We start from the raw sequence: 144,179 nt of genomic DNA, 5'->3' as shown, positions 1-144,179 counted from the left end.
AAGTCTTGACTGATGGACTACTTTCAGGAAACTGTGTAAATTTGTATTTAGTGAACAGTTCATGTAAAACTAGCTTTACTGCAGCCAGCTCTTGACTGCAGATTGGGTCTAATTAAAGCAGGATTTTCGCTCGCAGCAGGACACTGGTAATGGAGTTCCAAACAAGACATAATAATGAGTGTTTGCAAGCTGTCTTAGTCCTTCTCAATTCAGCAGTATGATTAAAGGGATTGGATGTATTATGGCAGAAGAAACACACAGACAGAGAATATGTCTCCACTGGGGTCCCTATGCCTCGGTGTGTATGTCTGTGTCCTACAAATGCAGTGTCTGCATACCTATGTATGAAGGTTTTAAGAGAAAACGTTTTTGCCATTCATATTATGTGCGATGTTTTGCGTTTTGTGCACATGCACTTTCTTCACTATTTTTATGATGTTCTCTTCTTGTCCCTTGTCATTACATTGTGATAACTTTCTAACACTTTCTCTCCCACATTGTGTCTCTTTTTTCTCTATCTCTGTCCTTTTTTATGCATTTATTCTGTTCTCTCTTTTACACTTCTTATCTCACTTGCTTGTATGTTTGCATCTCTGTAACGTTTGAGGCATGGAGGCGGGATGCAAATGCGAGTTTTTATTGAAATGAGAGTCCATAACAAAAACCAAACCAAACCAAACCAAACCAAACTACAAGCACGACAAGCAAACAAGAGACAAGATTACATTCACAATGCAAGACGAAGACTGAACAAACACAGGGGTATAAATACACTGAGGGAAAATAAGAAACACCTGGGACTAATGAGGGGCGGAGCACAGACAGGTGGAACAGATAACAAGGGGGCAGGACCAGGGAGGAGACACAGAACAACAACAAAAGCACATGGTAAAAGAAAACAAAAGGCACATGGCTACAACAGAAGTGAAGAAACAGACACTCAGAGGGACAAAGGGAGAATCCGTGACAGAACCCCCCTCCTAACGCGCAGCTCCCGAGGCGCGAAAAACAAAGGCCATCCAAAGTGGGAGCCGGTTAGGAGGAGGGACCGGGTAGGAGACAGGATAGTAGACCGGACAGGAGACGATACTGAAGACAAAAGTGGAGAGAGAACAGGAGATGGACTTAACATAGACATGGGGACAGGAACAGACATGGTAACTGGGACAGGGACAGAAAGATGGACAGGAACAGGTACAATAAGACCAAACACAGAAACAGGAACACTGATTGAGACGGGTACAGATATATACATGGTTACAGGGACAAAACAAAACTATGGACTAGAGACTTGGGGGAAAACACAGAATTAAGTTCATGCAGGCGAAGGAACTGGGTGGCAGACTGAGCAGGGAACTGGAAAGTCGGCACTGAAGCAGGACACTGGAAGGCCGTCACTGGACGCTGAAAGATTGGCATAGGAGGGGGTCTCTGGGCGGTTGGCGGCGGAGCATAATGCTGAGAGGCCGGCACCGAACCAGGACAGGAAATGAGAAAAGGAGTGGCCCAGGGTGCAGGAGCAGAAACTGTGGCATCCCGGGGTGCAGGAGCAGGAGTGGCCCAGGGAGCAGGAACTGGGACTGGTGACGCTGAGGCCATGGGCAGGTCTGGGGATGTAGAGGCTACCAGCAGGTCAGGGAACTCGGAAGCAACGTCCTCGGCAGCAGGCTGGGCCGCAGCGACGTCCTCGGAGGCAGGCGGGCCTGCTGCGACGTCCTCGGCGGCAGGCTGGGCCGCAGCGACGTCCTCGGAGGCAGGCGGGCCTGCTGCGACGTCCTCGGCGGCAGGCTGGGCCGCAGCGACGTCCTCGGAGGCAGGCGGCTCGGAGGCTGGCGGGCCTGCTGTGACGTCCTCGGCGGCAGGCTGGGCCGCAGCGACGTCCTCGGAGGCAGGCGGCTCGGAGGCTGGCGGGCCTGCTGTGACGTCCATGGCTGAGGCTGGCGGGCCTGCTGTGACGTCCATGGCTGAGGCTGGCGGGCCTGCTGTGACGTCCATGGCTGAGGCTGGCGGGCCTGCTGTGACGTCCATGGCTGAGGCTGGCGGGCCTGCTGTGACGTCCATGGCTGAGGCTGGCGGGCCTGCTGTGACGTCCATGGCTGAGGCTGGCGGGCCTGCTGTGACGTCCATGGCTGAGGCTGGCGGGCCTGCTGTGACGTCCATGGCTGAGGCTGGCGGGCCTGCTGTGACGTCCATGGCTGAGGCTGGCGGGCCTGCTGTGACGTCCATGGCTGAGGCTGGCGGGCCTGCTGTGACGTCCATGGCTGAGGCTGGCGGGCCTGCTGTGACGTCCATGGCTGAGGCTGGCGGGCCTGCTGTGACGTCCATGGCTGAGGCTGGCGGGCCTGCTGTGACGTCCATGGCTGAGGCTGGCGGGCCTGCTGTGACGTCCATGGCTGAGGCTGGCGGGCCTGCTGTGACGTCCATGGCTGAGGCTGGCGGGCCTGCTGTGACGTCCATGGCTGAGGCTGGCGGGCCTGCTGTGACGTCCATGGCTGAGGCTGGCGGGCCTGCTGTGACGTCCATGGCTGAGGCTGGCGGGCCTGCTGTGACGTCCATGGCTGAGGCTGGCGGGCCTGCTGTGACGTCCATGGCTGAGGCTGGCGGGCCTGCTGTGACGTCCATGGCTGAGGCTGGCGGGCCTGCTGTGACGTCCATGGCTGAGGCTGGCGGGCCTGCTGTGACGTCCATGGCTGAGGCTGGCGGGCCTGCTGTGACGTCCATGGCTGAGGCTGGCGGGCCTGCTGTGACGTCCATGGCTGAGGCTGGCGGGCCTGCTGTGACGTCCATGGCTGAGGCTGGCGGGCCTGCTGTGACGTCCATGGCTGAGGCTGGCGGGCCTGCTGTGACGTCCATGGCTGAGGCTGGCGGGCCTGCTGTGACGTCCATGGCTGAGGCTGGCGGGCCTGCTGTGACGTCCATGGCTGAGGCTTTCTCCTTACTAGGGAGTAACAGCTGAAGCCGACAGAGCAGATGGTAGCTCTCCTGAAGTCTGACCTCATTTTCCTTGATAAGGTCCTGCAAACTCGCTGCTTCCCTGTGTGGTCTTGCATTCTGTAACGTTTGAGGCATGGAGGCGGGATGCAAATGCGAGTTTTTATTGAAATGAGAGTCCATAACAAAAACCAAACCAAACCAAACTACAAGCACGACAAGCAAACAAGAGACAAGATTACATTCACAATGCAAGACGAAGACTGAACAAACACAGGGGTATAAATACACTGAGGGAAAATAAGAAACACCTGGGACTAATGAGGGGCGGAGCACAGACAGGTGGAACAGATAACAAGGGGGCAGGACCAGGGAGGAGACACAGAACAACAACAAAAGCACATGGTAAAAGAAAACAAAAGGCACATGGCTACAACAGAAGTGAAGAAACAGACACTCAGAGGGACAAAGGGAGAATCCGTGACAGAACCCCCCTCCTAACGCGCAGCTCCCGAGGCGCGAAAAACAAAGGCCATCCAAAGTGGGAGCCGGTTAGGAGGAGGGACCGGGTAGGAGACAGGATAGTAGACCGGACAGGAGACGATACTGAAGACAAAAGTGGAGAGAGAACAGGAGATGGACTTAACATAGACATGGGGACAGGAACAGACATGGTAACTGGGACAGGGACAGAAGATGGACAGGAACAGGTACAATAAGACCAAACACAGAAACAGGAACACTGATTGAGACGGGTACAGATATATACATGGTTACAGGGACAAAAACAAAACTATGGACTAGAGACTTGGGGGAAAACACAGAATTAAGTTCATGCAGGCGAAGGAACTGGGTGGCAGACTGAGCAGGGAACTGGAAAGTCGGCACTGAAGCAGGACACTGGAAGGCCGTCACTGGACGCTGAAAGATTGGCATAGGAGGGGGTCTCTGGGCGGTTGGCGGCGGAGCATAATGCTGAGAGGCCGGCACCGAACCAGGACAGGAAATGAGAAAAGGAGTGGCCCAGGGTGCAGGAGCAGAAACTGTGGCATCCCGGGGTGCAGGAGCAGGAGTGGCCCAGGGAGCAGGAACTGGGACTGGTGACGCTGAGGCCATGGGCAGGTCTGGGGATGTAGAGGCTACCAGCAGGTCAGGGAACTCGGAAGCAACGTCCTCGGCAGCAGGCTGGGCCGCAGCGACGTCCTCGGAGGCAGGCGGGCCTGCTGCGACGTCCTCGGCGGCAGGCTGGGCCGCAGCGACGTCCTCGGAGGCAGGCGGGCCTGCTGCGACGTCCTCGGCGGCAGGCTGGGCCGCAGCGACGTCCTCGGAGGCAGGCGGCTCGGAGGCTGGCGGGCCTGCTGTGACGTCCTCGGCGGCAGGCTGGGCCGCAGCGACGTCCTCGGAGGCAGGCGGCTCGGAGGCTGGCGGGCCTGCTGTGACGTCCATGGCTGAGGCTGGCGGGCCTGCTGTGACGTCCATGGCTGAGGCTGGCGGGCCTGCTGTGACGTCCATGGCTGAGGCTGGCGGGCCTGCTGTGACGTCCATGGCTGAGGCTGGCGGGCCTGCTGTGACGTCCATGGCTGAGGCTGGCGGGCCTGCTGTGACGTCCATGGCTGAGGCTGGCGGGCCTGCTGTGACGTCCATGGCTGAGGCTGGCGGGCCTGCTGTGACGTCCATGGCTGAGGCTGGCGGGCCTGCTGTGACGTCCATGGCTGAGGCTGGCGGGCCTGCTGTGACGTCCATGGCTGAGGCTGGCGGGCCTGCTGTGACGTCCATGGCTGAGGCTGGCGGGCCTGCTGTGACGTCCATGGCTGAGGCTGGCGGGCCTGCTGTGACGTCCATGGCTGAGGCTGGCGGGCCTGCTGTGACGTCCATGGCTGAGGCTGGCGGGCCTGCTGTGACGTCCATGGCTGAGGCTGGCGGGCCTGCTGTGACGTCCATGGCTGAGGCTGGCGGGCCTGCTGTGACGTCCATGGCTGAGGCTGGCGGGCCTGCTGTGACGTCCATGGCTGAGGCTGGCGGGCCTGCTGTGACGTCCATGGCTGAGGCTGGCGGGGCCTGCTGTGACGTCCATGGCTGAGGCTGGCGGGCCTGCTGTGACGTCCATGGCTGAGGCTGGCGGGCCTGCTGTGACGTCCATGGCTGAGGCTGGCGGGCCTGCTGTGACGTCCATGGCTGAGGCTGGCGGGCCTGCTGTGACGTCCATGGCTGAGGCTGGCGGGCCTGCTGTGACGTCCATGGCTGAGGCTGGCGGGCCTGCTGTGACGTCCATGGCTGAGGCTGGCGGGCCTGCTGTGACGTCCATGGCTGAGGCTGGCGGGCCTGCTGTGACGTCCATGGCTGAGGCTGGCGGGCCTGCTGTGACGTCCATGGCTGAGGCTGGCGGGCCTGCTGTGACGTCCATGGCTGAGGCTGGCGGGCCTGCTGTGACGTCCATGGCTGAGGCTGGCGGGCCTGCTGTGACGTCCATGGCTGAGGCTGGCGGGCCTGCTGTGACGTCCATGGCTGAGGCTGGCGGGCCTGCTGTGACGTCCATGGCTGAGGCTGGCGGGCCTGCTGTGACGTCCATGGCTGAGGCTGCGGGCCTGCTGTGACGTCCATGGTGAGGCTTTCTCCTTACTAGGGAGTAACAGCTGAAGCCGACAGAGCAGATGGTAGCTCTCCTGAAGTCTGACCTCATTTTCCTTGATAAGGTCCTGCAAACTCGCTGCTTCCCTGTGTGGTCTTGCATTCTGTAACGTTTGAGGCATGGAGGCGGGATGCAAATGCGAGTTTTTATTGAAATGAGAGTCCATAACAAAAACCAAACCAAACCAAACTACAAGCACGACAAGCAAACAAGAGACAAGATTACATTCACAATGCAAGACGAAGACTGAACAAACACAGGGGTATAAATACACTGAGGGAAAATAAGAAACACCTGGGACTAATGAGGGGCGGAGCACAGACAGGTGGAACAGATAACAAGGGGGCAGGACCAGGGAGGAGACACAGAACAACAACAAAAGCACATGGTAAAAGAAAACAAAAGGCACATGGCTACAACAGAAGTGAAGAAACAGACACTCAGAGGGACAAAGGGAGAATCCGTGACAGAACCCCCCTCCTAACGCGCAGCTCCCGAGGCGCGAAAAACAAAGGCCATCCAAAGTGGGAGCCGGTTAGGAGGAGGGACCGGGTAGGAGACAGGATAGTAGACCGGACAGGAGACGATACTGAAGACAAAAGTGGAGAGAGAACAGGAGATGGACTAACATAGACATGGGGACAGGAACAGACATGGTAACTGGGACAGGGACAGAAAGATGGACAGGAACAGTACAATAAGACCAAACACAGAAACAGGAACACTGATTGAGACGGGTACAGATATATACATGGTTACAGGGACAAAAACAAAACTATGGACTAGAGACTTGGGGGAAAACACAGAATTAAGTTCATGCAGGCGAAGGAACTGGGTGGCAGACTGAGCAGGGAACTGGAAAGTCGGCACTGAAGCAGGACACTGGAAGGCCGTCACTGGACGCTGAAAGATTGGCATAGGAGGGGGTCTCTGGGCGGTTGGCGGCGGAGCATAATGCTGAGAGGCCGGCACCGAACCAGGACAGGAAATGAGAAAAGGAGTGGCCCAGGGTGCAGGAGCAGAAACTGTGGCATCCCGGGGTGCAGGAGCAGGAGTGGCCCAGGGAGCAGGAACTGGGACTGGTGACGCTGAGGCCATGGGCAGGTCTGGGGATGTAGAGGCTACCAGCAGGTCAGGGAACTCGGAAGCAACGTCCTCGGCAGCAGGCTGGGCCGCAGCGACGTCCTCGGAGGCAGGCGGGCCTGCTGCGACGTCCTCGGCGGCAGGCTGGGCCGCAGCGACGTCCTCGGAGGCAGGCGGGCCTGCTGCGACGTCCTCGGCGGCAGGCTGGGCCGCAGCGACGTCCTCGGAGGCAGGCGGCTCGGAGGCTGGCGGGCCTGCTGTGACGTCCTCGGCGGCAGGCTGGGCCGCAGCGACGTCCTCGGAGGCAGGCGGCTCGGAGGCTGGCGGGCCTGCTGTGACGTCCATGGCTGAGGCTGGCGGGCCTGCTGTGACGTCCATGGCTGAGGCTGGCGGGCCTGCTGTGACGTCCATGGCTGAGGCTGGCGGCCTGCTGTGACGTCCATGGCTGAGGCTGGCGGGCCTGCTGTGACGTCCATGGCTGAGGCTGGCGGGCCTGCTGTGACGTCCATGGCTGAGGCTGGCGGGCCTGCTGTGACGTCCATGCTGAGGCTGGCGGGCCTGCTGTGACGTCCATGGCTGAGGCTGGCGGGCCTGCTGTGACGTCCATGGCTGAGGCTGGCGGGCCTGCTGTGACGTCCATGGCTGAGGCTGGCGGGCCTGCTGTGACGTCCATGGCTGAGGCTGGCGGGCCTGCTGTGACGTCCATGGCTGAGGCTGGCGGGCCTGCTGTGACGTCCATGGCTGAGGCTGGCGGGCCTGCTGTGACGTCCATGGCTGAGGCTGGCGGGCCTGCTGTGACGTCCATGGCTGAGGCTGGCGGGCCTGCTGTGACGTCCATGGCTGAGGCTGGCGGGCCTGCTGTGACGTCCATGGCTGAGGCTGGCGGGCCTGCTGTGACGTCCATGGCTGAGGCTGGCGGGCCTGCTGTGACGTCCATGGCTGAGGCTGGCGGGCCTGCTGTGACGTCCATGGCTGAGGCTGGCGGGCCTGCTGTGACGTCCATGGCTGAGGCTGGCGGGCCTGCTGTGACGTCCATGGCTGAGGCTGGCGGGCCTGCTGTGACGTCCATGGCTGAGGCTGGCGGGCCTGCTGTGACGTCCATGGCTGAGGCTTCTCCTTACTAGGGAGTAACAGCTGAAGCCGACAGAGCAGATGGTAGCTCTCCTGAAGTCTGACCTCATTTTCCTTGATAAGGTCCTGCAAACTCGCTGCTTCCCTGTGTGGTCTTGCATTCTGTAACGTTTGAGGCATGGAGGCGGGATGCAAATGCGAGTTTTTATTGAAATGAGAGTCCATAACAAAAACCAAACCAAACCAAACTACAAGCACGACAAGCAAACAAGAGACAAGATTACATTCACAATGCAAGACGAAGACTGAACAAACACAGGGGTATAAATACACTGAGGGAAAATAAACACCTGGGACTAATGAGGGGCGGAGCACAGACAGGTGGAACAGATAACAAGGGGGCAGGACCAGGGAGGAGACACAGAACAACAACAAAAGCACATGGTAAAAGAAAACAAAAGGCACATGGCTACAACAGAAGTGAAGAAACAGACACTCAGAGGGACAAAGGGAGAATCCGTGACAGAACCCCCCTCCTAACGCGCAGCTCCCGAGGCGCGAAAAACAAAGGCCATCCAAAGTGGGAGCCGGTTAGGAGGAGGGACGGGTAGGAGACAGGATAGTAGACCGGACAGGAGACGATACTGAAGACAAAAGTGGAGAGAGAACAGGAGATGGACTTAACATAGACATGGGGACAGGAACAGACATGGTAACTGGGACAGGGACAGAAAGATGGACAGGAACAGGTACAATAAGACCAAACACAGAAACAGGAACACTGATTGAGACGGGTACAGATATATACATGGTTACAGGGACAAAAACAAAACTATGGACTAGAGACTTGGGGGAAAACACAGAATTAAGTTCATGCAGGCGAAGGAACTGGGTGGCAGACTGAGCAGGGAACTGGAAAGTCGGCACTGAAGCAGGACACTGGAAGGCCGTCACTGGACGCTGAAAGATTGGCATAGGAGGGGGTCTCTGGGCGGTTGGCGGCGGAGCATAATGCTGAGAGGCCGGCACCGAACCAGGACAGGAAATGAGAAAAGGAGTGGCCCAGGGTGCAGGAGCAGAAACTGTGGCATCCCGGGGTGCAGGAGCAGGAGTGGCCCAGGGAGCAGGAACTGGGACTGGTGACGCTGAGGCCATGGGCAGGTCTGGGGATGTAGAGGCTACCAGCAGGTCAGGGAACTCGGAAGCAACGTCCTCGGCAGCAGGCTGGGCCGCAGCGACGTCCTCGGAGGCAGGCGGGCCTGCTGCGACGTCCTCGGCGGCAGGCTGGGCCGCAGCGACGTCCTCGGAGGGCAGGCGGGCCTGCAGCGACGTCCTCGGCGGCAGGCTGGGCCGCAGCGACGTCCACGGAGGCAGGCGGGCCTGCTGCGACGTCCACGGAGGCAGGCTGGGACGCTGCGACGTCCACGGAGGCAGGCTGGGACGCTGCGACGTCCACGGAGGCAGGCTGGGACGCTGCGACGTCCACGGAGGCAGGCGCCCTGCAGCGACGTCCTCGGAGGCAGGCGGCCCTGCAGCGACGTCCTCGGAGGCAGGCGGCCCTGCAGCGACGTCCTCGGAGGCAGGCGGCCCTGCAGCGACGTCCTCGGAGGCAGGCGGCTCGGAGGCAGGCGGCCCTGCAGCGACGTCCTCGGAGGCAGGCGGCCCTGCAGCGACGTCCTCGGAAGCAGGCGGCCCTGCTGTGACGTCCATGGCTGAGGCTGGCGGGCCTGCTGTGACGTCCATGGCTGAGGCTGGCGGGCCTGCTGTGACGTCCATGGCTGAGGCTGGCGGGCCTGCTGTGACGTCCATGGCTGAGGCTTTCTCCTTACTAGGGAGTAACAGCTGAAGCCGACAGAGCAGATGGTAGCTCTCCTGAAGTCTGACCTCATTTTCCTTGATAAGGTCCTGCAAACTCGCTGCTTCCCTGTGTGGTCTTGCATTCTGTAACGTTTGAGGCATGGAGGCGGGATGCAAATGCGAGTTTTTATTGAAATGAGAGTCCATAACAAAAACCAAACCAAACCAAACCAAACTACAAGCACGACAAGCAAACAAGAGACAAGATTACATTCACAATGCAAGACGAAGACTGAACAAACACAGGGGTATAAATACACTGAGGGAAAATAAGAAACACCTGGGACTAATGAGGGGCGGAGCACAGACAGGTGGAACAGATAACAAGGGGGCAGGACCAGGGAGGAGACACAGAACAACAACAAAAGCACATGGTAAAAGAAAACAAAAGGCACATGGCTACAACAGAAGTGAAGAAACAGACACTCAGAGGGACAAAGGGAGAATCCGTGACAATCTCCATCTTTCTTTGAGATAATGCTATTTTATGCTTTATGCCTTTTCTCCCATGCACTTTTTCTCCGTTTCTCTCTCTGCATTTTATTCCCGCTTGCACTTTCCCTGTGCGTCTTTTCTTTTCTCTTTCAAGTTTTCTCTTTCTTCTTCCTCTATTCTTTTCTCTTCTTTCTAACTTTTTCTCATTTGCATGTCACTCTCTCTCGGCACCTCCCCCTTTATTCCACATTCTCTTTGCATGTTCCTTTCTGCTCTCTCTCCTTTTTATGCATTTATTCTGTTTGTTTTCTTTCGTGCACATTCTTGTTGCATCTTTCTTTCATCTTTCTTTTTCTCTCACTTATCTCTTTCTTTATCTTTCTCTGTATTTTTCTGTTCTTTCTAATTTTGTCTTTCTCTCTTTGTCTTTCTCTTTTTTCTTCTTCTCCTCTCTCCCTGAGGATGTTCTAGGAGTGGTGCAGAGGGAGCAGGAGGAGCTGAGGGAGAAGCTGGACAAGGTTTAGTCTGTGCTTCAGGCCCAGCAGCTCAAAATGACCACCGAGACTGATGACTCAGCCACACCAAGAGCACACTGGAGGAGAAGCTCACCAAGCTCATCAAGTGAGTTCACACACCTTCTGCTAATGCACTGACAGCCCCACTGGTCATCCCAGACAGCTTCTCAGTGTCAAGGACTGTGTTGTCTGTTTATCTTGCTTCTGTAATATTTTCTTATCAGTATTCCTTTCACTCATTCTTCCACTTTGGGAGTATCAAACTCCAGTCCTGCACATAATTTATTCACACAGCTTTAACACATCCAGTTCAACTCAAAAGTAAAAACAGTAGGCAGTGCAGTGTAGTGGCTTTCCAGGATTGGAGTCTGAAAACTATGTTATAGACGAAGAAGAATAAAAAGCTGTTATAAAACAACACACCGCCATCTACAGTTCCTGCAGGGTTGCACATAAATTTTAAAAGGGCATTGATTGAGATGTCTTGATTTCTGCAAAAAACGTCTGGATTTGCTGTAGTTGCACTGTGGAACTACTGAAACCTCAGCTTATGTTTACCACCACCATATATTCACCTCTTAAATATAGCCCTCTTTTGCCTGTGGTCATCTCTAGAACCATAACAGAAGTATCATTACTCTGATCGAATGGACTTTTGCAGTGTTTGGTGAACAGTTGGTGTCTTACTGTAACAGCATCTGTATCAGTATCAGATGTCCCCTACTCTCATACTTACAGGCTTGTTTAGTGTAATATATGCACTTCATATGCATTATTTGCAAATGTGCATTAATAAAAAGGCCAGCACCAGAGTTTTTTTAATATGGTGATGCTATGGGGCTGCTGTAGCCATTGCTGTCACAGTTGCAATTTTTCGTCACACCCATAAATATGCTGCACGCTGAAATCGGTTTTGAGCCGATTTAATATGAAGTCTCAGTATTCAAAAGCATGTTGAGCAGGAGATAATTACAGTGGGTGAGATTTTTTTTTTTTCAGAAAGCATGCCTACATTCAGCAGGAGATAATTACATTGGCTAAATTGGCCAACAACTATTAGGCTTGCTGTCACTTGCATTACTAGATTACTAGAACTCTTGTGACCTTGTCTCCCAACTTTAGCTCTAGACAGCTCAACATGCTTGCATTTTAGCAACACGCCCCTACAGCAGCCACATAGTTGCTTCACTTAATGCAAATGAAGTATTAATCCACATTTACTCAGCTGTGAATCTCAGGCACCTGTGCTTTGGCTTTAACGGGCTGGAGTTAGCTTTATATAAGGACACATTCAGGTAGCGTTTGAATTTGTAAACTACAAACCCCAAGTCCGTGTTTAAACAGCTAGCCAGAAATAATTAACTGCTACATGCTGGCTGAGCATAGTGGACACCCCTGGGCACCCCCATTGTGGTACGCCTTATTAATGATTCTTCTGGTGATTCTTCATATCAGCTTTCTCCCTTTTCTCCCTCCCACACAGAAGTTACTTGAGTGCTAATAGCCCCCTTTGTGGACAATTCTCAGCCTCATTTGAGTATGAGTTAGTGAGCCAGTGTCTGTTAGTTAGTTAGTTAGCTAACTAGCAAGCTAGTTCCTTAGTTTGCTAGTTAGTTAGCTATTTAGATCTCTGGATCTCTATTTAGGAATCTCTGCAGTGCCCACAATCCAATGTTGTCTTGATACTTGAGCCACAATAATGTTCTTTTGCTATAACTAAAGATCTATGATATGTTAAGTGTTGCGAAATGTCATATTGTGATCTATTGCAATTTATTACTTTTGACTGCAAATTAATCTTCAACAAGAAAACTTTGTTTTATCTAATGACGTTTACTCTTGTTCATCTCACTTAAGTCTTTTTATTGAAGAAATACAGAAAAAAACAGTCTTTACATTTACATATTTAGCAAGAGCTTTGTTTTGGAAGTAAACAAACAACACCTAAAAACAGGCTTTATCCCTTCAACAGAAACCTTGGTCTCGCTTGAAATAACTGTTACCATCTTGTGTATTAGGGCAGACATGCATTTTGGTAATCTATTAGTTTAACAATGGGTGAAATAAAATATTGATGCTTGGGCCTCTATGTATATCAAAATATCGCAATATTATACTGTATTGATTTTTTACCTTCTTTCCATAATTAGATGGGTAGTGAGTAGGATTTCAGAATATAAAGAGGCCATATTTGGTAAAAATTAATATCAGAGAACACCTATATAATCTGCCATGTGTTTAATGAGTGCTTATGTTTGAACAATGCTCAGTGATAACTGCACAGTGGTGTAGCTTCCAGGCGATACCATTAGCGCACTATTGTTATTAGCATGTAAGCCTCATTTGTAGACTATGCTGGAATAGGTGGGATCTGTGTTGGCTGGAGGTGTAGGGAGAAGATTTTTCCAGTTCTGCGGGACAGCTCCGATAAGAGGCTTCATGAGAGACTTCACACTGTGCTTATTATTCAGCTCAGCGCTTGTGTGCGTTGCTAGCATGTAGTTTGTTAGTAAGTGCTGTGAAAGGTGTTTAGTTTGAGACAAAGCTCTGAATAATCAGAGTCGCACTAGGGAAAGGGGGAATGAGGGAGGTTTCACAGATCAAGCCCCTTGGCTTCGTTCACAGGGAAATGGCAGCGGAAAACAGTGCAGTCAGAGAAAGTCATGTCCTGTGGTGCTCTGCAATCAGCATGCGCTGTGTGTGTGGCTGTGTGTATGTGTGTTTTTAGCCTCAAGGGATTTTTATGCTCTCAGGAAACCACCCTGCAGTGGACCCAGCATGGGCTTTTGTTGCTTTATTCCATCACTCACTCTCACAGAAATAGAGAGAAAAAGAGAGGGGAGATAAGAAGGACAGTAAGACATAATCAGAGAAAGAAAATGCTACTGGGACAAATTAGACACTAAAACATAGGCAGAATGGGACTGAAAATATGAAGGAAAATGTACTATAATTCATATGCTTTTCAAATTCTCCCCCTCATGTTCTTTATCTTTTTCTCTTTTCTATCTACCTTATATCTTTTGGGAGTAAACTCTCAAACACATTCCTTTCCTGAAAAGTTTCTGTTTAGTAGTCTGTGCTGTTCAGTATGTCCAGGTTTTGGAGTTTTATAAATGCCTTGGAGAGCATAAAGTGGGACGGTTGCTGTTGACATGTCAAACCAAAACTTTCAGAAAGAGATGTGGATCTGTTCCTTTTGACAACAGCAGACTGAAATAATAAACACACTTTTCAGTACGTGTAAGCCACAGCTGAAACACAAAACCAAAATGGTCAAACAAATAGAGGATAAAAAAGGAAACCATGTGATTATGTACAGTGGAAGCAATGCAAGACCTTTGGCAATAAGAGACGGTAAGTGTGAGATGCATTATATGTCTCATAAAACTCAGCATTAGTGCCAGTGTTAAAGTTTTGGAGTGTTAAAGTGAGCTCTCCCCGCACACAGTGTTTGTATCTTAGCATGCTGCAGTAGGAACAGTATAACAAAAATAGTAGTACCTTTTAGAATGCTTAGTAATGTGGGTAGTAAACTCAGAGCTCTTATTAACTTCTACTGAAGTCCAAATGCCAGCTATAAACTGTATCTAAGCACTTGTTTGAGAACAGTATGTCCACACTCGCACAAGTGTCTCTACTGACCAGATAATTTACATGCATCATATTCATTATGTAATGTATTTTAGTGAGTATTCCAGGAAAATTTGTCATTTTCCTGCTATACCTAACTCTGCCCAGTCTGGGAGCAGCACAGCATCACCAGCAGAGCAGCTGGAGGTTAAGTGCCTTGCCTAAAGCGCTGCTGCCTAGGCTGCTTTGAGCACTTTGAGATCAACTGATGTGCACATATAAACTAAAGTTAATTTTCAAGCGAATTAACTGAAAAACGGTCTTGCTGCAAGTGGGTGGCTTCTTTTTGTCTCTTTGATGGCTGACAGCAGACTAAACTGAGGTCAGCAGAGGCAATGCAGCAGCACACGAGCTGGCACTTTGTTCAGTGACATGTACAGGGTGGAACTGGAGTGCTTACACTTATTTGTACTGGAAGGTCTGTCTATCTCTATTGTGATATTTGCTTTGTTTTTTTTTCCTTGGAAGTTATGTGGCAGCAAAAAGGACCTGCTCATTTCACTTTTGAAAGTCTTAATCTGTATTTTGAAGTGCCCACCTTAAGTTTCTTTCTTGTAGGCTTTATGTGGTTTGTGACATTTTATGTACAGTTGTAATTCATTTTTTTGCATGACCATTTTGCAGCTTCTATTTATTCCTTACAATTAAACCTTTAAGACTGATCTGTGTAAATGAGCTCTGTTCTAATTGGCTGACAGTTTTCATATATGGAATGGATGGACTGGGGAGTGAACAGTACATTTTCAAATTTCAACAATGTTTATATACAAACTCTTATATCAAAAGAGTGAGGAAAAATCTGAGATGTGTTTTCTGTGATATGGACCCTTTAAAGGAAATATGTTACATTCTTCCTCAAAGCTGATGTCGTACACTGACCAAAGCCATCGCTGTTCTCGTTTCTTGACCTCACTCCCTTCTTCCCTCCTTCTCCTTTATCCAAGGATAACGACACTCTGTAGCAGGAGTTGGACAGTCTGGAGTTTGAGCGGAGGCTGAGGTCGGTAGAGCCATGGTGGCTGTTTGACAGAGAGGCCACACACTGTCTTGGTTGCCAGAGTCATTTCACATGGTGACTCTGCAGTTATGCACGGCAGGTGGTCACACAGGATAAACAAACTACATTTCGGTACCAAACTGCTGTCTGGCTCAGTTACTTTTATTGGAACAGTTGGGATTAGCATTTTGACTATATGTATGTCTTCATCTGTACCATGTGGTGCCTACTTGCTTTTACAGGCTACTTTTTAATCGGTTGCATATTCGGTTAATAGATTTGCCTCACTTTAAGTTGCACCCTTTTCTGCCTTTTATGCACCTGCTCACAAAACTTTTTGAAGTGTGAAAACATTTACCACGTTGATATCACCTGTCTGATATGTGTGTGTGTGTATTTGTGTCAGGTTGTATAGATGGATGTTGTGCTAAGACTGCAGTAATCATTTTGTGATGGCAAAGTGTGGAGAGGTGTAGGAGCACTGCTGCATGGACTGTTACGCACAGCACAGTGCCATGGTGGAGAAATTCACCCGTCGCTGAACTCACCAGCCCACAAGAACCTTCAACACCATCAGGACACATACACATCCCTCTGCCCTCTGCCAGCCACCACGTCTGAAGTTACAGGTATACATGACACACCTCTCACAACCAGCTACCATCAAAACAAAACCATAACCGGGGTTACAGCTATACAGATGTACACGTCTCACAATCAGCCACCACCATATAACCTGCACCCAGAATTACAGGTACAGAAGTGATTCTCAGTGTAAGTCCTTGGAAGTTAATGCTCTATCAAATCTTATTTAACACAGAAGTTAATATTAACCCTTGTGCGGTGTTCATGTTTTTATTACTCAGTGGGTCTAGTGGACCGACCGCATTATTGTTTTTTAAATCAGTACAGCCATAACAATTTATGTAAAAACACCAGATGTTTCAGATATCACAAGTGGCCAGCGTAGGGTTCTCCTTTAGCAGCTGTAGCCAGTCAGCAGCCTGTCCATGTTGTCCACCCTCACACACAAACACACATATACAAACACACACACACACACAGACACACTCACTAACAGCAGGCCATGTAGGAGGAGAACAGAGTGAAGGGACACAGCACTTCCACACTTTTATTCCCTGCTGGTTCACCCCAACACCTCGTGTAATATAAATGTGTAGGGGGTGAACAGTGTAGAGTCACTCAAAATGTGTTATTTTATATGTTCTTCACAGAAAATGAGCAAAGGCCAAGAAATCGGAGGTTGGAATAATAATAAATTGCATCATTTATTCTTTTAGTAAACATTGAAAATGGGACCCTGGGAAAGAAAATACAAAAAAGTGCAGAGTATGTAGACAGGGTAGAGTTTACCCAGAAGAAAATTATGTTGTTAAATAATGCTCTTTGATGGCTCAAGAGAGTTAATGCTGTTAAAAAATCCTTAGGAGAAATAGCATTAGACAAAATGGAGACATGAAATACTTTAAGATCAATTCATTTTACAGCCTGTACTAGGCTGCACACCAATAAAATGAACTGTGGTCCTCCAAAAATCGTGGGTCTTGGTCTACTTCCAAGTGAACCTTGGTTCAGTCGCAGTTTTACAGTGGTCTGCACCAAACAAGGGAATTCAACACATCAGAACATGCTTTTTTTCTACTCTGGCAGGACATCAGCCCTGTACGGTTCACAGAATTTGCCTACATTTTATGACATGCTCATGTTATGTCACAACAGCAGCATAAGCTGTTGTTAGCTGATTGTGGCAAATAAGCAATAAACTAATGGCGCATGGCAAAACCAATGTTTTTGATTTTGCCACAGAAAGTTTTTTGGACCAAGCACCAGCAACCTGATAGAGGTAGACTAATACATTGACATCAAGAATATACGTCAGGGATAGATATGGATTTTAAATAATAATAGAGTGCTTGTACCCCCACCCCCCACCCCCCACAGAAATCTGACTCAGTAAACACAGACGTGTATAATTTTGACTTTGGTTTGCACTTTTAGCCTCTGCAGTGTGAAACTAGCCAAATGAGAAAGATACACAAAAATGTCACAAAAAGTTCTTGTGCAGACTTTAGCAAACAAAACAGCTTTAGTGTTGGATGAGAAATGATTGACTTTAGTCAAAGATAAACATGAGTTTTATTGTCTTGGCAGATCTGAGCAGAATGTGTGACTTTATTGAGATCTCAATTCAAAGAGGAGACATGTTACAGAAGGAGACTTAAGCAGAAGGCATCTTTGTTTTTACATCTGATCACATTGTTGTCTAGGAGAGGCTATAGAGAAATTAAAGAGATCTCTTTTTTAATTTTTCTTCCTGACATAGTATGACCAGACTGATATGTTGTTTGACTGATAATATTGGCTGATGTTATTGTTACATTAATGTATCTGTATTGGAGAAAGTGCTTCATATCAAACAATACATTTTTTACCTATCACTGTTTCTTAAGGATTTAATAGTTGCATGCCATTGTGCTAGTCAAACACCATCCTGGTTAAAATATCTTGCTACAATTATTGGAGTCTGATTATGTTTTGTGGCTGATGTTATAAGTAATCAGAATTTTTAGCTCCTTAAAATTGGTATCTGTCAAAATTTTCATATCCATCAGGCTCTATTATTTACATATGGACAGTGACTGCAGATCCATTGCCACAGTCATATGGACACACATTTCAAACAGCCACTGTCTACAAACTCAAATAAAGAGTTACACAAAGGAAAATACACTGATAACTACCAAGAATATCTCTTTAGCTCTTTAAGTACTTTAGTACTTTTATACATGTCCAACTCATGCCATTCAGTAGAACAAAAGCTCCATCATGCAGCAGGAGCGCTGTTTTCATTTGATAACCCCTCTGGGTAAGGGGCGAGATTGGAAAACAAGTGGTGCATTCACGTTCACAATAACAGTTTTCCTTTGGAAATGTCACCACAGCTTCATTTAAAATTCAGTTCTCCCTTCAGTTTCAGAAGATCTGGAGAGCAACTCAAGTTCAGTGTCATTCTGCTCAATGCCTGTCTTTGCCTGTCAAGATTCCCTGTCAGAAAACCCAAGTAAACAGGCTCAGATAGTTTGGCATGGCTTCACAGCCATGAATTAAGCCTTATTCCAGACCAAATACTGTTTTAGAGATGAGTCCCCGTAGAGACATCAGAACATCATAAGATAATGCTGTAGCTTAAATTGCTATAATAAGAAACACAATACTGTTTTTCCCATCACCTGCTATGGCATAATGGTATGGTTTTAGTGTGTGAGAAATTACTCAGAGCTCTTCATTCAGCTACAAACAGCTTTGTTCACAAATAAATAAATATATCTTGAAGTTTATGAAAATTGACTTGGTGACTTTAACGAATTTGTCATGCTAAGAATTATGCATTTATGCAAAAAGGTAGACTACTCTAGGCAATAACAGAGAACAGATATGATCCTTGTCTCGGTGTGTCTTCCTTTTCCTTTCTCCCTTTTCACTTTCCCTCCATCTCACTCCTTCATTGTGTGTATGTGATGCAGTGACTGAAGAGAATGCAAAGCAGGACGATGGAGTACTCACAGCTAGGAGGAGATGAATAGATTGTATGACAGTGGCTCTCATACCACTGCAGGATCACAGGAAGGAGAGGCCTGCCATACACTCATGAGTTTATACACACAAAATACTAGGCCTAATTCTAGAGAGGAAATAAGGGAACAAAATGTTGAAAAGATGCAATTTTATCTTTACCAGTAAAAGTCTAAAGCATAAGTAATGAAAGTAGAAGGTAGTGCATTTATGGGTCTTACAAAAACAAAAAAATTATAACTTCTAATGCAGTAACATTTTTAGAGGGCATCAGCATAATGTTTGCTTATTTGAGCCGTGTCTTGTCTTCAGTGATAAATTCTCCTGTATCTTGGTAACACTAAGACAGAAACCCAGTTTAGTTAATTCTTTAAAGTCACCAAGCATTATCATATGACCACTAAATCAACCAAATCAAATCAAACTCAACCAGTAAAAGGGCCATAGTAAAAAATCTTATGAAATCTGCAGACCAGAGAAAAAAATGCTTTTATTTCATTTTTAATGAATGTTGTGCTATGACACGTACTGGCCATTGTTTATTTAAAATATGCAAACCTTCAACAGTAAAATACAGACACTTGTGGTAGACCTTAAAATATTACATGGACACTTTAAATATTCAAAATTTAAATGTCCCCTGGAGCTCAGTCTTTTAAACCTACCTATTTGCTTAAACTAGACACCTGGCATCCTTTCTTTGCTGCAAGTTCATTAAGACTCAATTTTTAAGCTTCTGAGCTGATGTTAAGTGTTTATATTGGTTGAACTGCAGCTGAAATGCATTTTGGTGATACAGCTGGTGTGGAATTGTGTAGAACTGAGGTGTAACCACTGTCCCATAGACTGTTGTTGGGATAGGAGAGTCAGAGCACACATTACGTTGCAGTGCATGCTGGGGACTGTAGTGCAGTGCATTGTGAAACGGGCTAATATTAATAGAAAATTAAAACACTTTTGCCGGCTGGATAGGATTGTGTGGTGGGCCTGATCTGGCCCGTGGGCCTCGTGTTGGGCACATGGGTTTTAGAATGATCACTTTGTAAACTTTACTTACATTGCTGTTCAAAAGTTTGGAATCACTGTTTTCCAGAATATAAAATTTGTAGGTACATATATAAAATGGTATTAGTATGTTATTAGCAAATGAATTATTAAAAAATAAATGTAAAAGTTACTGATTACTTCTCAAACTGTAATGGATGTACTTTAGTTACTACATCTTGTAATTTCTTTACTCTCTGCTTCTTTTACACCATAAAATCCATACAAATCTGTACCAACTGGAACAGAGAGGACACCAGATAGTTCCTCGAAAAACCCTGTGCATCTCCCAAAATACACACACACCCAAACATGACAAATATCCTAAATACATGTACAAACACTACAGAATACACAAAATACACGCCATATGTGCACAAATGTTCCAGTCTGATTTAGCAACATTTTTCCTACACCATGCCTCAGAACTGTGTCTTTCCACTGGGAAATTGCATATAATTTTAGAAGCAGGAAAGAAGCGCTGTTAGGGCTGATGGTGGGGGAGATGCTGAGTCTGAATTCAGTCTCTTCTTGTACTGAGTGGTAATAGCTTAACAGCCGGTTTCTACCCTTTGTTTCTCCATGAAAAATTGTGTCCTAGATGTCATTTACCCACACAAACAAACCCTGCTAAGTGTGTTTCCCCTGATTAGGTGCTTCACAGGAATAGGCAGCAATATTTGCATCTGAATCTTTGCTGGAACATGACACGTGTTAATTAATAGTGGTGAAAAGACACAAATTCAATTGTAATATATTGTTGGACAAAATGTAATGGAGTTTGTAGAAACAGTACTTCACATTAGGATTAAATGGATCAGTTGATGTTGATTTGGCACATTTAGTCCTGCAGGAGGACAGCTCCTGCTTTCTTTTGGTGAGTGTGTGTTTGTGTGTGTGTGTGTGTGTGCAAGGTTAAATGGCTGCTGAGGAACAAGAGGAGCTGCCCCTGATGGTTCAGGGTGCTGAAATGAACTTCCTCAAATCAGGAGAAATAATATGAGAATATGCACAATACATGCGCAGTTTTCTGGCAGACTTAAATTTCAGACAAATTTCTTGGTTCACAAGCCTGTGCTTGAGTTCCATTTGCAGTTATCAGTCTGCAGTTTGTTAAATCCTTTGCACTTGCAGGCTTCATGGCAGATCATGTCTGAGAAGAGAATCGGATGCTAACTTTTGAGTGAAAATGAATAAAAATGCTGTGTTCCAAAAACGTAAAGGGCTTCTGTGCCACATTTGAGCTAAACTGTAAATTACACTCAGGAAGTGAGGTTAGTTTGTTTCATTTGGAGTATGTGTATCCTTAATGGTTGAAAATTTGATAATTTTCTGATATTGAATTGTAACTCTGTTCATCCCTTGATTACCATTGCAGTTAGAAATATGCTAAGTAAGGTTGGGGATTTTTGCTATCCTATTTGTCATGAATTAACCTTAAAAATTAAAGGTTCAGCATTCGTCTGTTGCATGCAGCCAGCATAAGAGATTATTGAGTTGATTAATTGATTTTTCTTTGTGTTTTGGACAGAGTTGGGTGGTATAACAATAAGGTATACCGTGGTAGTTAAAAATGTTGAGTAGGCCTGGGCCGTATCAGTTTTTTTTCTTCATACTTTCCTGACATTTTTCCAGGGTACATGTTATGTATTGGTATTTGTGTTAAAGAAAAAAAAACTTGAATTCCTGGTGATAGAAGACACTTACGGCACTTTTTCAAAATAAAAAAAAAAGTAGTTGACTTTCTGTCATTGATATCTGTCATGGTTATCAAATAAGTGAACAAAGTGCATGATTTTCAAGGCATCATTCAATAAATGTCAAACCACTGAACAATTGATATATGTTAAGTGTTGCTAACTGGGGAAGAGGAGCTGGGCTGGTTAGTGTTAGCTTCACTAGCATGCTAACAGGTCTGCTTGTTCGATTCTGGATAACTAAAGCACAAGTTTAGATGATAAACTAATGATTAAAATTTGAGGAAGTGAAGTCAAGCAACAGTACAGGTTTGATTCTGAAAATTGGTGCCCAGTTGACACAAATTACATGATAAAAATGTTTGAAAGAGCAAAAGTAGAGTGACAGTAAGCCTGTCTGTTCTGTGGTGTTTGGAAGAGAGCTTAGTTAACATGCCAAACGTGCTGCACAACAGAACAGGCTCAGTTGTAGTTAACTGATGATAAAAGACAAGCTTTTAAAGGATAGCACCAAGCCAAGTTATTGGTGTTGGGGTAAAGGCTGAAGACGAATGTGTTCTGTGGTGTGCAGAGAATGTACGGTTCTGAAATGTGCAGATCTTTGCTGGGGCTGAGCTGCTGTCATGCTTAGTTTTTCTGAGGATTTTCCATCGCTCTGATTTTTCCTTTTTCTGTTAGCGGCACCTATCAGTTAGCTCCCACACCACCAGTGAGTGAGCCCTCTAAATATAAATGGGTAGAATGTGTTTTTTTTTTTTTTAATGTTCAGTCATGGAATAGAAATTTGACATTAATAATTTTGAAATATCTTCATCATTTTTAAATATTGCAGTATTACCATCATACTACCCAACCCTAATGATGACGGTTTTTCAAAATCATCTCTCAAAATTTCTGTTCCATATTTATCTATTGAAAGACCAAATAATCACATTCTTGCCATTCACATTTTGGAGGGATTCACATTTTCAGGCAAATTTTTGCAAGGTTTTTCCTTCATTTTTTTTTGTGTACACTTGTGTCAATTATTTAGAATTGAACCTGTAATTTGTCAGCTGTCAGATACTGCTGGAATTTGGTTAATATTAAGCCATTCACAATGTCAGTATTAGCTGAGAAGCTGCGAAGCCTCTCAGTTTGTAGCCTGAGAACACAGCGTCACTTGTAGCAGCTGGGCTGAGCAAGGGGCGACATAAGCGGTAGCTGGATAGTCTGCATGCCATGCTAATAGCTAACGGCTAAACCCAAAAGACTGTCATTTTCTTCCCTTAAACTCATCAGTTCATTATATTCTGATGTCTTTATACAACAAACTGGACTAACTTAACTCAGGTTGCAACTCACCATATTGGAGATGAGGGAATTAGCTTGTTTTGCAGTTTGTTTGTTGCATTATCTGCGTTTATTTTTAACACTGGTATGACAGTATTCACAAATCTAATCCCTTAAAATTAATTTATGTGTATATAAATATCGCTGCTGTCTGTTTTTTCTTCTCCTGTAAAGTTATCGTTTTGGAGATATGAGGTTTTCTTCCAACAACAGCGATATATATAAATATATACATGAGACGCAATATCACCTGTCCCAACATTCTCTGTTGTTCTTTCAAAATTATTGTTCCAAATCATACATGCCTGAGTTTAGATACACATATAATCAAATAACTGCTTTTGTCTCTAGTGGTACTGTGGTGAAGGTTCTAACTATGGTAACTAACATGGTAACTTACTGTAGTAAGTGATGTTACCATGATCTCCCAATTTTCAAGTCAAGCTAAAGCATCATCTCCATCACCATTGGTGACCTCGGCCCCACTGTCAGCTGGGTCTTCTACTCTAAGCCAAAGATTGTCTCCTTTAGTTTGATCTATAGAGAATCAATTTACACGCCTGTGGAGCAGGACAAGGTGACTCACGCTCACACACTCAACTGACTCACACTCTGACTTCTGTTCATCATCTTCCAAAAAGACTGATTCAATAATAAGCATTAACAATTTGATATATAGTCTATATATTGTTGCTGTCCAAAAAAAATAATTATCTCCATATTTCTCTGTGCACAGCTGCCTTTTACATTGTGTAGAAAATCATGAATGGACAAATAGAAATACTACAAAATTGCTTGAATGTGAAGAACAGTTTTTGCCATCTCCTGTAAAGTTGCCATTGTAGATGCCAATTGGTTCCCTTCATTGATAGCCAAGTTAATCAAAGAGAAAATAAAATCTGATTCAGCATTCCTACACAGCATTCCTGCAGAATTCGTCTCATGGGACAATATATATGATAGAGCATATCATAAAAACAAATCATGTTACTATTCATAGCTATAATATTGCAACCTGATGCCACAGTGCTCTGGAAGTCCCAAGCCAGCTAATTAACATATATCTGATTGGAGCTGAAAGAACCCTCCCTGGAGCTTTTTCATTACAGATGGCAGTGAATGCTAGGTGTTCATTTTGTGCTTTAGGTTCTGACTTGCTGTAACATACATAAAGAGTCCATTCAACCATTCAGGGTCAGGTGAAAGCCAGGAACCCTGGTGTCCACTCACTCATTTTCAACTCCTTTTGCAGGTATGCTTCCCAAGGACACATTTTTTAAGAAAGATTTTATGCTAAGAACACAAAGGTCATGACTACTGAGAAAACAAAAATGCATAAAATGGCAGTCAAAATCAGAAGAGTTATGGCTATATCATGGATTCATTTTAACCACTGTTTTTCCAGTACACATTGAGACAAAATTAAGATAAGATTATTAATATTAAAACTTGGTCCTCCTCCATGACAGCTCCACAGCTGTAAAGACATATGCTGCTTCTTTTTATGATTGTAATCAAAATTATTAGAAATTTTCAGCCGTTTCCTTTTTTGTCTATATACAGTCATTGTAGTTGTATCTCTAGGTTTCACTCCAAGGAAGTCAACTACCACTTGACCATGAAGAACCTGTCATCTATGCGGAAGTGACTGCCCATAGAAACAGCAGCTTTTATTTGAAGAAAGATGTTTTAAGAAAGCTTTTATGCTAAGAGTACAAAGGCCGTGACTACCTGAGAGCAAACAAAAATGCATAAAATGGCAGTCAAAATCTGCATTAAAAACAGCCATATATATTCTCAGTAATGGCTCTCTGGCCATTATTGGACTACATGAATGACATTATGCAAGAACATTTTTCTTTCATTTTCTTCCTGTTTTTATATGATATCTCAGAAGTGGTTTTATATTCAAAGGAGCACTACAGAATTGCATTGTGCGAACGCAAACTTCAACAGAACCTCTATAAAATACACTACAACCAACCATTTGTATACAGTTTGTCAATCTTGTTAATCTGCATGTAACTAAGTATTTTGTACGTGAGACATAAGCGCTTTTTTCTTCTGACGAAACTCAAAGGCCAGAGTTGAACTGTGATGGCTCTTTTTAGGTACGAACACTATCACAGTCAAGGATACAGCACAAAGGATAATAGATGAAATCAAGTATGAGAGTTCAGCACTGCAGGGACTTACCAAGTACCTCATTCATAGCTGTCCTGCTGTGAATGTAATTAGGCATAACTGACAAAAACACATCAGCGTCAAGTGGCCTTCCAGAATGATTTGATTTAACTAAAAATGAGCATAATGTACCAAGCCTACATTTTACAGTGCTAATTAACTGAAAACAAGCAAAATGTCTTTCCTCCTACTAATTGTCCTTTAGATAGATGAGGAAGAAAAGTAAGCACATATTGCACTCAAATTTTATGTTTTGTTGACTATAAAACACTGAGGTAGTAAATCATTTCTCTGTCTCTGGGAAATTGTTGACTAATACTGGAGTTTTAGCATGGTCCTGTTTATAGTTTCATTATTCTATATTGGATTTCAGTTAACACTTTTGTCCTAGTTCTTTTGTGTTTGTTGTACTGAATTGCAACAAGTTTGAGGTACTTAGCTCTGTAGCTTTTAGTTTTAACTATAAATATTTTTTCCTCTGGTTGTCCATTATATTAAAAAAAACAACAGGACACAGAATAACTCATGCCATTTACTCTTTGCCTATTCAGGCCTGAATGATTGCTCTTTACGCAGTGATAACACAAAATGGCTAAATCGAATGCTGCTGCTTTTAGACAAGTATGTTCATGCAATCAGCAGAACATGCCTCTGTTTTGTTTTTGAATCATGGACGGACATGATTATGTACAATTCGTCATTTCGTTTGATCAAGCATTGCACTTTGTTCAGTTAAAAACAGTAATGAGAAATCTTTTAAGACAGAATGCAATAAGACTTTTCTGACTTGTTGAATAAGTCAGAGGTTACTAATATAGGAATCTATGCAGTTCCCGTCACGTTCTTTTATAAACATACATTTTGAAAAATGTAACGAAATGTCTTATTCTGTCTCTGTTATCTGTCTTTGTGCACCTACAGTCATAAAGTGTGATGTTTGATTGGGAGCATGCTTGTGTACCTATGTTTGGTAAGACATTGAGTATGTTTAAAAGCACTCATCTTTCATTAAAGCATCCTACATCAAATCATGTCTGCGTTAACCACCATAGTTCTGTTTTTCAGAATAAAATGAGCCTGTGTTAGATTGGATCGCTTGTGATGAGGGTTCAAGTGGATCCTTTTCTAACAATCTAATCCTGATATCTACATTAAGTTTCCCTAAAATTAGACCTACCTATGTCCATCAACCAGAATGTGGCTGGAAACATGTACATAGGCCTACTTACTCTCCTCTCCCATCTCCCCTCCTCCTGTACTGATCACTTCACCCACTGCTGTTTGCTGATTGCTCTGATTTCATTCTTCCTTCAGCACCTTTTTATGCGATGCACACAGCTTGGGACTGGCTTCAGCTCTGCCGTTTAGCATCACTCTCTGTGATGGCAGCGCTGCCACTGCAAACGAATCAGGGATTTGACTCAGGCTCTTTCTGCCACAGTACTGCCAGTGGTGCAGTTGCTTGTAATGATCTCTTTCAGTGGGTGGGGGGCAATCAGACCTTGGCAGACCTGAGAATTCCCCCACATGCCTGATTTGATATGCTTTGACTCCCAATCTGGGTCCTGGACAATTTGGTAAATTCTCTGGTTATACACACCTAATAAACCTGCTTATTAACTGATGTGCTGTGTTTCTGAGCAGGGAAACGATCAAACTGCTGCATTAAGGCCTAGTTTGGACACCCCTGCTACTATTAGTAAAAGTATTAGTGAATACTGTTTTGTGGCTACTGTAGACAAATAAACAGCTTGAACAAATAATTAATCAATCAGTCAAGAGCTAGCTTAAAGCTCTTATGGAAAATGAATAAGTCAGTAGAAATTAAATAGATATCTCAAACAGTTTGGAAAATAAATGAATAAATAGAAAAATAAAAGTTGTATAAATTGCTTCAAGCACTATAATTTATTATTTAAAAAATTTATTTAATGGTATTTTTTAAACTTTACCCACAAGAACTTGGGTTTTCTAATGAGCCTCATAATTATAATAAGTATTTTTTTCAATACATTCATTAACAGAAAATAACCTTTTTTCCCCCATGCACAGTTTATTGCTGTTATTTGACATGGCGGGTGATATGTATAGTTTAAAAAAGAAAAAGAAAAACAAAGAACATCATGTTGAATATACAACCCTATGCTTTGTGCAGGGGGGGGTGGAGACACTACTGGCCAATAGTAGCACACGGGGCAGGGCTTGTTCCTCTCTGAGTGCGTGGCGGACTGCATCAGCAGAGCAGTGGTTGAGACAGGCAGCAGCATGAGATCCATCAGCGTGTGGATACTAACATCTTTCACCACAGTGAGTACTGACACTGAAACAGGTCTATCTCTGTAATCCTTCCTCTGCCTTTTTTCCTTGTCTTACTTGCTTTTCTTCCTTTTTTGCAAGTTATAAACATAAACACAGTTAGAGAGTAACTAGTTTAATTTACTCAGTTACAGAGACTTAAATATAATCTTGATGTTTTTGTACTTTCTGAGCATCTTTATCATTTTATCATTGTCTTTTACTAATAAGTATGCTAGTGGGGAAATAAATCTACTTCCATTCCACATATCCTTCCTCATGTGTTCAGTATAAATACTGCTTTGCTTTGCTCAGACCTCTCTTACTTTTATCATTTTATTTTAGACCAAAAAAAAAAAGCATTCCAAAAAGAGCCTAACAAACTTCAGTTTTTATGCAGATAATTCACGTTGTACTGTTTTTTTTCTTCTACTGGAGTCATTATTAGTTTTAAAATTATTATTCCACTGAAGTACAATAACATTACTTACTGGAGTGTGGTACACACCTCTGTGTATATGCACCAACTTCATTTAGTGCGCCTCCTTGTATATACGCTCTTTGTCCATTTTATCAGCTCCACTAATCATATAGGTGCACTTTGTAGTTGTTCAGTTATGGACTGTAGTCCGTCTGTTTCTCTGCATATTTTGATAGCCCCTTTTTAACCTGGGCGGATTTTATTTGTGTGGTGGATCATTCTCAGCTCTGCAGTGACACTGACGTGGTGGTGACATGTTATTGTGTTTTGTGCTGGTACGAGTGGATCAGACACAGCAGTGCTGCTGGAGTCTTAACACTGTGTCCACTCACTGTCCACTCTATTAGACTCTCCTACCTTGTTGGTCCACCTTGTCGATGTAAAGTCAGAGACAGCAGCTCCTCTGTTGTTGATTGTGTTGGTCATCCTCTAGTCCTTCATCAGTGGTCACAGGACGCTGTTGGATGGATATTTTTGGTTGGTGGTCTATTCTCAGTCCATCAGTGACACTGAGGTGTTTAAAAACTCCAGCAGCACTGCTGTGTCTGATCCACTCATACCAGCACAACACACACCACCACTACATCAGAGTCACTGTATAGCTCAGAATGATCCACCACCCAAATAATACCTGCTCTGTGGTGGTCCTGTGGGGGTCCTGAACGTTGAAGAAAAAAGGGGTAATGAAGTGGCCAATCAGTGTATAGTACTGTGCAAAAGTCTTAGACAGCTAAGAAAATTGTTTATAACTTCACCAGTAAGTGCATTTTTGGCAGTACAACCTCTATACAACATTAGAATAGATGCAAATAAATGATAAATTAAATATGTTTAATTTATAAAAAATTTCCCACACATACAATTACAACAAATTGTTTGTTTATTATTTGAATTCATTCAGATATTAGTGTTTTTGAACAAATAAATGCTCACAACCTAGATAAATAGCTTTCTGTATCATTCTCTCTAAAGACTTTTGCACAGTACTGTACATAGAATTTTGATGACATTGTGTTTATCAGCTAATCTGTGCACATTAGAAAAGCAAAATAAGTCAATTTAAGACTAATTAAAATGTCTAATTACCACACACTAAAGATAGTTATTATTGCAGTGATTTTTAATATAGTGTGTTATCACAACTGTCTGGGAAATCCAAGCCTACCCAACTGGGACAAGCCAATTTGTGGTCTAGCCTGCTAATTAAAATCCACTGCATGCATTCATTTGAAGTGGGCAAAGGGTTGCTAAACTAATTGTTTTAACTCAAGCATGCCAGCATCTTTTTTTTGCCTGACTGAGCTGCCACACGGTTACTGTATTTTCACCTCCATCTTCTCTGTGTTGATTTCACTTTCCATTAAGATAATGATAAATAACAGCATGAAAGCTTTATTTTGAATTAATGCCGTCATTGGAATGCATTAGTTGGTCTGGTCAATAAGGTGTGATGAACAATGACCATGGAGCGTGTGGTGGCCCTGGCTCATAAGGCCGTCATTTTAGGGAGGATTCTTACACATATGTGCTCAAGGCCATGCTTTGCTACTCAAACCACTGCCTTTTGTGCTTCAGAGCTCATTTATCAGTCTTAAAGGCAAAGTAACAAGAACAGCCTGTTTAATTCTAAAGTATACAGAGGTTGGGAAATGGTCATGTTTTGGGTTCATAAAACCACACAAACATCATAAGTGGATTTCAGCCAGGAAAAAAATACTAAATCCAAGAGATATGTAAGATATTGGCCTTTCAAGTTATCATAAATATGTACAATTATGTGTGTAAAATAGCATAAATAACAACAGAAAGATGTCCAGGGGCCCAGTATCCACAGGTCCCTCTGTTCTACAGGCCCCAGTGTGAGTTCCCCAGCTGCAATGCTGGTAGTCACTGTATGCCACTGACTCTGTCTGACTATCTGTCTGTCTGTCTAATGTAGTCTGTACGTAATTGACACAGTTTTTGTTCTTTTTTCTCTGAAATTGACACAATGACTATGAAGTTAAAGTGCGGAATGACAGCTTTAATTTACTTTCATATTGGATGAACCATGTAAAAATGACAGCCCATCTACACAGTTTCAGGGGACAAAAAGGAATGGGGCAAATTAACATTATCAGATAAAAATGTCATGTTTTGTGCTTGACAGATCTTTTGTGATTGTTGACTGCCTGAACTTTCTGATCTCAGAGCTCAGATGATGAGTATCTTCCCTGGTGATACTCTGCCAGGCCTGTAATGAAGCTATTTTCAGTTCCTGTCTTTTTCAGGAGCCTTATTACCTTCAGTCCTCTCTTCAGTAAGTGAAATGTTGGGGTTCAGTCTGGGTGATTGACTTGGCTAGTCAAGCACATTTCACATTTTGGCCCTCAAAACCTCTTCCTTTAGCTGTGTCTTTGGGATGGTTCTTATACTGAAAGTTGTCCGCTGAGTTTTGAGGCATTTGATTGGATCTGGACGATTCCTACTGTTCCCTTCACAATTCATCCTGCTGCTCCTGCTGGCTGTCACGTTATCAATAAAGACAAGTGATTTAGTTCCACTGGCAGAAACAGATGCATGTGCCACAGTTTTTCACAGATGAGGTGGTGATAGTTGCTCTATTTCTCCACATTTTCATCATTCCATCGTTCTGGTGCAGATTCATCTCACTTCATCTCTCCATAAGGCTTTTTTCAGAACTCTACAGACTTTTACAGGTACTTTTTAGCAGCCTGGCATTTCTGTTCTTGAAAAGCGCATGTGGTTTGCATCTGCTTATAAGGTCATGTTGGTCATTTCCACTCTGTTTTTGACACCTTTTTTCTTCCATCCTGCACTACTTTCTGGGTCTGTTCATTTACTACTGGAGTGTTTGAGGGTTTTGAGGGTTTAAGGTTGTGTGTCCAGTGCATTTAGTTTTTTTTCCTTTCTTTTTTTCAGGGTCAAGATGGCCTGCTTTACTCACATTGATACTCATTTGGCCCTTGTTTTGAGAGTAGTGGCATAGCCAGAATTTCATTTCAGAGGGGGCTGGTTACAGGTTGAGGGGGCAGGTAGCAGACATTAAGGCCCAGAATCGTTGCTATAGTGAGAATAATGAATGCCAAGTAGTCAACTTCATTATAGCCAAGTCATTAAAAAAATTACCACCCATTACATTAATCAGAGGGGAAAAAACATTTTTTTGAAGATTAAACATAACACATGGTTGCATACCTCACATTTAACTAGCTAATGTTAGTTACTGTAACAACTGACAGGATACCACAGCGGGTAAAAGCCAATTAACCAAAGTCCTACCTTTTACAGCAATAAGCCTAGATGTCTAGGTGTGGGTGATGATGGCACTGTTCGCATTGCTTTTTTACAGTATTGAACATTGTTTTTTTTAACCTGGTCAACTACGACTGCTCATCTGAAATTCTACAGCTGATAGCTGTTTTGTTAACTTTGGTAGCATGAACTAATGATAAAGTGACTCACAGCTAGCTAAGATCCAGCTGGCCAGTTATTTTTAGCGGCTTTAAATGTTCAGGCTACAACATTGTACATGATTTTATTTCAAATCCAGTGATTTGTGTAAATCACAAATTATTAATTATGTTTAGCTTTCTGAGTGTTTAATCGATACTAATGAGCATATAAGCACAGAAGTGCAGATTTGTATCTGTGTATCTGAACAAAGTAACAGTAAAGCCTGTATCGATTAGAGAAGAATTTTCCAGCCTATGCGTGTAATCAAATGCAAAGAAATGTATTGCATTCTAAGTATGCTTGAGAGAGGGTAATGTTCTGGCCTGGTTTCAGAATATATAACCATCCCTGGGGTAGTGATCATGCCTTTCCTTGGCTCATCTGTTACTTTCTGTCTTCTTAACAGCAAAATGATTTAGCCTGACAATGTAATCTACCTCATGATGACACTGTGGAACTTAGAATGATTGCCTCCGTCTACAGCTCACACACATAAACCAGATACATCTGTCCTCAATTACATCGTATGTCATATTATCCAGTTTAAACTAGTGACCTATACAAAGAACTGTTTGGAATTTTAATGTGCCGAGCTGTCAGCATAATAAAATGCAGGTGGTACATCACAAAAGCTTTTAGGGCCTAATCATCCATGCCTGTTACCTTATGAAGTGCAGTTAGTCCAAATAACAAGATGTAACAAAAGGTTTAAAAAGAACGTAGCCTGTAGGAAGCTGTAAATTATTAAGAATTTTCCTGTCAAAACAGCCTATAAGAACAAGTTAATAATTTTTCAGGAGATATTTCCAAGGAAATTAGATATGAGATAATCCACTTGCATAAGGAAGGGTAAAGTCAAAGGAAAATAAGTGAAAGTCCAATGAAGTTCTGTCTGAAATTGACTGGCTCATCATCACCCAAGGTGCAGAATAAAAGCTGATAGGATAACACTGGTTAAATTACAGTGTAGTGACAATAATAGTGTTATTAGATCACTGACAAATAAAACTAAATAATTTCTAGTACAAAGTTAAGTGTAAATTCTTACTTTTTTGACACTTAATTGTTTATGCAGACATTTTCGAAATATACATATAAGAGAATGTCACAACATCAAAAAAAAAAAAAAGATTATCAGAATTTTTTTCTGTATAAATTTGACTTACAATTTCTGCCCACTGTTCTATAGAAGGAGGTTCAATCTCATACCAGTTTCATGCCGTTGCTTTTTTTGCTGGCTATCAGAAATAGCATTGTTAAATATTTGTCATAATTCGTAACATAGTTATTTATATTTCCAGTGTACACACCTTTGCATTCTTTGGGAACTGAATAGCCCAGAATGTCTTTAATCACATCATATAGATTTTCTCAGAAAGAGAAATGTTCAAAGGATGTGTGTATGATTGGCCTCCTTACTCCTACACATCCTCCATTGTTGACATTTGTTTACTCCTTATTTCAGGTGTTATAAAATAGTCAATTTTTTCCAACCGGTTTCTTTCCATATCCTTGAATTAGTGGTCATGTGTTGTGTTGTGCATGTTTAATCCTAAAGCTGTATTTCTCTACATAGAACAAATTACAGAATCACGAACAGAGCTGTAGATGATTCTATAATGATTTAGTTATATAGCACTAAGAATTGTCTTATTATAACCTCTTATAATGCCTCATGTTTGAAGAGCGGTGATCAAATCTTGAGACAGATAACTAGAAAATGACTATAGATAAGCAAGAAATATATAGATATATAGACTATAAATAGATAATTACAGTACATTAGTTGTCATTTAAAAGCTTTTTATTGTTAGCAAAATGATTACCATTAAAAGGTGAATAAGGCATCTAAAAAGGTCTTTTGATGTCCAGATTATAATATTTTAATCTACATTGTAGTTGTTGTCAAATAAATTAACAAAATGTTTGACGTGTAAATGTTCTTTTACTTGTGTTAAGGGTAACCAGCATTGAACTAGCACATCATCATTATGATTTTTTCCTGTAAATTGTTCCCCATTTTGTCATGTCTAATGCTCACTGAATGTACAGGCCTTAGAAACTGTCTGGAAATTTTCAGTCCCTGAACATCCATTTGTGATTGTCTTATTAGGGTTAGCCATACAAGCTTATTACTTTGGCAACCATGCAGAAACTGTACGATGATATAAAGAATGAGAAATAAGGACTTTACGCACCATCTGTGAAATGAACCCACAGTGACCCTCTTTCAGGATAGGGGTCAGTTAATGGAGCTCTATCCCATCATGTAAAATGAAGTTGGATATCTCCTAAGCTGCAGGTGTGAGTGGACCAGGTGGCTGCATATTGCGCAGATGCGTTTCTAGGTACGCCGAAAAACGTGAACGTGACTTACTTTGTCCAATTTCTCTGCTCTCTTTTTTTCTCTCTGTATCACTGGTTTGCTCGTTCTCCCTCTCTTTCTCTCGCTCTCATTTTGCCCCCCTCTATCCCGTCTTTCAATTCTCCCCCCATTAGAGCTGAGTGCTGTGATTAGAGAGGTGAGAGGGGGGGAATAATATCTTTTGTGGGGCTGCTTCACATTTTCAGACAGCTCCGTCTTTTCATCTTCCGTGTTTGAGCATTTTGATGCATTTCGGCAGCCTGTTCTCACTGGACAGGAGCCTTTCAATCTCCGGCTGATGAGAAAGAGATGCAAAAAACACCCTGGTGCATGCTCAAAAACGTTTTACAGAATAATGAAAAATGGTCTCAGACAGTGGCACGTTTCGTAGAAATGGGTCAAAGAACCAACCGTTAAGCCAAAGCATTATGCTTTGAGGATACAATTATGAGGCAATGTTCGATGCATGAAATAGCAAAGAACTGTGATGAAATAGTTTCAGACAAAAAAGTTTCAGACATTTTAGGTTCCCAAGTTTTCTCATAACTCGGTCTTTCTGCACCATTAAGTTCATTATGGAGGTTAGAATCAAGCCTATAATGTAAGACCTGGGTCCTCTACTGAAATGCTGGTATGTTTGCCAAGTAGTACTCAATTTAGTCATTTCATTTAATCATTTAATAGACATTTTTATCATGTTTATCAATGATATCTTGTTTCTGAAATCTTTTTTAAAAAGTTCCCATTCCAGACAGTACATTTCATAGCAATTCTAATATATGTAAAATTAGAGTGTGTTTTTAATATAGTAAAAAGAGGAGAAAATAGGCTATTAAAGGGGAATTTCTGCATAATTAAATGTTTAAGATGTAAACAAAGTCATTTAGATGGGTCTGATGTGAAATGCTCAGTTCTAGAGAAACCTATGAAGTCAGAATTGTTCACAGTGGTGTTGATAGTGACCGCACACCTAAAGAGGTTAATGCCTGCAAAATCTATATCACAGAAAGCTATTACATAAAATTGTTATGAATACATTTCCCAGTGATAGAGACACTGTTTTCCAATAGTTTTGAGATAAAGTTACAGCCTAAAAAGCAATTTTTAAAATCTATTCATTACATGCAAAATAGTATCCAAAGACAACTTTTTTTCAGATTTACCGTTGTTTTCCCACTGTCAGTATCACATATAAAACTCAGGAAACATGTGTAGGCTCATTGGTGGTTTTGGATAGTAAATAAAATGTCTGTATTTGTGTTATAGAAATCAGTAGAGTTGATAAGTTTCTGGAGATCTACCACCCTGGAGAGGGTGTTAGGTTAGAATTGGAGCTAAATTCTGCAGGGTAGTAGATCACCAGGACACCCCTGACAGTAAGTGTCAAAAAAACACATATTTGCATGTAAAACAGTAAGACCTACATCGGCAAAACATCCTTTTACACTGAAGCAAGTTAGAGTATTTTTAAGTCACAACTTAAGGTCTGTAGCTACTGATGTAAAGCTCCTTTGGCGAGTGAAATGGCAGCTTTAACAGTGGCTACGGTGCATTTTCATGTTCATTACTGTATGAGGTGTAGTTTTGTTATTAAATCTTACTAAAGATTTTGATCTTGCTATTTATTTTGACTTAAAAACAGAGCATTAATCATTCCTGCACATGAACAACATTGCAATAATTAAGTACCCAGCTTTACTGGGTTTAGCACGCTGTCTCCATTTTATGGGCCTCCTAGCCAGTGAAAAGGGTTTGTAAAGTCCTGTTTTGATTACTATATGATTTTATAAAAACTGCACCAAGATGTTAATGCAGTCCTGCATTGTTTGTTTGAGAGGTTGAAGTGCATTAGTGCCAAAGGCCGTCACTCGTTTGCCATTTTCCCCTCGAACACTTCTAAACCCAATTTGCAGAAATCGCCAGCTAAGTGGGTCGACTGCTCTAATCAACGAGTCAAATGAAAATGATGGAAGAATTCAGTTGCGATGAGTGCATGTGTGCCCTGTGAGACTGTTGTGTAGTTCAGTGTTTGAAAAGGTTTTTTTAGGCAGATGATGCCATTTTTGAGAAAACCAATTATGAGTCACCCAAAAACTCAGCTCAAAATATATCACTTTCATTTTGCTTAAAATGGCTTTTACCTTTACAGAAATCTTGGTACTAAATTATATTATTAACTTAGTGGTACATTAACAAGCAGCTGACTAATAATTGAGTTACAGATAGAACCCCCAAACACATATTGTAAGTGCTATATGTGGAAAATATGATCGTTCAGTCAGACAGTGAGACTTTGTTTCGCATTGCATCACACCAATGTGCTACATAAAACTACACAAACATTTTAAATTGACTTCATGGAAAACAAATAGACAAAAAAATGCAGGACATGGGCCCTTTAATCATAACCGCCTCAAGAGGTAATAGATTGGCATTAAAATGCTGTCAGAAAGATGTGGTTTAGACCCCACTTGATTAGATCCATGCAAAAAAATTGCATTACATCCTGCCACCATTGTGGAACCACAAGCAAGGGCAAGCAAGCGTCGTATTTGTTTCATAAGGTTTTATCACTTTGTTGATGGAACAGATGCGTGCACTCCAGCAGACTAAATGAGTTTTACTGAAATAAGAAAATAAGAGTGGCTGCTACGATAATGCAAAAGTTCTCTCTGCCAACAGCAGAAGGCCTAGCTAAATGCTGCTTATTTTCAGTATGACTCCTAGATGAACCAGTATGACTTTCTTTTTTCTGTCTGTGCTCTTGTTACTTTTCTCTTCTGTTTCAGTTTAATTACATTAGCATCTAACGTCATCTAATTCACTGTTTATCGTCTGCCATCCAACCGATGTTCCAACTCCAAGTCTAGTGTTAAGGACGTTCATGACAAATAACAAAAGAACTGTGCATTTAAAACCAAGACAGTAATCCGCTCAGAATTAAAACTAGTTATGTGGCCCTTTGTCCTTTGTCCTACAATTAAATGTTTCTGTCTGCCTATTGAAATGCCTGAAGGCTGTGTGAAGGAAATTCAGACGTTGGTTTCTAAACAGGTTATACGTGTTAGAAAATAATTGCTGAAAACGTGTAAAGACTGTGAACTGTGTAATACTGAATTGTGGAGACAGTGAAGATTTTTTGGGCGGTCCTAAAATCATGGCTCAATGGCTCACCGGAACCATACTTAACATGACCCCCCTCCTAACACTATAACATTATGCAGTGGTTCTCTCGCTCAATCGCAAAACATGTTTTGTTCTGTGTTACTTAGTAATAGCCTAACCTTATTTGGCTAGATTATGCTAGTCAGTAACACCTATTCCATTCTGTTGCAGAGTTCTTGGGTAGGTCAGTGTCCTCTGGCTCTGAACTGGATTCTGGCTCTGGTGGTTCAAACATGTATGGCTGTACAGTCCAATAAAGCTGCTATATGGAGCATCCTTTTTGGTATTTGACACTTGAGAGACACTGAAAAGAAAGTAAATTCTGAGTATTTGTCAGATGAAGCGCTGCTAGAGGCTCCATTTCAATCCAAGAGAGGCTTTGCTGCCAAACTTAACGAGCTAACAGATATGCTAACGTTAGTATGAAGCTGCAGTTGGCTTCTTATTCACCAGCTTCTTGATCAAATTTTCCAGTTCACCTTAAATAGTGCAGCAAATACATTCTGGCGAATATGAAGCTGAAGTCCTGAGAGAGGTTGCATCTTTCTTGTGACTGGGTGTGTGGAACCAAATGTTAGAGGAATCTGATTGGATCAAACCTGCACAGTGTATTTGACGTGTTAATTAGTACTGGTGAAGATGCGTATCCAAGGTGTTTCATTTTCATTCTGGTGAATGTGGGTTGACTTGAAGTGATCTGACTCATATTTGAACTAGGGTTCCCTCTCTAGAAGGAGGCATCTGATATCAGCTGGACCATGCAGTGGGCTATCATGTCACAAACCTGCACTTAAGAGTGACCAGTTGCTCCTCTGAGAGGTATAACAGACAGAAGTTGGGACACACCTGACTAAATGGATGTTTTATATTTTCTTAAGAAATTATGTAAAGACCTGACCTAAATGCTTGAAATTTGTTTCTAAAACACTGTTGGAGCAGGATTCATTTTACCTGTGAAGATCCTATGATTTCACTTGTGGGATTTGACTGGCATATTTATATTGGATCCCCAAATTTCCACAGTTAGAATAGACATGAGTCAATGTTACGAGATGGACACCACACTCAGTAACAGTAACAACACCATGCACAGCTGTGTGTATTAGCAGGTTTTGTTTTGTATATAAATCATTCCACAATTATTACTATCAGACTGTGAATACTACAGACACTGCAGATTCATACTGTATTCAAATCACTCCACAATTATTACTGTCAGACTGTATAAAATACACACACTGCAGATTCATACTGTATTCAAATCACTCCACAATTATTACTGTCAGACTGTAAAAACTGCACATAAACATTCATTCACAACTACACACATTCATACTGGATTACAATCACTTTATAAGTATTAATGCCAGACTGTAAAAACTTCACTCACTACAGACTCATACCTGATTAAAAACACTTGTACATACAAATGTTTGTAGAAGGCCAGTATTTCTTACTCTAGTAATTCCATATTAAGAAGTAAAGTAAAAATCTATGTGTAGGTGTGTCCAAACTTTTGATGTGTATGCTACCTTAGCTCTTGGCAGCAGACGTGTTTCAGATTTCCAGCTCTGGCATTAAAACACACTAACGCACACACACCACACCAACAAATCTGTCCATCTAAACTGAAATCCATCTCCATTTCATGCTTCCCATAATCTGGGTTTATAAAAAGTACAGTAAAAACCCTTGGGTAATTACACCAGCTCTCTGCCAGTGTGTTATCACAGAGGGTTTCTCATCCCTGCAGCTTAGAAAGAAAGTGCAGCAGGTTTGTAACAGGAGATGAAGTTGACCTCGTTTTTCAGCAGCGCAAAACACCTTTTACTTGTTCTTCCTTTTCCTTTCATACCTGCTGCGTAGGAAGGATAGTGCATCTGCTGCGCTATTCACATACAAAAAAATGAATCACGCGCACATTGATCAGGATGTTCTGTAAGAGTCGCTAATCTTTTTCACTTTTTAGCGAGCAAAATCAATTATGAGCAATAACTCAATTTAACAGAATCTGGGTAATTTAAGTGGAGAGTGGATCTCCATTGACTGTGTGGATAACAATTACTTGTCATTTTACATTCTTTTAAGATGGACTTTTGTCTCTTATAACGTCACTGAGTGCATGCGCATGCACTTAATAATCCAATAACTGCAGAAAATCAGATTTTGTCAGTAAGCTGATCAACGCGTTTACATGCACTTGAATAATCAGATAATGGGGAAACTGCAGGTCTACGTGAGCCAGACAGTAATCGGATTTCTGCTTTGCAACCAGCCAATCAACTCACAGAAGAACACGTGACGTAAACATAATGTAAAACTCAAACTTTATGTTGCGGCTTTTTTTTAAAAAAACATTGTTTCACTTTCCCTGAAAATATGAACATATATCATCTACAAGATAAAGAATATTTTATTTGAATTCTTCATTAAGCATCCAGCTGGTTTCAGTTTGTAAAAAAAAAACAAGCAGAGGTTTTGATATGACAGTGATGATAAGAAAGATGAGAATCAGTTGTCACTTGTTCAAAGCAGTTTTTCAGAATGAATCGTGAGTGTGTGTACTCCTGCTATTCACACTCATCCAGATAACCTGTTGTCAGAATGCTGTGGTTTTATCCAAAGCACCGAGGCTGAGTTCCATCTGCTTGACCTGGCCTCCGTTGGCAACTTCTACTACCAAAATCTTCTGTTCCAAAATCTGGCAGGCTCCAAGCCTCAGTGAGAGAAAAATCTCTCTCTATTAAGCAGGCAATTATTTTTGACTGACAGACTAAATGCAGAATACACAAGAAAAGGCTCAGCATTCTTCTAAATGATTATGAATCATGATGTGTTCTGGTTTGGAACTGGGAGAATCTGTTTTATTTACATAAAACTTCAACATGATTCAAAGCTCAGAGGTCCAAATTCCAATGACTTGACGTACAGCATTCATGAGCTGCCTGTGCAATTTCAGTTACATGATAAAGCATCCATAGACTGCTGAACTTTCACTAGCTCTTCATTGTATAAATCAAGTTTTGTATCCTTGATATTAATTTATTTTCACAATCAATGCAATAGAATTAAAAATAGGTCCAGACAAATGTAACAATTACCGGCTACTATCGGCTAACGTTAGTGACCAGTGGTGTTATTGGTATCGGCGAAAACATAGCTGACAATTCTCTGACAAATAGCGTCTTGTTTTTTTCTCGCAGCAAATCACATTTTCAAGATTAAAATTAAAATCTAAGATATAAATTTATTAGGTATATCAAATGATTAAAAAATGAATTATGATTAATCACATTTTATGTAATTAATCACAATTAGTTGCCTTTGTGTTATTTGCCCAAATTTGTCCCCAATCTTTTTACATTTGATTTTTTTTTTTTTACATTTCAAAAGCAGTGCATTTTGTTATAGCAATGTAAGTGGACAAAATAACTGTCAGAAATAACTTTGATTATATCAAAGAGGGCAATCAAAGGAACTTGCTGATTAAAAGCTGTATTTGAATAATACAAATACAGAGGTACAATCATGGAGTCAACAGGAAGCTGCTGGGCTTCAAGCTGGAACTACGGTCAGTTCAAAGGGTCAAACTAGGAAAGTGCATTAGTGACTTTAAAAACTTATCTTGTTAATGCATTATTAACATGTAACCTTGCCACCACTAAAAGTGTATTGGCCGATATTCTCCGTTGTAAGAACTTTTCGCCCCGTAAGTTCGGTAATGTATTTACAAAATTAGCAAAAGTGCATCAGTGCTTGTTAAGACCGTAGATATACAGTACTGTGAAAAATCTTAGGCATATAAGCAATAACTTAAAAACACTTCTCTGGAAGTAAGTAAGTGTGCTTTTTCTGAGAAAAACACCACGTGCAAACAAAAAATCAATACAGTAAAAAAGAACAAGAATTTATTGCTTTCAAAAAACTAGTTTGTATCTCTTGAGGTGACTAGAAGAGCACAGGTTTGGTTCCAGATTTCTCTGTAACTTGCCCCACACCCAGAACCATTGCATAGATTTGTTCAATTCCATCAAAAGCACACCTGATTTATTTTAATGAAGGGTTCACTGAGCAAAACTAGGAACTGGATGATTACTAGATATAAAACTGGTCTTTCTCAAGGAAAGGTTTGGAAATGGTTAAACAAAAATATTGCCACACATAAAATCAGTACTTTTTGCAATAGTCTTTATTCTAGCCTTAATGTTTTCTGAGCAGATAGATACTTGCTGTCCAGTTACATGGCTTTTTAAATTGAATTTGCCTGCTGAAAGTGCCTAAGACATTTGCACAGCAGTGTATAATGTTTCTTTGTTGGACAGGACGTTTTCACAGTGTTCTTCCCTGACATTTTCATCTCTGTCGTCACCAACACTTTTAACTGATATATACTTAGCTCCTTTGGTGTGCTTTAGTGTGTTCTTGCGCACTGTACTTTTGCATTTGCATGGGACACACTTGGACACTTACTGGAAAGCATATGAATGCACACACAATTACATGGGGAGGGAGGGTTGTCATTTCACATAAACTAAATGCTTTCTGCGACTGTACCCACTGGCCTTTTACGGTTATACATTATACCAGTGAATTCACAGCATGATCGACACCCTTTCAACTTTCGGAAATGACACACTACAATTGTTTTTTCCTGATTCTGACAGGAGATGCATGAGCTTTGAAATACTTCCCTTGGGTTCGTGAGTAATTACAGCAGTACCTGCCGTAGGTGCTGTCTGACATTCTGCGGAAATCAGATCAGTGCTGTCCGAACTGCAGCTCTGAGATGATAAAGAAAGTGTTATTGGAAAAAGAAGCACATGTTGTTATCAGGCTTGGTGATCTACTCCACCCACACCCCCACTTAAACACGCCCTCTCCACACAGGCCACTTTAATACACCAAAGTCACCTATCAAACACTGTTTATTAGATTGCTGGTATAATCTGTTATTATGCTGCAGCCTGTAGTGGACCACCTATCACCTGTACTATTCTATGTGCTGTTACAATTTACATATAATTTGCACAGTTAATCTACTCACGTCCTAGTTCTTTGCATTACTGACATTGCTATTATCATATCAAACCCTTGTTACTCCTTTTTTCTTGTTTTAACACCATTTGAAAAAGCCCACTACCCTACTAACCCTACGGATTAACATATACATACATACATCATCTAAACCGCTTATCCTTCTGGGTCACGGTGGGGTGCTGGAGCCTATCCCAGCTGTCATTGGGCGGAAGGCAGGATACACCCTGGACAGGTCGCCAGTCCATCGCAGGGCAGACACACACACCTAGGGGCAATTTAGCGTGTCCAATTAGCTTAACTGCATGTTTTTGGACTGTGGGAGGAAACCGGAGAAAACCCACGCAGACACGGGGAGAACAGGCAAACTCCACACAGAAACGACCCTGGTCGCCCAGCCGGGAATCGAACCCAGGCCATTCTCACTGTGAGGCAACAGCGCTACCCACTGCGCCACTGTGCTGCCCCCTACAGACTAACATGCTGTAAAAAAAGATTTGTTGTTTTAACTTGAAAAAGGTAATATGATTGCCTTAAAAGTTTGACTCTATCTCTAATAGTAAGTTAAGTCTTGCATTCTGTTTATGTCTCTGAAATTCAGTACAGGTTTTAAAGCAGGCGGGTTACTTGCTTGTTAAAAAATATTTTTTACAAAGTAGAAGTTGTCCAAAATGAATCAAATTCTTGTTACATTAATGTTAAGTTTTAAAGATAACAGAAGTAAAGAAGGTTTCTGTCCTCTTCCAAAGTTATCGTTTAGATATGAGGTTTCTTTATGACAGCAATGATTTATATATTTTGTATTTACTGTTTTGTCCTGCGTATTTTTGTGCTTTTAGCCTAGTGTGGCACTGTTGTGTACTTGCTGTATGTCACAGTATTGTACGATCTTGTTTATTTGCATTATCTGTGGTCTACATCTGAACCTACGTAAACACTGAGCCTGTTTTGTATGTGCACTGAAGCTCTAGAGGAAAGTTGTTTGTTTCACTGTACACTTGTTTATGCTTGGAACTAAGAGGCAAAAACTTTATAATTTGATAAAATAATAATATTGGCCAGTATCAAGCATGAACATTTAGTGATACTGTTGAATAAACACCAGTAAAACTTGTATATTTATAACCTACTATTATAATTAACAGACTAATAGAGACTAATAGAAGAATATAAGAATGTTTAATATTTTAATATTTTAATTTTTTTTTTCTCACTATTGATTATATGGTTATCACTAATCAAGTGATTGGTGTTCTAGTACAGGGGTTCTGAACTTGGGGGTCAGGACATGGTCCCAGAGTGGAGCTAGCATGTATGGATACCAAACCCATTTCAGTATTCATTTTACTTCATTGGGATTTTGGTATTCACATAAGGCATATATAGTTATAGGGGGTATTGTCTTTAATTTTATTATTATTTTTTTTTAACTAAGCATGCTGCACTAAAATGTGACCTTGTTCACACATAACATTTTGGAAGTTGTTCAAATGGGACAACATGCCAATCAGAAGTTGTTAAAATAGAATAAAAAATATATTTGGGTGGCTGTCAATATATCTGGGATAGGAGGCCCAAATATAGTATTCGATTAAGTCATTAAGAAGACCACGTCATCATGTTGGTAGGCAAGCTGTAACTCTGACTGTGCTCTGATAGAGCTTGTGTCGTCACCGTTAGTGTAGCTGCAACCCTGCAGGTTGCGATTGGTGGACTGGATCCATATAACCTGCATTTTTTAGATTTCAGAATATTTTGGTGTATGGAATTTTACAAAAACTAACAAAACTGTCAAAGCTCTTAAATAGCCTACAAATCAAGCTCAAGTCAGCTTCTTATTCACCAGCTTCTCATCTGAATTTTCCGTTCCACCTGAAGTGGTACTGCAGTTATACTGAGGTTCTTTGTATATATGTGTATAGCTCTTTAAAATCGGTGTCAGCATCAGTGTCAAAATTTTGATATCAGTCAAGTCCGTGTTAAGATGACACTAAAGTTCTTCTTGATCTCGATCTTGATACTGAAGGCAGTATAAGCTTTTCTGCTCTGTTTTTGTGCGTCCTTCTCAAGGTCCAGTTTTGATTGGTTCAAGCCAGCTTGTACTGGAGATGTTTTATTCATGTTTTTTTTCTGTAGTTTCATGTCCTGGAGCAAAAACATTAGGACATTGGTGACGTTTCATCTAATCTCTCTCGGTTGGGTCAGGATAAGATCATTTAGAGAAAGCTCTTTCTCCATCTCATCATGAAATCAATGGATGGCATTTGATCTTGCAGCTGTCAAGTGCATGACTGTTCCCTCGAAGAATGGCCCTCATCTCTGAGAGAATGTTCCAGATGTCTTTGATGCTAAGTGCTCACCTTTTAGGTTCAGAGAGGAAAATGCTGGAGCAGTAGAGGAGCCATATGTGTGTGTTAAAAGGAGTGATTTTCCAGAATGGAGCTATGTCTTTTACATCATATCTGTTACAAGGACCATTGAGCTTGCTCACCGACTGGGTCCATTTGAAGGTGTGTAGGTGTGTATATCTGCCTTTTGCTATATGTGTGTGGACTGTTTTCTAACTCTTGACTGCCCTCCATTCATCCCCCACTCTTCCACCAGAGCACGAGACTAAACTTAGAAAAAACACAGCAGGTGTGCCACTCTTCAAAAGTTCAGAAGAATTTTCTTATCGTACCCCCCACACACACGCACCATCCAGCAGTATTTTAGAAAACCACAGTGTGACTGTGATAAGAAGGCCTAGTGGGTGTAACCTCTGCCGGCACAGCTCTCTCCAGCTGGCTTCAGGAAAAATAAAAGGAAAAGAGAACGCAGGCTGTGTCTGAAATGTAACAAATGCGGCCTCCTCAGAAGTATTCTGAGGCAGGAAGGCACCCAGTCATGTCCAGATAAAATGTTTGTATAAAACACTGCCTGCTGAGGTTCCTCAGTTTGACAGGTTTTTAAGGCAAAATAAAAGTATCCTTTGCTGCCTTACGTATCCCATATGTCTGCACAGCTAAACAACTATTGTGTTCTTTAAGTACTTCATTTTGTTTTGTCATTTTAGAACAGGTACAGCAAGCAGCTCTTTATTATGTCTTTATTATGTATTTATGTTCAGCTAATTCTTAGGTAGCCTAGCCAATAAACCCAGTACTTTGATTCTGTTTCAAGCATTAGAGCTTCTTTCTGCATGTTTAATTTATGTAAAATATAATATTTTGATTATAAAAAGTTTAGTATTCTAGTCTTCTTAAAGACATTGTTCTGGGTAAAAGACGCTGACAAGTAACAGTAACACAGCTAAACACAGCTAGCAGTGAGCTTTTGGTATCTTGGCAACGCCATGACGTATCGCTGCCTTTGAAGTGCGTCTCAAATGTTGTTTGGTTGCAGATACCTTCCTCACAAAAGTGCCTTCAAAGGCACTGACTTATGAGACAGCACAAGCAGCAAGGCGTCGAGACAGCTGCCTTTAGTTTCGTACACAGCCTCAGTTTAAAACATTAGGCACACTTGAGCCTGTATACTTAAGCCTATCGTGTCTAGCTACAGTTAATTTGGTTTTACTTCTTACGGGACCCACCAAACCTGCCTACTGAAATTTTTGTCACTACTGAAATAATACATTTTAATTAATTAATTTAGAAAAGGTAGGTTATTAGACCCACATTAGGCAGTGTGTCTTCTTGTAAGCTTAATAAATGACTTTTCCTCTTTAAATTTGTTTACAGTGAACGTAAGATAGTCATTAAAAAAATGAATAAAAAGGCAGCAAGATAATGTAAAATAAAAAAATATATATTTATACAGATATAAAGTTAACTCCTGCTTAGTAATATTTGTGAAAAACTACAGGGGTAAATCCCACAAAAATATGTAAAAATAGTATTTATTGGTATGCAGTTGAGCGAAAGTTTGAATACCCCCAGTCAAATGACATCTAAAAGAAAATACATAAATGCATCAGATTTAAATGTCATTTTTCTGCAATTTTAGTGGACAGTTTACATTTATTTGCTGGCTTATTTTTTAATTTGCTGTGTAACATATTGGTAAAAAATAAACTGTAATATGTGCAATAACGTTTACACAGGCCACATTTTCTGTTTTATTTTCCAATACTGTTTGGAAAATAAACAGTAATTATGTATTAAAATGTCCAGAAGTGTGCTCTCTATACAAATCATATGTCATTTGACCAGGGACACCCACACTTTTGCGTACTAATGTATGGATCACATCAGTTAGACTTTCCATCACGGGACCCCAAATCTGAGCTGTCAAAAAATATTGCATTAGCTGCAAATTTTGCTTCACATGTCTTGGAAGAACTTAAGTCTTTATGGAAAATCTGTCCTCTTAATGGCCACCTTGGCAACCTTGTTATACCCAGTCATACAATACCAGGCTCCCCTCTCTTTGAGTAAAGAAGAGGCCTATAAAATCAAAACTACAAGTCACATTTCAACAACATATTTGAGATCACTGATAAAATCTGACAAAAAAACGTAAATACATAATTACTGGCACTTGGCTCGAGTAGTGAACAAAAAAATGCTTGTTCTGGCTATTGTGCATGCACATATTTCCACAAAGAGGGAGACTTTTCCTGCCTGCAACTTAAACAGCAAGCTGATTGGCTTATTTCATTGAGGGAAAGGACTTTTTTGTAAGTAGACACCATGTTATAACGTGTCTGGAGGAACCTAGCTAGCGCATGGAATTAGCAATGGCTGTATTGGGAGGATATTGGGTAAAAATGCAAGAAACATGATCATGACAAATATAGAACTGGTACTGTATCTACAACTTAACAAATAACAACTCATTAGTTGACCCTTCATTATTTCACAAAGAAGGCATTTATATGCCAGCCCATGATGAAGTTCAGGTGTATTGGTAAAAATGGCAAGAAGAAACACCAGGATCGTAAATATGCTGGGCCCATGCTGAAAACTCATTATATTCACACTGCCCAGTTCCCTAATGTCCACTGTAGCAAGATGGTCACCCAGCTGAACCTGAAGGCGGGTCGATTTCTGAGTATTCCGAGCTAATGATCTTTCAGTGGTTTGTTCAGCTCACCAATTTTCTACAGCACGCTTTCGCTTATGAGCATCAATGAAAATAGATAGCTTCCCACCTTCCTGTGACAGCTGTATTAATGGAGCTAGTTGGTCCACTTCTCCACAACGTAGTGGACTATTAAAGCACTCTTTCTTTCTCTCTCTCTCCTTTTTCTCGTCCCTAACACTTTCCTTTATAAATGGTTGAGGGGATTTCTGCATATTTTGAATGGACCACAAATCAACTGCTTTAGCAGTGGATGAGAACGTGCTACGCATACACATGGCATATTTTCCGTCCATCCTCTCACTGAATGACTTCATATGCAGCATCGAATGAAAGCTGTACTGAATTTATTTGGGTGGCTTTTTTAAATTCAGTTTTTAGATTTATTTTTAGATTATATGTTTCAATGCATGCAGCATGAAGACGTTTAATGATAGGCAGCATCAGCTGAAAGCTGTGTAGAATTCAGAGTGTGTAATATATGTTTAAATGTATGCAGTGCTAAATGAAAGCTGTATAGGTTATTTTGAGCACCATTTAGAGATTTTTAAATGTATGCACAATAAAGATTCAGCGTTTCGTCTGAAATCAAAGGTATTAATAGGATGTTTGCCCCCTTTTGCTGCAGTAACAGTCTCTACTCTTCTGGGAAGACCTTAAATTAGATGTTGGAATGTTGCTTTGGTGATTTGATTGCATTCATCCACACTTGGATGATTAGTTCTGGATCACAAAAACCACTCCAACTAATTCCAAAGGTATTGGATGGAACTCCATCACTAGAGAACACAGTTCCACTGTTCTACAGCCCAAAGCTGGTGGGCTTTAAAAGCCTTTAGCCAGTGCTTGGCATTAGACATGGTGACCTAGACTTGACCACGAGTTTAAGGTTCTTTATATTTTTTTCATTTGTGGGTATGTCTCTCTCTCTCTCTCTCTCTCTCTCTCTCTCTCTCGCTCTGTAGGTTTGGTCGAGTTTGCACCCAGAGTGTGAATATATATTTCAGTTGGAGAGAGAGGAGCAGCGGTGTCAGAGAGAAATTGCTGAGCATGCAAACCTCAGCGCCACAGGTAAAACACTTTTCAGCTTCAGTTTTAGTTATAAAGAGTTATAAAGTGCTAGTTAGGAAGTTATAAAGTATAAAGCTAGTTATAAAGTAATAAAGTGCTAGTTAGCACAGTCATAAATTTCTGACCTCACAACATTTCTTTAGGAAATTAGTCTGTTTGCCAAAGAAACCAGGCCGCCACCATTTTGTTCATTTTGTCTTGGAACTCCTGGTTTGGCAACAGCAACTGTGTAGAGTCTGGAGTATCACTGAAGAGGAGTTTAATTTGTATTTTAAAAAATGAAATGTTTTACTTTATATTTGTTCAGCAGTTTTTGCACATATTAATTGTATTGATTTATACTGTTTTGGAGTTCCTAGCATGTTTACTGTTCATCAGTTAACCCCTTAGTAACATTTTGAGCAATAAAAACTAAGTAGAAGGTAATAAATAAATGGCTATGTTTTGTTAATAGGAATGATTAAAGGGCATTTTAAGACACATTAGCTTGTATCTAACATAGCAAAGGGTACCATCTGCATTCCACAGCCCAATATAAGTGGCCCTATAGCAGGTAGCCTCTCTTTCTCCACAGCCTGGCTATCCTCTGGATCAGTGCCACAGCAAGCCTGCTCCCCTCTTAAGAGTGCCTGCAGTGACCCACACAGTCACGCTTTCCCGCTTCATTTACTTACTGTGGTATAGAAATTTACCTAAATCGCAGTATTCCCTGCTGCTGGCTACAATTACAGACTGTAGTCCATCTGTATTCTATGTAAAATATATTAGCCCCCTTTACCTCATTCACCAAAAATCAGGACCACCACAATACCACTACTGCAGTACTGAGAATGATCTACCACCTAAATAATAACCACAAGTTAGATGTACATAATAAAGTAAGTTAATGTAATGGTGTAAACAACACACCAAGCATGTTTTTGGGTTTGAAAATAGCTGGGCAGTTTGACATTGGCCAAAAAATGAATGCATATCCAAAGATGTGTGTGGATAATCCCTTACCATAATCTCCTTATAGCAATTAACCAAATTAAATTAACTCTATTCAATTTTGCTCATTATTAATACGTGCTGGTTCCACTGAATAATCTGTCAGACTTAACTTTTGTTACATTATTCATTTGATGTCATTATTTTGAAACATTCTCTTGCAGTAGCTTTCAGTGGTTCAGGAAAATCACAGTCTTTGGCAGGCTCACTTGGCACGGTAAAACTCACTTTATTTATGTGTGTGAGTGGAGTGCATAAAATGGAATGACAGAAGAGCTGCCACCAATCCCTGACCACAGCAGAATGCTAACATTACAGCGCAACAGCTTTGAATATCCGTCATGCTGCTGTTTACCTGCTTACACATTCTATCAGTGCATATGGTTATATAATTATATGTGTGTGTGTGTGTGTATGTTTGTGTGCATAGGCTGTCCCCCAGTATGGGACTCTGTAGTGTGCTGGCCGATGGCAGCAGTTGGAGAAACTGTGCACTCCCCCTGTCCTGCTGTCTTCTCTCTCTTCAGCAACAACACAGGTACAGCGACTCCATTACCACATTCAGCAAAAACAGGCTACATACAAGCAGATTATCAAGCATTATTCAAAACCACATAACAGTGTAACATCAATTCAACAGTATAGCCTCTTTTTGCAGGCCCCTAGTGGCCATTCTTCTGGCTAAATGCAAATCGACTCGTATATTTTTTACTAAAATAATGAAACAATATATTTTTACCCTGTTGTCAGATTAACTAGGACACTGTTGGCTGTTTGGGACACTGTTGTGTGTGTGAAGTGTTGTGACTCTATGTCTCCTTCAAAGACATCAAAAAGCTCTTAAAAATACCTTGAAAAATATGTATTATTTTCACAAGTTGAAAATTAGGGGTTAGGGTTTGGGACAGCCACCTCCCAATAGAACATGCCCTATAAATGATGATTTTATATACATTTAGCTTATTACTATCTCAATTAATGCCTTGGGTTTAAATCGATCATAACATGACTAAAATGTTATGGTCTAATGTAAAAATCTAAGGTCTAAATACTTAAATGTTTTTTAAATAGTTTTTTTTTTCTACTGAAGACATGGAAATTCTACACAGTCCAAAAAGAGATCAACAACTATACTTCATCCACAACCAGGTAATCAATAATATTATCTGCCCATTCTGGGTTGTTGTGTATTTTGTGCTCTCAAAGGAACTGTCAAAGAATAAAACCCTTTCACACACCACCTGCATCCAGTTAATCAGTAACTGCGCACCACCCGCAACCATCTAATCAATGCTGTCATGTCCCCACACTGCAGGGTTTCTTTCATTTTCACAGGAAGTAAGAAAACTAACAGAAAATAAAAATAAGGCTCTTTGAGACTTTGGTGTCTGCTGGAGAAGATTCAAAGGTTTAAAGTGCCCAGAGGATGCTCCTGAATATCAGAAACACACAAAAAGCAAACCAAGGCATGTCCCCCTGCAGACACATTCACTATTCCCTGAACAGTGACAGGGCTGGACATGTTGGGGAAAAAAGGAGGATGAAACTGAGGGCCACCAGAAATATGTGCATTCATTCCTTTCAAAGCTAGGCATACTCACACACACATGGAGACTGATCTTAGTGTACAGCACTCAGCTCACTCACTCACTCACACACACACACACACACACACACACTCACACACAGTGTACAGCTGTCAGTGGAATAAAAGGAGAAGATGGGGCAGCCCTCCCATTTTTTCAGCTTTTGTGATTTTTGTCGTCTTTCTTATCAAGACAACAGCTGCATGTCTGTGTCGGTGCATTTGACTAATTAGCCTATTCAGTAGTGCTTTGTACAGTTCAGTAACTCAATAACGCTTTGTAAGGTATACATTGTTCCAAAGCAGCTTTGAAGAAATCCAGGTCCAACCTCCTAATGAGCAAGCCAAGGCCAGGTAAATCCTCCCTAAGCCTACATGCATTGACAAGAAAAGACAGGAAAACAACTGCGCAAAGCAGCTTTTATCAAACAACAATTTAGCCAGCCAGTTAATTTAGCCCCACCTGTAACCAATTACTAAGCCACTTCAAGCCACACACATAAAATCAAACAGCAAATAGCTACTTTTACATGTACACCAGTGGAGCTACACATGTAACCAACCAGCACATTCCCACCAGCCATCTTTAAACCAGTGGCTGATTGGCAAATGTAGCTGATCTGCCCTGATGTATTGTCTGAAGTTTGCTTCTGGCAAATGTAGCTGACAAGTAGTTGTTTCATACACACCAACCACGTCAACATATTACCAGAAACCGTTGTTGAATTGTCAAAGAATCGCAAATTAGTGTGCTTTTCTGACACTGTATGTACATTATCTGTTATCTATAAAAAGGGACAAAAGTATGTGCAAAATACACTACAGATGGCTGCTACTACTGTGATTTGCTGTGCAATATATTTTTGTTCATTTTTATAGATAACAGTGTGTCATTCAATGTCAGAAAACACAAAAGCTCCATTAGTACTCTGTCCTGCTCATTTTAGTGTCATTCACTTTAATTCAAACATTAATTCAAACTTTAATTGAAACATTAAAGATTGTTTGGTGCAAAACGATAATAAATTAGTATTAATAGTAATAACAATAATAATAAATTGTATTTATATATAGCTTATTCTCCAAGAGGTCAAACAATGCAAACAATATAAAGACAAATGTGTACAGATAAAAAACAAATGCAGACACAGATAATTCGTACAATAATTTATTATAAGTGATACCATATGACTGCGATGGACCAAGGTGTATCCTGCCTTCCACCCAATGACAGCTGGGATAGGCTCCAGCACCCCACCGCGACCCAGAACGATGAGCGGTTTAGATGATGGATGGATACCATATGAAATAATAACTATCTTACAACAGTACTGTCGCTGTCACAACAAAACCTCGTATTTCCAAGATGGTAACTTTACAAGAGAAGGAAAAACTTTCTTAACTCCTCAAATAGCCAGTGCCAACCGGAGAGCCCAAAGTTTTATTACACTGTTGCCTACAATTACAGACTGTCCATCTGTGGCCAGTCAGTTTTCTCTGTATAATGTGTCCACTACTTAATACCTGCAAGGTAGAAGTTCCTAATAAAGTGACCAGTGAGTGTACAGAGATAATGTAAATACACCAAGATCTTTTGCAAATATGTACTTTATTGGTCCTGCATGGGAAATTTGTCATTTTGCTGCCTAACTGTGCCCAATCTGGGAGCAGCACAGCGTCACCAGTAGAGCAGCACTGCCCAGGGCAGTGGAGGTTATCAGTCGTGGGATTTGAACCTGCAACCTTCCAGTTGAAGGCTCACGTCACCTACTGCTAGGCCAGCAGCCACCCCCACAAATACCTGGGCAGTTTTATGTTTATGCCAAAAAAATTAATGCATACTTTTTTGACCTTCTTATCACAGTCAATTAACTACTTAAATGGCCAGGGCCTGCCGGAACGCCCAAAGTTTCATTACACATTTCTATAACCTAAGAATAGCTCAGCCAGTTTGAAGTCCCTTTAGTTCTGAACAATAAGCCTTAGTATGTAATAAGCCTAGGATTTTAAGAGGTTAACTTTAAATGAAACAACTCATTGGAACAAGATATACATGTAATTTTGGATTGTTTGTATTTCTCTTCTCACACTTTGTGAAAAGCAGAAGGCATTTTCAGATTCTGGGAAAAAAAAACAAACATGCAATTCAAGGCTTTGTTTCAACAGCAACATTGTGCATCCTTAAAAAGCTAAGTTTGAAGTAGAGACTTAAAAAAATTCAGATTGTCTGCTGCTTTGTTTCTGACAGGTAGCTGATTTCACAGGTGTAGAATGATGTCCGGTCTCCAATGAATCCAGAGTTGAAGACCTCTGCTATGGACGAACCATTTTTGGTTCCCTAATAAACCTTTCATTGAACAGTTATTCGAAGAATGATGTTTGTAAATGAGTGAAAAAGTGAAGAAGCTTTTAAAGTTTAAGAACCTCTAAATAATGTCAAGGGTTCATACTAATTAAAGATTTTTGGTATAGCCATAAGTCCAAAAGAACCATTCATGAACTTTTATTTTTATATCATTATCCCTCGCTGAGAAACTATTAATCAATAAACAAATGCACCTGCAATCAGTAGCCTCTCATCTTCTCGTTGCATCACACAATTACTCAGTGATGAGGAGATGAAGTGGTCCCAGATGCTCAGCGAGCATTTTTCAGTTCAAAACAATCATAGTGTTGTATATGTTGATTCAATTGGAGATTAAAGCACCAAAAGAAAAGATTCTGCTTTCAATAAGATCATTCAGGTAAATGAAGGGAATGGCAGCTGATTACCGCTGCTTATTGGCTTCTCTTTATCTGCTCTCAGCTCATTTGCCCCTTTGTTTCCCCACTGCAGAAACATTATTCTTTAGGGAAAATGGCTTGCTCTTATGAAAATTAGCATGGCCCAGTTCCATTTCCACAAACATTAAAACATCTCTCACTTGCCATGTCCACATGGGAATAGCCATGCTGAGGGGATCTTCAAATCATGTTTTTCTGATCTTTACTCACAGATCTACCTATTGTAGAAAACATCCGCCTACAGTGCTTTTTGCCCAATTTTGAGTTATTTTAATTGCATGACAATGTAATAAAGTGGTATCCTGTGGTCATAATATGGAGAAATGACTGTCATATGTGGAACTGACTGTTCTTTTAAAAAGACTTAAAAATCTTTATATTAAATAAAAAAATTTTAAGGTCATGAAATGTCTGATTTTTCTGTTATTTATTGCTCTTAGAGGTATTACATTCTAAGGTGATGCTTAAAAAGTTGAAAAGAGTCATCATGTATAAGACTGTGCATGTTCATGTATTGGCATCAGCAGATATGGTACTGTCCAAAAATCTAAAACCACCTTTCATTCATTTCTTCAGTCAAAATGTCCATTAAGTACAAGTTACTCATCTTTTCAGTGTCAGGAAAAAAGTGGAATCAAATTGCAGAAACATTAAACTTACACAGATGCCTCAACAATTAAATATAACATTTTTCAGTATTTATCATGTTCACCATTTTATTTATTTTATTTTATTGTACATCTTTATTACAGCTTCCATTCTTTTCATTAGACTTGCTTTCGGTTTCTCAAAGAAATCTTCAGGGATATTTTACCACACCTCCAAACGTCAGTCTTAGAAGTCGGTTGCATTTTCTGCTTCTCATGATCCAAGTATTCTCAATCACATTCAGTGATATTGAAGTCTGGACTCTGGGTTGGCCAGTCCATTATTCTAAAACCACCAGCAGCTTGTTTGTTTGGTTTTGATGTATGAAAAAGAGTGAGCAGTTAGTGGAACATTGAGAAGATGGCTACCAAGCTACATGTCATGCATATACTGTATCAAAGCAAATATCAATATTTGATTTTAAACCATTCTCTTTTTAAAAAAGTATGAAGACATTAATGCATGTCATATTTGAGTTTGTTTCCGTAGATGTGCAGTAGAAGTAGTTTTATTTTTCATTTGTTGAGGTCGTAAAAACGTACCAATTAACGTATCAAAATGTACGGAGTTTGATTTCAAAACTCATGCAAAGAGTTCTAATAGGATTTTAATATAAAATGCCTGCTTAAAAGAGGCCCAGGGGCAATAAAAGCCTCTAGACATTTGGCAAATCAATTTTGAACAGAGTGAATTCCAAACCTAAGTTATATTGCAGTACCAGTTGCCCAACCAAAAAGCACATGCTAGAGTTTGACTGGAGAGTTTTTGACTGAATTTTAGGACATATCAAACCAATAAGAGCTTATATGAATCATATATTTGAAAGAGATTTGCTCATTTTGAGTGTTGGAATGTGTACAGCATTCTTCACTGATCAAGGGCCAGTTTAGCATTAGCTTTTTACATGTGTTCATGTTAGGATATGAGCAAAGAAGTTTGATTTAAGACCAGCATCCATGTATGTATAACCAATTTTTTAACCTTTAACATTTGACTCATGGTCCTACAGGTACAGTGAGTCGTAACTGCACCAGTGCAGGCTGGTCACACCCTTTTCCCCCGTACCATGAGGCCTGCAGCGTGGAGGACGAAATCCCAGAGGTCGGTGCAGCAGACTATACATTCTCATCCCTGATTCCCTCATTCAGGATCTGTCTGATTATATCTGTCCATCGTATTCGGAAACTTTAAAGGGCCCGTACATAGTTTTGCATTCTTAAAATGATACCAATGTAAAAAGTAAATTTCAAGGGAACTATTAAATACAAAAAATGGACCTAGGCATAAGCCTAAAGTAAAGGCGCTTGTGTTCTTCAAATCTGTCATTGTTGTTTTTAAAGCATTTTTGAGTGCATATGATGATTTTTCTGGGCAGATCAATGCAATAGTGGGATGTTTTGATAAATGAGGCAAGACTAAACCATATGTGACTTCAAGAGGTTTAGAAACAAAGAGCTACAGAGAATTTTAAAAAGATCTTATAATGATCATTGAATGGATTTCATACATAATTTCAGTGTGACCTTTAAGATCATCAGTAAATCTCTTTTGTTTTCTCAGTAGAATGTTGGCTGTGCTATTATCATCAGCTGTCTGAGTTTTTCTTCCTGAGAAATTAGAGTCAAATAGCAGCTAATCAACTGCAGTTGTAATGGGAATTTGGACTTGTTAATTCAGAACTATGCTTTGAGTTTGACATGATCATTTAATTATGATTTTTTTTGTTACCTTGTGCTTTGAATACTTGGCGTGTTGCCAATTCCTGTTTTTCAGTCTCTTGTGCTTAATCTCATAATGGACAGATGGGATAAAAAAACACACAATTGTTCATTTGTTTGTTCATTCTTTCACTCAGTCATTTGATAATTCATTTAGTGGTTAATTCAGTCATTAATTAGAGCGACACAGTACAGTCCATAGCTAATTCCAAGGGAAATTGTTTTGACTCTGTATTGCAGAACATTGGATTTGAGAATGAATGTGATGTTAAAGTGCAGAATATCAAATACCATCCAAAAGTTGACATATTAATAATTGTTATTCAGTGATAACTTATTCATCATCATCAATGGAATCCCAGACAACCCTGTCCCCTGCAACTTCCTCCAACTCATTCCAGGGGACCCTGAGCTGCTCCCAGGCCAACTGGGAGATATAATCCCTCTAGCGGGTCCTAGGGCAACCTCAGGGTCTCATCCCAGTCAGTCATGCCAGGAGGCATCCTAATCAAATCCCCAAACCGTCTCAACTTGCTTCTCTCAATGTGGGGGAGTAGTGGCTCTACTTTGAGCTCCTCCCGGATGACCAAGCTCTTCACCCTATCAAGTAGAGTGTAGCTCACCACCCTGCGAAGAAAGCTCATTTCCGCCGCTTGTATCTGTGATCTCATTCTTATGGTCATTACCCAAAGCTCAAGACCATAGGTGAGGGTGAGGATGTAGACCGACTGGTAAACAGAGAGCTTTGCTTTATGGCTCAGCTCCCTCTTCACCACTATAGTCCGGTACAATGACCGTATTACTGCTGCCGCCTCTCCCAGCCTGCGGCCAATCTCACGATCCCTCTTCCTATCACTCATGAACAAGACCCTGAGATACTTAAACTCCTCCACCTGGGGCAGGTCCTCTCCCCTTACCTGGAGTGGGCATGAAATCCTTTTCCAGGCTAGGACCATGGACTTAGACATGGAGGTGCTGATCCACATACCAACCGCTTCACACTCAGCACCTGTGATAACTTATACAGTGTAGATTAAAAATATTACACACTAGACACAAAAATGCTGTGATGTGAATAAACCGTCATTGGGCTGATGGTTTATTCACAATTTAAAGTATTTTGGGAACAACAGGAACTTATGTTGAATGAAAAATAGTAAAGGTTGTTAAACAGTAAACTGTAATTGCCTATTATAGTCAATTCTTCTCACAAAATTACTATGAATAGCTATTTGCTATTTTATTAGCTGTGATCACTGCTTTTCAAATATGAGACGTTATATAGTCATTTCATTATAAGCAGTCATTTTATTATAAGTTCATTCTCAGTGTTATACTGCTTTCTCAATTATTATGAAATGCTGCTTAAAGCTACGCTTGGTTTTATCTAAAACATGATTATACCATCTCGCTTGATTAGAGTGCATGCAGTATGCTGTAAATAAAATGAAGTTTAATTTAAATTCATGTTGCCCTTTTCTTCCCCTGAACCTCTGTACTCCAAATATCTGTGCACGGACCACATTATATATCTTTGAACACTATATACACTTTATACACTACTGAACAGTTTAAATTCATCTTGGAACACCAGTGTTTTGTCTTCAGTGGTGTTCCAGGTTGTCTGTTATTGCTAAACTCGTAAATAAATTCTTGCATTTTTAAAACAAACATTTTAAAATATAGACCAAACTGCTGAGAAAAATGGCCAGAAAAAAACTAAATAGTTAATTGTCCATTTACTTTTGGTTTACAAAAATGCTAGAAGGAGGGTTTTTTTCATTTTAATCCAGTGTGCTATAGTACAGAACCAGCAACAGTTGCACTGTACTGTACTGTAATTGCTTTTCTGTGTCACTCATTCATTCACTTGTTCACTTATTCATTCTGTGAGAATGCTTTGATTTGTTTGTAATTGGTAGTCGTCTTTGCCCTAGGAGTCATATTTTGCTACAGTAAGATTGATCTACTCCATCGGCTATGGAGCCTCCCTCTTCTCCCTCACCGTTGCCGTGGTAATCCTGGTCTTCTTCAGGTACTTGTGCCTTCTGCTCTTACAATAATCTTGGTGAACTGTGCTGCAAATGTTCTCTTATTATAGTTCTGACCCATTCAAACAGTCTCTGGTTCATGGAAGAACAGTCTTACGTCTTCAGTCTGCTCGTTTTCCTTTGATGAGGCACCTTTTCTCTTTTGTTTTTATTTAAATATATTAGCTTTTCTGACCTGTGTGTTAAATGCAGACTCAATCAGTACTCATTGCAAACGCAGCAGAGGGCCACTGCTAACTGTATTTGAATGCAGCCGAACTGCATCGACATCGAGGCAAATCTGATAACACATGGTCGACTGAAAAGAGCAAATTAATTACCAGCATTCCACCATTCACAGCCAGACTCCTCCGAGATAGACAGAGCCATTACAAGATGTGATTGCCATTTAACTGACAAAGAGGAAACAGACGGTGGCCTTTTCCTGGCTAGCATATCAGACAAAAGTATTGCAGCGCAAAATTTGCACATACGGGTGAGGTTTGTTTCCACAGGGCAAACATGCTTATTTAAACATGGATAATTGCTCTAAATGTGGTTGATTTTCTTTGTTTTTTTATCCTCATGTCTGTCAGTTTACTCCTGTGCTGCTGAGTTAGATGGAGGAGATTTTCTATGCTGAGGAAGTGGAATGGATGTTTGCACATCCTGTGTATGCTCAATAAAATGGAGATTTAGCTTTATGCAGGATAAAACTTGCTGTTCATTCAGTCTCTGCTCACCTTCGCTGAACCTATATTACTTTGAACCTTATTATATTTCTGTCTGTTTTTCTGTATCTCTTTGTATTTCTCTTCCAGTTCCTCCCTCTCTCTATTACACACACACACACACACACAGGTTGGTTTTTATACAGTGTTAGGACATTGGTCCTAACACTGTGCCTAAATGTAATATTAAAATTTGGGTTATGCATATCCTTACTGTCATGACAAAACATTATATCTCCAAAATGGTAACTTTTCAGGAAAAGGAAACATATTCTTAACTTGGAGTGGATATTAATGTAAGAATATTTTTTACAAAGTAATTTTGGACCATTTCTGTTGGTTCGTTCATCATGAAACTTAAACACAATGCAAAGAGCAACTGGAGGTGTATTATGCAAAAAAGTGAAAATGGAGCTAAAAATAGAGATATAAGGTTTTTAAGTGACTGCAATGATATGTAGATACCTATACGTAATATTATTTCTAATATACACAACCCTGTTTCCAAAATAATGTGACACAAAATGTAAATAATAACAGAATGCAGTGATGTGCAAATCATTGAAACCCTGTACTTAATTGAAAGACAACATATCAAATGTTGAAACTGAGGCATGTTATTGGTTTTTTTTTAAATATGTGCATATTTTGAATGTGATGCCAGCAACATATTTCAAAGTTGGTACAAGGGCAACAAAAGATTGGTAATGTTGTGTCTAAAAAATACACCTGCTGGGCAATTTCTCAACTAATTAGATTAATAGGCCACAAATCAGCAACAAGATACAGTAAAAAAGAGCATCCCAGAGTCTTTCAGAAGTAAAGATGGGGAGGGGTTCACCACTCTGTGAAAGACTGCGCAGGAAAATAATGCAACAATTCAAGAATAATATTTTTAACATAAAATAGCAAAGAACTTGGGGATCATGTAAAGTACATAATATAGTTAAAATGGGACACTTTTGAAAACCACTGTCTATGAGCACAGTTTGTCGCTGCATCCACAAATGCAAGTTAAAATTCTACCATGAGAAGAAGAAACCACATATAAACAGGATCTAGAAACATCACTGCCTTCTCTTCTCATTTAAGATGGACTGAGGCAAAGTGGAAAAGTGTCCTGTGGTCTGACGAATCAAAATTTGAAATTCTTTTTGGAAATTATGGACGCTGCCACTTCTGGACTAAAGAGGAGCGGAACCTTGTAGCTCGTTATCAGAGCATGGTTCAAAAGTCAGCATCCATAATGGTATGAGGGTGCATTACTGCACGTCATGCGTGATTTGCACATTAGTGAAGGCACCATTAATGCTGAACAAAATACACAGGTTTTGGAGCAACATATGTTGCCATCCAGATGACATGTCCTCCAGAGAAGGCCTTGCTTATTTCATCAGGACAGTGCCAAACCATATTCTGCACGTATTACGACAGCATGGCTCTGTAGTAAAAGAGTCTGGGTGTTAAATTGGCCTGCCTGCAGTCCAGACCTGTCACCCATCAAAAACATTTGCTGCATGAGAAAACAAAAACTATGATAAAGGAGACCCCGAACTGTTGAGCAGCTGAAATCCTATATCAAACAAGAACGGGAAAACATTTCACTTTCAAAACTACAGCAGTTGGTCTCCTCAGTTCCCAAATGCTTACAGAGTGTTGTCAAAAGAAGAGGTGATGCAACACAGTGGTAAGTAAACATGCTCCTGTCCCAACTTTTTTAAATATGTTGCTGGCATCAGGTTCAAAATGGGTGTATATTAAAAAAAAATAATAAATTTCTTAGTTTTAACATTTGATATATTGAATTGTACTATTTTTAATTAAATATAGGGTTTAAATGATTTGCACATCTGTTTTTATTTACATTTTGCACAGCGTTCTAACTTTTTTGGAAATGCTGTTGTATATTGTGCAAAAGTGGGAAAATTAGATTTATAAAGCTATTTATCTGGTCATTAAGCGTTTATTTGCTCCGACAAACACATATTGCAATAACTTTGTTAGTCATTTTTACATGTCAGTGTGTTTTTTGAACGTTTTCCAAACCTGTCCTCATAGCACAATATTATTTATAGTTATCTTCCACTACCTGGTTTGGCTAATCAGTGCTGCATTAAATTAAACTATGTGTGGTGGAGGTGACAGTTAACTCATCTGGGCTGGCTTTCCCAAAGCATCTTACCACAAACATTCCTAAAGGTTCTTAAATAGTAGAGCAAGCAGCACACTGAACACTCTCTCCCAGTTAAGATAATTTTAACAGTAGGATTTTAGGAAACTAGGTCCAGTGCAATGGCTGTCAGTGAGAAATCTTTACTGTATTTATATTAATTTTTATTTATTCTAGAGTTATATAGAGTTTTTACAGGCAAAGCACACATTGTGCTATATATAAATGGCATAAATGATAAATATTAATGGCATGACAAAATAGCTTTAATAATGTGGTTAAGACTTTTGCATAGTATATATATATATGTATGTTTGTTAGTGTTTAATGTTTCTGGACAAATAAATGCTTACTGCCCAGTTAGATAGCTATTTAGAGTACTGTATGTAAATCTATATGTAATGAGACTTTTCTAAGTCAAAACCTAATCCTAATCTTAATTACAGTAACCAAAATAACTATGTTTTCTCATTCATTTTAAAAAAATGAAAGAAAACGTCAAACTCAGGATGTTTTTCTCCTGAAAATGTACAAAAACAATTACTGTTTCTGTGTGTATACAGGAGGCTGCATTGTGCTCGAAACTACATCCACATTCAGTTGTTCTTCAGCTTCATCCTCAAAGCTGCATCTGTGTTCATAAAGGATGCTACACTGTTTGCTGGCGAAGACACTGACCACTGCACTCTCTCTACGGTGAGTGTGTGCCCATATATTGAGCAATTTTTTCAAGATCACTGTGGTTGTAACATTACAATCGTGAACACATTACATATGATCACCTGTTCAGCCTACAGCAACATAGCTCTGACCCATTTGTATTGAAGTGATTAAGAGTGTTGTTACTGCAGACAGTCTGTAACAGAGATTAGTGTGGGTAATAATTATTATTTTTATGACATTCCTGAATTTCAGTGCACACTTAACAGTTATTGGAATGCTTTTTGAATTTATTTTGAATTGAATGAGGCACAGAGCCAATCTCAACAGTGATCATTTACGTTTAACCATCTTTAAGGCAGAGTAACAAAAACATAAGGCTTTTTTTCTAAGCAGTAAACAGAAAGACAATGATAATGTAAAAAAAAATCAAATTGTTTTGGTTACATAAAACCACTCAAAATTGTAAGTTGGCTTCAGAGGACAAAATAAAATGTAGGAAAAATGTAGGAAATGGGCTCATTAACACAAACTTTGAAGAAACATGAGCAACTAACTTTGACGTCTCCGCTCTTATGACAAATTAGTCATAGCTACAAGCTCAGGAATGTTGCTGTGAGCTGGATTTGAATGAAATGTCTTTCACTCTGGTAGCTCTGTCTGGAGTCTGTGCTAAAAAGGCAGCTCATTATGAGTTGTGTGTGTTTCCATGCTCTCTGCCACTTTAACCTCATTTCTCTACTTCCCCTGTGCTAATGTTCTGTTTTCATTCATCAACCATAGCAACACTCTCGCAAACGCATACACAATCCCCCTCCAACGCCCCCCAGGCACCCTTATTCATACCATTTGTCTTTCTGTAACTAGTACTTTTTTCTTATTTTCTCAGTCCTTAGAAGCCTGGAGCTGTATTTTACCATACAAGACAACATTACAACACATTCAATTTGCATCATTATTTAAATGCAGCTAAGTTTAATTATGTAATTAATTAATTACAGTTACGTAAAGCATGACACAGTCGATATTTACTTGTCAAATTATGTCTTGTTGATTTTCTAGGTGAAAATAGGTTATCGCATCTTCTATATGGAACACACTTTAATATGGCAGTTTTGTGCCAATTTTAGTGCACGAGTATTTGCTGAGTATAACATACTGGAAAAAATCATAAAATCATACGTCATCAACGTAAAATACAAAACGTGCTATAACTTTTTTTTCAATATGTTAAATTCAGCAAATAAAGAGTAATTGTGCCTATAAATGTGCATAAGTGTGTTCTCTGTAGAGGATGTGTCTCTTAGAAAATCAGTAAAACATTTTATTTGACCAGAGCTGCCCAAAATATACAGTTCTTGCAAAAGTCATAAGCTGAGAATATTATATTTAATGTGATTTATTAGCATATTTATTTGTTAAAAAAACATAATAAATACAAACAAACAAACAGTGAATTATAAGATTAGGGATGCCTGATTTATTATTTTAATTCTGGCTGATCTGTGTTGCAATTTTGTAATGTAACTAACATGAGGCAGGTAAGTGCACTCACACTGCATTTGAGTCCTGCTGCTGCATCTATATCAAAATGTCATAGCGTATTTATGTTCCCATTGTGCTAAAGAGCCAGTTACCTCTTACTTTCAGTGGAGCACAGTTTACTGTTAAATAGGCAGCATTTTTAAGAATTTCAGATGCCAGTTTGGCTCATTGAAGAGCAAAAAAGATTTATAGTACAGCTTTGGTTAATAGAAAGCACTGGAAATGTGCTAGTATGTCTCGTGTTCAGTTCTCCCACAGAATGTGAGCTTCGAGTTTATATAACAAAATGCTAATAAAATTTAAAATGGCCAATTTGAGTGTGAAGAAATCAAAACTGGCCATCAAAATTCATGATTGTTGCACTCCTACTTGTGATTTGATGTGTGAGTGTGTTAGCTTAACCATTTCCAAGCTTTCCTTGGAGAAGTCCAGTTTGTACAGTTACCATCCAATAGTTTATCTAATCAGTCTTTCATTATATTAAATCAGTTGTACCTCTTATGGAATTAAACAAATCCATGCAATGGCTGAAGTGCAGGAACCAAACCTGTGTTCATCTAAGTGTATTCTTCTAGCCATCATGTTAATGTATTAAAAAAACTACCTTGGTTTGTTCCATATGAATTTTCCATGCTATGAATTATTCAGTAGCCATGATGAATTATTCAATTGCCAGTATGAATTATTTTGTAACTACTATAAATTATTCAATAACCGATATGCATTGTTCAGTAACTACAATGAATTATTCAGTAACCACTATGAATTATTCATAACCAATATGCATTGTTCAGTAACTACAATCAATTATTCAGTAACCATTATGAATTATTCACTGAGCTCTATGAATTATTCTGTAATTAGTATGAATTATTTAATAACTGCTATTAATTATCCAGTAACAACTGTGGATTATTCAGTAGCCACTATGATTTATTCTGTATCTACTATGAATTATTTAGGAACTGCTATGACTTATTCAATAACCACTCTTAATTATTCACTAACCACTATGAATTATTTAGTACGCACTATAAATATACAAGGTATGTAGTTATGAGAGTGAGGTGTTAACCCGTAGAAGTTCTTGTAGTTTATGGCTTCTTTCTTTCTTTCTTTCTTTCTTTCTTTCTGTCTTTCTTCCTTCCTCTTTCTGCAGGCTGCCTGTAAGGCGTCTGTGGTGTTCTGTCACTACTGTGTGATGAGTAATTTCTCGTGGCTGTTGGTGGAGGCAGTGTATCTGAACTCTCTGTTGCTCTCTGCCTTCCCTCGCAGCCGCCGCTGTCTCTGGGGCTTTGCTCTGCTGGGCTGGGGTGAGCGCACACTAACGCTGTCTCTGCCGGGACACTATCAGCACCACCTAAGTAGTCTCTTCGTCTCTTCTGTCCACCGCCCTCTCTTCCTTATCAAGAAATACAAGTCTGTGTTTGTGTACTTGTCAAATGAGATAACCCTGCACATGACAAGAAAGGATGTGAAAGGAGAAAAAACATCACACAGCACATAAAAAAGCACCCCGCCCCCCACTCCCGTGGGATAAGGTTTGTTTTGATTAATCATAGTGATAACGATTGAGGCTGGGTTAAAAAATTACGACACTTGCATAATCTGTGTAAACAGGTTCAGCCTTGTTGTCACTAGATTTCCACGTGCATTAGGCTACAATTGTAATACATACACATTTGTATCCCTGTATTTCCTAAACACCGTCATTAAAAAAATCTCATGAGGAGTAGCCAAATGACAGAATGTTCATGTTTTTTCATCATTCTGTGGGTATTTGGTCCCCACAGAAAGCTATGAATAATGCTTTCAGTCTACTCAGCTGATATCAGTGCCTCTCACTCTCATTCACATTTTTCCACTGTTTGTCATTTTCTCTCTCTTTCTCTCTCTTTCTCTCTCTCTCTCTCTCTCTCTCTCTCTCTCTCTCTCTCTCTATATATATATATATATATATATATCTTACTCTCAAAGCCCAACCTTACTTTTCAACAGTCTTCCATTTCCATTGCGGTACGTTGCAGTCTTAGCTTGTTGCATAAAGAAAAAAAAGAAGGTACTAAAAACATAACTTGTGTACACACATTTCTAGTTTTAATGTGTTAGTGTAATTGTTTCTGAGACAACAGATTCCTAAATCACTTCTTAAAGCACTCATATTCTGCCCAATTTCTTTCAGACAGCAAATCCGTAGTCTCTAAAATATTCTATTTGCTCTAAAATATAATACTTTGTGATATTTGTGATGCTGTGTAAACTGTAAATAAAAACAGAATGCAAAATCATGTGTGCAAATCATTTAAACCTTATATTTAATTGAAAATAATGCAATGACAACATATTAAAAATGCTGAAACTGGGAAATGTTATTTATTTATTTATTTTTTTAATATACGCCCATTTTGAATTTGATGCCAGCAACACATTTCAAAAAAGTTGGGATGGGGCAACAAAAGCCTGGAAAGGTTGCCTAATGCTAAAAAAAACACCTGGTGGTTAATTGGCAACTGGTCAGTAACAAGATTGGGCCTAAAAAAGTATCCAAGAGAGTATTTCAGAAGTAATGATGGGGAGGGCTTCACCACTCTGTGAAAGACTGAATGGGCAAATAAGTCAAAAATAACATTTTAAATAACATGTAAAATAGCAAAGCAAAGAACTTGGGGAATTTGTCATCTGCTTAATATACTTAAAAGATTCAGAGAATCCAGAGAAATGTCTGCATGCAAGGGACAAAGCTGAAAACCAGTACTGACTAGCCATGATCTTCGAGTGCTCAAGCGACACTGCATTAAAAACAGACATGATTCTGTAGTGAAAATCACTGCATGGGCTCAGAAACACTTCCGTCTGTGGACATATCGCTACATCCACAAATGCAAGTTAAAACTGTACCATGCAAAGAAGAAACCACTTATAAACAGGATCCAGAAACACCTCCGCCCTCTCTGGGCCCAAGGTCATTTAAGATGGACTGAGGCAAAGTGGAAAAGTGTCCTGACGAATCAAAATTAGCTTTTTTTTTTTTGGAAATCATGGACACTGGGTCCTCCTGGCTAAAGACCACCCAGCTTGTTCTCGGCGCACAGTTTAAAAACCAGCATCCATGATGGCATAGGGATGCATTAGTAAACATGGCATGGGTGACTTGCACATCTTTGAAGGCACCATTAATGGTGAATGATATATACAGTTTTGGCTACATATGCTGTCATCCAGATGACGTCTTTGTTGGGGAAGACCTTGATTATTTCAGCAAGACAATGTCAAACCACATTCTGCACATAATACAACAGCATGGCTCTGCAGTAAAAGAGTCTGGATGCTAAACTGTCCTGCCATCCAGACCTGTCACCACTGAAAACATTTGGCACATTATAAATGGAAAAATATGACAATCCTGTATCAAGCAAGAACGAGAAAACGTTTTACTTTCAAAACTACAGCAATTGGTGTCCTCAGTTCCCAAATGCTTATAGAGTGTTGTTAAAAGAAGTGATGCAACACAGTGGTAAACATGCCCCTGTCCCAACTTTTTTGGAATGTGTTGCTGGTGTCAGATTCAAAATGGGCATATATTTTTCAAAAACCAATAAAATTTCTCTGCTTCAATGTGTGATATGTTGTCTTTGTAATATTTTCGATTAAATAAAGGGTTTACAAGATTTGCATATATTGCATTCTATTGATTTTTATTTTTTTATATTTTGCGTCCCAACTTTTTTGGAAGCAGGGTTGTAGTCTGTCCACTTCAATCAGCATGCTCTGACAAAGCTGATGTTGATTTTCATTTAGACTTCATAATTTCCTGATGTGCTTAAATTACAGATTTTGGACTGTGAAAACAGTTCAATTAGGAATCATTTGGTATTATATCTAAGGCGCCTTAATGAAGAAGTTTTGGTTTTAGAATTTATTTCCTCCTGTTTTGGAGGGTGCATCTATAGATTTGTGTTAAATGAATAAGGTAGACAAAAATTTCCTCACTGCTCTCTGTCCTGCAGGAGTACCGCTGGTGTGTATCATCCTCTGGATTGGCTCACGAGTGTATTTTGAGGACACAGAGTAAGTACCTTTTTGTCTGCAGTGTTAAAAATGATAGTATGTAAGTTGAGCGGAGCATTCATTCTATAATTACTCTCCTCCTACGCTACCCAGATTTTCTATTTCTGTGCACCAACCCCTCCATGAGAAACTCACTCCATGTCTACTCCTACATTCCTCTTTGCTCAATTCCAAATTTTTTGCTCAGATTTCTAACATAATGGCTCACATTCATGCAGGTAAATGACTCAAATGTGAATGAACCTTCTTCCTGAAATGACCTGCACGCAAACATCTTAATAACATAATTTTAATGAACCATGTGTGTGATGAACAGCAAATGAACTAACCATCAGAACAAACCTTTGTCGCAAGGCTCGTTCTAGTCAGAATCTGACTAGAACAACTGCTGTTCATTATTAGACCAAGACGAAGGTGGAGAAGGGTCAGATGCATTGCTGTTGCATCATTTACTGTTTTTCACCACATGATATCAGGTTAGGCGCTGCTGCCTCGTGAACACTGAAGAATGGCGCATGCACAATGAAAAATTCTGATCTGACCAATCTCATTAGTGTTGCATGGCCACGAATCAGACATGTATCTGATCTGTGACAACATATGAAGGTGGCTCAGATCTGTTTTGAAAAGATCCGATTTGTGTGTTCACTCAGCTCAAAAACATCAGATCTGGGTCTCATTAAGGCAAAAAATCAGTTTTGTGCCACGTAAACCTGGCAATGTGAATGTAGTCTGACATAAAAAAAGTAAAAGGTTAATTAATAGTAACAGGAACAAAAAAGAATGTGTTTTTTGCATGTAGGCTCTTGGATTAGTTTGTTTCTAAATCTATTTGAAATGTATTTTGTGATGTTAATAGAGTGCTCAACAAATGTACAATGCACAAATGTTCACTGCTTATGAGTTTTCATGTCTGTCTCTGTAATGCTAATCTGCATACATTTAGTCCCAGGGTCTACATTTTATAAATATCTGTGTGTATCGGCGCTGACTGATATATACACGTAGAAATGACTGGCATAAGCCCAGAAATTTGTATCATTGCATCCCTATTCAATACATTGAGCAATCTTGAATTTCACCACAATTTGCTTTGATTCATTTGATTCAGAATTAATTAAAAAAAAACACACTGAATACACAGGTCTCTGGAGGGACTATTCACTATTCACTAATTAAATATAGAACATAAAATCAACACATTAACCCTTATGTTGTCAGCATATGTTTCTCTGTTGTATATTTAAACTAAACCAATACTGCAGTTTTCAAAATAATTGATTCTAACATTCCAAAATGCCTTTGAATCAGAACCATCAGATCAATACATCAGTGCATTCTTTCTAACTTATTTTTACATTCTTAAAAATAAAACTGTTACTTTTGATTCCCTACCAAGTCTTTCAGTGGACGGTTCTTCTTGTAAAGGACGTGTGTCTGTGTGTGTACGTGTGTGTGTGTATGTGTGGGTGAAGAACCTTTTTAAAGTATAACACTGAACAAACTAGTCAGGCGCTCAGAGATAGAAAGAAATGAGATGCCTTTAATCACAAAGTTTTGGCAAAAACATGATACAAAAACAGGCCAAGGTCAAAACTGGGAGAGCAAATACGCAATACATGCGACTGAGCAAAAGAGACATCAAAAGCAGCTCCAAGACAAAAAGCTAAACAGTGAAGCCAAAAATCAGCAAGCAAAACCAGAAGGGATAAGCCAAAGACAAAGTGAGGAAAACAAAGCAAGTCGAAAACACGGGAAAGACAAACAAATGAAAAAATGCTTGGTATGCTCTGAAGACTGGGGCAGGGATCCATAATGAAAACAGAAATTGGTTACAGATGTGAACAGTCAGTACGATGATGTGACGTAATGGAGTGGCTTGTGATTGGTAGACGTTGTTGGTGTAGGTGTCGTGATCTCCCATGAACTTCACACTGCCGGCCGTTGAAATGAAGCAAGGAGTGATTACAAGGCATGTCATCGAAGGGAAGTGAGACATAAAGAAGAACTTTGAAGAACTTCCACATAATTTAAATGTTCTAGGAAGAACCCATAAGTTGGTACAGAATGTTTAGTTAATGTGAAGCTTCTTTCTCTTACCACCAAAAGTGTTTTTTCTATGGCATCACCTTTATTTTTAAGAATGTATTGTTAATGTATTTTTCAGATGCTGGGACATTAATGAAGATTCTCCTTATTGGTGGATCATCAAGGGACCGATTGTTGTATCCATAGGGGTAAACTAGACACAAACACACACACACACACACACACAAATACACATACACACAATTACACACAGCTTTATTATACTGGTTTTGTGCTATTTCCTGTTTGAACAGATCAACTTCCTGCTGTTCATAAACATCATAAGGATTCTGGTCCAGAAGCTGAACCCGCGGCTCATCCAGTTCAACAACTCCGCACAGTACAGGTATTGAGCTTCCACACATTCAGCTCACTAAAATGATAACTGTGATGATTCAAATCTGTGCAGGGGCTGGCTGCTATTTGCATATATTTCCACTCATTCTATGAACTAAACAAATCCCCTGAGATATCCCCTGAGATATCAGACAAATCCATCAGGGCCAGATTACATCTGGCTTTCTTTCTCCATTTCAAGGATGTAGCCACAGAAGCAGAAGCCACAATCTGATAACTGTTGAAAAAATAAACTCTAGCGTCATGACTAAGTGCTCTTTCCCTTTCTCTCAGCCTCATTTTTACCCATAGACCCTGAATACACTCTAGAATATGAAATTCCTCTTTGGACTTCTGTACAAAGTATGTCTGGCAGTGCACAGTATATGAGAAAAGATCATTATGATTGATTGCTGTTTGAAACCAGCTTATTATTATTAAATAATTTGAAAGCTGCATGTCAAACACTAAACTGCTTGAATAATCCTGATTTTATACTTCTGAAAATTTGCTTTGGAAGACTTGTCAGTGCAAATGCAACTTTATATAAATAAATCAAGGATGGCACTGCACTGCCAAAAGCGTGGAGTATAATTTATTGCTTTTACAGTCTTCTCACTAAACATGAAATCAAGCAGGTTTTACATTTTAGGAAATGTATTAGTGCTGCAACAGTTTTGTTTTCAAATATTCTATTGAATTGCATCTTAAATATAAGTATAACAAAAGAATATAAGATTTACAAAAGCTAATATAATTGAATGCAAGAATAAAAAAGCTCAGTATGTTTCACTTTATTGACTAAATAAAAAAAGTATTTTTATTTATTATCACAAATATTATAACTTATTACTATTATTAATGTTAATTAACCTTTGACTGTTGCATAATTTTTGTATTTATTTTGCTTTGTATTTATTAGTTATTTTGCTTTTTATGTATGTGTTCTTGCTTAAAACTTAAGTGAAATGCTACACAGTTAATGTAGCATGACTTGCTATTGGTCACTAAACAAAACTTTGTTTCCCCACAGATATGTGTAGTTTTTATGAAAGTGTCAGTTGTTCAGATTTGTTTTCCTTTTTTAACACTTTAATCAAATTCAGCAAATATTGTTTGTGTCTAAAGGTCACAAGCAGTTAGAAAAATTGGAAGGTTTTATTCAAAGAAAACCAACCTGAACTCATAAAGCGGTGGACCAAATGCCAGCTTGCCCTGGTTATTCCAGCAGCCATGAAGTAAATAAATAAATAAATAAACATCAAAAAAGAAATTGCTGTTTTCTAAAGGGAGCAACCCGTAGCAGGTACTATCACTTTAGCCTGCTGGATATGGTTTTTAATGTCGTGACATCACTGAAATGCTTCTCTATGTATAGCTCGGTCAGTGCTGCATATACCAGCTGTGCTGCTTTATTAAAGTGCTACTTCATCTTGCTGTGTGCGTCTGTCGACATCCTCTGTTCTATCTCTGAATCTGGAGGAACCGCTGTGACTCATATAGTGATGAAGGGCTTGGGTTGGAGTGGGTTCTTTGAGCACCAGACACCTGTTGCTTCGTTCTGTTCTAGTAGACAATATCAGTGAGACAAATTGAGTCAAAATGTCAATGGCATGAATCAGTGAAGATTGTTTTCAAAAACGTGGGATTTTACGGTTTGTCAGATAGTAGATGCACAGAAAGCGGTTTGATATGTGCCTATGGAGCAAATGGAGTTCTGGTCCTGAATTTGAGGAGATCTGTGTATTTAATTTTATTTCTTTGTAGGGACTGAATGTGCCCACACTGAGAGGAAAACAAGAATTTTTGTGTTGCCTGGATATTTCGTGTATGTGTGTGTAGTGTGAATGCATATATGTACCGCTCTTTTTGTTTGATGGTGTTATTATTAGAAGAGCTCAAAAAGGAAGGCCCTGCCCTAATCATGTTCATACATATGCTGATTAGATGCAGGCTGTGTAAAGGGCAGCTGGAAATCAGGGCAGCGAGAAACATCCATGAGGTTTGCTTACATATGGTCACACAAAAAAGCAGCTAAGGAAAATATGGCATGAGAAATGTACGGTAGATATGTTCTGAGGAGCCACACATTCAGGAGTGAATCAACAGGAGAAATCTGTCTGCTAATTTATCTCCCCACAACACACAGTACATGCTGTACAAAGTGATGCATGCAAAACCTTTTGTGTTAATAAGTGTAGCTTTTTGCACGAGGCACACACAGCAAACACTGCAGCAGCACACACAAAGTTTAGTTTCACTTCGATGATTGGTTGGTGGGGCATTGCCCCATTAAATGACTCCAGGTCTGTGTTAAGGTGAAAAATAAAACTTCTACATACTAGCTGACCTTATGGTTTCTTTTATTTAGCACTATCACTATAACTAATGCTAAGTTGCACTTATTATGCTAAAAGGACATAATTTCGTTGCCATTTGAACAAAACCTCAAATCTCCAAAATGGTGACTTTTCAAGATAAAGAAACATGAATAGCATTTAATGTATATTATTGGAACAACATATATATTCCAGTTATTTCTTTGTGACCATTTCTACAGATCCATTCATCATCGAACGTTCACACAAGGTCAAATGCAGCTGGTGTTCATAAAATTATTGGGAAAAAATGTGAAAACCCAACAAAAATGGACCTGGTTAATTTGCCACTGTCGCCAAAATGCCCTTGTACACATAATTGCAGATCACTGTTTTAGGAACACAGACTCAGCTTGACTTTGCCTAACAAAAGCACAAACAGTAGCTTCCCTGAAAATCCAGCTAGCAAATGGTGTGACAAACCAACACCAACACACCCCCAATAAATGTCACACGACAAGAGATTTTCATTTTGAAAAGCTGCCCTTTCAAATTGTACCCACGCGTTACAAAAGCACCTGGCACTAATCTGCTTTGCTGTCCTTCGAGCTCAAGGGCAATTTCACTGATTTTACATAAATGTTATAAGAAGAGCTTCTAAACACACCCATATTATGAAGCTGAAGCGTTTGTATTTTTCGGATATCTGCGAATTAGCGATGGTGGGATCCTATTTCTCTCCATTATTCATTCACTTCATTATGCCCTCTTCTCAGACGCCTGACCAAGTCCACTCTTCTCCTCATCCCCCTGTTCGGGACCCATTACGTGGTGTTTAACTTCCTGCCGGATTACTCCAACCTGAGCCTGCGTCTCTGCATAGAGCTCTGTCTCGGCTCTTTCCAGGTAAATCTAGCCCCTTCCTTTGTATTGGCCCTTAGGGACAACACACTGGACAGATGGGGACACTGTCCTGGGCACAGACCTAACCTTAAGAAGTGTAGAATTATTGTTGTTGTTTTGCTGTGCTTTAATGTACATGACATAATTATTTGCATGTAATTGGGCAATTCCATAACTAATTATATATACAGGCAGCTCATTATGAGGTCTGTGCTCCCTGGTGAGAAATTTCAGTATCAGCTATCGACCCTGGAATGCTGCTGGATTTGAATGAAATGTCTTTCAGTCTGGTAGCTCAGTCTGCAGCTCATTATGAGCTGTGTGTGTTTCTCTGCTGTCTGTCACTTTAACCTCAGTCCACCCTTCCTTTTATTCATCAACCATACCAACACTCACATATGTGCACATGCACACTATTCTTTTCCCCTTAAACCTTAAAGTCTAAAGTTATTACTGTAGATTTGCTCTACATTATTTTTGTGTATTTAAGGCTGTTAGAAAAGCAAATAGCATCACATGAACAGCTTTTTCTTTATATGCCTACAAAAACAATAATAAAAAATAAAAATAATGATATTTATATAAATAATCCATGTTTAAAAGTTGCTTATGGTGATGCAGGTTTGTTGTGACAGTAGCCACCACTGCTTCACGTTTCAAACAACACTCAGACTTCCAGTCTGGAATGCCACTGTTCTGGTATTAAGGCTCTTGGTAAGACTCTTAACACAGTGTGTTGATTGTGTGTCAGAGTCAAAAAAGGCAAACATGGATGTTTTTTTCCCCCAAAACAAGACTGTACACACAACAGAGCTTTTCCAATTATAATGGCCAGTTTTTGACCTCCAGTGGTTCATCTCTGCTATTGCATCCATCTATTAGTAAACAGAATGGTCATATACATACTCACACAATGCAACACATGCTGATCTAAAGCGTGTACTCCTCAGTGTTTGTAGAAGTGCTTTTTTAATTAGCTCAGTGATCGGAGACCTACAGTTCACCACATAATTATTAAGGCCTGGGTTTGAGTGTGTCTGATGCGTTCAGCTTGTTGACACTTTCTCTGAATAAATAGATTGTGCAGGCATATAATCAGGTGCATATATTGTATCTAGACTGAACCAAAACCCGGATAAAATAAAGTGTTGCTATGAATTCCACTGCCATCATTTTCTCCCTAAGCATAGTAATAACCCAGCCTATAAATCTGTTCCTTTTCTGAGCAGTTGAAAGGTGAAGAGGACAGATAACAACTAAAATTGGACAATTATAGTGATTTGCTGTGATTTGAATCCATCCCAAAAAAAATCACAAAAAAATCTCTACACTCTCTATATAACAGACCAGCTGGGATCCAGTTTCTACTTACAACATCAGATTTGGGTTCAGTTCACTAGTACTGAGTCACTAAAACCTGCAGGGTAGTATGCAATGTTCACATTATGGAAGATGAATTTTAAGCTTGATTCTTAATTCTGTTTGACAAGTTTGTGGGAAACATAAAAGCACAGCAGTTTTCACTCCTTTGGTGGTCAGTTTGCCAGGCATCCTGGTATAAGTATCTGCTGAGATCATGTCAGTGAGTTTCTACTACGTTTCTGCACTCTCAAAGTTGGAATTGACATAAGTTTGTGTCTCTTGTGGAATTAGCCATGTGGGTGCCTAATCATATATTCATTGAGGTGCATCTTCAGTGAACCCTCATTGCAAATTTCGCAGCACCCTTTGCCAAAAGCCAGCCGTCTTACTGATCCAAAATCAACAGGTCGCTCATTCAGAGTCACACCTGCCCCATGCAAGCACGGTCAACTGCTGGATTACCACTTGTGTTTGGAGTTTCTGCCATACGCACGCACTCTCATGCTTGCGGAGATGACCTCTTGAATTCTTTCAATCTTAGATTCTAGTTGGGCAAGCAGAGCTCTGGGAAGATTAGTGCTGCCTAAGAAAGCCTGGAACGCACAGATACCCACATGAGTGTGCATACATTAACCAACAGAGGATTCTCATTCTGTGGTAGGGGTGTGCAGATCCAGCTAAGTAAAGAGATGAACAGAGACAGAGCAAGCTTTAGACCAGCTATCTGAGCTTAGCTGTAGGCCACTCTGTTTGACAAGTGAAATGATTTCACTGTTCAACTGGCTACTTGTTCATATACTGGAAGAAAGTCACCTCTTTCAATTATTATGGATTATTCTCCATATTTCAAAGGCTTAATAGCTTTTCTATCATATATTTATGCCAAATATCAGAGAAAATGTGTTCTTGCTGTGATAGAAAATCTAAAAGTACAACTTCCTATGTTAAGTTGTTTTTTATAAGGCAAATCTGTGCTTTAGATTCTCATTTAGGGTTAGAAGACATTAGAACAGGGGTCTCGAACGCAAAATCCCTGGGGGCCACTAGCCAAGTGGTCTTCTCTAATGGAGGCCAGTTGAAAAATGCACAGAAAAATGTACCATAATTTTTATTACCACAGGGTGTCAGTAATGTTCATGACCAGCTTGCATGAAATAAGGAATCTAAATGACAGAAATGGAAGTGGCTACTCAGTGTATGCACTGCCTTCACTCTAGAAAAGAGTAGAAAACATTTAATTATTCTTTTTACCCAAACCATCTATCTTGCTCGCCTAAGTGACCACACTGTGTTATTATCTTTATCATTACCTTGGGTATTGACACGGCATACAATTAAACTTTCCTTCTGTGATTTTTACATTTCAGTGTTGCACACTTGAGGCAGGACAGTAATGTTACATATCTGATTTATTTTAGCCACAGAAAACCCAAGTAAATGCTTCTTCGAGAAGAAACTCCTTTTCCACCGGATATGATTTATTACCTGTCGATTCACACAGGATTACTGTGACCTGGGGTTATTTCTACTGCTTGTTTTATAGAATGTAAAAGGTGCCGGAATCTTCACTGACGTGGGAGCATGTAGTCCATACAAATGATATGGAGGATTCGGCGGGGACTAAAATCACTGAGAAACAGCAGTAAAAAGTACATTATCCCACCTTCCAATGTAAAACTAATCCTATCTCAAAGGGGCTTAGAAATTCTTCTGTCACCACCAGCCACAACTTCTACCACTGCTCCTGCTAATAATAGTAGTAACAGATTATTATCAGTATTTAAATTAGTGTTCAGTTAAATCAGGCAAACTTGCATTATAAAGGATGAGACCAGTGGTAGGAAAATAAATGGGAAAGCTTGGAATGCTCAACATGGTGTCTGTTCACAGGAAAAGTCCCGCTCTTCAATAAAATGAGCCAGTTGAATTATTGGTTAAGCCACAAGCAGGTGTGTTATTTGCAAATGATACAAACTAATTATGCTGTTAATTTTAGCATTACCAGTATTTTCAAATAAGTTTTTGAAATGAGGCTTAGTGTGGGGTTTATAGTCTGGTCTTGTATGGCTGGAAATAACTGCCCTGATTTTAAATAGCATGTGTTGGGTAACCAGCCAGAGTGTCTGGTGGGTAAAGCAAATTACGGGCCGGATTTAAGGAGAAGTTGCAGCCCGTAGACCTGCAATTTGAGACCCCTGCAGTAGAACATTATCTCACTGCTTTTGAATTCCAAGCTATGAGGAAGATCAGCTTAAAGGGGAAAGTACATTTGTATGTGAATGGTCAATGCACTTCATACCCAATCTGTGTAATACAACATTCACTGCCTAATTTCAAATTGTTGTTACTCACACTGAGATTTCTGTGTCACTTTATTTTAGGGGCTTATTGTGGCGATTCTCTACTGTTTCCTTAACCAGGAGGTGAGTAGTGATTCTGACAACATGGCAAAAAAAGTTTTTCTTAGAATGGAATGAGGTTTGGCCTCTAATATTTGTCCTGTAAAATATTTAAACCACATTACATAAGTGAACTACAGTACTGATATATTAATTATACCTATATACAGTATACCAGTTGTGAAAAATGTTGCTTTACCTCAACCCATGCTGTCTCTGTGAACAACACATACATTGAACAAAGCTATACAAGACTATTGCAGTAACAAAATATATATGCTTACTACGTTCTTCCTAAGTAAATTCACAGTTACTCCTGGGGCAGGCAGGGTACTGCATTGGCAGATTATTTAAATTTATTTTAAATTAGTTTTCCCTAATGAAACCAGGCCTCTGTTTGATGACTGAATTAAATCAAGTGCTTCATATTACAACCCCAAAGGTTTAAAGAACAGCCTTTGAGAACTCTTGTACCAATTAATGAATGATAGCACTACATGAGTATTTTTCTGTAATAACAACCTGGCTTAAAAACACATGGTTATAGAGACATTACACAAGGGAACAGCGCAGTAACAAACTATGAATGACTCATACTTGAGTGTTAACATGTTCCTCAGTCAGGCCTGGAGCTGCCTCCTATTTGGGAGTAATGCTATGTTGATGATTTTGATGGTGGTGTTTAGGGATGGGACACTTTTATATATCATATACTGTGGTAGAAAACACAAGGATAATCACATTGTTTGAAATTTTTATAATTCCAATATAACCATGCACAATTATTGTCTCGTCATAGTAGAAGCTCACTGCTACAGTCTCCCTGCAAACCACAGGACAACTTGTTTACCTATAACAGTAAACAGTACTGGTGATCATTTTTATTTAAATTGCAGAAAGAAATGTGATATATGATACCTGTGGTGAAATTTCTCTCATGTGTATTACCACTTTTTAAAGGGAAACTCCAAAATTGGCCAAAATGAAACTGTTTTAGGGTGGATTTTTGGGACAGGCTCTTTAAAGTGTTTTTTTAAGCTGCTGAATGTAGAAGGAAGGCAGAAAGTTAACAATACTGCCAGGAAGTTGAATATCTTAATGCAGCCATGTAACTGTCTTCAAATCATCCTTACAAAGGAGAGAACTGATTAGAAACAACAGAAATGACTGATCAGATGAGGAGGACAACAAACTAAGAGCTAAAGTTAGCAAGGTAGCTTGGCTATTGAGATACCTCAGTTTGGCTTCTTTTCTCCAGCTGAAAGGGTAAAAAATTGTGCTGAATAAAAGTAGAATTACTAGTTTGTTTTTTTAACAATTTTGTTTGATGACCAAACTAACTAATGTTGGCTGTTTTTATTTATTTGCCTGTAGCTCAGTGGCTAGGCTAGCTATCAGAATTGGTTGACACCACAGGAATTCACAATGATTGCATCAAATTTTTGCATAATGCATGCTGTGTAGTATAGTGAGAGAACATGAACATAAGAACATGAAAATGATATGATGTTGTGAATTCTGAGGCTGAGGGATAAAAATTCTGAGCTAAAGAAGATATTACAGAATATATATATATATATATATATATATATATATATATATATATATATATAAAATATTACATAACTTGACAGACAACATTAAAATCTAGTTTTAGGCTGGAATGTCCATTTAAATATTTTAGTACAGTATATTTTAATACCACAGTAATATTAAACAATGACTTGTGGCGACTAATGCCATGCTATAAAATTGACATACTGTCCAGTCACCTGGTGGTCTTGTGTGTGTGTGTGTGTGTTTCAGGTCCAGAATGAGGTGCAGATGAGGTGGATGCGCTGGCAGGAGGGCAGTTATGGAGTGGTTCCAGCTGGAGCCAAAGGCAGTCAAATGGACACACCGTTCTAACCCCTTCACGTCCACAAGTTCAGACTCTAAGCTCCAAACACCATTGATTCTGCTGTACAGTCAGCAGTTTTCTACCTGAACCACATCCAACAAACTTTATGTGCTTTCCAGTAAAGCTACAAGTCTGTAATTGTTGGCTCTGTTTCTAGAATGTTCCCCTCACTTTTCAGTTCTTCATCTGGACATTTCAAACACAGCCTTTAAAATGTAAGCTGTTTTGAGTCAGGTGGTCCATTTTAGGAGACAGTGCTGACCGCTTCATTATCTGTATGAGTTAACAGCAGGAATAGGAATATCAGTTAATTATCTTCTTAAATATCTGCATTTTTTAACAAATAGCATTTAATTTTAAGATTATGAAACAGGAAATTTTGAACCTGATCATTAAGTTGATTTATTTTTGTGTTTAGGCGAATGTGATTTAACACCGTTGACTACGAACCATAAACAGTTGCAACGACTCCTTGTAAATATTTCCATTTGTAGCTCTGCTTAAATGGCACCATTTTGCTTAGAGACACATTATCAGCTGCTTGTGTTAACATGTTTCTACACCACATGTTCTAAAACGTATTTAAAACAGATGCTTTATTTGAATACCCAATTAAGTAAATGAATACTCAGATCATTTTGGTTCTTCAACCACTTGAGTTGTTCAACAGAAAATGTCATGCTGGGATAAACTGGTATTTTACACATCTGTTACACACTAACAGAATTTATCATCAGTATATTTTTGTAGCATCCATCCTCCTCAACTGTTAGCCCTGCTGTGCTAAAGCTCCTCTCTCTACTGCTGCTAGTTGCAGAAATTTTTAACACACTTCAGGTAGACTTAACAAGCAAGTGGAAAGATATGCTTTTACCTTTCACCAACCCAACACATCCTCCTCATCATCCGTGGTTTCATTCAGTAGTGGCGAACCGTGACTATTAGTGCTAGGTGCTTCAGTTTTGGCCATAAATGTCAAAATTCAGTCAAAGACACCTCTGCAGTGTCAACGCTAAGCTATCAACGATGACCATTTTTTGGCAATTCTAGATTAAACATGGACATGTGAAGCTTGTAAAAGACACTGCAGATTTTTTTCATGGAGCTTGTAGCAAACATTAACATACGTTTTACCTTGTATGTTGCACTTTTACAGAGCCCTGGCATAGAGACGCTTCCATTTCTATCTGACTGAAACACACTGACCAGACTACGGCTCGCATTCACAGTCAGGGACGTGTCTAGGACTTCTAGTAGGTCAAGAGTTTTTCACACAAATTGGTCACACAAGTTGTAAATCAAAAAGCGATCAGCTGATTCCATTGTCAATTCATATCTATGTTGGTGGTTAATCTGGAGAGCTCGCTTATATTCTGATTGGATCATTTTCCACTGGCTGTGAATTTAACCCTTTTGTTTCCAACCAAAACTTATAAATAGAGTTCAAATACAAGCATGATGATTCTTTAAAAAAAAACTGAACAAAAAGTTAGACATGCATTTTTTTCACAGAAATTAATGGGCCTTTTCTGAAGGCCTAGAGGGCTCTGAGGGTCCCCCACTGTCATTCAGGGTCACATTCACCCAACTCCAGAGCTATTCCAAACACAGTGACCATTATAATGGAGAGAGAGAAAATGTGTGTGTGCAAGAAATACACGACATAAAAAATCACTCTGGTGTATTGAAAATAGTTGAGGCTGTCAAAGTTGATGCGTTAAGCTTCAAGTCTGTATAGCAGTGCGGCTAAACATGCTATGTTTGGGCTGAAGAGAAAGATGTTATTCTGTTGAAAGAATTCAGCTGGCTGACATGGAACTAAAAGAGAACCACTTGATTAACTCTTCTAAGCACTGTGTACTTTCTGAATGGTGGCTGTTGAGAATTATTTTAGTCTCAAAATTGCTGTAAAATTACTTTGTCAGTCATCTGTACAACAGGGCTGCACAACAAAGTCAGTAGCAGAAAGAAAGCAGACAGAGGACTACATTTATATATAATATTATATAAATAAATAAATACATGATTGTATGATTTTCTTATATTATGCAAACTGCCTCGAATGGAATTTTTTTAGCCACTGTGAGTTAAATCACAATTCAGTCTGTTCATTGAGGGGTGGTTGTCGTCTTCTACACAAGGTAAATTATTTTCTGCTCAGTGGATGATTTTGGCTTGTCGATGTTATATTGAGGACAGAAGGATATTTTTTCAAACTTAAAATAGCCATTTACACTTCTCAGTCATGTTCATTGTAACATTAGGTGAGTAAAATAATATGCAGACTTCTCATTAGACATTGGAGCTAGTAAACACACCTACTAAATGCTGACTTAAATACTGGGCTGTTAGACTACATGCTGAGGCATAACTACAGTACTACTAATCAAAAATTTGTACAGTGTCAACTTTTTTTCAGCATCAGCTTTTAATATTTACTGTTTTACATGTGAGAGGTTGACTCTTGTGTCAGCTTTTGACAGCATCAGCTATTTTCGTTACACCAGCCTGAAGTCTGATATTCTGGGTTGGGTCAAATGGCAGACCCCTACTCTGAGATATAAAAGGGAGATTTTACAGGTTTTGCTTGAACTGTTTTGAATGTAAAAAGAATGCCATAATGGAACAGGCTTTAGAAATCAGTGCTGATAGTGATATGAGGCAGAAAGTGGAACGCTTTAGTGTTACACACAGAAAGTGGCACACAATAGGAGTCGGTGTCAACTCTGCCTTATAGGATGCAGCATCCTTTAGGGAGCAGCGTTATTACTTTGAGGGAGATTGCTGCAGGCTTTAGGGAACGCTGTTATTGCACCGAGACTGAACGCTGCAGGATTGGGAAGGGGGTGTGGTGGTGATGAATCTGCTGTTGTCTCACCCTGTGCTGAACATGTGATGTTGCCCTCGCTCCCTTATTCCTCTTCCTCATTCCCTTACCAACATTCATACGCACTCTCATTACGTGAGCAAGCAATGGATTTGCATACGGACATTTGTCCTACCCTTACTGTCTGGATATACTGCCTTTGCTTTTTTTTTACTGTGTTTACGGGTATAAACTTACGTTCACCCCGTTTTTTCATCTGTTGATGTTTTCTGGGTAGCTTGTTGAATCTGATCAAAGAATATACAAGGGCAATTTACAAAGAAATGAATGTGAAGAGCTTTTTGTGATCACTTTAGCTTTGTAAATACTTTGCCTTTCATGCGACTTTTCTGAATGTATTGATCATGTCGTTCTGGGTGTATGTGAGAGAGAGAGAAAATTGTATTTCAATATGATGAACCAATGCCTTACATAAAACTTTGTAAAAATGGAATTAAGTTGTTTTTTTTTCTCTTTAATTGATATAGGCATACTCCATTAACAATACTGTTATTATTTTCCATATGTTTTGCAAAGGATTGAGATGTCACTGAATACAAGTACTCAGAATACATATTCAAAGTACAGTTAAATAAAAAAAACAGTATTCAGAAAACATTTTCTTTTTACATTTTAGAGGAATACTTTTACACACTAAATTAAAAAAACAAGAACTTTCGATATTAAATTAATCATCAATGCTTGTTTATTACAGAGGAGCTGGACAAACTGTTTTTTTGTAAACAAAAACATAAATCAATGTGATCAGTTATTAATCTCAGTATTGTTGAGCTCTGCTAAAGCCTGTGTTGACTGATAAGTCAATGTCATGACCCAGTTATTTATTTCAGCATTTCTGAGCTCTTTTGAGGGATTATTGAACTTCATCTCCCCAAAACAAACAACTGATGTTGAGAATTTCAAAACTTCATTCAAATGATGTGAATGTTTCATGAAATATATTAGCAGAAGACATGAAAAACAATGCCAACCAGTAACAGCGAGGAACAGAATGAACTACAACTGCACTGTTTAAGATTTGGGAATTTGGATTTTAAAAACAGTATTTAGAATACAGTTGCCTTTTATCAAACATTTCTTCTGAAATCAAGGGTATTAATAGAAAGATTAACCCCCTTTGCTGCAGTAACAGCCTCTACTTTACAGAGAAGGCTTTACATTAGATGTTGAAACACTGCTGTGAGGATTTGAATGCATTTAGCCACAAGAGTAAGCAGCTACGAATGTTGGTTCTGGCCAGTGCAGAACACTTGCTTTTTGGAGGGGAATTTCCAAAGATTTTTCAAAATTGAATGTGAAATGCTTCTAGAGAAACTTACTTCATCAGAACTGTTCACAGTGGGGCCCGAATCAGTTGTGAAACTGTTGGTGGGCCACACTAAGCTGTCATATGAAGGCTTAAAGTGGGCTGCCCATAGTGGGGTGTTAAGGGGCCCCACACATGCCCCTGGTTCCACAAAATAGTGGGCCCCCTTAACGTCCCATGCTGGCAGAATGCTAACATCGGTTTCACAACTGACTGGAGCCCAATGTATAGCCAACAGTCGCTCCACACTGATACCACATGGACTTGTTTGCAGGGGTTAATGGAACCATTGCAACCCCTGGTTCCTTTCACCACCACTGTAAAGAAATCAGTCAGTACATTTCTCTACAATACACAATTTCACACCAAACCAATCTGAGAAAGTTGCTCTACATCTCAACAACTGAGCTGCGAAGAAGTTTGGAAAAATCTGTGGTTAAAAATCAACGTAAAGACTAACCGTCAATCACGCACTGCCCTCTAGTGGCAGCTAAACATGACACACACACACACACACACACACAGTATGAAGATAAAGTAACAGTTTAAAATAAACGTGTTATTAAAATTATCATATTAAGTCTGCATATTATGAAAAAACTGATGTGTGTGGAAACAATGGCTTTGGTTGATATGAACTGTCTGAGTGTGTTTGTTGAGTCTGTGGTGAAGCCTATGCTAATTTACAGCTTTATAAAGTTGAATTTATTCATTCAGACAGGTTGTGAATGAATCTAGTTCGAGTTGTAGGTCTCTGAACTAATTCGAGCCGTGTAGTGAGTTGAGTGTAAGGTTTCACTCCTGAGCTGTCTTGAGGGGCGGTGCACCAGCCTCCTCCAGTATCGACCACTTTTTTTCCTCCCAAAGACTGAAGAAGTGAGGAAAACTTGAGAAAACATGGCGGAGAGCGGAGCGTCTGTGTGATTGGGTTTTAAGCGACTTTACCTCAAGACCTCCAAGAGTCGCAGGACTTCTCAGCCTCCGGATATGTTGTACACCCGAAGACTCTTCGCTGAGATATTTTAAAGGTAAAAGGCCCTTTTCTGGTTTATATACGGCAGCCTGCATGGATCCAGTGCCCGCCGCTGGCACGCAAAGTTCAAAGGCGTTTCTTATTCGAATTTTTTCCGTTCCACCTTAAATGCTGCGGCAGTTACATTGTGGCGCCTGTGAGGCGCCAGAATGTAACTGCCGCAGCATTTAAGGTGGAACGGAAAAATTCGAATAAGAAGCAAACTCCAGCTTCGTGCAAACAGCTCCCAGTTCACATCACATAGTCCACATTTGTTCTGGTTTTTGTTTGGTTTATTGAGTTGTCGAGTTGTTGAAGCTGTCATGAATCAGCGAATCAGTGTAAAGACCCAGCCTAACCGAGGAATCCAACCTGGACCTCAGTCAGATGCTCCAGTAGCCTAACTTCCCTAACGTTTGTGAACATGAAGGAACATTTCCCTGCTTTATATTGCATGTTAACCTAGGAGTACTAGGAGTTTTAGTTCTGGAACGTTACTGTTCCTGCCCCAGCACACCTGGTTCAGCTCCTCAGTAGGCCATACAGGAGCTGAACCAGGTGTTTTGAGGCAGGGAGTTCATTCTTATGACTCAGAAGCTTTTATTGTGTAGGCCTGAAACTAATTCTTCTGCTCAGTCAAGAGTTATCTTACAAATATATCCCAGTTTAAGATTATATTTAAGTTAGTATTAATCATGTTAAACTAAGTTTGCATTAAAGGGACATTCAGGCTAAGATGAAGGTTTTAACCATTGTAAAACATGCCTACATGTTTAAACATTTAAGCATCTTACAGCAGTCGCTAAAGTCAGATTTTCACATTTAAAGACTAAGAAATCCCCTTCTGATGACGTATCTTGAAGGTGGGAGGAACTTACGAAAAACTACAACTATTTTGGAATGGATTTTTAGGGATGTTTAGGATTGTTTTTGTTAACGAGTGCAGAACGAAGGCCAGTTGTTAACATTACTGCTAGGAAGCTGTTCCTTGGCAGCTGTTTAACTGTAGAAACTGTATTCAAATCACCATTACAAAGGAGAGAGCATACTACATATGACTCCTCAGATGAGGATGACGAGCTAATGTAAGCAACTTGGCTGTGTAGATACCTTACTTCAGTTTGGCCTCTTTTCTCTGCCTGAAATGGTTAAAAACATATCAAATATCACTTATTACTGAAACTGAACACAGTATCACTGTGTATATAAATCACAGTGTAGATGATAGATCAGCCAGCACTACATCTCAGCTGAACTCTGCCTTAAGCTTCATCAGAATCACTTTATCCGCCAAATACAGGGTACATGATATTTGTCTTGGTGAAATTGGTACTTGGACCTAAATGGACGATACAGACCACAAATAGAAAACAAATACATCCCATACACAGCCAACAAAGCTGTCACAAAGGAGGCACTGCTATGAGAATTCTGGGCCGATGACTGATGTTTTTCACACACCTGTTGATGCTGTCTGTATATACACATTTATAAATGTGACATTTATTTCTGTAGGGTTACGCATGCAGTAAAATTAACAGACATTTTGGTGCAGTAGCCCAGTGTCACCTAAGCATTCTGCTAAGAAACTGTTGACAGTACAAAAGTTTGAACACTTCTGGTCAGATTATATGTCTTGTTGATTTTCTAAGTCATAATAAGTTAACACATCCTCTGCAGAAGAATACAGTTAAATATTTCAGTGCACAATTTATGTAAAATATTTATATAAAATATTAAATGTGCCATAGTTTCATCTTGTTTTTCCCCTCAATATGTTCCATCAAGCAAATAAACAGTAACTGTGTAATAAAATGTGCAGTAGTGTGTTCTCTGTAAAGGATGTGTTCATTTATTTTCACATAGAAAATCAACAAAGCATGTAATTTGACTGGGTGCCTGAACTTTTGCCTAAGACTGTATGATTCCTGAATCATTGTGCATCCTGAGGTATCATGACACACACACATATATATATATATATATATATATATATATATATATATTATATATTTATATATGGATATATATTTATATATCCAGTATATAAATTAAATGTACAGGGCATTTGCTGCAATATAGATTCGGTGGAATGAGACAGTAACAGGTGCAAATGGTGCAAAAGGATATAATTAAGGATGAGATTAATGGATGTTGCTGCATGCAGTTGTAATATGTGCAAAATGGGGTATCTGGTAAATTAGTCCACTGGAGTGATTCCCAATCCTGCAAAGTTTACTGATTTTGTCTATGTGTTAAGACCTTCATGAGGTGCCTTAAGTGAGGAAAGTACTAAACTGTGCAGGGGAAGTCCAGGAACAGGAGTACATTGGCCTACTTCATGGAAAGTACCTACCTGGTGAGGATCTGGTGGAGAAAGTGGACAGAGCAGCCTCTGTGCTGCTAATGGCTTGAGAGAGCGGCTAGGCTTCTGGGAAAAAGTCAGTCACTGAAACACAGTGTATAGATCTCATAAGGCCCATCTAGATTTGCTCATGAAGGGCTGCACTGGCAGCAGATTAAACCAGACCAATTCATAAAGACTTTGCTGTTGCACAGGCACTGTAAACCTGCACTTTCAGCGGTGGTGGAGATTACAGATTACAGGCTTAGAAATTGAGACATTATGGTTCAGCATTCTTTCTTCAGCTTTTCATAATGCTTGAATAGAGTGTTTATTGATAGAGTGTCCGTGCTGAAAATGAGATTAGTGTGATTTTTGTTAATCGCTAAAGTAGGACTGCAGCTACAGTTATATTTTTGATCAAGTAATCTGCTGGGTATTGTGATGATTGATTGACTAATCAGATCAACTGAGCAATAGAAAAAGATTTCTCTAAACGGTAATAAACCATGCAGATCTGGTCAGTATTTTAGTGTAGAAGAAAATAAGAAAGCTATTTAAAAGGTCTCAAAAAGTTTGTGGTCATCAGGCATCAAAAAGCTCTTTCACACGGCAAGAGAGACAAGTAGGCAGTAGCAAACCATGATTATTAGAGCTGGGCCTTCAGTTTGGGCCATAAATGTTAAAGCATGACAAAAATTAGAAAAAAAATACCTCTATAGTAATGCTAATTTTGGTTAGCTCCCCTATGGGTTTCTAGTTGTATGTTAGCCCTAAGCTCATGGCAATTCACATGAACATTTTTTGACTGTTTTTGATTAAACAAAGGCTTTTGACACTTTTATTTGAAGGTTTTACCTTGCATGTTGCAGTTTTGCACTGACTTTTGGTAAAAAGTCCAAAAACTAACCAAAACCTGGTGGGGTTACGGCACGTGTGTACAGCTGGGGGACGTATTTAGGACTTCCAGAAGGCCTAGAGTAACTTCTTTCTCACAAAATTGGTCCCATGTATTAGAAATCCAAACATGATTAGTTGATTCCGCTGTCAGTTCCTGATTTTGTCATTGTTTAATGATGTGTTAGTGGTGATGAGTCCTAACCAATGGGACAGCTCGATTGGCTGTATGTACCTAGATACCCCAGAGAAAAAATCCTGATTGGACAGTTTTCTGTTGAGCAGTTCAAGATTTTAATCCTGTTGTTTCCAACCAAATCTTAACAGAGAAATAAGAGCAATGCTGTAGTACTATAGGTTGAGTTTAAAGACATTGGACTTATTGGCCTAGAACACCTTGAGCGTTCCTCTTTGCCAGTAGGACACCTTAATATGCATTATCTTCATGTAAATGATCAACTCATCATTTAGATTTCACATTTTAATAGCTTTGTTAGATCCTGTGGTCTTGTTTTCAGCACATGCAATATACAAATTGAAAACGTTGCTGCCACCGAAACCTATTTGTATTGTGGAAAAAACTCATTGTTGGCCGTCATTGTTGGCCGACGTGTGACCGAGATAAGATTCAGTGCTACTTGAGTCAGTCTCTGCATGCTTGTTTTGCTTCAAAAGCTGATAATTAAGTTGATTTCCTCATACTTCCCATGCCTTTACCTGCTGTTCGCTCACAGTAGCGTGCAGATACTTACAGATCATGAAACTGGACGTAGGTAAAGGTTAATGAGTACTGTGCTTCGTTCCTTAAGTGTGTGAAATAGTAGCTACTCTCGTGTGTGTATCTGTTTTTTTTTTTTCCTCTCTGATACACGCACACACACACACTCACACTCATCTCATGTTTCCCTGACGCTTTTCCTCCATCGCTTCCAGTCTGTCATACAGACTCTCATTGGAAAAAAGACGTTACCTTCTCCTTGCTTGGTTTCTTTTTCTTTTCGTTTATAGATTTGACTCTTACTATGCATCTCAATGGATACGAGCATGAAAGACGAGGAGCAGGCTTTTTATGTCCGTTCCAGGTAGGAAGTTTGTTATTTTAAAAGAACAATAACCAGTAATAACAACTTTTCATTTTATTTATATAATCTCAAAGTGCTTCACAAAAAAACACTGCGCTCTAAATGACAGTAATAGCATGATTACAAGCAAGAGAAATGAGCCGCAGTACTTCTAGGCATGTGCTGACTTAAACTAATATATTTTAATACTTCAATCTTTCAAACTTCCAATACTAATATTCCCAGGAATGCTCTTCCAGAGTTTAGGAGCTGTGTAAGAAAATGATCTTCCACTAACTGAGCTGTAAGAGATCCTAGGAGTTTCTAGCAAACCTGCCTCAACTAAGTGCGGAGGTCTGGACGGCCTTATGGCCCAGATCAGTAAGATATGATGCAGCTGTACTGCTTTAAATGTCATAAGCAAGACTTGTAATCAATGTGAAACCTCATAGGAAGCCACTGTTAACCAAATAAGACCAGCGTATCTACATTCTTTACCTGGAAAGATCACAGGCTGCTGCATTCTGAACTATTAGAGAGACTGTAGTAATAGGAGAAAAGAATGCTATGACTTCTCTCTCTCTCTTTCGCTCTCTCTCTCTTTTGCTCGCTCTCCTTCAGAGAGAGGTATTTTTTCACACCTGGCCTTGTTTATCTGCCTTAACAGAAAAAACAGCTCTTTAGATCGCCACTCCGATTAGAATGTCATGGTGATCCTGTCTGGTATGCGTCCGTATTAGTATTATTTCTTCTTTCACAGCCTCTGAATCTGTCCTTCTTTGAGTTTGTTTCTGAATGAATTGTGATCTATTAGGATAAATCACAAATAAAAAACTCCACATCAGATCAAATGTGTTGCCTCACAGCACTCTTTTGGAGCTCAGTTGCCTCGAGGCGCACCTGGTTTCCAGCAGAGAGACCCCGTGTGTGAAATGTTATACATTTCCGTTGGAGAGGCTGGTGAACCAGAGCTCTTTCAGCCAGATCTGTTTGTAGGGCTCTACTGTTTGAATGTTTAATGGCTGTATTTAAACTTTAATGCTCAGGAGCTTGTGGTGTTGGCCCTCTTTTGTCTCCTCTGTTGACTCCACTCCTCCAGCCTATAGAAAGAACCTCTTCCAGAAGCTCACCTGACAAGAAAGTCATGATAGGCATGATATGAACCCACCAGGATGTGAATAAGATACACTAAGAATAAGTGTAATTCCTTTAAAAGGCCAACATCCTTCACTACATCAGTCTCTTTCATTATAAAAAAAAAGCCAAAATGCGGCTGTGCTGTTGTGATACAGTTAAATGAGCATGTTTCTGTATTGTGTCCTTACATAATGCATAACTGTTGAGTATCTGAACTAGACATTTCCAGACGCTGGGCATCTACCCTGGTGATGGTCTGCCAGGCCTGTAATAAAGATATTTTCAGTTCCTACTTGTTTTCGGGGACTTCAGTGTTCTATTCAGGAAGTGAAATGCTGCTCAGTGAAGTTCATGTTGACTGGTTGACTTGGCCAGTCAGGAACATTTTACAGTGTGGCACTGGAGCTCAAAGCCTCCTTTAGTAGTAGCTTATGCAGATCATTGTCCTGCTGCAAACTGAAGCTCTGACCTCTACGTTTTGAGGAAGTTGGTTGGATACAAGAAGTTAAGATGCTTCTATTCACCTCACAGTTCATCCTTCTGCTGCAGTCAGAACATCAGTATAGGCAACTAACCATAGCACCATGGTTTACAGATGAGGTGGCTTGCTTTGGGTCTGAGCTGTTCCATTTCTCTACACTTTTATGTTCAGTCCATTACTCATTTACATGTTCATCTCTCCATACAACTCTGTTCCAGAGCTCTCAGGCTTTTATATGCACTTTAGAATAATTTGTAACCTGGCCTTTATACGCTTGAGGTTTATCAGTGATTTGCATCTGCTGATAACCCCCCTGAGATCATCCGGGTGGTTTCTTCTCTTTATGGTGGTCTTTCACACATCTGTGCCCACATCCTGGTTAACATTCTTCATGTAGTAGTTTTTCTTCCTGGTTAAAGGCCAGTTATGGTTTGCTGTGGGGTGCCATGTCTTTTGCTTTTGCTAGGTACACTATGCCGTTCATGCTTCTTAATAATGTGCTGTACAGTTGAGACTATGGTGTTAAAATTAATGGTTCCTTAGTGTTTCTTGGCTTGGATGTGTGGTTCTAAGAGATGCTGATTGGTATAGAAAGTTTACATTGTGTGGCGGTTCTCCAGACTTTTAAAAAGTTTTCTCATTTGCAAATAAGAACCAACATGGAAAGGAACCAAAAGTGGTTTCTTCAGTGGCATAGCCCTTTTTGGTTTCATTTGTCACCAGTATTTTTCAGAGTGCATGTGTAGAATCGTGTAGTTAACTCTTTTGTCCATGAAGTAATGATTCAGTGCCATGACTAACTAGCCACTTATCCAGTTACTTGTATACTTGCTCCTTTATTGAAAACAGGCTGAAATTCCCACATGATTCAAAATGAATAACCTCTGACTGAACTTGACAGTCTGTGGTTCAGCTTCACGCTGTTTAATTTCAAATCCAATGTGCAGAACCAAAGTATTGTAGGCTGCTGTTAGTCAGATTGTGCTGCATACAAAGAAAAAACGCTGATCAGCACTTCAAGAACAAATCCAGAACTATCTGGGTGGAGTGCAGCAGTAAAAACAGTGGTGCATATTTGAGTGTAATTCAGTTGGACTGGACATCACTGGAACAAACTCATCAGTAAGTTTTCTTGCGAGTGTTTGTGTGGTGTGGTGATCAGTGGAGCGACTGCTCAGGATAATCCAGAAGCTGCAAGTCCTGCACAACACCTAAAAGTTATATCGGAGCATATGAGGGCCGGCCATCGCTGAGGTCACTTTGGGCAAAGCGCAGGATTTACTGTGGTCAAGTGGATTTTCCCAGCTTGGCCTTAGATGCCTGGCAACTCCCCCGATGAAGTCTTGTTCTCCATGACACAGTTGTTGGGCAGGCAAGCTTAATGGCAGCCAGGAACACTAGAGGCATTGAGATTTGCAGTCTTTTCCTAGCCCAGCTTATTAACGTCGCAATTTTGTAGTGTAGTGGAGCATATTCTTCTTTAACTTTGCACAAAGAAAAGAAACAGAAATAGAAGCCATCATTAAATGGACTCTGATTTCCCAAACTGATTGCAGATGAATTGTTCCCAAACTAGCCAGCTGGAGTGAAAAACTCTGAGTAAGGATAAATGGTATGAAAATGGTTATACACCAGTTTAGGGGTCGGCGATTTAACGATAATGATTATTGCGATAAATTAAGTCACTGTCACTTCACAGAATCCCTGGTATTTACAGAGCAGTTCTTCATTAAAATAGGGACCAGCTGTAGAGAGCCTGTAAACAGCAACCACTGGTAGGACACAAAACGAGCTGATTGGATATTTGCCCAATATCCTGTTATTTATTCTTTAACAATTGTTTGATTTTATCTCCTGCTGCTATAATGTTTGAATAAGCGCTATAAATTGCTTAAAAATGGCACTACTGTGTGTTTTCCTTGTTAGCAAAGCTAAGAAAAGCTCAACATTGTGGTATGTACTGTGTATCATAAAAACGCCTTCAAGTATCTCAATATTGTGTTTTGTTGTCTATTCTAACCCCAGTTTGGTTTTCAGCTTGTCCCACATTCAGATACTTCTCAGACGTTTGGAGCTCTGACAGTATTTACCATCTTTCTGGCGAACTGTCTTCCGTCATGAGATTATGATTCATACTTGCATGAGATGCCGTCTTTCCCAATGTCTGTTGCAGCAACTTGCACAGCTGCAAGGAAGAAGTGAAAATGAAACGATACCCTGATGAAGGCATGTAATGCTGTAGGCCTATGCTGAGGATTATGAAATCTATCCATATATCACAACTCTAAACCTGCGGTTGGACTGTGTTGATTCTCCTGGCCTTTATGACTCTTACTGACACTTTCCAGTCAGAAGCTTATAATTACAGTACCTGAATGTGGCATAATAACCCAGTACACAGCTTTTATAATAGTATAAATTTCTAAACAGGATAATTAATTTTACCATCCAGAAAATATCAGATGGTGCAACCACACGTTAATAAACATATTTTAAAGTTATTTACGACTGCTGAAAACTTGTATGAACTAGTTTTATTGGACACCTGTACAACCTGTCTCTGTACGCAAGATTATATATATATTAAAGAAATGGGTCTTATTATAAGAATAATGCATTGTCATGGTTTTCCTGGGGTCACACCGCCTGACTTGTTAAACTGAGCATGACCTTTTTTCAGTTTTTATCTTTCAGTATTTGTGAAAAGACTACTGGCATTAGACCATGAAGGTCACTTGGGGTCATAATGGAGTACCTTACCCGCACTTTTTTAAAAGGTGGAATAATAGTCCTTTTCATGTGTTTGCTGTGTATCATTCAAGCTTAGCTCTTTGCCACTTGTTGTCAAATGCATATTCCCGTAAGATGTCTGCATAATCTTTGTGCACATTTGCTGGTGATTAGAATTGACGGCTCGCAGCAGGTGTTCGGAAAAGACACAGGCACCCTGTTCTGCTGTGACTGGTTAAGCCAAGCTTACCATTGACCTGCTGTTTAGTGTACGCAACCTCAAGTTCCCCTCAACACAAACGTCAACACAGCTAGTCTCCTCGAGTCGCGCCATGGAGGATAGGAAGCGCTGTTGCTTAGCCAGGGCTAGGTGTTTTGACAGGTCTGTGGAAGCCTCTCAGTAGGAGTCTGTCCTGCGCTTGGTGGAGTTTGGTGACGGTCCTGTAATGGGCAGTAGGAGCTGGGTCACTAGGCTTGTCCCAGGGAGAACGGAGGGGCACATGCATCGCCACAGAGGAGAGAGGGTCATCAAAAAGATCGAGATGTCCCTGTTCAGGAAGTGTTTTGAGAGTTACAAAAAGAAGAAGAAGAACAAGAGGTAGGGTACGGCTTTGTGTTGTGAAACGTTGTGTAAATGAAAGGCTCTGGTAGTTTTTTTTAGGGATTAATAAGCTTTGTGTGGTTTTCTATCTGTAGGTCTGAAAGTTTTATCTTGCTCTCCCTATAGTATGTTTTAGGGTGGAGTTTGTGTTTTTATTTTTCATTTAAATATTTTAAAATCCTCCGGTAGCTGTGGACAGTTTACGTGAATGTATTTTCATTAAAGAAAGCTGAATCGCTTCCCTCTTCCCTCGCTGACTGCATTGTGGGCTTGTCGCTAAAACACACACAGGTTGAGGTGCAAAGAGGGAAAGTGTGTGCAGAGCTGTAAACCATTTCTGAGCCCAAAAGTGGCCTCATTTTTATTTATTTATTTTTTTTTAATAAACGTAATGATGTCCTGCGCTTTCAGTACACTACATTTTTTTTTCTTTTTTTTATCAACCGTTATATCTCCCGCTCAGGGTGCTCTCAGGTGTGTGACTGTGGGCGTTATATAATCCGTTACTGCGCCACACATCAACAATCGTGTTGGATGTCACTCAACTTATTTGCATAAAGCTCGTCCAGAAGGAGAGAGAAGAGAAATCAGGGTGTGCAACAGTTTGATATGTCAGTTATGTGAATATCTCACCGAGCTGTGGCACATCACAACATGCAGTGTTTCATGTAAAGCAAAAATTTCAAATAAAAAGGCAAATCATTTTGCATGACGTCGTTGTCCACGTCACAAATACGCTGCTTAAAATTTCAGCAGCCCCAACTTAAAACACCTTCCTGCATCTGCTGTCTTTTATTTACATTTGTTGGCCTCAACCCAACTTGCAAACGTGTCCAATTCACATTCTGTTTGTGACATAAACACGGAAGTGTAAAAGCAAACAAGTGTAGTAAATAGTTGTCAAATAACCGCAACCAGCTCAAATAGTTTTGATCAGGTTCTTATGTAATAATTGTAAGAGGCCAGTATAAAACTAAAGAACCAAACCACGACTGGCTGATCGATTACATGTTTACAGTTCTTTACATTCATAAAGCCCACACAGGTACATGTACAGTCATAGGCGAGTTTACAAGTTTTGTTGATTTGCTGAGTGAAACTAAGTTAACACATTTATTAAACACACGTAACTTTTTTTCTAGTCACTTTTTGTATTTGATTCTCCAATATGCCAGTATGTTAAATTCAGCAAATCAACAGTAACCGTGCATTGAAATGTGCAGAAGTGTGTTCTCTGTGGAGGTTGTGTTCACTTACTTACTTTCACATAGAAAATCTACAAAACATGTAACTTGACCAGGGGTGCTCAAACTTTTGCACACGACTGTATATATGATACATTTTCCATGTGTCATTAGTCTTCTAAAGCTTTGGAAGACTCCTAAATGTTGAACCACAGCTAGTCGGGGAGATAAAGCGTAACGACGTCTAACTTGCGTGAGTAGATATGTGTGTAGATAACCATCCTCTCTGAAGACTCTGTGTAGAACACTGAGCTCTCTCGACAGACCCCACAACACCCCACCCCACCCAGGCCTCGGTAGGATGTATATAATTTTTAGTAGGAGAACCCGTGAGCTGAGCACTGTTCAGGAAAGCTTTGTCTGGACGTTCTTAATGCGAGTCCGTACTTTGTGTGTGATTGCGTATGTGTGCGTGCTTGCATGTGAGGCAGGCTCTGAGGCGAGGAAGTACGTGAGATAAGGAGATGCCTTCTGAAAAAGAAAGGGAAAGTCTATGGTAAATAAAGCCGGTTTTTCGGCTTGGCAGCCGGACTCCGGATATGCAGCATGGCCCTGTTTGCATTCTTTCAACGGTTGACGCAGTTTTGGAGACTTTCCAAGCATTTTGTTTGCCCCACACACACACACACACACACACACAACCCCCCTTTCCTGGCTGTGCGCAGTTTGGATGCCAAAGTCCATTCACTCAAATTCTCAGAAAGAACAGATTTCTGTCAAGTCATTGTCATTCACTGTTATGATGACTCTTTTACCATAAGCAAGCCATGGAGGCGCTGATTGACGCGTGTGAGCAAGTTTAGACGCGTGATACAGGCCTAAAGATCCAACAAGTAAATCATTTTTTGAGTTTAGTCCTGTTACAGCAATCCTGGAAAGTTCTAAAGAACAGGTAGAGCTGGGCGATATGGAAATAATATCATATCACATTACTATAAGAGCTGTTCATGATACACAATATGGCAGTATTCATTTTTTTTACATCTTATAAGTTGGAACAGACAAAAAGGGACCAGAAGTGGAAAAAAAAACAAAAAAAACTAACAAAAACAATCAATACAATGATTTGTATTAAACATTCACATCCTGTGCTGCAAAAAAATCCAGTTATACAGCACTAATTTTGCTCTCTTTGTAGTGAAATATGCAGCTGGTCAGTGTTTTAAGTACAGACAGTATCACCAATATACACACGAAGCATGTTGCGATTGTGATTTATCACGATAACGATAGATATTGCCATATTGCCCAGCTCTAAGAACAGGCAGTTTGCATATCATTATAATAGTGACAAACCATGACTATCAAAGCTAGGCCTACAGTTCAGGCCATAAATGTCAAAACTCGGTCAAAACATGAGGAAAAACCCACCTCTGCCATAATGCTAACATCTACTAGCGTCCCTATGAGATTCTAGTAGTTTGTCAGTGCTAAGCTAACATTGCATGAACGTTTTTTTGGCTGGTCTACATTAAACAGACGTTTGAAGCTTCTAAAAGATGCTCCATGTTTTACCTGAATCCTGTGACAGACATAACAGCATATATTTTACCTTGTAGCAGATTCACAGTAACTGCTGATTAGGCGGCCTAGTCAGTGAGGGCATATCTATTACATGCAGAAGGTCTAAAGTGACATTTTTCTCACGAAAATTCGTCCTGCCCACTGGAAATCAAAATGTGATTGGCTTAGCTTTACATACCTAGATACCAATCTAGAACTACAATTTTCCCCCTGGTATTTCAAAAATGTAACCCTTTTTTTTTCCATCCAAAACTTATAAACAATGAAACAAGAGTGGTACTTTAAACTCTGTGCTTGCAGGGTTCAAATACAAGCAGGTTCTTTTGCATGAAAATGGAATGGTTTACTATCCTGAAATAATGACTTATTGTCTTGAAATATTGACTTAGTATCTCAAAATAATGACTTATCAAAACTTTAACTTAATATGTTGAAAATAATGAGTTATTTAATTTCAAGAACATAAAGCAGTAGTTCCAGATATTAAGTAATAATTCAAGAAAATAAGTTATTTTAAGATATTATGTCAACATTTTGTGAAAATAAGTCTTTATTTTCTTTGTTTTGTTTTTTCTTTATTTAAGTCAGAATCCACATATTGCTGCCAGAAACAGAGAAAAACATTCCATACATTTTTCTGTGACCAATTCAAATCAAGCAACACCCAATGTCTGGTTCCCATGTGTTTCCTTGTGTGTATACCCAGTAGGTTTAGCACCACCTAATGTTGCAAACTGTGCAACCTGGCATATACGCATACATAAACATCTCATAATTTAACAAAATATCTGTACCTATTATAATGGTACATTTGGACAGTCCTCATATACCCATGACACTCACATGTTAAACAGATTAGTTAAAATGGAATGTAAGCCTATGGACAGCTTATAATTAGACTTTTTATTTTGTTCATCAGGATGGAGGCCTCGTGTCTGGAGCTGGCTCTGGAGGGCGAGCGCCTGTGTAAAGTGGGTGATTACCGGGCGGGCGTCTCCTTCTTCGAGTCGGCCATCCAGGTGGGCACGGAGGACCTGCAGATCCTCAGTGCCATCTACAGTCAGCTGGGCAATGCCTACTTCCACTTACAGGACTACACTAAAGCGCTGGAGTTCCACCGCCATGACCTCACTCTCACCAGGTGTGTTTAGAGAACGCTCTACAGCCGCTGTTCACTGCACTCTGATTTTCTGTGGTTTAAAGGATACCAATGCATCAGCAAGAGAAGGAGTTTCCTCTGCCCAATCCAAAATCCTACCTTGTGCTCTGTGTATTTTGATGAATGTGTGCTTTTATTATGTATCAGGTCAAAGTTGTTAGAGGATTGATTTGATGTAATATGAATCTTTTCTAAAATTAGATCAAAATTAGATAAAAAATGGACAGATGTTGCATAGCTAAAAACATTAGTGGCAGCCCTCTTGAAATCTGAATTTTTTTAGTGATTTATAATGTCATACAGTGTCATAAATCACATAAGCAAGTGTATTTGAGATTACTTAAAGCTGTGCTTGAAGTAATGTAAGTTTTGGGGATTTGGAGGCCTCTGTGGTGGAAATGTGCGGAAGAACATTTTGTAGTGTGGGTAGAGTGTGAGTGCAGACGTAGGTGAGGTTGATTGTTTAGACAGAGGGGCTATTTTTAACAGATGCCAAAAGTCTGATAAATCAATGCGAATACAGTTAATTCAGTATAATTAGTGTTTTGAACAAGACAAGCTATCCAACCAAAAACCTTAAATGTATTAATCATAATAAATATGATTAGTGAAAAGATCATGTTAAACATGACAAATTTATTTTTGACCACAAAGCAGAAGAAGAAATATCCAGACATTAGAAGTTAAATGCACATCATGGATGGATCTGCATATAAAAACTCGGTTGAATGTATATAGAGGGATGTGGATTTCTGTCTGTTCACTTTAGGAGACTTTAGTCAGAACACAGTGTTAAAACTAACCCCTCCGTGTGGAGGCTGTACTTAGTTACTATAGGAAAATGAGAAGAAGCATCTTCTCCTATTTAAATGTATAAAATATCCATGTTACATTGACATTATATTAGTTTATGCCTCGCTCCACTTTAGTACAGTGAAAAACTAAAGCAACTTTCAGTTACTGAACATGCCTTTGCTGATGGACTGCGATTGGGGTAAGGGGGAAAATTGTATACATTAGATTTTTCACTATAATCTGAATATATATAACTTTTTTGTTTTTATACATGTATTTTTTTCTCAGGACTATTGGGGATCAACTGGGAGAAGCCAAAGCTAGTGGCAACCTTGGAAACACACTGAAGGTTCTGGGTCGATATGACGAGGCAGCAGCTTGTTGCCAGAGACACCTGGACATTTCTAGAATGCTTCATGACAAGGTGAACGCTGTTCTTGTTTTTTATTTTTGTTTTTTTGTTTATAGCACTCGGTCAAAGGAAATGACACATCCTACCTGTACAGCAGTGGTTCCCTACCTGGTCCACAGGAACCCCCATTTTTGCTCAAACCCCACTTTCTAACACGTAGGGAAGAAGGAAAAACATGGACCATCGTGGGAACCATGAGAACCAGATTGTGGCCCACTGCTCTACAGGGAACAAACTTAAATAGTGGATTTTTCTTCTAAATTTACTGCAGAATTTTGATTTATTTTATTTTTAGTTTTAACATATTGGAAAAAATAAAGCATAATATAGTAACTGTAAACCTAGTAAACTTTTGCACAGGCCACATTTTATGTCTAGTTTTTCTTCTATTATGTTAAATTAGGCAAATATGCAGTAATTGTGTATTCACATGTGCAGAGGTGTGTTTTCTGTAGAGGATGTGGTGACTTATTTACACTTACAAAATCAACAAAGCATGTAATTTTACCAGGTGCGACCAAACATTTGCATATTCCTGTACTAGCAAATGCTGTGCAGTAGTTGTTCAGTTTAAATCCTTTTTTAAGCATTCTAAGACCATGACTGAAGACTATTTTAGTAGTCCATAAACTTAGTTTAAGTGCTAGGCGTTGATCCATTTTAGATGTGTAATCAGTAGTGGCTGTTTTTCTCTGGAATTAACTGGTTTGTGTGTGTGTGTTGTGTGTGTGTGTTTGTGGTATGGTAGGTGGGGCAGGCACGAGCGCTGTATAATTATGGGAATGTGTACCACGCCAAGGGGAAGAACATATGCTGGAGTGGTATTGACCCGGGAGACTTCCCTGAGGAGGCACGCATTGCTCTAAAGAAAGCTACGGAGTACTATGAGTAAGTGTGTGGAGAAGTGTGTGCTTTGTTTCTTTGTATGAACTTGTCAGCTTTCATTCACTGGAAACAGAGCAAGCAGATAGGGTCTTTATACAACGATTTGCTGAGCAGAACAAAAACACATATGTCATTAACTTTTAAAAAAAAACAAAAACAGACATGTTCTGCAGAATCTGTCTGTGCATGATTCATGATTCAGTGAGTCAAATAGTGTGGGTGCAAGAGTTAGTTCACTGAGTCACTGAATCAGTTCACATTCCTGCCAGTTCAATTACATTAGTATTCTAGTAGTAATCGCTCCTGTGCTGCCCACAAATAGGTACAGTACTGAGTAAAAGTCAGAGACTGCCCTTCATTAATGAAATTTCCAGTCAAAACAGCCACTGAGTACAAGTTATTCACATCTCAGCTTCAGGAAAATTATTTTACAGACAATTACACAGAAACTTTAACAACTAAATATAACATCAGTTTTTTCAGTATTTAGTGTGTCCACTCTTTACTTTATTACAGCTTCTGTTCTTTTCAGGAGACTCACTTTTAGTTTTTCACAGAAATCTGCAAGGATATTTTTCCACACCTCCACAATTCAAGTCTTAGAAGTTGGTTGCACTTTATGCCTCTCATGATCCACATAATCTCAAACACATTCAATGCAGTTGAGGTATGGACTCTGGGCTGGTCAGTTTAATGTTCTGATCACCAGCAACTTCTTTGTTTTTCTTCTTTTTTATCTACTTTTCTCAGTAAGAACTTCTTGAAAGCTACACGTCCTTTAAGTGTCATAGCACTGAGTTGTCTTCTCACAGTGGAAGGATGGACAGAAGCACCTGTGGATGTTTTCAGATCTGAAGCAGCTTGATTTTCTCCTCTCTCTCAAAGATGAAAGCTTTAAGTGCTGTTTATCTGAACGGGACAGTTTTGGTGGTCTGCCATGTCTTGCATGGTTGTCATAGTTTCTTTATTTCTGTTAATAATTACTTTTTTTTGTATGACTTAGCTTTCTTATACAGTTATGATTTTATTTTCTAATTTGCTTAGAAAGATCTCCTGAAACAAATAAACAACTTGTACTTAATGGCCATTTTGACCAGAAATTGTTTTTTTTTTGCACAGTATTGTACAAAGTTATTATTATCCAAATTTCTGATATTGCATTACCAAAGTTCGCTACAGAAACAAACCTCTAAACTGAATTGAAGGGTCTGTAAATCAAAGCCACACTTGGATGCAACTTAGTTGTTCACTGAGGCCTTGTTTAATTAGTATTCAGTCTCTGGGTTTAAACCATGGAATCATTCCTCTACTAAATACTGATAACTATATATCTAATTGTGTATCCAATCTTTATGAATTTTCTTGTGTTTAAAGAGCAAATCTGTCCATTGTGAAAGAGTTGGGGGACAGAGCGGCGCAGGGAAGAACGTATGGTAACCTTGGCAACACGCAATACCTGCTCGGGAACTTTCAGAATGCTGTACTTGCCCATGAACAGGTACCACATCTCTCAAAGTGAACTGACATTATCTGCAGTAAATATATGAGCTTTAGAGGGTGTTGCAGTAGCGGTGCCGTCTTATAATATTCAAACAGAGGAAGGAAGAGTAGAGTAAAACTGTACTGCGCTGTAATGTATGATGCATATGCTTTGTTTTGGTTTGCATTTGTAGCGTCTCCTCATCGCTAAGGAGTTCGGAGACCGGGCTGCCGAGAGACGAGCTTACTGCAACCTGGGAAATGCTTACATCTTCCTGGGCCAGTTTGAGGTGGCCGCTGAGCACTACAAGCAAGTTTGATGCTTTTCTGTTTTCCATACATTTAGCATAATTTAGCATAAAGGTCAGCTGGAAAGTCAAAAAGGAATATCTGCTTTTTCACACTACTGTGAGTTTCAGTCTGTGTGGATCATTTTCAAAGAAATTTTAGTTCAACACATTTAGAGGATGTGGTCAGTCATCTTTGGATCTTTTCAATCTTTTGGTCAGGGTATTAAGGCTTTCTGGGGCCCTACCGCATCTGTGCTCTTTTTAAGCATTTGCCATTGACATACGTAAAATGTTTACTGATTTCTCGTGTTTTTGTTTATTCCTAAATATTAAGTTTCCCTTTGTGAAACCTGCTTTTGTATTTTTCTTGTTTGTCCTTGTCCAGAGGTGAAGTTAGGCTTAGTAATATGAGCATAGCTAACTGACAGCAGCTGTCTTTGTCATAAGTCATCTAAAGATTTTGCAGTAAATTCACAGATGACCTAAAAAGACAAATCTCGATCGATGCTGGCATGTTTATTAGTAGTCTTGGTAATGGGGCCCCCTGGTGGTCAGGGCCCTGCGCTGCAGCACCTAAAGCACATTAAGTTAGAACACAGCCTGTTTGATGGTGTTGATAGAATAGTTTTGACATGGTGGTTTTTTGTGTTGGGGTTTTTGTGCAGACGGACACTGCAGTTGGCCCGTCAGCTGAGGGACCGGGCAGTGGAAGCTCAGGCCTGTTACAGCCTGGGCAACACATACACACTGCTGCAGGACTATGAGAGAGCCATCGACTACCACCTCAAACACCTCATCATTGCTCAGGACTTAAAGGACAGGTACAAACATCCTTGTAGAGGTGCACATTTTGGCAAATTCTTTTGAGCCGTTACTGATAGTCATTAGTCGGACAAGTAATCATTAAGTCCAAAATCAAGGATGCAAGCCATCAGAATATCAGGAATAAAACAGATAGTTCTGGTTCTGAAATCTGGCAGAGCCATGTTCAAAACCACTTTATAATACTTGATATACACACGCACACATCATCTGAATTCTGTATTAGTGCACTGAGATATTAAGTGTTCCTTCTATGGAGTGAGGAATGTAGTACTGATAGGTGGGGCCAGAAATCAGCACATAAATGAAGTGAATGGCCTGAAATGGTACCAAACATCCCCTACATAAAAACCCAGTTTTGTTTAAGCAGAGGGGCTGAAACTGTACGTTCATGATTACTTGACTGACCAAATCCAAAAAAGTAGATGAAGTGACTGGAGTACAGAATGATGGGCTACTGAAAGATCTACATTCTAAATGTAAATTAAGTTATATTTAACACTCATTAATAGCCCAAGTTTAAACGAACATAAACGCTATCAGCATGTCTAGCTTTGGCTCAGTGTCCCTCAGGAGCTCTCTATAATTTTACACACTCGTAAGTAGGGGTGTGGGAAAAAATCGATTCTCAGATGCATTGCGATGCAGACGTGAACGATTCTGAATCGATTCACAAAAGTCAAAAATCGATTTTCTAAATATTTAATTTATACTGTAATGTTGACGGAACGCAAAGGGCGGAACCTGGAAGTGGGTAAGTGCAGCGCCCGGGCAGTCTGTGGCGGCACATAACAAAAACACTACTGGATGAGTGAGAAATCCGACCGGCTCCCTCTGCATTAAAAGCCAGGTTAGGTCAGGATTCACAACACAAATGATAAGAAGAGCCATTTTGACCTTTCAACAAAAATCAAACCACCTCGGCAGCCACGACATTTATGTCCAGTATGTCGCAGTATGTGTTAATGTCCTGCTATAAGTTAGGTAAAAATATAAACGAAAACGCGGATTTACTTCGCTCTGCTTTAAGCTTTAGCTATAGCCGCTTTCCTTCCATCTCCACCAGAAAACTTTTCCTCTAAAGTAGATCAGTTTCTTTAAAACGTCTCTCAAAGTTTTACGAGGCTGAAGTCGCTTCTTTAAGTCGCTCCAGCTTCTTGTTCGAATTTTCCTGTTCCACCTTAAATTCTGACTGAGGTGCCGTATGTAAACGCGGCACCATTTATGGTGGAACGGGAAAATTTGAAAGAGAAGCGACTTCATCTTCACAGCTTTTTAGTGTTTGACAGTCTTTTTGACAGCTATTTTCTTTAGCTTGCCAGGAAACCAACAGCAGCGCTTATGAATGCGAATGACGCATCGTTGCTATGTGACCTGCAGTCTGCACGGCAATTCTCAGTCGTTGCGAAACAGGGCTTTCACGCTATGTTGCACACGTCCCGAAGATATTTTACTGACACAGCGACCCCCCCGTCTCTACAATGAGACCAAAACCTAAGTTATAAAATCACTAAAGAAAACGGGCAGGGTGGCTGTAACATGTGCATGGACATCTATCATCACTGGATCTTATTTCACCGTAACTGCGCATTTTATCACAGATGAGTGGCAGCAGCGTCTCATGTGCTCCAAGCAATAGCAGTGAATGAGAGCCTTCTAGTTTGCTTGCCACATCACTTCCATTTGATTTATTAATAAAAGATATTGGACATAAATGCATTATGGATCATTACAAATACTTTGCTTTAACAGTACCAAGTCCTCAGACAGTGAGAAAATAGAAATCATGTATAGAAAAAAAAGATGCATCGAGATGCATCGATAATCGTTTTATAATCGCATCGCAGCCCTCTGAATCGTAATCGAATTGTGAGGTGCCTAGAGATTCCCACCCCTACTCATGAGTGATTTCCTCTCACCACTGTGCATCACACTTTCTCTCTAAGGACACAGACGAAATAACTGTCTGTCTTAACCACTTGCAGATACTTGCATTTGATATGGAACATTGTTGCAGTTGTGTTATCATCTTCTGAAAAAGTGGTACCAAATTTTTAGCTGTGTGCTTCATTTTTAGTAAGCTTGTCTAGCAAAACCGTTCAACAGCTTTTCTCAATTTTTTTAAAACTTTTTTTCTCACTTTTTCAACATTTTATGAGGTAACCTAAAGAACATTAAAGTTTACCAGTGATTTAATGCTTAAAGTGTATTTTGGGGCCACTGTATCATTTGTTTAAATAATCTTCTATTCATCACCTTTTCTTCCTTTCACAATCATTAAACTATTGCTAAAGGTTTGAGTGCTGACATCACTACACGGGGGGGGCAAAGTTTGGGATACAGCAAGTAGTGCTTAGGTCAGAAAAATGTCAAGATCCAGAGAGTTTTCTATTTAAAATCTATACTAATGAGGTTATTGCAAACCAGCTAAAAAAATGATGGGCAGCGTAAACATCAGCCTACTGTTGTGAAGTAATGATGTTCTCGACACAACAAGCTCTCAGGACCAAAAATAAGTCGAGACATGACCACAAACCACCCATTATCACTTCCTCAGACACCTCAGCGAAAAACACAACCCCTGACCACCAACCAAAACACACACACACACACACACACACACACACACATATACACACACACACACACATAAAACACACACCATTATTCTGTCCTTTCTGTTGTAATGTTTTGGTGTGAGGAGGATTGTGATGATTGTCTTTCAGGCTATAAAGGCCACAGGTATTTATTTCTGTATGTTGTGCACTTTTCTTACTTCATTTAGTGACTCTCTTTGGTGGTCTCTTTCCTCTCCATTTGTGTGTGTATAGGATAGGAGAAGGCAGAGCCTGCTGGAGTTTAGGGAACGCCCACACTGCTCTGGGAAACCATGAACAGGCCTTACATTTTGCTCAGAGACATCTGGAGATTTCCAAAGAGGTGTGTGTGTTTATGTATGTGTTTATGTATATGTTTACGTGTGTGTGTGTGTGTGTGTGTGTGTGTGTGTGTGTCTTTTGACCATTTAAGTGATAAGACCTCTGGAATGAGATTTCATCTCCTGCAGGAAATGCTTTGTTTAGAGTCCGGCTGAGCACTACTCAGTGCTTTCTTACATCACGCATTACCAGTTTATCTGCCTCTGTATTATGTAGTGACTATTAAGCTGTGGTCACACTGGACTGTGGCCTCACTGTTTTCTTTGCCAGGCTATAGCAAAAGCCATACAGGGATGGGCAGTCCTGGTGTGTTGTGGTTTTAGAGGGAACATGGTATTCAGTGAATCGCTAAAGTTAGCTTTTTTTTTTTGTTGTTGTAAATGTAAGTGACAAGTGACATTGTTGACTGAGGGGCAATGTGCTGTTTAGTTTTTGTTTTTTTCTTTTCTTTTTGTTTGTTTGTTTTTTTTTCCAGAAAGAAGAAATCCAGGTGAATACGTTTTTCACCAGGCTGGACGATTAAGGGTGTTTTTTTTCTCTGACACCATCCCTTTTTATATATATATATATATATATATATATATATATATATATATATATATATATATATATATAAAATGCAAAACACATTTTTGTTCCCATTTCACTGCAGTTTGATAAAAACTCCAGGATTTTTCCTAGAAATGTGTCACACTGCTACAGGCGAATGGTGCTAACACCAGATACTAATGTTAGGATTCTTTTTGTTTGTGTTTTGCAGGGACTCAGTAAAGTCTTTTCAGTAAAAAAGTGTTGTGTTTATATTTTCGTTTAATCTAGTAAACTGCTTTTTTACCCTGCTAAAAATCGCAGGACAGTCGTTTCAAAGTTCTGTCTGTCTGTCTGTCAGATTGGGGACCGCAGTGGGGAACTGACAGCCAGAATGAACATGTCGGACCTGCAGCTGGTGTTGGGTCTGAAACAGAACAACACCACCAACAGCAACAGCAACAGCTCCGACTGCACGGATGGCCATCCCAACAATAACAGCAGTTCACCAGGTAACTTCATTCATTCGAGCACCGGTATATCCCTCATTCCTATTTCATTCTTTTCCATTTCTCCTTTTTCCCTCACATAAAGCATCTTTTTAGCTTGCTGCTAACACAACGTCAACTGCTATTTCTGTTATGTCAAGACACCTACACGAATTAGCATTACGCTGAGTGACTGAGGGAAGCTGGCTTTTAAGGTTCTGACAAAGAGCTGATGGATCAAATCAGAGTTTTTAGAACATTGGAACATTTTCCCTGTCAGGTCTCAGAACCAACTAGCTGAAAAGTGTTTTCTGCACCAGACAAGTATTTGATTAAAACAAGGCTGCTACCCACAGCACCTGACGCTTTTTTGCAGGAAATTAACTGACATCTGTGTGGTTCTGGCTCTGCAGGCACAAAACCCAGATCAGGCCGCAGACACAGCATGGAGAACATGGAGCTCATGAAATTAAGTCGTGACAAGAGTCCTGTGAGTCCACACAACATACACAACATTACATGTACACATAACTACACCAGTCCAAAGAGAGTTATGATGTAAATCAGATCATTCCTTTTGCCAGTAATGTGTGTTGTGCCGTTCTGCTCCTTAATTCCGTGTCAGCAGCGAAAGACCTGATCTTTGAACAGTGGATACTTGAGTACACCAGTTTGCAGGACAGTTAGAAGAGTTAACTAGTGAGCTATTTTCTGTGTTGACATTATGGAGAGTAGAAAGGAGTTTGAGGAACAAAGAATGAGAATAGACTGAAACACAAAATAAGATCAAGGCATCTTCTGCCTTGTGATATTGCTTTCATTTTCTGAAATCAGATGTCACTTTTTCATTAAATCGGATGCCTTTTCATTTCTTCAGGCTTCAAAATACTATTTAGAAACTGCTTAAAACCAAACATTAAGATATTAAAATCAGTAATATCAATATTGAATGATGAGGAAAAATATACAGGGATTTTTGGCTATATTGTTTAGTCCTGCATTACAAAGTGATAGAAACACATGGAAACACAATCAGTAACCGTTATCTTCCACACATGGTTTGCTTGCGTCTTTGCCTACCAGGGGCCAGCCAGGGAGGAGGACACTTCCCCTAAGCAGGCCAAAACTTCCCCCTTAGCCAAAACATCCTCCAAACTGTTCTTCATCAGTCGCTTTAAGGGAAAGAAACAGAAGGCCAATGGAACCAGCCCCACTAAAATGAGCCCGACCAACAGCACCAGTCCACGTACACCTGAACTGGATCCAAAGGTGCTTAATTATTCGTCCTTTGATTCTCTTCTTCTATCCTTCCATTCACCCATTATTCATTCATGCGGTTATTATTTTTGACACAGTCTCAGAATCTAGCAGTTCCCCTTCCTGCTACTTGATTTACTAGTTAGCAAAGAAGTCTTTAACAAATCACTATTCATAGTTTGTCAAATGCTGTAAAGAAGTTGAGTTTGACTTCTAGACCTTTTGCCTCTTCCTTGACTCTAGCACGCGCCAGACACTCTGGGCGACGAGGGCTTTTTTGATCTTCTTAGCCGCTTCCAAGGCAACCGCATGGACGACCAAAGGTGCTCGTTGGAGGGCGGCTTAAGTCGCACCCCCACACCCTCCTCTCCTTGTGAAACCCCGCCTGTAGCCAGCAGGAAATGTGAGTTAGCCTGACCCTGTGACCTTGGTGACCTTTGTGTTACATGAATACCTGTAGGGCAGATCGTCTTAAGGTAAATAAAGCCATGGCCTGGGTTAAAAGGGATTTTCAGTGAAGAATAAGTGTTAGAGTGCAAGTCTGTCCAGGACTTGGCTTAACTTGGTGACTGATAAAGCGCCTCTTAGGCTACGTTCATATTACCGGGTCGAAGTGCCACAAATCCGATTTTTTGCCCTACTGTGACTCAGATCTGATGTTTTCAGGGCTGTGTGGACATGCAAATCTGATCTTTTCAAATCCAACCTGAGCCACTTTCATATGTGGTCCTAGATCGGATACGTATCCGATTCATGGCCATGCGACCTTAATGTGATGCTCAGATCGGAATTCATGTGCTTTTTTCCACTGCGCATGCACCGTCATTCAGCGTTACCATGGCAGCAGCGCCGAACAGAAGTTAAAGCCTGTAAACGGTGGAAAAGAAACACATTTCACCTTTTTCGCCTTCATCTCGCTCCAATAATGAACAGCTGAGAGCTGATCAGAGTTAATTATCCAAGCAGCGAAGCTCGTTCTGACCATTAGTTTGTTTGCTGATGACGCACGTGATTCGTTCACGTGACGTTACTGAGTAGAATATGCGCATGCGGGTCATTTCAGGATGCTGGTTCGTTCAAATTAATGACAAATTTGAATCACTTACCTAAACAAGTGTGCACCATCCTGTCAAAGAGATCGGATTTGAGCAAAAAATCGGATTTGAGCAATGAGGCGTGTAATGTGAACGTAGCTTCAGTGTTCTTACTGTTGTGTGTTGCTCAGTTTCTTTTGAATCAGTTATTTCAACTGGATTCATAAAGCCTTGCTTAAACATTTTATGAGTGCTTTCACATTACATTTTCTAACATAAAATCAAAAAGCCATATTCAAAACTAGTATAAACAAGTATTTGGAAAACTTTTGTTTTTATTGCTAGTTTAAAATAATAAAATTTAATTGAAATTTAAGCTGAGTCCAGTTTGGAAGTGAAAAGTATTCGCACTTGTAATATGACTGATAAAGACTACAGTCTGTTTAATGCCTTTATACTTTCTCTCTTAGCTATTTCCACATCCGAAGTGGAGGCCTCCGAACAGCCTGGTCATTTCCTAGATCTGCTGGCCAGCTCGCAAGGCAGGCGGCTGGACGAGCAGCGGGCCAGCGTGGTCAGCCTGCCAGGCCTCCGGCTGGACCAGAGCAACAGCCAGGATGTCCTCAGCCAGCTCATAGCCAGTGCTGACAGCAAGGAGCCGGACGATGACTTCTTCGACATGCTCATCAAGTGCCAGGTCAGCAAGAGTGGATTTCAAATGTTCACAGTTTTCCCTTTAGCTCAAATGTAATCAGTCAGCCAAGATGGGTTTGGTGTCTGAAGTTTGCTACTTTAGTTTAGCGGTATAACGCTATTGTAGCTAAGGAGTAATGGGAACTTATACCCCACCAATTAGCATCATGCATTGTGCATTAAAACGTGGGGAATTGTGTTCTTTGCCGTGGAACTTAATTTAGCTTATTTTCAACGTTTGCCTATAAATGTAAGCCAGTAAATTTATCACAGATTTGATTTGCATTAAACAGTTCATTCACAATAAATCTTCTCGCAGGGCTCCCGGCTGGATGACCAGAGGTGTGCCCCTCCCCCTCCTCCGACGCGAGGCCCCACTGTACCAGATGAAGATTTCTTTAGCCTCATCCTTCGTTCGCAGGCCAAACGCATGGACGAGCAACGCGTCATACTGCCCTCTGACCCCAGCCCCACGCAGCTCAATCCAGACTGAGGCCGCACATGAGAGGAAGCACCCGAACAGAGAAGGAGGGCTCCAGCACCCAGAGGGGCTCATGAATTTCCTCAGTTCCTCAATGACAGTAAAGAAGGCCTTGCTCCAGTGAAAAATCAAAGCATCCCAATGTAGCAGTGGTGTCTGTTTTTCACTACATGAAGGACTAAACAGTTAAAGAACATTAAAACCCTAAAGCCTGATCGGCCACTACAGCCACAGCAGTCCAGTACTATAGCTGTGCTGGAAGGTTAAAATAAATTAGATGATATAAGCAGGAGCTAATCAGCAGTGGGATTTTTTAGGATCTTTTTTAGGATCTCTCTTATTTGCTGTATGGAGACGTGGTGGGGAGTTTAGAGGGGCTTCAGACAAAATGATCACCTGGCCGCCATCTCGTCCTCAGGGTTCTATCATACACTGACTTGTATCTCTTTTCATATCGTTTATATTCCGCTTGCTATCCTGAGGGGTTCCTGGATGTTACAAACTGTTGTCAAATGAAAAGGACAATACACTATTAAGGAAAAAAAGATTTTCATGAACCGTTTTCATGTAATCAGGGATAGTCTGCCCCATGTTTCTTTTTTGACTTGCTTTATGTATTGTTTCATAAGTATGTTTACAAAATTTTAAAACAATATTCTTGAAGATTTTTTTAATGAATTTTAGAAAAAAAGGCTTGAAAACATTTGTCAACATTTGAATTTGTTGTTACACATAAAAAAGGTCATTTGGTAATGTACAATTGCTCGTCTATTTTTACATGGTATTTTAAGCACGGAGAATAAAACAAGTTTCATTGAGGGCCCTGATTTTATCAGATTGTTTTCTTACTCTCTTTATTTTGCAGGCTTCCCTTACAGAAAAGTCACGTATCGCTGCTGTCGGAACAAAACCTTGTATCTCCAAAATGGTAACCTTACAGGAGAAGGAAAAAAACAATGTAAGTTTAATGTCAATGGAACCAGATTTTTTCTAAGTAATTTTGGGCCGTTTCTTTTGGTTCCTTCTTCATGAAATTTAAATACAATGTAAAGAATAACAAGCGTTTTCAAATTATGCCAAACACTGAAAAAAGGTTTTGTCCTGACAGCAGCGATATATTTCACATGTGAAGTGTCTAAAAACCACACCATTACAAGTAAACACATGTAACATTATGTGAAAAATACTGTTGGATCTCGTCAGGGAAAAAAGGTATGATCTTGTGCCGTTTCAGGGCGCAACGTCACATGACTTTTTTTTTGTTTTTTTTGTTTTTTTTTGCTATATCATTTTCCATGTGTGTCAAAAATCGTGAGGTGTCAAAAGCACATGTGATTAGTCAGGTGAAACTCATCTTCATTTTTTCTGAAATGGCTGATGTGGCATTTAAATGTATATTTAACCCCATGAAACGGTTTAAAGTGAACTATTTCCTTAAACTTTTTAGGACGCTTTCTGTTTTGATGGAAGTGAACAGTCACTGTATACATAGTTATTATGTAGTGCTCTTTCTTCCTCTGCGTAAGTTGGAGAGAAGAAAATTGATCTTGAGCAAAGAACTAGCTATTTTAATAGTTCGTGAGAACGAGAACCGTTTTTGGAGCTTTCAGTTGTTTCCTGCTTTAGTTTAAGATGAAGATTTAAGAAAGTTTAAGATTTAGTTTTAGGAAAACGTTTAGTTTTAGGTAAAAATTTTCCTTGTTACTCTTAAAAGTAGTCGATCAAGCAAGACATGTTTGGTGTATAAAGTTTGCTCCTGTAGTTTTGCACTCGAGCTATGAGGCTAATGTAGCTAACAAGTAATAAACACTCATTAGTTAGCATTGTGCAGTTAGCATTGTGCAGACTGCATGCCTGAATCATCACTGGCACAATGAACTCTTGCTTTAAGTTCCACACAATAGAAAACCACCAACTATGGAAGCACTCCCTCTCTCAGTGACTCTGGATGGCGTGGGATGGCACAGATCTCATACGGAGCAGGGGTCAGGGTGACCCCCAGAGAGTAATCCATACTGGGCTTCACCCCGTCAGGCATGAAGAAGCTAAATCTCTGCAGGAAGGAGGTGAAGAAGAGGAAGAGTTCCATCCTCGCCAGATTCTCCCCGAGACACACTCTTTTACCTGTGGAAAAACATTTGCTAGGTAATATGAGCTTGTTAGGAATTTTACATGAAGATGGAGTTTTTATATAATAGACATCTACCATAGTTCAAATGAGTCCTAGGAACATTAGAAAAAAGAAATAAAGAAAATATGAAAACGGGTGGTTATCCTAAGGAAGAAAGTGTTCAACTCAGTGGAAAGTGCTGAGGTAGTATTATTAGTGTTCATTGATTTCATAGCATTGCGTTTATTTACAGCTTGATGCTGTAAAGTAATGAATGTGGCATGTGTGCAATTCTAAATATGTCTCACCCATTGAGAAAGGAATGAAAGCCGCCCTCTTCACAAACTTCCCTTCTTGATCCAGAAAGTGTTGTGGATTGAAGGTGTCTGGCGTCTCCCACTCGCTCTTATCAAACATGACCGAGGTTAGATTGGGAATAATGTCGGTGCCCTGGGAGAAAAAGAGAACACTGAACTCATCCCATGTAAGTGGAAATTTCTATATCATGACAGAAAATGTCTTTTTTTTCGTAGATGTTAAGCACATGGATCTGGCCTTGTAAAAGTCACCCACTCACTTTTAGCAGGTTGAAGACTCTCCACAAGGGGGTGCTGTTAACATTCAAGTAGCTTTTATGTGCCTGTCTGCATTCGTGTCTTTGAGTGAAGTATGTTTTTGGCCTACTGCTCAGAATGCAGCTTCACACAAAAACCTGTCTGCATTCACGTACTTGCTTTTAGTTGAATCATTGCGATCTGAGGCCATTTTCTTCAAAAATTTCAAACCCCAAAAAATGGCAGGCAAAGCCGTTTATGAGCCCTAGTGATAAAATCATTTAGAATATTTAATATTTTAAAATCATAACATTCAGTTTGTTGTGCTCAAAATAGAGTTTATGTAACTTCATCTGATATATGTATGACTGCTGATACTACTTGATTACTTTGCTAGCTAGTTAGCAGGTTAAAGGTGACACAGCTAACAGCACCAAAAATGAAAGACAATATTCAGTGGTTCTAAATCAAAGCTTAGAGCCAGACAAAGCAATTATTAATTAGCTGTCAATTTATTGTTTCATTATTCAGACTTCACAAAAAACATTTTGATTTACAAAGTTAGCATGGCTAGCTGATAAGCTTATCAAGCTAGCTTTGTCAAGAGTGAGTGCGTTACGCTCTTCACTGTCCACTGCTGAGAGTGGCCACTTGTAACTTAGGTGCAATGCGTTTCCAAACACTACAGTGCTAAAGCAAGAGTAAAGCACTGCAAAGCAGTGGAATAGTTGGAAAAGTTAGATGTCGATAAACATGTTATGTTGGTTGTTGGTAAATTTACTTAACTGTAAATTAATGTAATAAATGTTTGCCTGTATTATAATTAGTGAGCACCTTTGGAATAATGTACTCTCCTATCTGGATGTCCTTGGTGGCCTTTCTAGGGAGGCTGAGTGGAGCAATGTTTCCAACCCTCTGGATCTCATGAATAACTGCATCAGTATAGGGCAAATCAGCCCTGTCCGCTGTGCTGGGCTGCCGTGATTGACCAATCACCCAGTCGATCTCAGCCTGAACCTTTTCTGTTGGTATCATAGGTATAAGACAAAGCAGAGGAAAGTGTTGTTTAGGCATTATTATTATCTAGGATATACATAACATACCACCTCCTTGTTTCTACACTGGTTTAATGGTATGGCTGATTGGTGTATGTATAGGTCTTTACTTGTACAGTGCAGTTATGATGAAACTTATACTATCAGTTAACGTACTTGCTAACTGATAATACACGTGTGGAGTTGTGAAGTAATCTGAAATGGACTTGCCTATGTGGTTTCTGGTGTATGACATCATGTTCAGGAATGAATGATGATATCAGAATTATATCGACATCAACAGATAACTGTTTAAAAAAATGATTGGCCTTGAACTGATGTTTGGATTTGAAAGATATTCCAAACTGATGCCGTATTTGGGTCATTCTACAGAAACGTCCACTTTTTTATTTATCTGTAGGAGTCACCGGTGTTACCAATCCTCACTGATGTTACACATCATGGACTATCCACTAACATATGTAATTTAGGCCATTTGTTTTCTATTTTTTCACAATTACCTAAGAATAAAGAAGGTCACACCAGTGACGTCAACTAAAAGCTTCATATGAAATCATGAGCTAAATGAGAAGATTTCTGATAACTGAAAGACACAGTGGACTTACCATGTGCTTTTCTTCATAGATCCTCAGAAAATAGGTAAAGGGAGTCAAGTGATGTCATCAGTGTGATTTTTATTTCAAAATAAGAGATTTTTGTTACACAGTAACACCAGTGACACGACTCCTGGGGACCGCAACTTTTATTATATATTTATTTGGCATTTTCTTTGTCATTTACCTCAAAATATGGCCTCACCCTTTACACAACTGTGAGGACGAGCACTTCTGTGATGCTTGGAGTTCTATTTGATTGATTTACAGACCAATATTGCTAAATTGCTGGTGTAATTGTTAAGAAGGTGTAATTGTTAAAATAACTTTGTTTTATTTTAAAATATAAATAAATTGTAATCCTAACATTTTTCAAGTGTAATATATCTGTAAACATTAGGGACAGAAAAATGGACGTTTCTGTAGAATGACCCATTTATTGCACTTCGGAAGAGCAGAACATTTATGAAATGCTGGGTACTAAAATACTTGCAACCCTCTACAAATAAATATGTTTCTCTGTAATGCTCCAAGTGGATTTATTTCAAAATTTTATAAATGTGTATACATCGGCATTGATAGATATGCACAGTCATATGCAAATGTTTTGGTGTCCCTGATCAAATGACATGTTGTTGATTTTCTAAGTGAAAACAACACATCCTCTTCAGAGAACCCCCTTTAATAATACACAATTACTGTTTGTTTGCTGAATTTAATATACTAAAGATAAAATACACATAAAACTTATGACCTGCGTGAAAGTTACAGTGCATTTTTATGTTTTATTTATTTTTTTGCCAATATCTTGTAGTCAGCAAATAAATAGAAATTGTGTGCTAAAATTAGCAGAAGAAATGGCATATTTAAGTTCGCTCACTGCAGACGATGTGTTAACATATTTTCACTTAGAAAATCAACAAAACGTAATCTGAGTGGGGATGTCCAAACCTTTTGTTTATGAAAGTATGTGAAAAATATCAGATTTTGGCATCTGCCCAGAATTTTCATGTTGATGCACCCTCTAATGCTGCTGTCTATTAAATTGAAAAGTATGTTGCATAACTTAAAACAGTATTAAGAGCCTCAATTTTGAAGCTAGAGACTAAAGAAGTACATTTCAGACACCAAACATGTCTTGGCTGAATGAGTGTATTTGCGGCCAAACTATTCCTTTAAGGAAAGATATAGTAATGAATTTCATTGGCAAATTTAAAAAGTAAACCATGGTGTCTGCTTTACCCTGCACCTCTGGGTACTTGGCCATGTAGAGGAAGCCCCAGCGCAGGGTGGTGGAGGTAGTTTCAGATCCAGCAACAAACAGATCCACAGCGCACATGACCAGATTTTCTTCATGGAACCCTGCTGCCACATCAGCTTTGTTCTGGGCATGAAAGAGCACACAGAGAAAGAGCACTGATCTCCTACATATGACTGTATTGAATAAGCTGTGAAGGCCAAAATCAATGAAAAAAAACATTATCCAAAGCCACAGCAGGTCTCGGAATGCATGTTGGTGGGTGAACCATTTGCATGCATGCCCAGAGTAGAGACCGATTTCTCATGATGTAATAGAGCGAGGCAAGAAGGGGTTGGATGCAAGCGTGAAGCATAAATAAAGATTGTGATGGAGACTGTGATGGTGATTGTGATGGTGATGGAGAAAACTTCAGCACATTTCTGAACACAGAATACAAAATAACTGAAAGTCCTTTGTAAAAGCTACAAAACTTCACACCAACCTTCTCGATCTCAGTCAGGTAGCAGTCAATGTAATCTCTGAGCTCATTAGGGTCTCTGTCCTTTTTGTGCTGCTCAATCTCTGTTCTCACAAAGTTCTTCACTGCCTCCCAGTTCTTCAGCATCTCCTGGTGGGGCCCTGGCAGCAGCTTCATCACCACAGAAAAAGAGCTATGCAGCTGAAAGAAACAGGAAAAAAAAACAAAAACAAAGAAGAAACACTGACTATTGATGATCACTTTGCAAATTCTCATAATGAATGAATAATATTTACATGGATCAGATATTATCGAGTGAATGTTTAGGGCTATCAATCAATGTAGTTATGTTATAAATGAAGTTTGGGGGGAGGAGCATGGCTGAAACCCCTCCTTCTTTCAGTCTAATGGGTGGGGGAGTTCTCCCCCGCTCCCTTACTGAGTCTTCCCTCATACTACCACCATGCTGAAGGCATGGTCTGAACTCATAAAGTTATATTGGTAATCATGTGATCTAAAGTTTATTTTGATGATAAAACAATACATCAGACAATGTAAGGTTTAAAATCTGCACGATCATCATGCAAATTGCTAACAATTCCCTGGAACTGAAGAAGGTAAATGTCAGTTGATGATTTTAGTAATAAAATGACTAATCAAATTGAGTTAAGTAGTCATGACAGTTTTGCTGTTATTTACTGAAATAAGTCTTGTCAGTGTGGATTAGTATTCAGATTCTAGATATTTGTGTGCGTTGTATTGTATGAATGGAAACCTGAGCCCAGATGGAAGCTTCGATCTCCATTGCTTCTTCAAACAGCTGCATCATCTTTCTAAACCTCTGGTCCGAGTACTTGAAGCGATGGCCGAACACCAGAGAGCAGATGATGTTGGCCACACCATAGTTTGTGATCAAATGAGGATTGAAGGGCTTTCCTGCAGAAAGAAAACACAGTCTATGATCAGTTCCCAATAAACACTGCAGTGACAACCAGGGCTGCATTCATGATTCCCCCAGTGCTTCTTTAATGCCCTTATGTACTGACCTTCATCATGTTCACTTCTAATTTGTGATATTTGTCATGCAGTTTTCCAATTCACAACTGTTCACTGCAACTGTCCCTCTACTGCTCATAGGAGTGCTTGATAATTAGCTGAAACAGGTATATTTTGGCAGACAAACACACAACTTTGTTCAGCAGACTCCAGGACCATAAAACTCGGCTGTTGATTTGATCAGCCTTGCAGACATCATAAATTTAGGACATTAATCTCCAGATTCTTAGTATGTGCAGAACTTTTGGATGTTCTAAGCTAAAACCTCCATCAAATACTCTCTCCCTCTCTTGTCTAATGTATAGTGAATCCCAACATATTACCAACATTTGCTGCCCAGTTTAGTCGTGGTGGTTGGATAGCATAGTGGATAACATCACTGCCTGGAGTCAAAGGTTTGATTCTCTGTCCAGGCAGGAATGCCACTGCTGTTTTCAGACCAATAAGACCTGAATTTATTATTTAAATATCAAATCATTCTATGAAAGTTTAGATAAGAGCTAAGCATTAAGTGTTTAAAGATATAGTAATGAATTTCATTGGCAAATTTAAAAAGTAAACCATGGTGTCTGCTTTACCCTGCACCTCTGGGTACTTGGCCATGTAGAGGAAGCCCCAGCGCAGGGTGGTGGAGGTAGTCAATGGATTAGTAAGGATGTAACAATACAACACATTGTATTGTATCATAGGCTACATTCACATTACAAGCCTCATTGCTCAGATGTGCAGATCTAATTTGAAAAGATCAGATTGGTGTGTCCACATAGCTCTGAAAAAATCAGATCTGTGTCACACTAAGGCAAAAAATAAGATTTGTACCATTTCAGCCTGGTAATGTGAACAAAGCCATGATGTATCATATTGTATCATTGTATCATGACTGGCTTGTTGCTAAATTGTTAAATGCTGTAGTCAATTGAAAATACAAACAATACAACATATTAATGCTGTATTGGGAAATATTTCAGATCCAGACATCACTGTATCATATCAAATGAAATCAAAGAATGGTGTGTATCGTTACATCCCTAATGGCTTGGACAAAACAAGTCATTTAGATAAACGATACATATTTCAAAAAAGAAAATTCAGTTGGCGAGTCAGATTACAGGATTTAAAATGTATCTAGGCAATCAGAGCACAGAAGAAAAAATATTAATCAGGCATGAGGGAAACTCAGCTAGCCAATCAGATCACAACCAGACTGCACTAAGGTTGATGTCTGTGAGAGAAAGAGAACAATGAAACTGTTCATGTTCATAGGCTATTAATAAAGCCTATGTGAATGAATAATGGATTCTCAGTGTCAAGTCTGATGTCCAAGCAGCTGCTTGGTTTGCCTGCCCTCTAGCTTTGCCTCTGACTGTGTTCACACAGAATCAGACTCATCATACAGAACCAGCACAGCATCGCAGTCAGCTGACAGAACCAACCATTCAGGAAGATATAACAGGCCATCACAAAAATGAGAACAGTTTACCATTCCTGTCACCGATGTCTCTTGCCAGGTAAGTGAACTCATCCAAGATGGCTGCTTCGAGTGACTTCTTCCCAACTCCAAAGTACTTGAGTGTGGAGAGAGTGAAGCGTCTCTGCTGCTTCCATGAGTAACCATTACAGCGTATCAACCCTGCAACCAAAAAAAAAACAGGAGGCCAAGGTCCAACTAGGTCTACACAGATGCTGAATGAGAGGATTCTCCATAATGAGTGTCATGTGCTGTCCAGAAAGTTCTGAATCAAAGTGTATTATAATGTAAAAGCAAATTTGTTGAATAAATGTATAAAATTATTCTAATATGCTGCTTTTGGGCAATTTCACAGGTTTCAAACAATCTAGTCTAGGAAGCTGTAAAAAGTCTGTAATAATTGAAAAAAATGCTGTAGATAAAAAAATCTAAAACAACTGGGAAAGCTGCATAGCATTGAGAATGAAGTTACAATAAAATGAATGACCTCATTTACAAATTACTTGATATAGCTGTATATTTCATTTGTTGGTGTTGTCAAAATATTTGAACTATTGTGTAAAACTACATAAATAATCTTTATAAATAACTTTCTTGTGTCTAGTGACATTAAATTTAAATCTACCAGCTTTGAAATCTACACTGGATAATCACACTGGATATCATACATTATGAATTTAAAGGTTAAGAACCACTATTTTAATTTATGTAAAACCATTTTTTTCTGCAGATACATATAAATATAAAATTATATAGAATGATTCTAATAGGATGGTAATATTTTCTAGGAAGCTGTGAAGTTTTGCTTGAAGAATTGAGCTGTAGATAATTCCATAATAATTGAAGTGAAAGCTGTGTGTTGAGAATGAACTTATAATAAAATTACTACCCAGAATGCCATATTCATATTCAAAACCAGGAACCAAATCTCACTGATCAAATAGCCATTTATAGTTATGATATTATAGTGGTGATGATAGGAACCAGGTGTTGCGATGTCTACAACACAAATACAGACATTTTATTTACTATCCAAAACCACCAGTGAACCCACACGTGTCTTCTGAGTTTTTATATGTAATGCTGATGATGCTAAAATAACAGTCAATCTGAAAAAAACAAGTTTTCTATTTTGGATTACAACATCCTGCATATACCTCTCCATCATAAATGGCTTTAAAAAATACATTTTGGGTCAAAGTTGTTTGGAAAAACTATCATAGAAAAACGTCAGACATCAGGCAGTGTATTGATAACCATTTACACCCAATGACAAACAGTCATTTAACCATGCAGGCCTTTTGGAAAATTAGTGAAGTTTCCTTTTAAGAATCCTAAAGGGCCAAACGAAAGACAGGATGTTCTGGAGAAACACTATACATATGGTGAGCAGGTGTCTGAATCGACTAGACATGACTTAATTTACAGAATTTAAGTTTCATAAAAGAAATCACTGTAACACAGAGCCTCTTGAGATTTTGTTGAGTCTTCTTACCAAGATTATTGCACACTCTAGTGTGGACGACAGTATCAGGCCTGTCAGCCATGCTGTCTCCCTGAACCATGAGAGCCTCCTTCACTGTTTTATAGCCATTCAGAATCACTATCCACGACTGGGCCATCCGCAGACTGTACACATCACCATAGTGGACAGCAAGCTGAGGGAGACACATCGTGAGTCACTGTCTGTCTGCATATAAAGTAGATGCACCGTCAAATAAAATTCAACAGAAAAGTGTAATTCAATGGCTTAATTAGAAATGTATTAAATAAAAATGACTAACTACATCGTAAATTTGGCTTCAGTAAAAATATCTAACCATGCAAGAAGGATGCCAGTATTATCAGATGCTTGTAAAACCTGTCCTGGTGAAGCCTCTACTAAAAAACAGCAGCACAGATCCTTCTGTACTTAACAATTTCAGACCAATTTTAAACCTTCCTTTTTAAGTAATATCTTAGATAAAGTTGTTTTAAAACAATTAAATGTGTATCTAATGTCAAACAAGTTATTTGAGAAGTTTCAATCAGGTTTTTGTTCTAATCATAGTGCTGAGAGAGCATTGGTTTGTGTTGTGAATGACCATTTATGCACAAAGTCCTTCTATTCTGGTCTTATTGGATCTTAGTGCACCCTTTCGATGCCCGTTAATAACAAGATTCTAATCCACTGTCTAGAATGCTGGGACGGCCTCTCAGACACAGTTTTAGATTGGTTTAAATCATATTTAATGAATAGACAGTTCTTAGTTTCACTGAGAAAACATATAAACATTTCTTTTGGAGTCCCGCAGAGTTCTGTTTTAGGGCCTTTGCTTTTCTCTTCATATGTAATGGATTTGAATTCCCCAGTTACATTCAGGTTTCAGGTTCCTGTACAGGTCCCAGTATGTAACTGCTGCTTCATTTAAAGTGGAACAGAAAATTCCAACAAAAAGCTGTCGATCTCAGCTTTGTAGAAATTAAGACATTCAGCAACATTTAGCAACATATTTGCAGGGCTGACAGAGATAGTGTTATAAAGCATAATTGATACAGGTTAATCTATACATTGTTATGTTTTGTTTTTACTATTTTGCACAATAAAAATATTTCAGATTTTCTTTGGTTGTTAAAAATGGTACTTTTTAAAAAGTGAAGGAACATCCTAGAATAATGATATACCATGATATTTTTAGCCAAACTGCCCACCACTAGTTTTATGTACCAAAAACAAACATATTTAACTTTTGCATGACAGTCTTCCAACCTCTCTTTGTCCTTTACAGTAAAACAGACTACTTTGTTATGTAAATGAGCTCCATTCTGATTGGCTGCCCTTCATTCAAAAAGCAGTCCAGGCTGAAGCAGTCCTTAGAACTTTAACATGAATGGGTGGAGTTAAACAGCTGTAGGCCAATTAGATGGAGATATGTAAACATGTTGTTTTTTTGTGGCATCACAAAAACAATGAATTTTAAACTATTTTGCAGCTTGATTTCCACATATGGACTGTATAGATGTTTTGAAACTTTAACAGTTCATCGCTCGTGTTTTAAAAAAAGCAAGAAAAAAAATTATGGGCCCTACTTGTGCAATTATTTGGCAACTGCTATGAAACTGATTAAAAAGAAAACAACATTATGGAATAGAAATTGCGATTTAAAGTTGCAATATGCAAGTGCAAAGTTAAACTGTGAGGGCACATTTTAGTTTCTCACTCTCTACATAACCAGCCAATCAGAATGCACTTACATTTGAGTTTCATAGTAGTTACCAATATGATTAAAAAGTCTTTAACCACTGAATAATAAGCTTATAGGCAGTTAATCTGAACTTCGAGGTGCTTGGAAATGGCATGAATGGAAGCACGTGGTAGTAATAGGTGCAGTAATATAAGAGACAGTGATTCATACCTGTGTCATGTTGATGTGAGTTTTCTTGAAGTTGATAGTGAAGATGTTGCCAAAGAAAGGTATGCCAGGGGGTGCGGGGGGGAAAGCTTTGGGCCTGCGGTTCTTCACATAATCCCAAAGCACCAGGAAGACCACAACGAATATCAGCAGAGCCTGAAAATCCAGCCCTTTCCACACACACACCAGAAGAGACCAGCCCAGAGCCATGACTACCACAGCTCCAGAGTAAGTGTGTGAGGTTTCTTCTCTGCGCTGTAGTACTTTACTGAGGCAGAGCTCTGTGACACTTGTCCTGTGGTACTTTGCCCTGTTTTCAGTGGCCATGAAATTAACCCAACAAAACTCTCATTCAGTCTAACACTGTGAATCCAAAAGTAGCTCATTTATTCACATTTATATATTACATTAGAAGTTCCCTCATACAAAGTGACTGTTAGCGCTAGAAGCTAAAAGGGTGAAAAATACTGAATATAAACCACCTTTTGATTCAGAAAATATTTGTAACTTAACAACAGTAATCACATTAGGGATTTCCTTATTTGTGTCACCACAAAACCTCCTTGTTTCTTTCTGTCAGTCAGCATATAATCTGAATGACCAATGCATGCTTGAAGAAGTTCAGCGAATAGTTAACTAGTGATATAACCTGTGTTACACAATACTGGTATAGATATTAGGCTGAATGGTAGGAGGAGCATCACAGAATGTTGGCGCAAAAAGTAGGGCACAGCGATTTGGGTCAGTAAGTGTTTATTTGTAAAGCTTTTTTTCTAATTCAAGTAGAAACAGGAAAAAAAGCGCTCAACATGAACTGCAGTTTTGAATTTTAACATTGATACATCTACATCTACATTAGAGCTCAATAGTGTGGATCACTTGTCATATTCATAATGGCTATTTTATTTAATAATAACTCATTTGGTCTAGACTGAAATATTAAGACACCAGTAGGTATTTATCAGATATGTTAGGATGTGCTATTTTGGGAACAAATTATTAGATGATAAATAATATACTGTAATTATCTGTTTATAGTAAGTTGTCTGCCAGCTGTTTGATCACCAGTTTTCAAATATGAGCCATTTTATTGTAACTTCATTGTGGATGTTAATTTTGGTATAACTTCTGCTGTCAGGACAAAACCTTGCATCTCCATTTTTGTTGTTTTTCAGTGTTTGACATAATTTGAAAATGCCTGTTGCTCTTTACATTGTGTATAAAATTCATGATGAATGGACCAGAAGAAGTGGCCCAAAATTACTTGGAAAAAGTAAAAATAAAAGCTTAAGTATGTTTCTCAGGTCCGTAAGTCCGTAAGGTTACTCATCATGTATCCTGACCATAAAACAGCACTGCACCATTTATCATTTATTTATTTAAACAACATACAGGAATCTCCTCTGCTCTCACATACCTGATTCACTAAGTTTGAGCACAGAAATCACTTGCACTTGTAGCCATCCAGGATAGAAATGCGAGAACCCTGCTTTATTGAGCATAAATGTAGTCTTGGTTTATTTAGCCACACACACACATGCACAAAACACACAATCCAGCTTATCAAAATATTTACTTTTCATCTTTAACAAAATTACACAATATTAACATATTTATCACCACTGAAATGGTTTAACAAAAAATATAAAAAAGAACATGACAAAGTCAGATTGTAGAGTTAAGGCACAAGGCAAAGATTAATGTATTAACCATATTTACCAAAAACATCAACAGATGTGAAGCAGTGTGTTCAGGAGAATAAGTAGGCACTTCTAAAACATACTGCATAACTGTTGCAACACTGTTCCTGTAGTTTCCAACCCAGATTAACACCCTCACTTTAACATGTGTTTAACTGATCTATCCATGCTCCGCCCACAAAATTGTTGCGAGGTTGGATGAGCTTTACACAACTGCCAAACATCCCATTCAACCTGGTAAGAAACTGTAGTGCACATTATGCAGGGATTGTTTTCAGTTTAAAATAAATATACTGTGTTGATGAAACTGTATCTGTATCTAGCCCGAGTGTGACTTTTCAAATACATACATGATAAATATCATTAGGATAATACATGACATGAAACATGAACATAAAGACAAACTGTAAACTGTAGGCCTGTCACAATTATGACAATCGCCTGATAGTAATTAAACTGATGGCAATTATTTGTTATTAGCGTTTATACGCCTAGACTTGAAAAAAATGTATTGGGTGCATTTTTGTCTGTTGAGACAAATATACGTAAATAAAAGAAAGCAGAAAATGCATTTTTAAGACACGTCTTATATAAACAACAGAAAAGGTCAATGATATTTGTTTATTTGATGTTTGTTGACACCTTCAGCGGGCTGCGGTGAGTAATATTTGTTTATTTGTTAATAACACCTTTAGAGGGCGGCAGTGAGTAGTGTTTGTTTATTTGAGCTCTAGCTGTGCCTGTCTTCAGTTGAGAACAGCTAAGACACAAAATATCTAATCAGCCAATTTGCCACTTTAGGGTTCAGACTTAGCAGCAGCATACAATAAGCAGAACAGATAATTTAACTGTTAATCTCAAATACTTATATGGCAATTAAACAAAAGCTAAATTTAATGATTCTGACAGGCCTACTCTAAATTTCTTTCTCAATAAACACTGAGTTACCCACTGTAATTTCTGTAGGTTAGATGGGACTTTTGGCAATGTTCTGTAAAGCATGTCCAGTTGCTATGAAACAAGCAATTTTAATGACAGGTCAATTCAGTCAAGCTAAGAAAGGTATTACTCTAGTATTACAGTAAGGTCTGAGCTGGACTTAAACTTAGCAGGAAGGCAAAACAACTTATAATTTGTTACTGAACTCCTGTGTACAAAAATCTGAACAAAAAAAAATATATATATATAAAAAAGTGCATAATTTTTAAAACATTTACAGTGTATTTTTTCTTCATTGGCATCATTTGTGCTCGAGTATGACAGTCCTGAGTGATGTAAGGGGAGTGCAAACTTAATTTACAAAGACATACCTGTCATTTATTCACAGGCTTAAAGAACATGAATGGATTACTGGGGTGGTCTTAGCAGCACAGTGTAAAAGGAAAAACTCAGGATGATTCAAACATTCTCTCTGCTGCAGAATGTGACGGGTACATGCGTATCAAGACAGAATGTGTTTGTGTGTCTATGTAAACTTCTTGATGAAACGCAGTTTCAAGTATGCAATGCTCAGGAATATGATTATCATGCAGCCCAGCGCAACATGGTTCTGCCACATGCCCCATGTAGAGTAGTCAATGCCCTGCTCAGTCAGGAAATCCTCGCCTGTTGAACAACTGCATACAAAACAAATACTAAGGTCAATTTTTTAGCTTTTTGAGGTCAAAGAGTCCATATGTGCTTACGCACTTTAATCCCTCTCTTTCATAACTACATAAACAATATATTAGTTGCATGGTAATTACTGAATAATGTCTACGAGCAACAACGGTTCAGCCACAAGCGGTAGACCACTCAAACAATTATATGCTTCCAACTTTGTGGCAACAGTTTGGGGAAGGCCCTTTTCCTGTTCAAGCATGACTGTGTCCCTGTGCCTAAAGCGAGGTCCAAAAAGACATGGTTTGGTGTGGAGGAAAGCTTTACTAGAAAAGTGAAGGCTGCTGTAGTGGAGGAGGGGAGGTCAACTCATAAATGGTAATGGATTTGGAACAAGCTTACAGAGGTGTGATGGTCAGGTTTCCACATACCTTTGGCCATATAGTGTATACACACAGATGTATGTACGCGTTTAAACATCCCCAGTCAAATTACATATTTGGATGATTTTCTAAATGAAAGTAAGTCAACACATCCTCAACAGGGAGCAAATTTAAATAAGACATTCTCTGCACATTTAAGTGCACAATTTCTCTTTCTTTGCTGAGTTTAACAAATAAAAAAAGGAAAGATATTGGAAAATAAAATAAATAAAATATAAAAACATTATTGTTTTTCTTCATAATATGTCAATTTCGACAAATAAACAGTAATACTAGTAATAATTGTGCATTAAAATGTGCAGAGGATGTGTTAATACATTTTCACTTACAAAATCATTTAATTTCACTTAGGAAAACTTTTCACCAGCGTTGCCTAAACGTTTGCATACAACTGTATCTATATATGCACACACACATACACACACACACACACACACACACACACACACACACACACACATATATATATATATATATATATATATATATATATATATATTATTACATGCTGGTAGTTACATATATAAAACATCTAAAAACAAGCACAATACTTACACACTAATTTGTCCGGCTGTAGTGTTAAAATCAGTTTGATTGTTCGTAACAGTGTTACAGAACCTCTGCCCAACAAACTCGTTCACCTGGAGAGCCTGAATACATCATTCTCACAATTATTACCTTCATCATCATCATCCTAAACATATATGTGCATCAACAAGTGCAGATTAAGTCCCTAGCAACCAATAAAAATACAATGCATGACTGAACAAAGTAAACTAACATAATAGGTAACGAGCAAAACGACTCATATAGATCATTAGAAGAGATGATTGCTAACTTACCGTCAAACCATAACGAGGGATGCTCAGATACTTTAACCAGTTCAGCCAGTCAGCAATGCTGGGCAAATTTACTAGCAAGCCTGAGAAAATCTATACACAGACAGACGCAGACAGACACAGACATGCATATAAACAAACAAAAAAGTAATGAATAATTGATCTCGGGTTATTTGTGTGCCATGTGTGTGCATTAGTGAGTTTGTTAGGGCTGCAACTACTAAAGAATTTCATATTTAAATATTATACTGTATAGTATCTTTAATGTTTGAATATTTCAGATAACACTTTGACAAATTGACATAACCCTGCCATTAACATGTCAATGCAGATTTCACATGCAGAGTTGTCAGATTATATACAATAATATAACAGTGTCATGTTACTGTTACCTGTAATTTTAATGACGTTTGATGTCATGGTAGGTAACTAGATTATATTATACATGACATAAGATGTCATGAACAAATGTTAGTTATTCGACTGGCTTTATCATTTTTGAATATCCTAAATATTGAATTGCTCACATTTTATATAATGTTAAAATAATGAGGATGAGACAGAAAGAGATAAAGAACATGTGAGTGCGTGCGTGTTCTCACCATCATGAACACAAAGCTGATGGTCATGAAGATGTTGGCGATGGCCACCACATTCTGATCAGCAGAGATGGCCATTGTCATGGATGTTGCCGTGTAGGCAGTCATGGCAACAGATAACATGAAGAAAAAAAATGCTCCAGCATTTGCTTTGTACCCTGGAATGGGAAAAAAATGTATCTTGTAGGCATGTATAAGAACCCACTATAAACATTAAATTGCAAACATCGAGCTCATAAAATGTTTTGCAATATAATAACCTACAACATTCACCTTTCAGATAAAGAGCAAATATGTTGGACAGTGACTACAGATGGGGCTTTAACTATCTTTATATGCACACTTTTAACAAACATTAATCAAATATCTCAATGAACAAATACTTTTTCTCATTCAAAAAAAAATAAGTTAAAATTAATGTTTCAAATACATCCATATACGTAGTTGTAGTCAAAATTGTGAAAATAAGTGAATGCATCCTTTTCAGAGAACACATTTCTGCACTTTTTAATGTACAATTAATCTCTCAATTAACATTTTATATTTTCTTATATTTTTATCTTTGAGTATAAATTGTGTACTGAAATGCATCATGATGGATGTATTAACTTGCTTTCACTTTCACGAAACATGTTTGATTGGTGTTTTTCAAACTTTTGCATCCCTAACAATAATGTGTGTGTATGTGAATGGGTTGGTATCTACGTTGTGAGTGTGTGTGTTACCTATCATCCAGTAGGCCACACAGCTGAAGATGATCGCAGGGACGGTGCGCAGTGTGAGAATGTCAGAGAGAATCTTACTCAGGAAATACACAGACACTCTGTAGTAGCCACTAACATATTCATGCCTGTAGAGAGATACAGCACTTATCATCATTTTGTTACAACAACAACTGATTTAGATGTGCTTTCACCACTTTTGTAACTTTTTAAATATGTGTTTATTTCCTCTCTACTCACAGGAAGAGTTTGCGTTCCGTGATGAAAAGCTCAGCGGAGGACAGAGAGCTGAAACACTGATTAGTAATGATGAAGAACAGGGAGCCCATCCTGAAATTAGAGGCTGTGGTTTACACATGTTTATGCACACAAGACATTCATTCCAAAATGCTGCATATTTATTCGTAAACTATTTGGATATAAAGAGGCTGGAAAAAAATAACAGAAGATGTATAACAGAAAACACATTTCTATTTCTCTAATAATGGGGCGTTAATCATAATGTAGTTTTGGAATGACAATCCTTTCTTTATATCTTTCTTTCTGTATTTCTTCCTTGCTTTCTTTCTTTCATGTCAATTAAAGTCTTTAATGTTGTATTTTACTTTATTCTTGTGTTTTTAACCAGTTTAAGCTTTTTTGGGTTACTGAAAAGTGCCGACAAATGATTATTATTTTTATTATTATTATTATTATTATTATTTCAAATAGCACAAATGCCCCTGTTGTGTCTTTCTCACCTGTTTTGAATCCCTTCCGAGGTGCTTGGCACATTGAAAAAGATAGCACCAACAATCAGAGCTAAGAAAAGTGTGACTCCCATCTGGGAAAAGAATTCATTTATGAATCAGTACATCCAAACTGCAGAAGTTCACTACATTCTAACACCACAACATAATACCATATCAGAACACACTGCCATCGTCAGTGCTGTAGATTTATATTTCATTGGAATTTAATTAGATTTTCTTTTTCTTACAGTATAAATCCCAGAGCGTCCATCTACCACACATACACAATTATTGCTGTGTTTCTCAGAAAAGGAAATACAAACATACATATATAATCAGCCTCAATGATTTAATGTTATATTACCTACCAATCGATCCTGTTGTGCAAGAGAATGTTTATATACTACACCATAATATATAAAAAAAAACCTTCTGAACAATCTAACGGAGTGCATATATGGAATATTTGGAATGTTGGTAAACCTTCTGTGTGTCCAAAACAATAACTTTACAGGAGAAGGAAGTAACATCATTAACTTGTAATAGACGCTAATGTAACATTTTCTACAAGTAATTTTGGACCATTTTCTATTGGTCCGTTCATCATTTAATTTTGACACAAAGTCAAGGGAAAGCGCAGATCCCAAATATGCCAAAATGCGAAAAATGAAGAAAATGTTTTTTGTGACAGTGATAATATATACCTTGGTATAGCACACATAATGCTGTTTTTTCCATTTCTTTCTTGCTGTCTGCTATCTGTCTATCTCTGTCAGTCGATCTATTTATCTTATGACCTCTAGTGGGCACTGCTGATTAACAGCACCTCTGAAATGCATTTTTGGTCACTCAGTACTTTCACATACATGCAATATTATATAATCTTTTTTATAATCTTTAGTAGAAAATAACGAATATTTTGAAGAAAGCATACGACAACTTGCTTTCTTCTAAATTTCTGTCAAATATAGTGCACTGTAAGTGTTCCTCATGTAAGGCCAATACGTTAAAGAGGTGGTGCACCTTCACAATAACAATTTAATGACTACAAACTTAGAAACATACTTTACATTGGGTAAAAAACACAAAATCCAATGCCTTGAATTCTGTCAGTGAACACTTATGAAAATATATTTTTGTAGAAAAAAAAAATCTCAGTCAAGGGAGTTTGTACAATAGTCTGTGAATCTGTATAATTTATTGTCCTGCACAGTTAGCAGAAAACCTTAGGGAAAGCAACCGGAACTACTTTCATTGTGTTGCTTCAGTTTTTTAACTTTATAAAAACAGCTTCAGTAAGATTTGGTATTATCTTTATCAGCTAATAGCTTGACACTTGAGCTACAAATTGGGAGTCTTGTCTCCAATGAAAATCCATTTTTCATTTTTCATGATTAGGATATTTTAACTAAACATTTTACATATATGTGTCATATTTAAATGTGATATTGGTACCTTCCATCTTACAGCACTCTAGCAATTTTCTTTACAAACAGTCTAATTCCAGTTCATATCCTTATAAAAATTAGAGGAAGGGTTTAAATGTGTTTTGAAGATGGGCAGCTGACTTATTCACAGTATTTTTGAGACGGAACACCAAATGCAGCAGATAGAGACTTGAGAAACACTGGTGACATGGAGTATTGAACTGTATCGGTGTATTACGTGTATATCTCTCTCCGCCTCGCTTTAGGTCTGTAACTCACCTGAGCGAAGGAGGTCTGTGGGTTAAGCATGAGGTTACGGAAGGTCCTTTTCAGCACCCATTTGAACTGGTGGTTGAAGGAGGTCTTGTAGGTGATGGTGCGAGTTTTGGGCTTCTCGCTGTAGTTCCGGCCCTGCATGATCTTCTCCAGCTCTTCTTTGGTCTCTTTGTAGTAAGACCACTTTTTATACTCTTCCATCAGCCTCTGCTCGATGTTCTGGCGAGATGACGTGTACTGCTCCACATTCAGCTCTATAGGATGCACACAAAAAACAAAAATGATCACACCTAAGATGTGTGCGTGTATGTTTAACTATTAGGGATGTAAATCTCTGACTTTTCAATGGTTCAATTTGATTATGATTGTTTAGGAAATTAGTAAAAGCATCAAGAAATCTCAAATTTGCAACACAAATCAGTTCAATATGATTAATTTGGTGTAATTCAGAATTATTTTAAAAATACAATGAATACATAGATGTGACTGGAGGAACTATTAACACAGTAGGGGAGTACAGACAATTAAAACAATAAACCAACCTTTTTTTTAGATTTTGACATTTGGAAATAGTCAAAAGATTTATGAATACAATAATACAATACACAACAAATACAGTAATATGAATATTACTGTAATTTCTTATAAACAAGGCACTGTTGCATTTTTACACCCCTAATGGCTATGTGTGTGTGTGTGAGAGAGAGAGAGAGAGAGAGAGAGAGAGAGAGAGGGAGAGAGAGGGAGAGAGAGAGAGAGAGAGAGAGAAAGAGACCTTCTGTCTCTTCAAGTCTGTTTTGATTGACTGCAGAAAAGTCTCCATTAATGACGTCCAGGAAGAAGTCAGCAGGGTTGTTGTGAGGTTCACAGATGAATCCTGCAAAACAGAGTTATAATCAGATAATTTAGCAATGCTTTAATTATATGCGAAATGAAGTCTGCTTCTTATCTGCGAAGTTAAAAGCTACATTCTCAATTCAAATGAAGGTGTTGTTAAACGCCTGGTATGATTCTGTTTGTGACTTTACACTGTTTACAAGTTGGTAACTATTAATTATTTACAAGTTGATCACAAGCACTACTTCTCTTTCCTGACTGTGGCCAAATGAACTTGACATTATTGACAACCACCCCAAAGTCCTTTTTTAACAAATCTTATTTCTGCTGACTATAGGAAACAAGGATTTCATTATTTGATGAATTTCATTCCAAAATGTTGTATATTCAATAGCAAAATATTTCAATATAAAGAGGTTAAAGAATAACCGCTGGTGTATAATGTAAAAACATTTTAAATTCACTAATAAGGGTTGTTTAACCATAATACAGCTTTTATAGTTTTTACATGAACCAGCCAGGTGCTTTTTTAGATCATGATAATTAATATACAGAATACACACTAATAAACTGTTTTAGACCAAACCAGAATGATTTTCCATAAAACCATTTCAGGAACCCCTTCAAATGAGAGATTTTGAAGTACTTGAACTCACCTATTTCACTGAAGTAATCCAGTGCGCTCTGCGCAGGTCCATGGTAAACCTGTCTACCGCTAGCCAGAAGAGTCAAGCTGTCAAACAGTCGATATATAGAGTAACGTGGCTGGTGGATGGACAAGATAATGGTCCGACCATGATTCGACATCCTGCAGCAGAAGGCGTTTTATTGATTAGCTACGAATGCACCGCACGCACCGGGGGAAGAGTGAGCTTGTGCTTTTATACTCACACATGCACTTGTTTGTTTGTTGCAGATGTATGTGCATACCTCTTCAGCAATGACAGTACAGAATTAGCTGTGCTGGCGTCCAGTCCTGTTGTGGGTTCATCCAGAAAGAGAACAGAAGGATCGATGATGAGTTCCATTCCGATGTTGGTCCTCTTCCTCTCACCTCCTGAAATCCCTCGTATCAGTTGCGTGCCCACCTATCGTACAAACAGAGCCACAAGGAATCAAAAACCTACCCTATAACCAAGGGGTGTCCAAACATTTTGGAAAGAGGGCCACATTGGACCATATTAAAACACTGGAGCACCAGTCACTCATCAACAATATATTACACAGTGTCCTCCAAAAGTTTTAGAATGGCAAGGCTAATTCTTTCGTCTTTTCTGTACACTGAAGACATTTGTGTTTGAGATCAAAAGATGCAAAGGAGACAAAAGATCAAAATTTCAGCTTTTATTTCCTGATATTTCCACTTGACGAACAGCTTACAACCACACAATTTTTAGGTGAGCAAAAAAAAAAGTATAGGAACAGATAGTGGTAAAGTAAATGAAAGTAAAAAACACTTAATATTTTGTTGCAAATCCAATATGCAATAGCTGCATCAAGCAAAAACAAAAACACTGGCCTTGCCATTCCAATAATTTCAGAGGAGACTGTGCATAAATAATTCAACACAATTTACTCAATATGTGGAAAAGCAAACATTTAGAACAATTTATATTTACTGAAATACTAAATACAATTTGTTTTAGAGCAATAACTGTAAGAAAATTCTGCCTCAACTTCAACTTTAAAGTATTTAGGCCAGAGGTCTTAAAATCTGGACCGTGAATACATGTTCTGGTCCTGGATTTTGTAGTCACTGTTAGGTATGACACTAAATGGCCGATCTGTTACATTAACCATGCAAATTAGCTGATCATTGCCATGGTGTCTATATCTTGTATGCTAACGAACTGCTGCCACCATCAGGTGAACATAAACATTGCAATGCATTGGCCAGTGGACCACCTATAATGCATTCTATGGATAAGCCCACTATGCGAGCCCACTCAAAACTGTTCAGTGGCTGCGTTTGGCCCAGGGCCCGGACTTTGGACACCCCAGCTATAAACTCTGTACCTCTACATACTGCCTCAAAACAAAATTAACATTTACTTATTTCAGAAATCTTTCTTGTGTCAGAACAAACACGTCATCGTTAGCATCTAAGCATGTGTCCCTTGCTCATGAGCTGGCTACTTTAGCCCACGAGTAATTCCTCTTTTTGTGTTTTCCTTTTAGCTGATTGACACAGGAAGTCAGAGCATGTCCTACCCGTGAGTCAGCTACTTTAGTCAGTCCCAGCTCTTCAATCAGTTGTTGCACTTTTTCTTCTTTCTCCTTCTGACTGACTGACATTGGAAGCCTCAACGCTGCTGAGAAACGCAAGTTCTCCCTCACTGTTAGCGTTCCCATGACAACATCATCCTGCATGACACAGAGAACAGCACATAAAAAAACACACATACATGATTTAAAAAGGTGTAACATGCAAAAATCACAGGATCACAGAAAAAATATAAAAGATCATTTTAAAACAATATCTGGAGACTCTCTAACTCCACCTCAAGCCTTAACGTTAATATGCCTTTACATATGTAGTTTAATAACATATGTAGTTACATAATATTTGTAGTTTGATATGTATGAGAGTAAATGACCAGCACTGCTTTAGTGTGTTCATGTTCCTGCCACATTAATATATAATATTAATCCAGACTAATAATTCCCTTAGTCATGGTGGTCACGACCTTACATAGTTCAGTGTGAGGAACGCTTGCTTAGGCTGAGTAACAAGTGTCGTCGGAGGAGACACTTCCCTTTTAACACATTTTATGACTAATGACGAAGAGACACTTCCCCTTTCAGATAGTTTAAAGCACTGGAAAATCAGCAATCAGCATTCTTTTGAATAGAATGTGTAAGACATGACTGTGGTTTCTTAAACCTTCACAGAATGGCTGTGTGTGCAAGTACATGTGAGAAAGGAAGCAAGATGCTGAGTGAACACTGAATAGATGTGACACAGCCAGTAGGCACACAGGACAGTGGGGGTGTGTCTATGTGCGTAAATGTAATGCAATTTAAACAGACGTCTGAACTTTTGTGTGTGTATATTTGTATAAATGAATATGTAACATATTCAAGATAAATTTAGAATACATGGTACACTGGAAAATGTTACAAGGCACATGGAAAAACTCTCCTGCAGTAATTTGTACTTAATTTACACTGTTCCTCGCTGTTACTGGTTGGCAATTTTCCTAATGTAATTCTTAATACCACTATATTTTAAGCGTTCACTGAAGATGCTTTGTAGATGCTCATCTTATGTTTAACAATTGACTAAATATATATTAAAAGCAACCAAAAAGCAAAATATGTCTTAAAAGCAATAGAATCATATTCTAATAAATCTGAGGCTCATTTTTATGGCTAACCCTAACCTTAATCTCAACCCATAATCTAAACCTAATTCTAACCCTGCTGATAAGGTGCAAATGTATGGTAACAATTAAAGCATCTGTAAATAATCTGAAACCATTTTTTTTCAACACCTACTTCAATTCTGCTGCTGCCACAATCCCATGAGCCCACTCTACCTGGAACCTGTTATACTTTATCTAGTATATTCAGTGAAAATGGGACAGCACTTAAAAGCTACTCTTTCAAATAATTAAACATCATTTTGACAATGTATACTGTCGCTGTCCAAAGACAAACAAGTATCTCTAAGATAGTAAGTTTAAATGAGAAAGCAAAAACTTTCTTAACTTAATGTGAGTTAATGTAAAGAATTAAGAGACGGCAGAAATATATTTAGTCGAACAACAAACTATGTGCAGCCTTTCAGAAATGCCAAAAAACGATATAGGAAAATCTAGAAATGGTTAATAAATTACGTAACAAATAAATAAATAAATAAATACAAACAGGGCTAAAATACATATAAATGTGTGTGTCCACCAGGCTCTGTTTGCCTTCAGGGAGACTAGCTGGAGAATATAAAATAAGCATTATAATGATGCAGCTAATCACTGATTATTACTGTCTGTTTATAATCACGACAGACCTGATCCAGACAGACATCTATAGTTGCGTGGTTTTATGTGTGTGTGTGTGTGTGTGTGTGTGTACCTGTACTACATATCCAGACAGGCATTTGAAGTCGGGAGGTTGTGGTGCTCCATCTATCAGCACTTCTCCAGACAATCCTTTAGGGTCTTTCCTCGCCGCCAGTACGTCCAGAAACCTTAATTCAGTCAAAATTACAAGCTCTTTACCATGACAAAGCTATAATATCACCATATCGGCATGATAAAACTACTGTATAAACATACTGCAATCACAATAAAACCAACTACTGTGTTATAAACAATGCATAACCACACACGACACATCCAATACAACTAAACACTGAATAATACAGTACTCACAAACATTGCTGACAAACGTTACTAAGACAGGTACACAAACACTTACGATGATTTTCCACTCCCAGTTGCTCCTAATATGGCATTCATTCCAGGCCTCATAATCCCACTAGATGAAGAAAAAGAAAAAAAATATTCAGAAATGTTCTTAAGCATCACTGTCACAGATTTATTCACAACCATCCCCCTACACTGCAGACAGATTACGTGTTTGCCAGCAAAGCACAGAACTCCTAAGCTAGACCAGCAATTGAGCACTTTTGTTTTAGAAGATAATAATGGTATTAATTCTTAAATATACACATATATTTATAAATCTAAAAAGGTCCAGATACTGTTATGATTGAGTCACAAAACTACTGCTGATGCCGATACATAAATGTAACATTTAACTGGGTTAGCATCACAGAGAAACTTAACATCTGTTTCCTTGGTGTTACAAATGCTGTAAAATGAATAAAACATTGATATTTCAGCCCAGTAGCCCAGCATTGCTGAAATGTCCTGCTCTTCCAGAGTCATAAATACATCATCAAATATCGGTTTGAAATATATACTGAATTATCTGCTGATACCGATATGACTTTGACATTATTATGCATCCCTAACTTTAACCACTGGTAAACTTATTTCACAGAACGTTTCTTAAAATGGTGTTGGTCAGCTTGTGTTTATTGTTGGGATCATAAACCTAGAAGTGTACAAAAGCATTTTGACGGCAAACCCACAGACGTCTACAAACAAACAGCTGAAATGAAACAGCACTCAGCAACTTTTTAAAAAGTCACAGAACGTCCTGTTTAAAATAAATGACACATGGCTTGACATTTTGTTTTCCTGACACATTTTTAAGTACAACACAAATGTCCAAATACTTTTTGGGGCCACTGTATGTATTTCAGTCACACTGTCAATGACTACATCCTGACAAAGCTTTATTCTCAGTCATGGCTTGTGTCATAGCTATTGCGCAAGGTAATTTATTTCAAGCTAAATATGTCCCATAGTCCCCCCAGCAATCCACTCTATTCACCTTCGTCATGGTAACACAAACTTGCTTACTTGCATTGAGGCTGGCTATTGCTCACATTATTGCTTATTGCTAGGTCATGATATTGCTTAATGCATTCTCATGAACTTCCCAAACACCCCCTCCACACACAAATTGTCATAACTGCCTGACTGTGGCAGGTCAAACATAAATATATTTCAGCAGAGCAATACACCATAAACACGAGTGTCAGACTGCTCGCATTTGAACTCTCACACACACCTGTTTCTCTTACACGCACAAGTTAATCATTTCTGTCCTTTCGGTCAATAAACTTACAGAGGATCCCTTTGTGTCCCAAACAAAGTCCCAATGTCCTTTATGATATCCTTCCCTTCTCTTATTTTTACTAAAAGACATTCTAAAAAAAGAGATGTAGCAAATATAACTGTCACCGCAAGAAATGGGGGGAGCAGAGGGGGCTGTATGTAAGTATTTAAGTATTCAGTATAATAAAACTGCTATAAAACAAATACGTCCTATTTTATGCACTGTTTAAGTTAATGCTGCATTTCCATTACAGCGAGTGGAATCGTGTCTCTCGTCAGCTGTTGGCCATTTTGGAGATGTGCCGCTAAAGCAAGTTTACAAGCATTGAAATATGTGCAGAGGCTATTACCGAGCCCTCTAGCAGTCTAAAAACAATAATGTGTGCGCTTATATATATGTATGTATATATATATTACATGACTGGCATTCATTCAGTGAATGAATTCAGCTTTCAAGCCTTATGTCCAAAAAACTGATGTGCTGGTCTTCTTGAACAAAAAGAAATATGAATATAAATGGAGCTTCATTTCTAGAAAATAATCCCATTTAGATGACAATTTAATATTCTTAGCACCACAACTTAAAACACCTTCCTGCATCGCTGACAAAAGTGGTTAAATTAGACTGATTAATTGATTAATTTGTAATCTAAGATCATATCTTGGTGAACGTGGGCAATGGCTCAAAACTATCTAAATATATAGAATAAAGAGATTTTGCTATTCTAATATTAGCATTTTTAACTGTAAACCTTTGTGCCATTTAGCACAAAGGTGTGCGTGTTTGCCGTCTCTTATCTAACGCTGAGAGGTGAAGAGTCAAGGCCATGGCACGTTTTTATTGGCTTAAACTGTCTAAATCATTTATCCTGACTTGCACTTTGGAAATGTTTTTTAAACTTTTACTCTCACTTAGGTATTGAGCCAAACCTTTTTTATATTGATGTTTTTACAGCTTCACTGTCTCTTTCATACACAGATCACATGAGAATTTCAGTTTCCATTGTTCTAGCCTCTCTTTCATCTCAGCGACAAATGTGTATGTGTGTGTATGTAACAGCAGGAATGGTGCGCAAGTACAGGTGTGTGTGCTTGTGTGTCTGTTCCATGTGCTTGTTTGAATGAACAAAGCGTGTTTAGAACTGAATACATGTGTGTGCCTCTATGCTGGAATAAACATCCATGTGGGAAACGTCCCAATACTTGCATGTTTTTTCCTTTGTGTTTAATTGTGTAATAGTGTTTGATTTGGTTTATGTAACCCCCCACCTCTCTCTCTCTCTCTCTCTCTCTCTCTCTCTGTACATCGGTTGGGGGTTGCTCTCCTTCTAATCATTGTAGACCTGCACACTTCCTTCCCTTCATTCACTCACATCCTTTTCCACAGGGCCTCCTTCATTAAAAGCCACTGACTGCAGATCAGACCAAAAACCTTCATTTTTGCCCATGTACACATCCACGTTTTCAAACACCTGGGCTAGGCCTACTAGGGGCTGGACAGTATTGTTATGTACTACTGGCCTTTTGCAGCACTGATATCACTGTAGGCTGCAAAATGCAAATGACCAATCCTAGGCTTGTGCAAGCAACAAAGTTATCCAGGTAACTGTGTGGAAAATAACTGCAACTGGTGGGTGAACTGTCAAAAGGTGTACTGACATTTATATTTTTATTAATTCAATAACAATAACAGCAACACTTTATCACCCTGAAATTTTGAGGCGGTCAGAAAATCGGATGCTGGAGCAAACACAGTGATAGTGTGTGAGTTGAAGCTTAATCTTTGCGCAATAAAAGAATGCAATAAAAAGATAATTCAGTAAAAGTTGTGACTGTAGTATACTGTCATCTTTAATTTTGCCACAAAAATGAAATCACCATCTGAACCTGCTTAGCTTGTCCTGATGCCTTCTTCTCTGAAGCCATTTTTCGTGTTTGAAGTGGCTCATTTGGCCTGATGTACGAGAGCTGAGACACATTTTACTTGTAGGTTTCCCGAGACTTGAAGCTATTTAGTCTGATGTCTGAAAACTGAGGCTGCAGTCAAAGGATGCCCAAAAATGTACATAATATTCTATAGATGGATTTCTATACAGGTATGGTATCTTCCTGCAGCACCGTTCAACCTGCGCAGCTGAACAGCTGCATTTCTGCAACAAGCTCAGCAATACAATAAATGCATTAATGTAGGATATGAATTCACCCAATGTTGTTCAAGTTCATGTGTGAAAATACTAGTGTCATGCTATGCTTTGCATTCAATAAATCAATAAATGAACAAACGATTGGTTTTTAAATGAGTTTTTCCTATCACTGAGAGCTGTTACCATGGTAACTCGGCTAACCGTTACCATGCACAGGCCTAACCATTCCCTTAACTTATTTCAGCTAACACTAGCCCTCCATACTTGTAAAACACATTCAGATTCTACAATCTTATTGGCTGAACCACATTTGAAGCTGTGAGCGAAATACTTGCTATATACACATGACTGTCACCACACATTAGTTCTGTATTAATAAACTAATGTGCTATTTATGCAATAATATTTGCTTGGCAACCACAGCCTAATGTTAGCTAGTCTCTCAAGCCAGACTTCTGCCTATGGTCAGAGAATCTTGTGTGTGACGTGGCCACAAACCGCCTACTTTGACAGGAACTGGCACTCAACCAACTTTTTTTTTTTGTGTGACTTGCAGGGGCAGGTGACTTTTAAAATGAAGCTCCATCAAAAACACGCCCACAGGAAACAACGTGGTATGCAGCAGCAAACATGCAAGGACACTGCTGTGATAACTGTCAAACAAAATGCTGAGAAAATTTTTAAGATGCTGTTAACTTCACACACGTTTTCAGTCCAGTAAATATATATTTCACCAAAAGACTCATGACAGATTTCCCACTGGACAGATTAAAACCGATGAGATGGATATGCAGATAGCCAATCATAATGTAATAGATATTAGATGGTCTGTACCATCTTGAGGCTGAGACCTGGGCTGAATCTCAAATGACTCCTTATCTTCCATACAGGGCACAGCATAGGTCAGGAAACTGGCTTCTACACCCAAATAGCGCACTAAATGTCAAGACAGGGAGTCAAGCAGCATGTAGCTGAACCTTTTTGGCTTTCTATTCCATATATCATGCACTGTGTGGGAGTACAGTTTGTTATTTCATGACCTACATAGTGCACAACACAGGAAGTAGGGAGCTATTTGAGATTCAGCCTAACTGTTAACTAACTATGTTGTTGGTGAAAGAACTGTATATTGTGATTATTATTAATAATATATGTGATCATTTATTGAATATTGGTGTATCTAAATATATTGTATTTTTGTTGCCAATTTATAAGACCAGTAATTTTCTTATTGCAATAAAAACTACATCCCTTAGTCATGGTTACACACATTGCTGACTCATGTTGAGGCTGACTGCTCACATTAATGCTTACTGCTGAGTCATTATACTGTGTGCTGAGAGACAACTCACAGTTTCACATCTGTGTTTCTGTGTAAAGAAACACTGCAACAGCAAAAGTAAACTATTTTGATGAAAATAATACATGCTACTGATTCAAAATTCACACAGGCCTAGCTTGTACAATGATCTGAGGCCAGTCTCCTAAATAACATCAATTACTCTCAGACGCTGTCTTTTAAATACACAATGCTGAACCCTTGTTTTGACACAGGTAAAGTTTGGTCTGCATTATTTTGATCAACATGATTTGTTTTATCATGCAAATGTGATCATGGATCACCAGAACACCTGCAGAAAGGTCAGAGATTGGTCAGGATTTTCACAGCAAACACAAACAAACCCTGCAATTAGTTAAAGGGCTCATTTGCATATCGCAGCCTTCTGCAATATAAGTATTACAAAGGCCAATATTGAGAGAACGATTAATAAATGATCTATGATTAGATCTTGCTACCAACACCCTCATCTTGGCTGTTACATCAGACAAGGGAAAACTGGCATCAGATCACAGCACAAACTTGACTTCCACCAACACCATGGAAGGTTCACGTTAAGTTGTGATACGGAAACAAAGGTGTGGTCTGCATTATGTGGCCAACTGCCTCGCGTCACTGACGAACTTTAAGTTGACTGCCCTGGCTATCAATTACAGAGCTTGTACTTGAAGAAGCACCTAGTGTAGGGTTTCATGTGACATAAAGCTTTAAGCCAGTCCCCTTTTCAGCCTCTTATACCACAGTGATGACAAAAACAGATGCATGCTGGACTTGTCACTACTTATACTTGTCACAAGTCCAGAGATGATAGACTAAGCTGTTTAAATCTAAGCATATTATTTTGTTAATGATATTAAGATTTTTTAATATTTGTCATCTACCAAAATGATTCAGTTACTGCCATGAAACTATTACATAATTTATGTAGTAATGAGAGTGAAGTGTGTGTCCATTTGTGGGCTCCAGCACTGAAAAAGGTGGTGCATTAAATTAACTGTGTACATTACCACATTGCTAAAACATATTATATTAACAAAATTTTGTCTGTCAGTTTGCTTACTTTTATTTAGTGTAGAGGCATAAATAATGCGCACATCTTTAGACATACAGGGCCATTTTATATCATTGTATAGGACTAATCAGAGGCAGACAGGACTCACTTGATGTCAATGAGGATGTCTTTGTGGGTGACCTTCCTTTTACACAGCCAGCCACTCTTCATTTCCACGGCATAGTGGATCTTATGGAAGCTAACAGTAGCCCCACGACGAGAGGATGAGGAGGAGGAAGAGGAGGCGCTCAGCTCAAGCTTTCCGTTCCCGGAACTCCCCACATTGGGGAGGTGAATGCTCTGTTCCGACATCCTGCAAAACCATGGAAAAACAAACCCTTGAAAACAAGGTTTGGCACATTTCTTGTGTGATCAATCCTGCTCACATCTCCAACACTTCAACCAAACAACCTCCTCTTGCCAAAACCGTGACATTATACAGAAATTTTCCATTCAACATTCTCCCCACTTTCAATGTGACAAAGAAGCAAATAAACATAAACAAGCATGAGGTCCAAAAATTCCTCAAGTACTGAGAGTTCCCTATCTAAGTGAAGTGGACCTTGGTACATCCAGCATGAATGAGCATAGAGGCTGAGGTATTGTTAGTGCTGTTCCTTTTTTTTGTAAGACTTTAGATATAAAGTACAATGCCAAAGCTGAAAAGTGAGACCTGTGAAGAACAATTATTAAAATAAAAAAAAATGTCTCCTCAAAATATTGACTCCTCATTTCTTGTTCAATCCTGTTTACTAGCGTACAGCCTTTTTGCACAGAGTGTCCTCAGAAAGTGCATTTCCTCAGTTCTAAGTATATTTTAGTGTACTGTAAATGATCATGTATTTTTGTGAGGAAATCAATCATACAGTATTACTGTTTGCTGCCTTGCTGGTGCTCAAACCTCTCATTTTCGAGCTTTAGCAAAAACAAGCCTAACAAACTTCTGATAGATGCTGAATGTATTAAGTTCCACTGCAGTTATAAGTTAACGGATTTTTTTCCAAAATTTCTGTATAATTAAATCATTAAGATATGTAAGTAAACAAAGTCATTCAGAGTGTTTTGATGTAAAATGTGCCACTCTAGATAAAGTGATGGGAACCAGACGTCTGAAGCTTTTCCTGGCTCTCACGTCTCCCTCACAGAAAGTTATGGAATGGCTGCCTGATGCCCGAGACACTGTGTTACAACAGTCTGACGATCCTGTGGGGTCTGAAAACGTATCTTTTTAAATATTTTGTCCTAAAACTGGTTCCTCTTGCTACCTCTGTAACGAAATCTGGAAATTGTCTTTACAGTGAACCACTTTACATCAAACCGCTCTGAACGACTTTGTTTACATCTCAGCGTTTGAATTACGCAGAAATTCAGAAAAAAATCAGCGGAATTTCCCTTTTAGTATTTGGAAGGTTGTGGAACTGATAGTTTTGCACTCATGTTGGTTTTGTTAGTTAGTTTCATTTCTATTTTGGTCACTAATTCATTAGCGTAAAAAAAACACTCTTTGACCTTAGCACTGTTTTTCGTTACTGTACTCACCGCCAACCGCCACCGGTCCACTCTCTCATTTTAAACTATAGCTTAGCTAGCTAACACTGCAGGCTAACACCCCCACACTCACTGACTGAAGGCAGTTAAAAAGGCTTCATTCGTGCTCAAAAAGCTAACACACACAGTCTACCTTGCAGGCTTAGCTTAAGAGAGGCTACAAACCCTCTCTCTCTCTATATCTCTGTCTCTGTCTCTATCTCTCTATCTTTGTCTCTCTCTCTCTCTCGGCGAAATCTGAATGACGGTTATTCGTAACGTTACTCGCCGCTTGTGATATTAACATCATTTAAAAGTAACTAAGTTAAACGTTTTCTTTTTACGTCAAAAACTGTATAAGTATACTGATACTGTCCAGTGACTTACGCTGCAGAGGTGAGTGCCGCGGTTCCCTCGTCTCCTTCCCTCAGATGAACGGCGTGTGAAGGCTGTGAGAGATGCTGAGTTCTGTTTTCCCACCCGTATTCCGACAAGCAGCGGGTCTGAACTATCAGCCAATCACAACGCAGTGGAGGCGGGGCTTTCCTGAATACGAGTGGGGAATGACATAAGTAACCCACCGCAGTTAGACTGCTGCACTAGGCGAAAGTGCAGGCACGTGGCCCTCGTAGGACTGATGTGCGTGTTTTTTACACTATAACTGCACACTCACTGAGCTCTTTATTAGATACACCTACCGTGTACCTACATTTACTGCCCACTCTATCAGCTCCACTTACCATATAGGTGCAATTTGTAGTTCTACAATTACAGACTGTAGTCCATCTGTTTCCATGCATACATTGTTGGCCTCCATTCACCCTGTTCTTCGATGATCAGGACCCCCACAGAGCAGGTATTATTTGAATGGTGGTTCATTCTCAGCACTGGTACATGTGATGCCCTGGTACGAATGGATCAGGCACAGCAGTGCTGCTGGAGTTATTAAACACTGGGTCCACTCACTGTCCACTCCTACCTTGTTGGGCCTCCTTATAGATGTGAAGTCAGAGACAGTATCTCATCTGTTGCTGGCACAGTTTGTGTTGGTCATCCTCTAGTCCTTCATCAGTGGTCACAGGACGCTGCCCACAGGACGCTGTTGGCTGGATGTTTTTGGTTGGTGGACTATTCTCAGTCCAGCAGTGACACTGAAGTGTTCAAAAACTCCAGCAGCACTGCTGTGTCTGATCCACTCGTACCAGCACAACACACACTAACACGCCACCACCACGTCAGTGTCACTGCAGTGCTGAGAATGACCCACCAACTAAATAATACCTGCTCTGTGGTGGTCCTGTGGGGGTCCTGACCATTGAAAAACAGGGTAAAAGGGGGCTAACAAAGTATGCAGAGAAACAGATGGACTACAGTCTGTAATTGTAGAACTACAAAGTGCACCTATATAGTAAGTGGAGCTGATAAAATGGACAATGAGTGTAGAAACACGGAGAAGGTTTTAATGTTATGGCTGATCAGTTGACGAGTATTGTCATGTTCAGCTACAGAATCGTACATAACCTGTTACAAAATACACTCTTATGAAACAGGAGTTAATAGTGGGCAATCAAGATGATAACTCTGTTTTATTGTTCTTCCCTGGCAGGTCATCCAGTGGCCCTTACACAACGCCCGCTACACTGAGTGAGGGCAGATTTGTGTTTACTGAGCTCTGCAGTCCACACGGACTCTGCTCCCATAAACCTTATCAGCTTCATCTCAGTACACCCTCATACACTCCAGGTGAGCAGTAGCGAGGGGGCCGCCAGAGAAAGGCACGTGTGGGTAAGTATGTTGGTGAAGACTGATATAAAAGATAATCAGCATTTTCCATGCGCACGGTGGGGGTTACACAAAGCAGGATTTCACAGCAGGCTGGATAACTTCAAAGGGAAATTCCACCGGTTTTCAAAATGTCTGCATAATTCAATCGGAAATATGTAAACAAGTCATTCACACTGGTTTGGTGCAAAATTCTCCATTCCACAGAAACTCTTCGAGTCAGAATTGTTCACAGTGATGGTGGATGTCCACCTCTAAAAGCTCCCTCACAGAGAGTTATTTTGTGAAATGGTTATGATTATGCTGCTTGATGTCTGAAAAATTGTTTTATGATTATTTTGAGATTAAATTTTGTCTGAAGCCAAAATGTATTTTTAAAAAGATCCTTTTGTGGCGGAGGGGTACATGTAGGATGTTGTAAGGAAAAAATCATCCCCAAAGAAAATTTCTTTTTTCTGACTTAACACTATTGTATCATCACCAACATTACTTATAAACACTCAGAAGACACATGTAGGTTCACTGGTTGCCTTAGATAGTAAATAAAATGGCTATATTTATGTAGCCATTTTATTTATTATATATAAATATATAGATCACTATATATAGACCACTCCATATGAGTTTGGTCACATCTCAGCCACTGAAGTATGTACAAATATTGAAAAATCTGTGGATAAAGTGGTCAAGTTGAAGTGATCATTTGACAAAAATCTAATTGTACCGTTTTCTCCTTACCCCAAATGTAGACGATCAATCAAGACATGTTTAGTATCTGAAATCTGCTTTTATACATGACTGTACATCATACAGTGTCCGAAAGCACCTACAGCAAGTCTGTTTTAGATGATTTAAACAGCTCAGCCTATGCTA

General features: G+C 39.4%; 4 protein-coding genes across 4 annotated transcripts; 2 read left to right on the top strand and 2 right to left on the bottom strand.

Annotated features, from left to right (window-relative positions):
- Positions 1–27,246: 27,246 nt before the first annotated feature.
- ghrhrl (growth hormone releasing hormone receptor, like) lies at positions 27,247–79,521 on the top strand. The gene is made up of 14 exons (XM_036592130.1): positions 27,247–27,309; positions 47,828–47,933; positions 49,354–49,461; positions 54,950–55,041; positions 57,596–57,693; positions 61,153–61,291; positions 62,149–62,157; positions 63,888–64,107; positions 66,802–66,862; positions 69,030–69,099; positions 69,205–69,296; positions 72,381–72,510; positions 76,251–76,292; positions 78,075–79,521. Exons 1-14 carry the CDS (start codon positions 27,268–27,270, stop codon positions 78,174–78,176), a joined length of 1,311 nt encoding a protein of 436 aa, XP_036448023.1. The 5' UTR covers positions 27,247–27,267; the 3' UTR covers positions 78,177–79,521.
- Positions 79,522–83,242: 3,721 nt separating this feature from the next.
- Positions 83,243–109,220, top strand: gpsm2l (G protein signaling modulator 2, like). The gene is made up of 14 exons (XM_036592121.1): positions 83,243–83,389; positions 96,312–96,533; positions 97,635–97,770; positions 98,507–98,646; positions 100,018–100,141; positions 100,317–100,432; positions 101,078–101,233; positions 104,066–104,174; positions 105,063–105,213; positions 105,603–105,679; positions 106,273–106,458; positions 106,690–106,849; positions 107,951–108,177; positions 108,493–109,220. Exons 2-14 carry the CDS (start codon positions 96,313–96,315, stop codon positions 108,664–108,666), a joined length of 1,977 nt encoding a protein of 658 aa, XP_036448014.1. The 5' UTR covers positions 83,243–83,389; position 96,312; the 3' UTR covers positions 108,667–109,220.
- A 705-nt stretch (positions 109,221–109,925) lies between these two features.
- On the bottom strand, positions 109,926–120,894 carry LOC118822823 (cytochrome P450 2J6-like). Its single transcript, XM_036592124.1, has 9 exons — positions 120,604–120,894; positions 118,704–118,866; positions 117,221–117,370; positions 115,460–115,620; positions 114,709–114,885; positions 114,209–114,350; positions 112,153–112,340; positions 111,073–111,214; positions 109,926–110,778 (listed from the first exon to the last, which is right to left on the bottom strand). The coding sequence occupies exons 1-9, from the start codon at positions 120,808–120,810 to the stop codon at positions 110,570–110,572; spliced, it is 1,539 nt and encodes a 512-aa protein (XP_036448017.1). The 5' UTR covers positions 120,811–120,894; the 3' UTR covers positions 109,926–110,569.
- Positions 120,895–122,090: 1,196 nt separating this feature from the next.
- Positions 122,091–142,095, bottom strand: abcg2a (ATP-binding cassette, sub-family G (WHITE), member 2a). The gene is made up of 16 exons (XM_036592123.1): positions 141,912–142,095; positions 140,107–140,310; positions 134,193–134,252; positions 133,848–133,962; positions 131,985–132,137; positions 130,704–130,861; positions 130,430–130,581; positions 129,712–129,813; positions 128,940–129,190; positions 127,243–127,325; positions 126,743–126,832; positions 126,506–126,630; positions 125,784–125,938; positions 125,185–125,274; positions 124,898–124,992; positions 122,091–123,916 (listed from the first exon to the last, which is right to left on the bottom strand). Exons 2-16 carry the CDS (start codon positions 140,307–140,309, stop codon positions 123,766–123,768), a joined length of 1,983 nt encoding a protein of 660 aa, XP_036448016.1. The 5' UTR covers position 140,310; positions 141,912–142,095; the 3' UTR covers positions 122,091–123,765.
- Between the last annotated feature and the right edge of the window lie 2,084 nt (positions 142,096–144,179).

Source organism: Colossoma macropomum, unplaced genomic scaffold (assembly GCF_904425465.1).
Source record: "Colossoma macropomum unplaced genomic scaffold, Colossoma_macropomum, whole genome shotgun sequence".
NCBI lineage: Eukaryota > Metazoa > Chordata > Actinopteri > Characiformes > Serrasalmidae > Colossoma > Colossoma macropomum.
Note: the sequence above shows the minus strand (reverse complement) of the source record. Positions and strands in the feature narration are given on the sequence as shown.

Coding starts and splice junctions, on each gene's coding strand:
- abcg2a (XM_036592123.1), bottom strand. CDS start 140,309: ATGTCGGAACAGAGCATTCACCTCCCCAATGTGGGGAGTTCCGGGAAC. Junction 130,582..130,703: donor GTACTGTCATTGCTGAAGAG/GTATGCACATAC, acceptor CTTCTGCTGCAG/GATGTCGAATCATGGTCGGA. Junction 125,939..126,505: donor TGTGGCCTACTGGATGATAG/GTAACACACACA, acceptor TTCCCATTCCAG/GGTACAAAGCAAATGCTGGA.
- LOC118822823 (XM_036592124.1), bottom strand. CDS start 120,810: ATGGCTCTGGGCTGGTCTCTTCTGGTGTGTGTGTGGAAAGGGCTGGAT. Junction 114,886..115,459: donor AAGCTTCCATCTGGGCTCAG/GTTTCCATTCAT, acceptor TGTTTCTTTCAG/CTGCATAGCTCTTTTTCTGT. Junction 112,341..114,208: donor CAAGTACCCAGAGGTGCAGG/GTAAAGCAGACA, acceptor TGATACCAACAG/AAAAGGTTCAGGCTGAGATC.
- ghrhrl (XM_036592130.1), top strand. CDS start 27,268: ATGAGATCCATCAGCGTGTGGATACTAACATCTTTCACCACA. Junction 49,462..54,949: donor TCTCTTCAGCAACAACACAG/GTACAGCGACTC, acceptor ATGGTCCTACAG/GTACAGTGAGTCGTAACTGC. Junction 76,293..78,074: donor ACTGTTTCCTTAACCAGGAG/GTGAGTAGTGAT, acceptor TGTGTGTTTCAG/GTCCAGAATGAGGTGCAGAT.
- gpsm2l (XM_036592121.1), top strand. CDS start 96,313: ATGGAGGCCTCGTGTCTGGAGCTGGCTCTGGAGGGCGAGCGCCTGTGT. Junction 96,534..97,634: donor CATGACCTCACTCTCACCAG/GTGTGTTTAGAG, acceptor TTTTTTTCTCAG/GACTATTGGGGATCAACTGG. Junction 97,771..98,506: donor CTAGAATGCTTCATGACAAG/GTGAACGCTGTT, acceptor GTGGTATGGTAG/GTGGGGCAGGCACGAGCGCT.